This window comes from Moschus berezovskii, chromosome 20, assembly GCF_049115385.1.
Source record: "Moschus berezovskii isolate FMDL1 chromosome 20, NW_MosBer_1.0, whole genome shotgun sequence".
Taxonomy (NCBI): Eukaryota; Metazoa; Chordata; class Mammalia; order Artiodactyla; family Moschidae; genus Moschus; species Moschus berezovskii.
In genome coordinates this window covers 31,922,505-32,044,400 of record NC_142479.1, presented here as the reverse complement: position 1 = coordinate 32,044,400, position 121,896 = coordinate 31,922,505, and the positions used below count along the sequence as shown (strand labels likewise).

At 50.1% G+C, this 121,896-nt stretch overlaps 4 protein-coding genes and 1 long non-coding RNA gene across 11 annotated transcripts; 2 read left to right on the top strand and 3 right to left on the bottom strand.

Annotated features, from left to right (window-relative positions):
* Positions 1-225: 225 nt before the first annotated feature.
* Positions 226-11,971, top strand: PIGS (phosphatidylinositol glycan anchor biosynthesis class S). Its single transcript, XM_055401899.2, has 12 exons — positions 226-313; positions 594-733; positions 816-927; positions 3,340-3,429; positions 3,846-3,937; positions 5,339-5,546; positions 6,077-6,219; positions 7,271-7,385; positions 8,553-8,698; positions 9,567-9,667; positions 10,300-10,510; positions 10,866-11,971. The coding sequence occupies exons 1-12, from the start codon at positions 280-282 to the stop codon at positions 11,139-11,141; spliced, it is 1,668 nt and encodes a 555-aa protein (XP_055257874.2). The 5' UTR covers positions 226-279; the 3' UTR covers positions 11,142-11,971.
* LOC148774671 (uncharacterized) lies at positions 4,987-13,071 on the bottom strand. 2 transcript variants are annotated; one of them, XR_016035471.1, is made up of 3 exons: positions 12,933-13,071; positions 11,993-12,175; positions 4,987-5,123 (listed from the first exon to the last, which is right to left on the bottom strand). It is a non-coding gene; the product is annotated as an uncharacterized LOC148774671 (long non-coding RNA). The 2 variants fall into 2 exon arrangements; XR_016035470.1 differs by lacking the exon at positions 4,987-5,123 and adding an exon at positions 7,565-7,806.
* On the top strand, positions 13,044-18,568 carry UNC119 (unc-119 lipid binding chaperone). Its single transcript, XM_055401911.2, has 5 exons — positions 13,044-13,266; positions 16,661-16,774; positions 17,277-17,379; positions 17,494-17,666; positions 17,914-18,568. The coding sequence occupies exons 1-5, from the start codon at positions 13,044-13,046 to the stop codon at positions 18,024-18,026; spliced, it is 726 nt and encodes a 241-aa protein (XP_055257886.1). The 3' UTR covers positions 18,027-18,568.
* A 4,573-nt stretch (positions 18,569-23,141) lies between these two features.
* Positions 23,142-50,996, bottom strand: FOXN1 (forkhead box N1). 4 transcript variants are annotated; one of them, XM_055395944.2, is made up of 9 exons: positions 50,900-50,996; positions 37,515-37,666; positions 36,647-37,105; positions 34,170-34,283; positions 32,109-32,239; positions 30,686-30,782; positions 27,098-27,305; positions 26,430-26,921; positions 23,142-24,707 (listed from the first exon to the last, which is right to left on the bottom strand). In XM_055395944.2, exons 2-9 carry the CDS (start codon positions 37,635-37,637, stop codon positions 24,394-24,396), a joined length of 1,938 nt encoding a protein of 645 aa, XP_055251919.2. In that variant the 5' UTR covers positions 37,638-37,666; positions 50,900-50,996; the 3' UTR covers positions 23,142-24,393. The 4 variants fall into 4 exon arrangements, with proteins under 4 accessions (XP_055251919.2, XP_055251942.2, XP_055251934.2 ...); XM_055395967.2 differs by having other exon boundaries at positions 34,170-34,280; XM_055395959.2 differs by having other exon boundaries at positions 37,515-37,646.
* Positions 50,997-60,522: 9,526 nt separating this feature from the next.
* On the bottom strand, positions 60,523-86,558 carry SLC13A2 (solute carrier family 13 member 2). Of its 3 annotated transcripts, none has more exons than XM_088828708.1 (13): positions 86,429-86,534; positions 83,542-83,690; positions 70,006-70,134; positions 69,135-69,271; positions 68,818-69,023; positions 67,940-68,120; positions 67,716-67,838; positions 64,777-64,995; positions 64,519-64,607; positions 64,111-64,232; positions 62,483-62,644; positions 61,723-61,860; positions 60,523-61,232 (listed from the first exon to the last, which is right to left on the bottom strand). In XM_088828708.1, exons 2-13 carry the CDS (start codon positions 83,641-83,643, stop codon positions 61,062-61,064), a joined length of 1,779 nt encoding a protein of 592 aa, XP_088684834.1. In that variant the 5' UTR covers positions 83,644-83,690; positions 86,429-86,534; the 3' UTR covers positions 60,523-61,061. The 3 variants fall into 3 exon arrangements, with proteins under 3 accessions (XP_088684834.1, XP_055257840.2, XP_055257831.2); XM_055401865.2 differs by lacking the exon at positions 86,429-86,534 and adding an exon at positions 78,530-78,582 and having other exon boundaries at positions 83,542-83,670; XM_055401856.2 differs by lacking the exon at positions 83,542-83,690 and having other exon boundaries at positions 86,429-86,558.
* Positions 86,559-121,896: the final 35,338 nt, after the last annotated feature.

The window sequence follows — 121,896 nt, the reverse complement described above, 5'->3', positions numbered from 1 at the left end:
CCTACCCCTCGCTGGAGAAGGAAATGGCAACCCACTCCAGTATTCTTGCCTGGAGAATCCTATGACAGAGAAGCCTGGCGGGCTACAGTCCAGGGGGTCGCAAGAGTCGGACACGACTGAACGTCATCACCACCTACCCGTCGCAGGTTTCCGCCCGCGGAGAGCCGCTAGTGATTGGTCGAGACCGCGGCGGTGGGCGCGCCCCCTCCGTGCGGGCTTCCGATTGGGGGAGGCCTGCGCGGCCCCGCCCCTCGGCGGCAGGAGCGATCGGACGCAAGCATGGCGGCCGTCGGGGCCGTGGCTGCGGATCTAGGTTCGGAAGCATTCGGGTCGGGGCTGCGGCTCGCGGAGCGCGAGGGAGGAATGCAGGGGTGGGGACTGTGGTGTGCCAGAGGTCTCGCGGACTGCGGGTCGGGGTTCGTCTCAGACAGGATTCTTTCAGACTCGGGCCCGGGAGCCTAGCCCGGGAATCCCTCGGAAGGCGGGCCGAGAGGCTCTGAGGACAGGTTGCCCGGGCTTCTCCGCCTCGGGGGTGGGGCAGGCACCCGAGCCCACTGCTGGCGCCTCAGTGGATCCCTCCGTGCCCCCCCCAGAGGTGGTCCGAGGCAAGCGCGCCGCCCTCTTCTTCGCCACGGTGGTCGTCGTGCTAGGGTTGCCGCTCTGGTGGAAGACCACGGAGACCTACCGGGCCCCGTTGCCTTACTCCCAGATCAGTGGGCTGAATTCCCTGAAGGTAAGACCTCAGGGGTGGAGGACCAAGGGACAGCCCGGGAAGATGGAGAATGAGCTGATGGCCCTGATGCTTCTTCCCGCAGCTGCGGCTAATGGTGCCGGTCACTGTAGTGTTTACCCAAGAGTCAGTGCCATTGGATGACCAGGAAAAGCTGCCTTTCACCGTTGTGCATGAGAGAGAGATCCCTCTGAAGTGTGAGTTCCTGGGGGATCAGGGCTGCCTTTCTGGTCTGAGCTCAGTCCACAGATAGATTGGTTAGGAGGACCATGTGTGTGTGTCTGACTTTTTGCGACCCTATGGACTGAAGCATCCCGAGCTCCTCTGTCTATGGGATTTCCCAGGCAAGAATACTGGAGTGTGTTGCTATTTCCTCCTCCAGGGGAGCTTCCCGACCCAGGGATTGAACTCGCATCCCTTGCATCTCCTGCATTGGCAGGCGGATTCTTTACCGCTGTGCCACCTGGGAGGCCCAGGAGGAGCATGGGTAAAGGTGGTTAAAAACTTATTTTAAAAGCCCTCTCTAAATGAACACTGTGTTTGCTGAGAAAAAAAAAACAACAACTTTAAATTCAGTATTCACTATTAACATGGCAGTTTTTTTCATAAAACAGTTGTGCTACCTGATCAGCAGCAGGTGATGCTCATTAGGGGACAGAGGAGGATGTGGGGTGTAGTGGAGTGAACACAGGATTTGGAATCAATTTGAACTTGTATACAGGCCTTATTCATTTTAACATTAACACTTTACTGTGAGGCACTTTTCTTGTGTGCTTAGTCACTCAGTTGTGTTCAGACTCTGCCACCCCATGGACTGTAGCCCACTAGGCTCCCCTGTCCATGGGGATTCTCCAGGCAAGAATACTGGAGTGGATTGCCATGCCCTCCTCCAGGGGATCTTCCCAACCAAGAGATCAAACCAAGGCCTCCCACATTGCAGGTGAATTCTATACCATCTGAACCACCAGGGAAACACTTTTCCTAGGTATCAGGAATTTAGAGATGAATAAGAAATTGATAATGGTTTCAAGAAATCCATAGGTAGGAGAGAGAGACAGAGAAAGAAATCAATGTAGAAGTATATAAATATATAAGAAACAGAGATTGTACTTAAGAAAGAGACTATAACTGGGAGGAAAAAAAGGTAGAGAAGGTTTTGAGGGCTGTAATTTTTTTTTTTTAAAAAAGACGGCATTTATTTTTTTTAAACAACCTCCACATTATTTATTATTTTTGGCTGTGCTGGGTCTTCATTGCAGTGCTCAGGCTTCTCATTGAGCTGGTTTCTCTTGTTGCGGAGCACAGGCTCATTAGCTGTGGCACACAGGCACAGTTGTTCAGCGACGTGTGGAATCTTCCTGGACCAGGGATCGAACCTGTGTCCCTTGCTTTGGCAGGTGGACTCTTATCCACTGCACCACTAGGGAAGTCCCGAGGGTTGTAATTTTTAAGACAGGTTTTTAAAGGAAGTGTAGGAATTCAGGTTAAATGAGGAGGTGAGAAAGGGCTAACACTAGTTAGTAATAATGATAACTAATATTAATTATTCATTATATGCCAGAAAGGAGGTGAAACACTTTATTTACATGTGTTGCCTCATTTAATCCTAACATTATGACCTCCATTTTTGTTAAGTTTCTCTTTTTTCTTTTATTATATATCAGCTCTTCCTACCCCATCCCAATATATTTCTTTTCATTGATTTGTTGGAGAAACCAGGTCCTTTGTTAGGACATCTCACATTCTGGATTTGGCAGATTTTTTTCCTCCTGGTTTCATTTAACATATTCCTTTATTATCTTTATTTCCTATAAACCTGTAAACTGACAGTTAGATCTAGTGGTTTGTTTAAAATCAGGTTCAGGTTTTTTTTTAACTAAAAATGCTTTTTTCTTTTGGTTGCACTGTGTGGCATGTAGGATCTTAGTTCCCTGGCCAGGGATCAAACCCAGGCCCCCTGTACTGGGAGTGTGGAATCTCAGCCACTGGACCACCAGGGAAGTCCTGACGTGTCCGTTCTCTATGTCTGAGTCTCTATTCCAGCATCTTCTTTTTATCAAGAATGTGTACTGAGTTTAATTCTTTTGAGGCATATATTGAAATGATCATATGTTTTTCCTCCTTATACCTTTTCATTGTATTGAACATTGTAGTAGATTTCCCCTTGGGGAGGGTACTTCAGGTTGAAGGTACACAGGGAGAGGCAAGAGCTGGGCAGGTAGACGAGGTGGAATGCCATGTATTTATGTCATCCATGGTTTCTCAGGTGGCGCTAGTGGTAAAAAACCTGCCTGCCAATGCAGGAAATGCAGGAGACGTGAGTTTGATCCCTACATCAGGAAGATCCTCTGGAGGAGGGCATGGCAACCCACTCCAGTATTCTTGCCTAGAAAATCCCATGGACAGAGGGGCCTGGTGGGCTACAGTCCATGGGGTCAAAAAGAGTCAGACACAACTGAGCACGCACACACAGTCTGCGTAAATCATTAGAACTGGCTGTAACTTCTTGGTCTTTCTCTGCACATCATCATCTTGCTCTCCAGGATGCTGGACAGTATTAGGGCTGGAAAGGTGGGCTGTTCTCATTATGCCTCTTTCTTTTCTCTCAGATAAACTGAAAATCAAATGCCGTTTCCAGAAGGCCTATCGGAGGGCTTTGGATCATGAGGAGGCGGCCCTGTCACTGGGCAGTATACAAGGTACCAGAAGGGGTGATCATTTTTAACGGGAAGCCATCTTTTTCCTTCTGATCTCTCAGTGTGTAGTTTTCATACTTTGTCTTTTTTTTTTTTTGGCTGCATCATGCAGCTTGTGGCTATCTCACTTCCCCGATCAGGGATTGAACCCGGGCCATGGCAATGGGAAAGCCCAGAATCCTGACCACTAGGCCACCAGGGAATTCCCTCCATCCCTTGTCTTAACTCCAGAACCTCTCTGGGAAAGCTGGGAGTGAGAGACCTTGTGTCTCAACGTGGGCCACTGAGGGCCAAACCTGGCCACCGTGTCAGCTGGATGTGAGTGGGAGGTGGAGTGATGGACTAGGCATCCTGGGGGAGCCAGAGGGAGAGGGAATGGTGTTTTCTGCTCCTGGTAAACCACCTGCTCTCGTCTCCAGAGGCAGAAACCATGTTAGCTGAGCCATCGGAGCAAGCGGAGGGCTCCCTGACAGTGTACGTGATCTCTGAACGCAGCTCGCTTCTCCCTCAGGTAAGGTGAGCAGACAGGCTGCGGCCTGGCTGTCTCCCTACAGCTCATCCTCACCTAAGTCTCCTGGTTGCGGGATTGCCCATTCCTTCCATTTGCTGCAGAAAACTCCACAAGTATTTTTTTGAAAAAGAATGCAAATAAGGATTGTTTTCATGGACTCTGGGTCTTTCTAAATCCAAGGCTTGGAGATGGTTAAAGTTCCAATTTAAAGTGGAAAAAAAAGGTCAGTAGGATTAAAGAAGCTGCTTTGAATGGGCTGTGATGATAATATGAGCCACACATTGATCCTTTCAGCAAAAGGCTCAGTGGGAGCTGTAGCAGGTACATTTTGTTTAATTTACTTATTAAAATATTATTTATTTGACAGTGCCGGGTCTTAGTTGCGGCACATGAGATTTTGGATCTTCGTTGTGGTATATGGGGTCTTTAGTTGTGTGTGGCGTGTGAACTTAGTTGCGGCCTGTGGGATCTAGTTCCCTGACTAGGGATTAAACCCAGGCCTTCTGCATTGGGAGCGTAGAGTCTTAGCCACTGGACCTTCAGGGAAGTCCCTTATTTTTAAATTTATAATGAAATGTTAATCATTACAAAAAGATGAAAGAAAATTTTAATGAACATGCATTTCCCACCCCCAGTTTGCAAACTGCAGTACAACCCTGTGTATCCCCATGGTTATACCCCATTCCCTTTCAGCCCAAGGCGACCATAGTTTGTGTGTATCATTCTCTTACTTTTCTTTCAAGTTTTACCACATGTTATATCTCTGTGTGACTTAGCAGCAGCAGCAGCAGCAGCAGCAGCATATCTCTATAAGCACTATGTTTAATTTTACCTGTTTTTGAACTTTATGTAAATGGCATAATAGAGTGCATGTTCTTCTCCAGTTTTCACTTTGCTTGACCTTTATGTTTGAGTCATTCATGATGTCTAGTTGAATCTAATGCGTTCATTTAAAATTCTGCCTTATGTTTCATTGTATAAACATATCACAGTTTATCCATTCTGCCGCTAACAGGCGTTTGGATTGTCTCCAGTTTTATCCTATTACAAATAATGCTGCCATGAAAGTTCTTGTACTTGCCTCTTTGCCATGTGCTGTCTGCTTATATCAACTTGCCAGTGGTTTGTTTCTTCTTGCTCAGTGTGCCATCTCTTAGTTTCTAGCCCACAAAGATATAGCTGTCAACTGGGAAGGAGAAGAGAACTGAAATGAATGAAAACACTCATATATCCCCATAGCTCAGAAAGGCTGAGATAATTAGTTCACTGTGAATCCAGAGAGAGGTATAGACCTGCTGGTCAGTGGCAAACGACCAGATTCTCAAAGACAGGAGCCAGAGTGCTTCTCTGCTTTCTTTCCTGACCCGTGTGGGCCTCCTGTCCCTTGCTTGCCCCTCATAGGACATGATGAGCTACATTGGGCCCAAGAGGATGGCAGTTGTGCGGGGGATAATGCACCGGGAGGCCTTTAACATCATCAGCCGCCGCGTCATCCAGGTAGCCCAGGCCATGTCTTTGACTGAGGACGTTCTTGCTGCAGCCCTGGCTGACCACCTTCCCGAGGACAAGTGGAGCTCTGATAAGAGGCGGCCTCTCAAGTCCAGCTTGGGTAGGATGACCCAGCTTTTGCCAGGCGAAGGAAGAGGGAAATGAATTAGGCGGAGACACTGGGGTGGGAGGGAAATCTACATGCAGATGCTTCACTCCTTACTTCTCTGATTTCATAGAAGTATTTATTTTTAATTGAAGGATAATTGCTTTACAATATTGTGTTGTTTTCTGCCATACGTCAACATGAATCAGCCATAGGTTTTAGTTTCATTTTTCTTTAAAAAACTTTTCTGTTTATTTGGCTGTGTGAAATCTTAGTTGCAGCATGGGGGATCTAGTTCCCTGACCAAGGATTGAACCTAGGCCCCCTGCATTGGGAGCGCAGAGTCTTAGCCACTGGACCACCAGAGAAGTCTTTCATCTTTTTCTTAAAGTACTCAGTGTTCCTCACCCCAGTTTTATCCTCCCTTTGGTTCCATGATGGTAATCAGGCCCCTTCCAGAGAGAAACAAGTGCAGCTTAGCCAGGGATAGAGGCTTGCCTTTGATCCATAGGAACCCCTGGCTTCCCTGACTCCTGTTTCTACAGGCTATGAAATCACCTTCAGTTTACTCAACCCTGACCCCAAGTCCCATGACGTCTACTGGGACATCGAGGGGGCTGTCCGGCGCTATGTGCAGCCCTTCCTGAGTGCCCTCAGTGCGGCAGGCAACTTCTCTGTGGACTCGCAGGTGAGACTAGGAGCAAGTTGAAGAGCCCTTTTCCTGGGTACACCATCCTTTGCCGTCCTACACCATCCTTTCCTACCATACATATTTAGCCTTTACAAGTGTAGTCTATTCTTCCAACTCTTTGAGCTTGCTGGTTGATTAGGAAATTCCTGTGTATGTGTATGGTTCTGGGGTCTACTTTCCCTCCATGGTGTCCAGCTTGGGGAATTTTGTCAGTGCTTGCTAAAAAACTAATTTCCTTATGGCTCCTTCTGGAACTGTATTCAACAGTTTTATTATCCTAAAAATTTATTTAAAAACACACAGGCTGTTTGGGATTGACGTGTACACACTGCTGTATTTAAAATGGATAACCCAACAGGGACCTACTGTATAGCACACTCCGCTCAGCATTGTGTGGCAGCATAGATGGGAAGGGAGTTTGGGAGAGGATGGATACATGTATATGTATGGCTGAGTCCCTTTGCTGTCCACCTGAAACTATCTCAATATTGTTAATTGACTATGCTTCAATATAAAATAGTTAAAAAAAAACTTCCTGAAATATGTTAACACAGTAACAATAAAGAAAAGATGTGAAGAGTGTAGTTTTCTGAATCACACAGTGTCCTTTTTAGGGAAAATGTGGGAGACATTTTTATCGGGTTGTGGTAGTGGGAGTAATTACTTCTGAATAGCTGACTTGATTTGATCTATGGATGCTGAATTATGCTCTTTTTTGTTTAGGCTTTTGGAGAGCCTGGTAAAAAAATGTGTTCAAAGCATGGATTTAGTGTGTTAACTTTATCCTTAGCTTTGTTATTTTTTTTCCCTAGTCCTGTTTTCTCTCAACCTTGATTTTTTTTAAATTAATTTTGTTTTTAATTGAAGGACAATTGCTTTACAGAATTGTGTTGGTTTCTTCCAGACAGCAACATGAGTCAACCATAGGTATACATAAGCCTTGATTTTTGTCGCTCATATTTTCCCTGCCTAATTGTTATCTTTTTGAGGACATACTGGACTATCAGTCAGCAGACAAAATAACATGTTTTTCCTCTTTGTTCTGCAGATCCTTTACTATGCAGTGTTGGGGGTGAACCCCCGCTTTGACTCAGCTTCCTCTAGCTACTACTTGGCCGCACACAGCCTCCCCCATGTGATCAACCCCGTGGAGTCCCGGCTGGGTGAGCTCCTGAGGCTGGGGGTCTCTCTGCCAGGCCGGGGAAGGACCCGCTAGGCTCTGCCTGGGGTGGGAGGTGGGTTGTATATAGTGATGGCTCCCAGGTTGGGTTGGTCCGAGAGTGTTGAGGAGGTGCTGGGCTTTTAGGCTCCTTTCCCATCATAGTCTACTGACGTCTCCACTTCCACACTGTCATAGCCAAAAGCTCTTATTAAGCATTCCCAGCACTTTTTATAAACACATGGATCATCCCTGCAAACCATCCAGGGGAGATACAGCCACACTTTCTTGTAAGAAAGACAACAGTAGCAGTACATGAAGGTGGAATTTGAGTTGATAGTTTTGCTGATTGAGGAACCTTTAAGCTGGGATTCGAGTTTTTCATTTGGGGGCTGGATCCTGGGAAGAGGAGGTGTGACCGAGAACTGTAATAGAAACAAACCAAGGGGAGTAAATCACTAGTTGTGGAATTTCAGGGTTAGGCCAGAGTGTATCAGGGGCTGTGGGAGGGGCAACATGAGAGGCCTTGGTGAATCCTTCCTCCCTTCCTCCCTCCCTTCAAAGTCTGAGGGACTGCTTAACGGCATGACTGTCTACAGAGAGAGAGAAGATTTCAGGCTAGGCCACTATGAGCGTAGAGGCAAAAGAGTTAAGAGTGCATAGCCATTGTGGAAGCTCAGAGAAGTTTATTATGGATGAATTTTGAGAGAGTGACCAAGTTGAGGCTGGCCTGGCAGGCAGGCGCTAGATCACCATTTTAAGATGTCTGAACTTTAACCATGTAAGAGTGGCTGGCTGGAGAAGGATATGAAGCAGGGACTGACCTGAGGTCAGATTTATCCTTGTGCCTAAGAACGGGTTGTAGTAATATGGGTGCAATATGATAGTGGGCCAGAGAGCTGTCTTAGACAGTCGGTGGTGGCAGGGTGTGGTGTGGGGGTCTGTTGGAGGAGGGGTGATTCGGGGGCAGGAATGCACTTTCAGGGACGTGGCACATGTTGGGAGAATGTTGAGGTTCTTTACCACAGACACCCAGGCCTGGCGGATATCTTAGTGATTATCAGTTGGGGAAACTGAGGTACAGAGTGAGTGCCCAGCGGTCAGCAGCTGACCTGGAACTGAGATCTGGATCCAACCTGCTGTGCTGACTCCCCTTCTCCTTGTGCCCCAGGATCCAGCGCCGCTTCCCTTTACCCCGTGCTCAACTTTCTCCTCTACGTTCCGGAGCTCGCCCATTCCCCCCTGTACATTCAGGACAAGGACGGGGCTCCAGTGGCCACCAACGCCTTCCACAGTCCCCGCTGGGGTGGCATTATGGTAAATGGTCACATCATGCAGAGCCCAAACTTCAGGGACAGACTGATGTTCCCTGAGACTGTTCCTTCTGCTATTCCTCCGTGGTCCGGCCTGAGTGGGTCGGGGAGGTGAGGGCGTTGTGAGCTCATACCCCTCCTCGGCCGGCCCCACTGTTTCTTGTTTCCATCAGTGTTGCTATAATCAGCCCCTTTTGCACTTGGCAGTTTGCACTGACTTAGGACTATTCTATGTGTAACTGAGATCGAGGCCGTATCTGTGGGAGTCTTACAAGATTGGGAACTCTGTCTTCCCTGTGAGATTGGGAGTTTCTCATGGGTAGGAACTCTAAAATAGAATACAAATATTTCATTTTCTTTTTTTTTTATAAATATTTCTTTAATGAGATTTGTGAGGGATGGACAGGGAGGCCTGGCGTGCTGTGATTCATGGGGTCGCAAGGAGTCGGACACAACTGAGCGACTGAACTGAACTGAACTGAACGGAGATACAGGGCTTCCCAGGTGGTGCTAGTGGTAAAGAAGCCGCATGCCAGTGCAGGAGATATAAGAGACATGGGTTTGATCCCTGGGTTGGGAAGATCCTCTGGAGAAGGAAATGGCAACTCACTCCAGTATTCCTGCCTGGAAAATCCCATGGACAGAGGAGCCTGGCTGTAGTCCATAGGGTTGCACAGAGTCGGAAACGACTGATAATAGTGGAGATCATGTATATAAAACTCCTAATAGCAGGTATTCCAGAAACATTTAGTTTGTCATTTTTAAAGAGCACAGAGTATGTCTTACTTTTCTCTCGTGGCCCCCAGAGGGTCTGGGGCAGAGCTGTGCATGGTCCTGGCGTGATGTTGAGGCCACCTTGTTGCCCCCTACAGGTATACAATGTGGACCCGAAAACCTACAATGGCTCGCAGCTGCCGGTGAGAGTCGAGGTGGACATGGTGCGGGTTATGGAGGTGTTCCTGGCTCAGTTGCGGTGAGGTCCTGGGGGATCCGCTTGGGGGCGTGGCTACTGAGTCTGACTGTTGTTTCTTGGGCTGACTGGAGTGAACTCTCACCTGGCAGGGATACCTTGGCTGTGCCTGGAGCCCCAAGGAAACCAAGAAAGGTTCCCAAGAATCCCTTCATCCTTCTCCTAAGAAAGACTAGTTGCTGACAAAGACTGTTTTAGGAAAAATAGCCTTATGAATCCGTGGTGGCTCAGTGGTAAAGAATCTGCCTGCCAATATAGGAGACGAGGGTTCAATCCCTGGATTGGGAAGATCCCCTAGAGGAGGAAATGGCAACCCACTGCAGTATTCTTGCTTGGGAAATCCCATGGACATAGGAGCCTGACGGGCTACAGTCCATGGGGTCACAAAAGAGTCGGACACGACTTAGCAACTAAACTTCAACAACAAGAACAAAAAGTGAGGTCATTGATTAAAGCGGAGTTTGGGGCTCTGAACTGCTTAGGGTTGCCTCTCACCCCCTAAGATCCTGAGGTGCTTTCTACAATCCCTGTGGTTCTGGGTGAGATGGAAAGTCTTGATAGTTACTTTAGGATCTCAACCATCTTCTCCCACCTTGTGGACTCTGCTCCTTTGATCTTCTGTGCTGTTCCTACAGGCTGCTCTTTGGGATTGCTCAGCCCCAGCTGCCTCCAAAATGCCTGTTTTTTGGGCCTAAGAGTGAAGGGATAATGACCTGGGAGTTAGACCGGCTGCTATGGGCCCGGTCTGTGGAGAACCTGGCCACAGCCACCACTACTCTCACCTCCCTGGCCCAGCTTCTGGGCAAGATCAGCAATATTGTCATCAAGGACGATGTGGCATCTGAGGTAAGCAGGCAGGGGATGCATTCTGTGGCTTAGGACTGGAGTGGCCAGCAATGGTCAGGGAGTGGTGAAGGCAGAGAGCCATTTGAGGTTCAGGGAGTGTATGGGCATGCCATCCTCAGTGCCCAGGCTTCCTCTAGAGGGCAGTGCCAGCTCCCCAGGAGGAGTGCAGTGTGGGTATGAAGTGTTAAACGAGCACTAAGAAGATAACCCCTGGCCTTTTTATACTGGCTGCCATATATCCCGTGTGAACTTCAAGCAACCTGTCTGGTAGATAGAAGACACAGTGGGGCCCTCTCCCACCCCTCCCTACCAACTGATGCCTCGGACTTTTTGGTAATGCCCTGCCCCTTCCTAGGTGTACAGGGCTGTAGCTGCAGTCCAGAAGGCGGCGGAGGAGTTGTCCTCTGGGCACCTGGCCTCTGCCTTCGCTGCCAGCCAGGAAGCTGTGACATCCTCGGAGCGTGCCTTTTTTGATCCCTCGCTCCTCCACCTCCTCTACTTCCCTGATGACCAGAAGTTTGCCATCTACATTCCGCTCTTCCTGCCCATGGCTGTGCCTATCCTCTTGTCCCTGTTCAAAATCTTCCTGGAGACTCGCAAGTCCTGGAAAAAGCCTGAGAAGACAGACTGAGCGGGGCGGCATCACAGTAGGAAGCCTTCCTTTCCAGCCAGGAGGTGTTAGATTGAGAGGCACATAACGGGGCCTGCCACAAATGATTTGTCTCCAGCCTGCTCTGTTGCCACTCCAGCAGTCAAAGTATAACACTCCAAGAGGGTTTCCTCTTTCCTGTCCTCCCCGTTCTTGTGACTCAGGTCCCTCCCACTCTTCACCTCCTCCCCCCACTCCAACCCCCAAACCTCAGAAGACCCAATCTAGGTCTCCTTACCTGGCCTGAACTTGAAGGCCCTTTACTGTCTCCCTCTGCAGCAGGGGCAGCTTGTCTTTCTGCCCTGTTCCTCACAGTCCTCTTGCACTGAGGGGGAGCATTAGGGAAAAGCCCTGGGTTGGGTTTTAGGGCCCTTCCCTCCTGCTTCTCTCTGATCCGTCAGAGAGAGCCCTAGCACTGCTCTTCTGGAAGGGGACAGACCCCTGTCATCTCTAGGGCCTTCTCCCTTCCTCCTGGGTGGCTACACTTGGTGGGTGCAGCCTGATGCTGTGTGTGGCCGAGGTTCCCTTCCTTATCCCTTTATAGAGGCAATGTGGTACAGTGGGGAGAGTTCTGGACTTGGGATCCAACATGTCTGAATTCAATCCATGCACTTATTATCCCCTGCACTTATTATCAGGGGAGCTGTGAATAAGCTACTTAATCCTCTCTGAGCCTCAGTTTTTCTTTTGTTAAAATAGCACTAATGACACCTCCCTTACAGGGTGGTTGTGAGGATTAAATGTGATGAGCTTGTGAAAGTGTCTGGCATATTCTAGGCTCTCAATAAACATTGGTTGAATATGAACTGGAATGAATCGAAGTGTGATCATACCTTTCATTCTTCATTCATGTGTAAGTCACGGTTTCCTCCTGTTTGTCTTCCTGGGCTCACTGGTCCATTTTACTTTCACCTGGCCAGGTGCCCTTCCTGCCTTCCTGTGGTGGAGAGCCCTGTGGTGGCTAGACATGGTAGGCTGTTGTCCCTCAGAATTTCATGGGTTATCTAGCAGGGGGTCTAGGAGAGAAGTAGCAGTGTAAGCTCTCAGATACTAACATACATAAATTCTAAAAAAGAATATACAGTTGGCCCTTGAACAACGTAGTGGGTGAGATGCCTACCCTCTGTGCATTCAAAGATCAGACGATAATTTATATTTGGCCCTGTTTTATCAGCAGTTCCATACCCACGTATTCAGCCAACCTCCCATTGTGTAATACTGCAGTATTTTCTATTGAAAAAAAATCCACAGATAGGTGGACCCACTCACTGCCAACCCCTGTTGTTCAAGGGTCAACTGTGTTGAGTGCAGGCTGCAGTGGGCACTGTACTAAGTGCTAGGTATTCTAGAGAACAAAGACGGGATCTCCAGTTTCACTGAACTGGCCTTGTAGGAGGACTGGTCAATGAGCAAATGAAACGAATTTCAGATAATGCATTAGAGAAAATGGGCTGATCAGATAGTGACGGAGTGTCTGAGAGGGCCTCTGAGCAGATGACATTTGAGCTGAGACCGGAAGAACTCGAGGAGGCCATCTGGGGGAAAAGCATCCCAGGCCCTGAGACGGGAACTCACGTGCGGGGCAGAGGGAAGGGCGGAGTGGCTGGAAGCCAGTGAATAAGAAGGAGTAGGTAGCAGGACCCCTGAAAACTCCTACCGGAAAAATGAACACAACGTCCCGGGCGGGCCCCCTCCTTGCCCAGGGTCAGTGGCCCAGGTGGGCGGGCGGTGGGCGGGGCCAGCGCCGGGCCCATCCCGGGGGCGGGGCGGTACCTGGGGCCCCGGTCCGGCCGGGGGCGGGGCTGCGGACGCTCCCCCTTCTATCGGCTCCAGCCGGCGCAGGCAGCCGCGGCGGCAGCAGGCGAGCCGCGGCCGTGCGAGGCCATGAAGGTGAAGAAGGGCGGCGGCGGCGGGGCCGGGACTGGAGCGGAGCACGCTCCAGGGGCCTCGGGCCCGAACGTGGAGCCCAAGCCGGAGCTGCAGGCGGAATCCGAATCCGGGTCCGAGTCGGAGACGGAGGCAGGCCCGGGGCCCAGGCCGGGGCCGCTGCAGAGGAAGCAGCCGATCGGGCCGGAGGACGTGTTGGGGCTGCAGCGGATCACGGGCGGTGAGCACCCGCGAGGCAGCGCCGCCAGCGGGCGGGAGTGAGAGAGCACGAGAGGGGGCCCTCGGGGCGCATGGAGCCCGGGCCCCCGCCCCCTTTCCCGCCCTCCCCCCGCCTCCCCTCCCCCACCCGGGTCCCCCTCGCTTGTGTCCTCTACCTTCTGCCTCCAAGCCTGAGATCTCTCTCCGCTCCCCTCTTATTCCTTTAGAGATTCGTTTCCACCCCTTTCCTTCCTTTTTGAGGAGTCCATCCCCCTTTCCCATGGTGGAGGTGGGGCAGCAGCTGCAACTGTGACCCCCTCCCCACAGAGTCTTCAGAGTCCTTTGAAGATCTTCTCTGCAATAATGAGGAGGGGAGCTGAATGCAGTCAGCCCCTGGCCTCCTTCACCCTAGAGGCTAGGTGTGGTATCAAAACCCTTAGGTCTTCTTCACACTGGACACCCCCAGGAAGTCTGGGGCCATCGCTATCCCCAGGAAAGGACCTGAAGAGGAAGCTTCAGTGGTTTGACTCTGGGCTTCTCAAGGAAGTGGGTTAATACCCCCTTTAGCCTGAACTAGGGCCTGTCCTCTTCTGGGAGGCCAAGCCACCACTGTGGTTGAGTTTCTGAGCTGGATTGCCAAACTGAAGTTCCAACTTTGCCGTCCTGTTGGCTGTGTGACCTTGGGCTAATAGCTTCACCTCTCGGAGCATATTCATCTGTAAAATGGGATTAATGACCCTACCTTTAGAGAGCTGTTGTGAAAATAAATCCTGATTCTGCACTGTGCCTGGCAGGCCGTGCATGCTCTGTAAATAGGGCTCTTTTGTCAATACTGAGGGCCCACAGGCCTGCTCATGGCTGCTGCCTAGAGGCAGACAACTGGGCATTCAGGGCAGGGGAGGGGGTCACTGTAGGCAGGGAACAAGGGAGGGAAGTCTCATGGCAGAGGCCGTGGCTGAGCCTCAAAGAACAGAAGGCGCTTGGAGAGGCAGTGGCCTTCTATCTTGGCCTCATTGGTTAGTAACCCTGCCCTGGCTCCCTCTGTGAGGTCAACTTTTGGAGTCCCCCTTTGGGGGTAGGGAGCAGTTGCTGGACTGGACCTGAGCTCTGGCGCTGCAGGAGCAGACGAGTCCAGGGCTTCCAAACAGCTGTGGAGGGGACTGTGATGGCAGATCTAGACCTGTGCATATAGGTCCCCAGGGGACCAGCATCTCCCTCCTCTCTTAGCCAGGCAGCAGCCATTCTTGGCTGGGCCCCCGGAGCACTGAACTGCCTTACCCAAGCAGGCAGTGGTAGAGGGAGGGCCCCTGGACCAGTCTGATGGTGGTGCCAGTTGGGCTATAATTGGCAACAGCAGCGTTTAGGATTCAGGTTAGCTCTGGGGCAGAACTTCCTTATAGGATGTCTAACTTGTCCCAGTCCTAGGTAAATTTTGAGGTGATTTTGCAGCCAGAGGGGCTTCTAACCCATATACAACTGTGTGTCTGAATTTGGAGGAAATTCATAGCCCTTAGAGATTCAGCATCTGTGGGTGATTAGAGGAAGAGTCTTCACCGGATCCCTCTCCTTTGTGGAAGCTGAAAACAGGGCTCCAGGACTCTCCCCACTGGCACTCCTGCCTGGTCTCCTCTGACCCTAATCGCACAGGTCTGAGTTTGTTCTTCCTGGATTACCCAGCCCTGAATCCAGCTTAGGAAGCTATTTGTGGCTGAGCCTTCAGCCACTCTGCCCCTTTTCGGGCCTGAGTCCCAGGCTTCATCCTTCTCCGGCCGGGGGAGGGAGTGGAGGTGGTGTCCTGAGCCATGGGCATCTTCCATTCCTCACTTCCTCTAAGGACAAAGGGATTGATAGGTTGAGTTTGCAGTAGAAGAGACAGAGGTCACACTGCAAGTTGTTCTCCTATGAGAGGAGAGGCCCCAGAAGTTAGGGGAAGGAGGAGGCCTCTATGGGGAGCTGGGAGCTGGGCGACTAGGATGCTGTTCCGAGTTCTGCTACTTCCTCTCCTCTGCCCTGTACTTTCCTCCTACGTCTTTGGATTAGTGTTTACTTTCTGTGAAAATAAGTTGTGTACAGGGTGAGGCAGGACCTGCCTACTTCCATTCCTCCTCTCCCCACTGTGGGCTGTGATGGTCAGGCCAGGGCTCCAGCCCCACCATAAGCCCTGTGTAGTCCCTGCTGGACCCCAAGTGCCAAGTGGCCACCAGGAGGGCTTCCTGGAGGGGGCTGCCCCAGGCTTGGGAAGAGAGAATGACTTTACATTCACTTCCTCTTCCTGCCCCAGAGGAATCAGTGGTGGCCTAGGGGCCTAGCGGGTGATTTCCGGGCCTCTGCAGGGAGGATGTGATGCTGTGCAGGCACCAGAGCCCCCACTGCACCTCTCTGTTTCTTCCTATTTGCTGCTGGGGCCTCCTCCCTGAGTGCTTGCAGTTGCTGCTGCAAGAGTGGTGAGGGTTGGATCAGGCCCTGCTATTTCTGAGCTTCCTCAAGCAGGGCCCACCAGTTCCTCTTCTGGGCTCAAGGATTCCCCTTACCCCAGGCACAGCCCTGCTACACCTGCCACACCCTCTTACTGGCCTTGCCTCTCTCTCTGGGGGTGGCTCACAGTCAAGGGTGGATGGATGACCTTTAAGGGGGGGGTTCCCTCTGTTAAGACCTCCTCTGCTAAGACCTCCTCTTGTTTGAAGATCAATGGGGGATGAGAGCAAAGGTAGCTCCCTTCCCCTCTCCACACCCCCCTCCCCCCCCACCGAATATTCCAGGCTCTGGGCTTGAGTCAGCAGAGCTTTGACTAAGCTGCTTAAGGGAGCTGGGTTTGTATAAGCCTCTTATGGGGAGAGAAGGGGCCTGGGGGGTGAGGAAGAACAGGGAAGGGGTTGTTTGCCTCAGCACTACCTAGGTCAGATAAAGTCCTTGCTTGACACACTTAGATGTGTTACTGGGGGCGGCTGTGGGGCAGAGTAGGGGCAGGGGTATCCTCTCTGGAAATACAGCTGTGTCACCCCTATTAGAGTGAGGTTCCTAAAAGAAGGGCTCTATCTTCCCTCTCAGGGTGGTGGGGGGCGGGGCTTCCCACCCGATTCTAGACTCATTTGGTTAAAAGTCACCGAGCCACTCCTGACACAGTAGAGGCTGGAAGAAAGGGCCCTCCACTCCTGGGTGGGAGGGCAAGTGTGGGGGAGGTGGCCTTGTCCTCCATCCTGCCCCTCCCTGACCCGGCAGCTACCAGGAGAGAACCATTTGTCCGCCATTAGATCCCAAGAGCAGAGCTGTGTCTCCCCCACACTCTGTGGGGGCTTCCTCAGGTTAGAGGCTCAGTTCTCCCTTTCTGCAAAGCAGTCACCCTAGGGATCAGAGGAAGTGGTAGCTAGTCCAGGGTAGCTAGGTCCCTTCCTCGCTCAGCCGCCTGTTTCCCCTAGACTACCTGTGCTCCCCTGAGGAGAATATCTACAAGATTGACTTCGTCAGGTTCAAGATTCGGGACATGGACTCAGGCACTGTCCTCTTTGAAATCAAGAAACCCCCAGCTTCAGGTGAGTGCATTGGGTACGCCATCATCCACAGAGGAAGTGGGCCGCCCAGGGACTCCGGAGGCCACTGAGGAGTCAGGACAGAGCTGGGATTGGCACCCAGGTCTCCCCAGGAGTCACCAAGCAGCAGGGCCCTCTGCCTGGGGCTGGGCTGCTTCTTTACCTTCCCCTGGGCCCCTGGGGTTGGATGTCTCCAGAGGACAATCCTGCCTCTTCAGTCCCTACCAGCCTGCCCCGTGCAGGCCCCCTTGGGAACTGCAGTCCCAGAGGCCCCAGGTCTTTTTATCTCTTGGGGCTCTGGGACTCTCAGTTGAAACTGGTGACCTGCTGACCAATTTAGAAGCAATTGGAAGCATTTGGCCAATCATCTGAACCCTCAATATGCACCAGGATCTCCTGAGCAGTTTTGAAAGAAATTCAGACAGATGAGGTCCCTGGGGTAAAACTCCGGGTGGGCATGGGCCCCACCTGAAGCCCACTGAGCCCCAGCTGGGGTGCATTACAGAGCGGCTGCCCATCAACCTGCGGGACCTGGACCCTAATGCTGGGCGCTTTGTCCGCTACCAGTTCACGCCTGCCTTCCTCCGCCTGAGGCAGGTGGGAGCCACGTGAGTTGCTGGGCCGGGCTGAGGGGTAGGGGTGGGGGTGGGAAGGAACCCTTCCTGAGTTCTCGCTGAGCCCCTCCTGGGGCCCAGCTCAGCGCCGCCCCCTTCTCTGCGCAGGGTGGAGTTCACAGTGGGAGAGAAGCCTGTCAACAACTTCCGCATGATTGAGAGGCACTACTTCCGCAACCAGCTGCTCAAAAGCTTCGACTTCCACTTTGGCTTCTGCATCCCCAGCAGCAAGAACACCTGCGAGCACATCTACGACTTCCCCGCTCTCTCCGAGGAGCTGAGTGCGTTGGGGGGCGGGGGACTCAGAGGGACCAGGTTGGAGGGAATGTGGGTCTGAGCCCCTCCCTTCCCTTTCCAGCTCTCTTGTGTCTAGCCACCATTCCTGAGCCACCTATAGGGAAACTGAGACCCAAAGAGGCTGGGGGAACTCTTTGTTCAGCTTGTCCCCGTCCCCGAGTCCTGAAGCCCCTGCCGTGACCTGGCTCAGGCTCCTGACCTTTGCCCCAACTGGCTGGGCCTCTCTTGCAGTCAACGAGATGATCCGTCACCCGTATGAGACACAGTCCGACAGCTTCTACTTCGTGGATGACCGGCTGGTGATGCACAACAAAGCCGACTATTCCTACAGCGGGACGCCCTGACTCCCCAAGCCACGCCCACCTTGGGAGGGTCCTGGGCCCACAGCCGTGACCACCCAACACTCGCCTCTCAACCCCGGGTCTTCTGTCCGAGGAGTGTTGCAGAAGCCCTGAGCCCTGAGTCAGTGTTGGGAGGGAGGGTGCATGAGGTCCCCGAGTCCAAGCCTGTGCAGCCCATGGCGCCTGGCACATGGGGTGGGGTGGTAGCGGGGCTGTTCACCTGCACATTCCAGGAAGACCTCCTGTTGGAGGAGTAGCCAGGACTTCTGGACAACCTAGTTGGCCCTAACCTCTTGGGCCCAAGTTGCAGAATAGAGATCCCCTATCCAGGCTTTTCCCCTGCCCACCACCAACAGGCCATTTAGAGTTGTAAATTCACAGATGAAGTTCCATGCAGGGTCTGGGTCCTGACCCCAGCCCCGGTCTCTACCATCCGGGGCTGAGATCTTGCCTGAAGTGTGGGAAGGACCTGCCCAGATCACAGCCTGTGGTAGGGGCTGGACCAACTGTATATAGTTTGCTTAATAAACTCTCCTTTTCTGTTCTCTGGTTGTGGGCCGGCATGTGTGTGTGGTGGTGGCTGGCAGGGGGCAGTAATGTGGTTTCAGGGTATGCATTGCAGCTGGAAAGGGCTTTTCCTTTGATAAGGATGGTGACCTGAGCGCTCAGAGGGGAAACTTTGGCCCAAAGTTGTAGCTAACCTTGAAGAACAGAGGCTAGGATAGGGGCCTGCGACTCGGGTGGGAGGGAAGGTGTTGAGAAGGTGGGCTTGCCCTCTACCCCACCTTCTCTGAACCCGTAGGCTCCTAGGACTGTTAGGTTGTCCTTTTAGCCCTCATCAGAGAGAAGGCTAAGGCCTGACATCCTCTTGCCTTCAGTTGCCTTGAGGAGGACCCCAGGCTTGGCTGCCCTGCATATAACACTGCCCCCAGCCTGACCCCAGACACAGAGGATGTCTTCATTTTCTTAATGAAGGAAATTCAGAAACAGGTAGATGGAGAGTTTATGTCAGGGTTTACAGCCTACTGTTCCAGGCACTAATTTGGATACACTTGGTGCTATTTCTCTCTCTAGCCTGAATAGTTAATCTATAGTTAATCTAAGCCTGCAAGGCCTGGAAGTGCTGGAATTCACCTGGGTTCTGTGGAGCCCTTGTGGGAGGGCCAAGATCTGGGCTGAACTCTGGGATTCTAAAATGAGTGAGACATTGGGATTTCCCTGGTGGTCCAGTGGCTAAAATTCTGCTTCTAATTCAGGGGCCCCAGGTTTGATCCCTGGTCAGGGAAATAGATTCCACATGCCTTAATTAAGACCTGGTGCAGCCAGAGACACAGGGAACAAATACCTGTTCTAGAATAAGATGATCTGGGCACACAGGGGAGCAAGAGTCATCCTGCTTGGAAGGTTCTAGCGAGGATTCGTGGATGAATCCTACCCACCCCAACATTCGGGCCACAAACCAGGAACTCAGTCTCAACTCCTGTCCCTAGCTCCATCCAATCACTGGAGATTTCACTTCTTAAAAGTCTCAACTTCATCTGCTTCCCTGCAGTTCTTTACCTATCACTCGAATGCCTACAATATCCTCCTCAGCACCCCTCTGCCTCTACTGTGGAAGTACTGGGGAGCACCCTGACATGACCGCTTAATAGCTGTGCAATGTTGGCAGGGCAAGTTAACCTCTGCGCCAGCATTTCCTGAAAAATGGGCGTTAATCCTCAGAATTGATTGTGGACAGTCTAACACATGTAAGGCATTCAGGCTTGGGCCTAGCATTCAATATACACTGGCTATTAGCTTCGCTCTTTCCAATCCACCCTTTACTCAGCTGCCAGAAATAATCTGACCAGGTCACTCCTGCTTAATCGATTGCCTCAGTGGCCCACCATCATCTTCAGAAGAATTGCCAACACCTGAACCGCAAGGCTCCACACATCTTTCACACTGTAAATATTCACTTTCCTGAAAGCAACTGGTAAATCGTGCCTCCAAACACTTGCTTTACACCATTCCCTTTGCTTCCGTGCTCTCTCCCCATCTCTTCCTGTCGAAGTCGTTCTGAGTTTTTAAGCTGGCTGGATGATTTATGATGCTGGCTGGATTATGAGGTGGTTACCGGGCTCTACTGGTGTTAAGTGAGCTGGGGGCAGGAAAGCCAAATGGTCTCCAATGAATGGGACACTCAATAAGAACACCCCACCCCTCACAATGGAGGGTCGCCAAGTGAGAGTGCAGGGAGCGTGCTAAATCGAATTGGGTGGATGTTCTGGATTGGTCCTGCTGTACTTACACCTTCAGACAGGTAGGGCGGTCCCTGTTTTGAGGTCCTCATCCCTGGGGCATGTATCAAAGAGACTCTCCTCTGGTGAGGCCGGGCAAAGGCCTGGCTGGGAGAAGCCTTGGACCCCTGCTTCCTTTTAAGTCTTCACGCCTCTGGCAATGGTCCTGCTGCTAATGGTGCACCTCAGTACGTTTGGTTCCTGGCACTTTTCCTGGGAACCAAGAGAATCCCTGGGCTGTAGAAGGAGGAAGAAACAGGGTCGGGCGGGGCTTGTTCTGGCCCTGGTGCTGATGAGCTGTCCTTGAAGGCTGAGCTGAACCTTGCAAGAGCTGTACCTCACATTCTCTTTGAAGTCAGCCAGATATTTTTTGCTTTGACTCCTTAGGGGTGTCATGAGGACTCTACCATTGGGTTGCGCAGGAAAGCCCAGATACTGCAGGGGGACCCACCACTCATGCTGGAACTGGAGCTAGGGGTTCACGTGGGAACTACCAAACCTACTGTAAACTATTGAGATGCTTCCCTTCCAGTCGGTGAATTGCTGTCCCCAGCCCCCAGTGCCTTCCTCCCTAGCCTGGCCCCTCGCCTGGGAGCCACCCTCCACTTTCCCACCACCTGGCAACTAAAGTAAGGGTGCTTTAATTTTCTGGGGGCTGGGGACACACCACACAGCTTGTGGAATCTTAGTTCTAGACCAGGAATTGAATCAGTGCCCCCTGCACTAGAAGTGTGGAGTCCTGACCACTGGACCATCAGGGAAGTCCCAAAGGGTGCTTTACTTTTTTGTGTGTCATGGACCCATTTGTTGTCTCTGCTGAAGCCTGTGGACCATAAGGTTTTTATGTACATAGAGTATATTGTAACCCTATATATTTTACATGTTAAAACTATATATCGATATCTATATATATTCTGTGATGCCTGTATTATATTATGAAAACATCTGTGATTTCTAGTGTGATTTCTCTACCTAATGACAAATTCACAAATTCTGTGAAAAGTTATTGTGATTTGTTGCTGACATTCTTAATCGAGGGAAATGCTAAATTCAAGGTAGAGATGAGTGAAAATGAAAGTGAAATTTATTTATCCAAGTTCATGGACTCATGAATTCTAACGGGTTTGAGAACCCTCAGGTTTACAGCCCCTAAACCTGAGAAGTTAAAAGGGTTGCTGCTGCTGCTGCTGCTAAGGTGCTGCAGTCGTGTCCGACTCTGTGCGACCCCATAGACGGCAGCCCATCCGGCTCCCCTGTCCCTGGGATTCTCCAGGCAAGAATACTGGAGTGGGTTGCCATTTCCTTCTCCAATGCATGAAAGTGAAAAGTCAAAGTGAAGTCACTCAGTCATGTCTGACTCTCAGCGACCCCATGGACTGCAGCCTACCAGACTCCTCCATCCATGGGATTTTCCAGGCAAGAGTACTGGAGAATTTCCCACAAATAGAGAACAGACCCTGGATCCATTCAAACTATTCCTCTCTGAACGGTGGGTGAACACGTGATGAGTGGCCAGCAGGGGGCAGCATAGGAGCAGAAGTGTGGGGCTCAGTTCCAAGAGCCGCTGCCACTCAATTGTTTTTTGTTTTGTTTTTCCGCCCAGTTTTTAGTCCAAGGGCCAGTCTGGTTACAAACAAAGAAACATGAGACCCCAAGGCGTATCTACTTCTCACCTGTCTTACTTGCACAGGGGCACGCTCACTTACGTGTGTGCCGAATGGGCCCATAGGATTGAGCTTGGACTGACGGCCTCCAGCTGCCTGGGCTGTAGGTGTAGAGGAGGTCGTCTGAGCCCCCAAGGTCTGAGGTTCTGAAGCAAGCAAGTAGGTCCCAGTAAAGTTCTCCCATGAAACACTTACCCTGCTCTTGGGGGCTTAGGAATCAAGACACAGGCCTGGGGTTGCCCAGAGCTGGGGGCTTGACAGAGAGCCTTCACCACTTCCTATACCACAGGACTGGGCTGGGTCAGGGTGGAGGGGGGGTTCTTCCTCTTGGGGGCACTGGCTGGCTGTGCCTTCACCCCACCTCACCCCTGCATCCCTCTAGCTCTGGCCCCAGCCTTAGAGCCTCTGGGAGGAAGTGTGCTGATGGAGGGTAGGGTTCTATTATGGGATCCTCTGCAATAATGTCCTCTGGCCAAGGTAGGTAGCATTGGCTGGCCCCCAGGCCCTGGCCCCTGGGAAAACTTTCTAAGCAGAAGGCCCACCCATGGCTGCTCTGAGATCGAGATCCAAGGTCCATGGATAAGCTTTTGGGTCCCACACTTGTCCCATCCCCATTCAGGCCAAATGTGGGGCTGCCTCCCAGGCTGCTGTTTGGTGACAGCATCCTGCCTGGTGGTGGGACTGAGTGGGCCCCTGACTCTCCAGAGACCACCCTCCAGGGCCAGCAAGACACACAGCACCAGGCTATGTTTTGTTCATGTCACCTGTGGAACCCAGAGCCCAGCCAGGGAAAGATGGGGGCAGAAAGGCACTGTCCGGATAGGGAAGTGACCCCTTCTTAGTGTGAGGAGATGGAGGCTGAGAGGAGGAAGGGACAGATCTCAGTAGGTAGGGATGTAGGGGAGGGTACCTACTCCCTCCCTCCCTCTGGACAGGGCAGCCGCTGCCTCCAATCCTTCAGGAAGTTCTCCTGGGAAGAGATGCCCACTCTCCCCACCTCATCCCCTTGCCCTCCCCTTCCTGTTCAGAAGTCCTCTGAGATGCCTCATTCTTCAAATTGAAACTTCCCAGTTCTGGGTGAGGGTTGGGATAAGATTACAGGCCCAGGGAATCTACCATGTGTCCTGACCTTTTTGCCCCAGGGAGGGGAGGTCCAGAAAGGAAGGCTTGATAGCTGAGACCACAAGGCATTTGTTTTATTGTTCCAGGACAGGGAACAGTGGCAGGCCATCAAGGGTTCTGCTTGTGTCTCATCTGAACCTGGGCCCTACCTCAGGGGGAGGGGGTGTTCTTGTCACCCTCAGGCCCTGGGTAGGCTGAAGCTCCCACTTCAGCCTACTAGTTGTGGGTTGGGCTCTCAGGTAGGACACAGTGGGCAAGCAAGTCACACCCCCTTGCTCCAGGGGCATCCTGGACCTGCCAAGCAGTCAAAGAGAGGGGGCATGGGTGCTCCCCCACCAGCCTGAACCAGAGTTCCCTCCCTAACTGCCCAGGCTGTCTGAAACAGAAGTATTCATAAGCTGGGACCTAAACTACGTGAAGTTCTCAGGGGTGACTGTAGTGACATGGAGGGGCCTTTCCTGCACCCAGGGCTGGGACAAAAGGACACGTTCAAGTTTCTGAGGGTAAGGGTTTTTCCAAACACTTTGTGTCGGAATTGGGCTCAGTTTGGTCCTGGGGCGGACTTTGCCCCTCCTGTGTGTCATCTCCCGGGGGAAGCCAGATAGAGCTTAAGTTGAGGAAAGGTTGAGAGCCTGGCAGGGTGGGTGCTGTGAATATCACCACCCTCTTGGGGGCCCACAGACAACTTGGAGAGAGGTTCCATATCTCCTCCTTCTCGATGGGCTGCTGGGATGAAGATGGGAGAATAAATACAGGGGGCTTCTGGGAAAGACCACTCCTGGAGGGGGGCAGGCCTGCAGAGAACGTGGCCATCAGAAGAGGGTTCCAGGACGGTCTTGAACCTGGCTGGAGGCCCTGAACTTTTGATAACCAAAGCCTTCAGCTCTCAGCTGTCCCCCAGTGAAGTCTGTGATATAGTTCTGATTCCTCTGGATATAAGGTATGTGAGCGGGTGTATGTCTGCATAACTGTGTGTGTATGTGTGTGTGTGCGCCTTGCCCATGTGCACGAGAGCCTAAGTGTGGATGAGTGTGAGCCATGGAGAGTGCGTTTTCTTCGTGCCCAGACACTTGCTCTCCGGGGTCCCTGGGCCAGGAGCTGGTGTACCAGGTGGTGGAAATGTGCGAGGGGCAGAATCCTGGGTGGTGACTTCTCCACCCCCAGCCGCCAGCTAACAATCAAGTTGGCTTCGTGACGTAGGGGACAGGGAGTGTGTTTCCTTCCTTAACCTTTAAGGTGAGCCCGACATGGTGGCCGGCTGGGACTTCCAGGCCAAGCAAAGGCTGGAGCTGCTGTGGGGCAAGCTCAGGCTAGGGCCATGGGCTTGGAGCTGGGGCTGAGGTACACAGAGGGGCCAGCAGGGGCCACGGTGGGTGTGGGCTCCAGCTCCATGAAGGCCGAGTAGAGGGTGGTGAGATGCAGGTCTCCCAGTGCCCCGGAACCCCCATTGCCTGGGGGTGCCAAGTCGCCTGTCCCACTGCCGGTCTCGGCCAGACAGGGCCCGGGGGGATAGCAGGGAGGGGGAGCTGGCGGCACTGAAGACGGTGTCGGCGATGAGGTCACCAGTGCCAAGGGGTCAAGGGCCAAGCTGTCATCCTTCAGCTGTTCCCACAGGTTTCCTATTTGGGGGAGAAAACAGGCGTCACTGGGAGGCACCAAGGAGCCCTGTCTGCCTCCCACCCCGCGCTCTCACACTCTAGAGAGCAGGACTGGGGAACACTGATTGGAGAGCAGACCTTTGGCACTAGCTCTGTGACCCCAGAGCTAAGCCTCTCTCCACCCTCCTCCCATCTAGGACAGTTTGAAAGCCATAGCCCAGATGATCTCTGCGGCTCTTTTTTTTGGGGGGGGGGGCAGGGGAGTGGTCAAGGATTTAAGAGCTGCCTGTTGGAAGGGTTGATGCAGATGCTGTACATTCTGGGATTACCCTGTGTAGGGGGCCCTAAGAACTCTTCACCCTGGCTCTTGTTCAGGTTCCCAAGGAAGGTGAATGTGCAGCCCAGACCAAGGATCTTCCAGTAATGCACCGCAGCATCCAGTGAGCTGGTTGGGCTTCTCCATTGCAGGGCCCAAGGAAAAGGAGCAGAGCCCTGTCAGGAAGTGCTCCCCACCAGGAAGCACTGACTCTGGGGTGTAAACTGTGCTGCACCCGATCCTTTTCTGTGTGTTGTGTGACCTGCGTCGCGGCCGGCCAGGGCCTGGGGCTCCTTCCCTGGGGATCAGGGCTGCAGGGTCTGGAGGAAGGGGGCTGAACTAAACCCAAGACTGGCTGCCTGGCTTCCAATCCTAACTCTCTTTTCTAGCTCAGTGACCTTGAATAAGTTACTTAACCATGGTGCACATCTGTGAAATGGGTTGAATAATCCCTCCTACCCTATAGACCCATGTGAGAGAGTGCATGTAAAGTCCCTCACAAGATGCCTGACAGTAGGGCTCAGGTAAATGTTTATGGTAGCCCACATATCTATAGATTCTTCTGAGTCTGTGGAGCCCGGCTCCCCACTTCCGGAGGGGATGCAGCTCTAGTTGCCTTTCTCTAAGAGTAGCTTCCCAAGACCCGGGCTCTCTCCTCATCAGACTGGGAGATCTCTGAGGGTCAGCTGCCCCCACCTGCTTGTGGATGTCCCCTACCCCGGAGGGCACACAGAGGGCCCGAGGCCTGGGTCAGCACCCTCCTTCAAAGCTCCTGTGGCCAGTACCAGGGCCTGGGGGTGCCCTGGAGATTCGATGGGAACGGGTGGGGTTGGCCACAGGCAGAGATGAAGCAGGCGAGATGGGATGGAAGAGACAATCTCTTCCTGGGACCTGCTTCGGCCTCCCCTTCTTCTCGGGGAAGATCTCTCTCCTTCTTCTGCATTAGGTGATGAACTCCAAAAATAGAGTCACTTCTGGAAATGTTCAGAGTCTCAGTTGCTCACAATTAACTATGGAATAGACCATCGGCCCCTTTCCAGCCTGTATCTTCTGAAGCTACTTGGGGGGCATGCACCCTTGGTCTATATCTTCTTCTGAGGCTGTCGAGCCCGGCTCCCCACTTCTGGAGGGGGATATGGCTCAAGTTGCCTGTCTAACAGTAGCTTCCCAAGACCCGGGCCCTCCCGGGCACTCTCAGCCCAGAACTGAGAGTGGTTTGGTGATAGGCCAATTGGAACCCATTCAAGGGGCAAGAATATTCCTCTCTGACCCTTCACCACCACCACCTATTCCCCAGCTCTGGGCTTTCTCTGCTCCAGAACCTGGGCAGTTAGCAGGCTGCAACCTGGAGACTGAGACGAGCCGGGCCACTACCAGCTGCCCCTCTGCAGGCCTGTCCCACCTCCCCCTTCCCGTCCCCAGCTCACCCTGGAAGTCAAAGTCAGTGAGAGAGGGGTTGATGGCATCCAGGTCAGTGCTGAGGTCTCCGTCTGGCAGCAGGGTGTCGTGCATGGTCCTGGCTGGGGAAGGTTCAGCCAGCAGCTTGGCACTGTGGCTAGGTGGGGTGTGGGCAGGCAGAGGCGAGTCCTGGGGGGTGCCTGGCTGGGCCCGCAGCTCTAGATGCCCATCTGGCTGTGGGAACAACGGCTGCGCAGGTCCAGGAGGGGCCAGGCCCGGCGAGAGATGCGAGTATGTCTGCCCATAGCAGGCGGGCACGTGTCCCCCAAGTAGGTCCTGTAGGGGATTCTTGCCAGGAATGGGGCCTGGAGCCGGGTGGATTGAGTGCAGCGGCTGGGAGAGCCCAGCTGGAGGTGCCAGGGGCTGGATGGGACCGGAGCCTGCCAGCCCAGGGGGTGGGCAGCCAAGCAGTGGGGAGCCCAGCTTCTCCCTCTTGTCTCCAATGAGGCTGTCCAGCTCCTCTGAAAAGGCCCAAGAGAGGACACTGTGAGACCTCCTTTCCCCCACAATCGCTCCCAGCCTTGGAAGCACATTCAGGCCCTTTCCTTATTCATCAGCTTTTCTCACCACCCCTACTCTTACTTTAATTTTCTGGCTCTGGACACCCCGGGTCCACCCTGCCGGCCGGCAGCCTCACCTGGCTTGGCCATACTCTTGCGCACAGCAATGGGGTCTTTCCTTTTCCACTTCTGCAGTTCCTCCTGCATCTTGTCGATCTTGGCCGGATTCAGGGCCCACAGGCAGCCCTTGCGAGAGGAACTTCCCGATTTGTTCTCTACCTTCTCGAAGCACTTGTTAAGAGACAGGTTGTGGCGGACAGAATTCTTCCAGCCATCAGGCGCCGTCTGCCGGAGCAGAGCAAGACACGAATTCAGGCCGGGTTCAGAAAGAGCCTTGGCCGTCTGGGCACACAACTGCCACCCACTCTGGGGTTTGTTGAGCTCCTCAGCGACCAGCCCACACTCAGTCCCATCAGTAGTGGGGCAGGGATGGGCAAGAACCTCAGTCACAGTTATTAGTACCTAAAATCTACCTCCATCCTATCCCATGCCCTTCAGAGGACTGTGGAGGTGATTCATACAGGAGGGGCTGGTGGGTGCTAAGGAGGAGGTGCTGCCCCTCCCCAACCTGGGCTTGGACCACTCCCCGATGGGTCTCTGGGCCTGTGCTTGGACCCCTCTGTGGAGAGGGCCTTGCCACCCTGAGCTCCATGAATCCCTCTGAGTGTGAGGACACGTGTGTGTTGCTAAGGATGTGTGTGTGAGAGAAAGTCTCTCTGGTCTTTGTAAGTGTGTGTGTGGGTGTTCACATGCGTGTGCCTGGGGGGCGTGCCCTGGTGGGGAGGCCAGCCCTCAGGCGGGGGATGCTCGTGCCAACAGAATAAACACCCATTAGGAGGCCTGGTCATGCCACCAGTGCAGTAATTGTGCCCAGGGAGGGTTGTAAAAACCATTAGGCTGACTCAGTCGGGTGAGAGGCGGTGGCGGGGGTGCCACTGGGTACTCTCCCCCCGCCCCCCACCGCACCTCCAGAGCTCTGTTCCAGGCTCTATGACAGTCCTGGGCCCAGCAGGGGTGACTGTGGGCAGAGCATCCGCTCTGCCTGGTGAGGTCCTTCTGCGCCCTCACCTCCCAGTCCCTCTCCCTTCCAGCTCACCGTTTCTGCCTAATGAGGGGCTGCCACTCCCTCCTCCCCAGCTCACTTGCCCCAGGGAACAGCCAGGCTGAATCACGTCCAGCAGAACCGGGCCCGATGTCAGCGTTGCTGCAAGTGGTTGGCAGGATCGGCTGAAGCCTTTCCTAGGGACCACTGGCCTGGGTCAGGGGTCTGGTTGAGATGACCCCCAAGGCTCCCAGGGTCATGAGAGAAGACTCTTAAGCCACCAGACCAGCCAGCTAGGGATTCACCTTCAACTCCCTCAGCAGTCCCTACGAGGAGTCAAGACTGTGTGGCCTGGTGGGCAGAGTTAATGGGCACTGGGCCCTTTTACAGCCCCATAAATCTGTGACTTTGGGATGCCAGAGCAGCCCCCACCCCAACCACTTCCTGTTTGGAAGAGGGATGGTCAGCACTAGCAATTATGTCCAGTGGCTGGAACTTGCTCCGTCCCACATCCCTGACTCACAGGGCTTCAGGACGCCCAACTCAGCTGCCTTGGGCATGAGTGTTGCCCACCCTAGGGTCCACTCTGTCCTAGCCCAGAAAAATGATCTTCAACTGGGGAATGAAAGCTAGAGGTGGGGAGAGGATCTTTGAACTCTTCCCTTAGGTGGGTCGGAGGGGATTTGTCAGAGCTGGAAGGAACCTATGTGCCAACTGGTCCAATCTGACCATTTTACAGACTGGGAAACTGAGGTCCAGAGAAGAAAGGGTCCAGGCCGAGATCACATGAGGAGGCAGGGACGGAGCCAGACTCCAGCTCTGTTCCCTAACTCAGGGCCCTGCCCAGGTCACCCCACCGGATTGTCTTTACCACCTGGGGCCCGTCCCATCCTCACAGATGGTTTCTCTCTGAAGTCAAATGTAAACTTGGGAGGGAGGGAGTGATGCAACTGGCTAAGAACAACAACTGGAACCAAAAAAAAAAGCAGTTAGACCTCTTCACTCCTCAGCCCCATAAAACAGGGATTACACGGCTCCCAGGAAAAATAATTAAGCCAGGAAGATGAGATGTAGGGAGGGGCTGGGGGCCAGGCTGGGAGTTGGCAGGGAGGAAAAGCTGAGAGGAATGGGGCAGGGCCCTCCCCCACTTCCCCCTCTCTGGCCTGACTCCTTGAAGCCTTAGGGGACACTCTAAAAGCCTTACAGGTCAATGAGACTTTGGCCCCCTGACATGCCAGGATTTAGAGGGCGAGCCCTGGATGCCGGCTTTGATGCTGCTTGAATCCCAGTGCCAGCTCTCCTACTTGCTACTCTCCCATCCAGATGCTCTGATGGATGACCATGCTTTTTCGTTCTTGGCCAGAACTCTGGCCATCTTGCCCATTCGTCATTTGGTGGCAGCTCAGCAAGTACAAACTTGTTGGAATTCTTGTTTAGTTGCTAAGTTGTGTCCCACTCTTTGCGACCCCAGGACTGAAAGCCTGGTCAGGCTCCTCTGTCCATGGGATTTCTCAGGCAAGAATACTGGAGTGGGTTGCCATACCCTCCTCCAAGGAATCTTCTTGAGCCAGGAATCGAACCTGCGTCTCCTGCACTGGCCAGGTGGATTCTATACCGCTGAACCATCAGGAAAGCCCCTTGTTTGAATATCAACCTCAAATTATCCCCAGACAGCAAAATTGGGAAGATGGTGGGGTCAGAAATCACCCACTGGTAGGTGGAGTTGAGCTCTGGATTACCTGGGTCTCAGCTCCTGCCCTTTGCCCAGGCAGCAGGTGAGACCGTATCTATTAGGTTGCAGGCCTTGGAGAAGGCACTTCTCATACACAAGCTCTGACTTCCCTTGCACCCACTCCAGAAGGAGGGGTTTTTTGTAGGAGGGCCTGGGGAGCCTGCAGACAAGGGAAGTGGGAAGCCAGAAAGCCTGAGCCAGCAGCAAGTGATCCCACCGGCTGTTTGGCCTTGAGCAAATGGAGAGAAGGGTGCTTATCTTGCCTCTAGGGAAAGAGTCTGGTAGAGCCCCAGAAGCCCCTTCTATGATTGAAAGAGACTAGATCCTGTCTGTGGGAAGGTCAGGTGAAACAGTCAGCTCCCTAGGACACTCTAAGACTGTGAAGCCCACACCCCACTTTCTGGCAAAAGTGCAGCTGAGCCTGCCGCCCACGGAGGCAGATCCTAATCTCTCCCAGGAAGGCAATGAGTTCTGCAGCCCCGGCATCCTGGGTCACCTTGGCTGGCTAGCTCCTACCCAAATTCCTCAGTCCCACAGCATCCTGGGGGCAGTGGTGGGAACAGCCTCTCATTTCTTCCCAAGCTCTGTCTCCCCATTTGGGGTAGGTGGATGCTCCTTGAAGCCTATCAGGTTGCCATGTCCACTTTCCACCAGCATGAGGTCTGACTCCAGCCTGCTGTGTGACCTCTGGTGAATAGCTTGAGCTCTCTGTTACCCACAGAGAACTGTCCTTCTGAATGGCAGACAAAGGGAAGCGTGTGGTGGGAGGCACCCTCTCCTGGCTTTCATTCAAACTCATCTCCCACCTCCCAATGGTATCTTCTGGTTCCAGAGAGGTCTGGCTTGCTCCAGGACTTGGGGTTGGTGGGGTGGGGTGGGTTTGGGGCTCACCTTGAAGTAAGGAAAGTGCTCCGTCATAAAATTGTAGATCTCGCTGACAGGAAGGCTCCCAGTTTTACTGTTCTTAAGGGCCATGAAGATGAGGATGCTGAAGGCAGAGAAAGCTCTGAGAGTTGGAACCTCTGATCGGGCCTGGAGTCTTCCCCCACCCTCCTACCCTGGCTGGAACAATCAAGAAAGAAGAGCCTGCTGCAGAATTCACGGGTGCGAGGCGGTTGAGAGGAGAAGGGATAAGAAAGTATCCACTGAAGTTAGGAATTACTGATATTCGAGGGTCTTGTGACATCTGACAGAGCTGGGTTACACTCTTGGCTTTAGTCACTCACTAGCTGTGTGACCTTGGGTGAGTGCCTTAACCTCTCTGAGCCTCAGTTTCTTCAGCTTTGAAGTGAAGAAAGTAATAGCTACCTCAGAGTCGTGAAGATTAAGGATGCTGCCTAGCATATAGAAGGCTCTCATTAAATGGACGCTGTCATTACCAGTCAGCCCTCAGCCAATTGCTTGAATATTGGATAGTAAGGGAGGGAACTACGGTTATTTGAGCCCCTACAATGTGCCAAGCATATTCTCTCACTTAATCCATCCAAATTCCTGAATACTGCAGTTTTTTGTTTGTTTGTTTTTTAAGATGAATAAACACAGGCTTAGAAAGATTAAGTCACTTGCCTGAGGTTTCACAGCTAGTAAATTCAGAGCCTGGACTTGAACCCGGTTCTGCTGGACTCCAAAGATTGCATGTGCTGTTTTCTGTGTACCATTCTGCCTTCCACAAACCCCTTCTCTGTGCTCCTGGATGATGTGTAAGTACCTTTTCCATTTCCTGAGCTCACCCTGGCTGATGACCTGACCCCACGTGAGGCCTGGCACACAGGAGGTCGAGTATCAGTGTCGGTTGGATGAATGAAAGTTCAGATGGAAGGGATCCCAGATGGGCAGGGTGCTGCTGGCCTGGCACCTACAACCCCAGCCCCAGAGCAGCTGCACTAGATCTGGTAGATGCTAAGTAACTGAACCACCTCTGCAGACCTCATCCCTCGCTTACTTCTGGTGGCACTTTGGGGTGAGGCTTCTCTCTGAGTCTACAGAAGGAGGGGAAAGGGAGAAGCGTCCCCCCTAAACTCTCAGTCCCAGGGCCCCAAGAGGCTAGAACCTAGTGGGCTCACCCCAGGGCACCAGCATCTGCTGAGCTGAGCCACAGACATGGTTCCCCAGGGTTGGATGAGAGGGCAGAGGGGAGCTAGTCAAGCCCCCTGCCCCCACGTTGGATTCTTCTCTCTAGCATCCTTTGCAAGTCTACCAGGTATGACTTCCACCCCCCTACCATTACCCTAATACGTCAAGGATTCCATGTCTCAGTTTCCCCAGGGACTTCTCACCCCTTTTCCTTCTAGCCCAGAAGTGCTGAGAGACATACCTGTAGGAGTAAATGGGTTTTGGGAAGAGGGGCTGGTGCCCATCGGTGCTGGCCTGGGGTGCGATCCGCTGGTAGGGATAGTGTGAGGAGCCCAGGTAGGGTACAGGGTAGCTGCTGCCACCTGGTGAGTACTGTAGAGGTCAAAGTGGCAGAGTGGTTGCCATGGTAACCAGTCTTCCCAAGGAAGGGAGCCCCCTCCCCCTACTCATATACATCCAGAGAAGGAACTGAAACTAGATTCTTCTCTCAAGCTTTCTGCCATCCATGGTCATGGGCCCCAAAGGCAGAGCTATCTGAGTCTGGCCAAGGATGTGGCTGTCCTGGGAGGGACTGTGAGGAGATCCACATTCCAGAATTCAGGGTCTCAGAGGGCATCTTCCTCTCAGACCTCTAGGTACCCTGGTTGCCTCGGTGATAGGACAGGAGCTGAACTAGAGGGTGTGAGGGGTAGCTCGTGCCCCTGAGCCCTTTTGGGCAGGTGCTTTGGGCCTCCCCGGCATCTCCTGGAGCGCTTGGGCCGGAAGTGGGGTGTCCGGCCTGGGCGTTTGCTGGGTACTGGGCCCGTTTACGAGTTTCAGTGGCTCTTTGAAAGGGCCGGTCATGGTGGTGGGCAGGTGAGGGTAGGAGGTGGTTTTTACAGCAGAGGGAGTGGCTGCCAGGGATGGCGTTTTATGGGGGTGAGAGGGGGGTAGGAGACTCTGACTCCCCCATCTGCTCCAGGCTGAAGTGCTCTTTCCAGGTCACCCGAGAGACACTTAGTGACTGAGTCACGCTCTCCGCAGACTCCATAAAGCCCTGGGTGCGGCCATCTTGTTCAGGGAGGGGGTGCAAAGAACAGAGGGTGTCAGGACAGAGCTGGACACGGCGAGGCCATCTAGGGTCTGGGAGCCCGTGAGCCCTGCTGTGGCTCAGTCCCTGTTGGGCCAGGCTGCCTCAGGGACACCCTCTCTCCTGGGTCAGACCATGAGCCTCAGGATGGCCCGGCCACTCCAGCCAGGCTCCTCACAGAGTGAGGATGATCCCGAGTTCCCTCTGCTTCCCTCCTTCTCTTTCTTTCTCCCCACAAAGCAAGCAGTCTGACCACCCTCCCGCCCACGTGCCTGCCTCCCTGGCTTAGCCAACATCAGGGCCAATGCCAAAGAGCTGGGAGTAGAACCTGCTCCACAGGCAGGGCCTGTCTCAGTGCCAGGCTGCAGGTGGATGGACCTGGGCGCTGGGCAGCCACTTGCTCTGTCTTGCCCGGTGACTCCTGGGAGCTGCCTGGCTGCTCTGGGGCACTTTTCTTTCTCTTTTTAAAAACCTCCATCCCCTGCCATTGTGGGGCAATTACTTGGCATCCTGTGAATTGGGGAGGAGCTGAGGCTGAGCAGTGGGGTGGGGAGTGGAAAGAGTGTTAGTCTCTCAGTCGTGTCCGACTCTTTGCGACCCCATGGACTGTAGCCCGCTAGGCTTCTCTGTCCATGGGATTCTCCAGGCAAGAATACTGGAGTGGGCTGCCATTCCCTTCTCCAGGGGATCGTGGGGAGGGAGGATAGGGCCAAAGATGATGGGGACTTAGAGCCTCCAACGGGGAAGGTCCCCTAGCCTCACTCCTGGTCTCACCCTGTGTAGGCTCAGGGGAAGTGTGAGGCCAAGGCTACCTAACGAGATAGTGGCTGGCCCAGGCAGGAGCCCGCTGTTTCCTGCGGTGCTCAGCCTGTGTGTCACCCCACTCAAACTCCTTTTCTCTTTGCTCAGTCCTTGTCTTGTTCTCCTCTTTCTCTCCATTTTTGGTTCCATCCAGCCGTGCCCCAATCTCAGCCCCACCCTCTTTGCGGAGACCTCTCAGGCATTGCCTGGGTCTCAGACAAGCCCCACCCACTCCGAGAGAAGGGCAGTTGCTTCCCTTCCTGTGAACCCCTGGTCCCCACCCTGGGTGGCCCAGCCTGAGATTCAGGGCCCCGCTGCCCCTACCTGCCCATCCAGGTGTGCACGTATACACTCACATACACACCCACACATCACACATGAACATAATATCCTGAGACCCTGGGGGAAATTGCCCACCTGCCCCAGACCCACCTGGTGGAAGGGAGGCTGGGAAGGACAGTACATGTGCTGCAAGGGGGGCTGGTAACAGTACATCCCCGGACCACTCTCCAGAGCTGGGGGCTTGACCTTGACTTCTGACCCCTGCTGGAAGGAAAGAAACAGATGACCAGGCTGGACCTTGTCTTTCTTCCTTCCTATCATCCATCTCGAACCTTACACAAAAGCAATTCCACCTTTGCCTCTAGCAAAGCTTATTCCTGGAGAACGAATACAAGAGAAGAGAGTAGGGCGAGGATTTTCCCGAGGGAACTCAGCAGGTTCGTGGTGGAGTTGGAGCTGGAACTGATTGTGCTCCCTAACCGCTCCCCCCTTCCCTGCAAGTGACAGGCTGAGGCTGGGCTGTCCAGGGAAGTGGTGGAGACTTGTCGTCAGTCACACTGAGGCCGCGGAAGGACCCTGGAATGGGTGCACGGCCTGACCCCACTCACCAAGCCTGGCTCGGGACCTGATCCTGGTTCAGAACCACCAGCCCCTCAGAGCAGATCCGCAAAGGACCACTGCTCTGGAATTCCCATTGCAGAGCCAAGGCAAGGGAGCACAGGAAGTGGCCAGACAGGTTGGTCCAGCTGGGGCCCCCAAGGCCCTCCCACTTCCTCTTCTGCAAAGCCCAAGGGAGATCTAGCAGGTTCTCTGGAGGGGGCTAGTGAGTCCCCTCTGCTCTGGGCACCCCCAACTCAGAGCCTCTGCTCTCTGTTCTGAGGCGTCTGTGCTGTGCTGTGCTAAGTTGCTTCAGTCGTGTCTGACTCTTTGCAACCCTGTGGACTGTAGCCCACCAGGCTCCTCTCTCCATGGGATTCTCCAGGCAAGAATACTGGAATGGGTTGCCACGCCCTCCTCCAGGGGATCTTCCCAACCAAGGGATTGAATGGGCACCTCTTATGTGTCCTGCATTGGCCGGCGGGTTCTTTACTGCTTGTTACCTCCTGGAAAGCCCCTGAAGAGTCTACCCAGTTGCTGGTCTGCTGGAGCCCTGTACCCTTTCCCACTCTGGCAAAGGGAGTCTGCAGCTGCTGATGGTGGTGGGGGCCGGATCCTGGCTTCCCACAGGTTGTGAGCCCCACGTGGAGCCCCTAGGGACTCGCCTAGAGCTGGACCCTGAGTAGGCACCCAGACAGCACAGTTAGGGACTGGAAGGTAAACCAGGCCATGGACAGGTGGACCATTCTTCTTGAGGTTACCAGGGGCCTGGGGAGCCAGCATCTGGGCCCAGAGGGTCAAATCAGCTGTGAGCTCTTTCCTGGGTGTGCCCTGGGGTGGCTGATGCAGAGATATCCATAATCGTAGAATCTCAGGCCTAGAAGGGCCATGAATACTGTGTCCAACCCTATCATTTGGCCAATGATGGGGCTGAGCCCATAGAAGGGAAGGGATGTGCCCAAGGTCACTCAGCGAGTCGACCATCCTGCTGTGGGTCTCTGGGCCCAAGTTCTTCTCCTTGGTCTCTATGGGACCTCAGCATCTTCTGCAAAGTGGAGATAGTGGGAACTCTTTGGAGGGTTGTCGTAAGGATTAAACAGGGTACTTGAAAGGAAACATCTGGCACAGTGACCAGAGGCTGGCACTGCGTGGACATTTATGGGGCAGTAACTGATGGGATGGGGCTTCCCAGGTGGCTCAGTGGTAAAGGATCTACCTGAAATGCAGAAGACTTGCAGGAGATGCATGTTTGATCCCTGGGTTGGGAAGATCCCCTGGACCTGGAAATGGCCACCCACTCCAGTATTCTTGTATCTGGAGTAGGCACAGCCCAAACTGGGAGTGGGTTTTCCTCTTCCCAAGGCAATAAGCCTATGGGGTAGGTACTGGTAAGTATACTTTTCTGATGAGGCTCAGAGAGGTTAAGTGACTTGCCCAAGGTCACAGAGTTTATGGGTATGGCTATGAAAGGACATATAGATCTTCTAAGATGCTTTCAAGGTATTTCTATGAATACACCCAGGCCTCATTCTAGGTAAAGAATGGGGCCCGGAAGTGTCCTTTGAGAATACTTAAATCCTCTTCCAACTCTGCATGCTGATGCTAGACTGGAGAACATTGTGCTCTGTGACTCCTCCCTAAGCCCTTTCTCCTGGCCTCTGGAATGTGTTTTTCTTCTCGTATTTACATATGGGTGTGAAGGTCTGGCTGGGGATTCTTGACTTTCAAACAGCTGCACGCAGGAATCCTGACTCAGTAACCTCTGGGGAGCTTCCAGCATCCCGGGGTCTGACCAGACTCCCTGACCCAACTCCTTCGACACCGGGCCAGGTCAGCAACCCCTCCCTCAGCTGACCTGGAGACTCCAAATGAAGCTGAAAGACCCCAACTCTCTGAGCTTGCAAGTGCACACTGGCCCTGAGTAGAAAGGTCTGGAAAGGGGATGGCAGAAAATTTGATCTCAGAAGACTTTCTGGAGTGCCAGGAACTGGCATAGGGTTGATGGGATGTGCGCTGGCACTGGTACTCACCAGGACATGCGGGCTGTGCTCCTGGCTGGGGTAGGGGAGCCCGTTGCACCAGACCTCTGCAGGGAAGCCAGGCAGGAAGGCCTCAGCCTCCCCCACATCCGCAGGGATCTCCTCAAAGGCCTCCAGCGCCCCCGGAGTCTTAAAGGAGTGTCCATCGAGGGCCAGGGCAGTCTGGGCTTCGGGGAAGACATCCTCATGGAAATGTCGCTTGTATGGGTGGAAAGGCACGTGGCTACCCTTGAGGAAGCGCCCGGGACCGCTTGTTGGACCCTCCTCAAAGCCGAACCCGGGGTACTTGTCTGAGGGTGAGAGCCGGAAGGGGCCCGGGCCAGGGCCGGCTGGGCAGTGGACTTGCTCCGGGCCTGGTGACGCGACGCTGGGGCTGTGTGGGGGCAGTGAGGACTCCCGCTCTGGAGGGCCATCAGGCACAAAAGACGAGCAGCTGAAGCCGGCGTGCTTCTGGGGTGGACAGAGGGTAGACAGCCTGTGAGTGGAGGCTGGATGCAGACCCGACTCTGTGCGAGGGTAGAGGGTCTGTGGCTGAGCTCTGGGGAGCCCCCAGTGGAGGAGGGAGACCTCACCCGCCCTTGGAAGCCTCGATCTGATGAGGACGCACCGCTTCGAACCCCGGGTCACCCCTGGTAGGACGGACACATGGCCCTGCCCTGGGAAACTCCTGGACCGAAGGGACAAGCAGAGGCCCAGATCCTAACACTTCGGGATCTGGGAGTCCCTGGGTACTTGTTTGCTGGGAGAAAGGACCAGACAGAAGCAGGGAGGTCCCAGGGGGAAGGGGGTGATGGCCCACCTGCTGTTGCGTGGCCCTCAGGTCTTGGCCTCAGCCCAGGCCTAGGTGCAAGGTACTTACGTTCTGCGGGGCAGGGGAGCCTGGGAGGCCCGGTGCCTGCATGAAGTCCCTTTGGGGCTCGCCCTCCAGCCTGGCGGGGCCTGGCAGCGTGACGTCAGACTGTGGCGGGAGTAGCGACACCATCACCCAGTCCTGGCCTCGAAGAAAGCCGGCTGTGATGAGAGCGAGGACCACGTCCAGGGCTGACCAAGCCCGAGGCCACCCCTCCCACCCGCTCCCTGGGCTGGGACCCTGCCTCCAGCCAGACGTCTGATGAGAGAGAGAAACAGACAGACAGAGACGGACAAACAGACAAGCTGAGAGAAACGTCAGAAACAGAAGGAAGCAGATAACCAGTGTGAGAGACAGGCAGAGAAAGACACACAGGGAGAGGCTGGGGACACGCGGGGACGTGGGTTCTGGTGGCCCCGTGAGCCTGGCATGACGCTGAGGAGTGTGGCCTCTAGGGTTTTCTCCTGTGTCTGCCCCACTCCAAAGGACCCGTGACATTGTGCAGGCCGCTGCCCTTTCTGAGCTTTAGACTTGCCATTCGAAAAACTCGGGGCTTGCACTAGGTAACACGTGAGGGCTCTTTCTGCTCAGACATTCTAGAGTTATAGGAGAACTCTGTGTCCAGCATAGCTGAGTGGTTAACAGGACTCAGCTCAGGGATGTCCCTGGTGGGTCCAGTGGTTAAGAATCCTTCTGCCAATGCAAGGGATGCGGGTTCAATCCCTGGTCCAAGATCCCACATGCCACGGGGCAAGTAAGACCGTGCCACAGCTAGAGAGAAACCTGCGTGCCGTAACAAAAGAGCCCATGTGCTGCAACCAAAAATAAATATTAAATAAGAAAAAAAGACTCAGCTCAAAGCCAGCCTTTTTCTTGCCTTGCTAGCTGTGTCAGCGAAGCTCTGAGCTTCAGCATCAGTCATCTGCAAAAACAGGGAGAGAGAGACGCCCTCATGCAGCTGTGGGGTTAAATGAAATCATGTACATGAAGAATTGAGCACAGTGCCTAGCTATAGCAAGTGCTCGATACATGCCAGCTCTCCTTATTAACAGCACGACTAATATGTCTCTTACTCTTACTAGCCTCAGCTCTCTGCCTTCCTTCTCCACCACCTACAAAGGGCACTTTCTCCTGAATTTATTCCTCTTTGCCCCCTGGTGGCTCAGACGGTAAAGCGTCTGTCTACAATGCGGGAGACCTGGGTTCGAGCCCTGGGTTGGGAAGATCCCCTGGAGAAGGAAATAGCAATCCACTCCAGTACGATTGCCTGGAAAATCCCGTGGACAGAGGAGCCTGGTAGGCTACAGTCCATGGGGTCGCAAAGAGTCGGACCCGACTGAGCGACTTCACCTTCACCTTCACCTTCACCTTGCCCGAGTAAACTCTGAGAAAGTCTACCCTGAGCTGAGGGCCTACTCTGGGCTGGCCGCTACGTAAATGATTAGGAGAACTTTCTCATCGGTTTGTCAGAATAATCCTGTGAGAAAGGTGCATTATTAATCCCACTTTCCAGATGAAGAAACTGAGGGCTCAGAGGGTTTACGTGACTGGTTCAAGTCACCTAGCCAATCCTCAATAGAGTCAAGTTTTGAACCCAGATCTGGCTAACTCTGGAGGCTATGCTCCCCTTAGTCTCTTTGCTTGGTGGGGGTCAGAGTGGGGGTGCCTGAGCTAGGGGGCCAAACAAGAAAAGCCTGAGGTTAACACTTACCCAAGACTCCCCTCTGGTAGAGCAGGACAACTTCATTTCCCCCTCCTTGCTGTCCTGGGAGCTCTGGGAGGGAGGGCTGGCCTCAGAGGCCCCCTGTGTGCCCTGCCTGGGGTTGGTACATCTTTGCTAAATAAGCTTATCGCTTTCATTTGACAAGGGGGTGGTGGCAACCGGGAAGGGAAGGCATTTGCCCTAAGTCCCTCAGAGGCTCAGCGGTGGAGGGGGCTGGGAGCTGGGGTCCAGGTGGGGGGCTGGGGGAGGCTCTCCCGCCCCTTCAAGAGTCCCTGCCGCCCCTTCTGTGTTGCAGTGCCGCTCACTCGGCAAAGCTAAATGTGGCGTGACCGGGGAAGCGCCGAGCTGGCCGTAACTAGATACCGCGGTGGAGCAGGCCCCGGGCCGAGGGGCAGGGCAGCCCATCTCTAGTTCTGCTTGAGCGCCCGGCCTGGCCCCTGCTCCCTGGAAGCCCTGGACAGCTAGGGCCCGCCTGCCCCGCTTGGCCCCGGGCCAGACCTGCTCTCCCAAGGCCTTCTCCATTCCCTCCTGACAGAAGGCGGGGGTCCTTCCTCCCCCAAGTTCTCAGGTTTTGTAACACATGGGGTGGTGGTCGCTCTCCTCTCTGGAGGCAGAATAGCACATGGTGAAGACCAAAGGTTTTGGGAATTCCCTGACGATTCAGTGGTGAGGATTGTGTGCTTTCACTGCTGAGGGTGTGGGTTCAGTCCCTGGTCAGGGAACTAAGATCCTGCAAACGGTGTGGTGTAATACACCAAAAAAAAAAAAAAAGAGCAAAGGCTCTGAATTGGGGATGACCTGAATTTGAGTCCCAGCTGTCACTTTCCTGGTTTGGTGACTTTGAGAAACTGTGTGATTCTCTGTTTCTCCCTTTGCTCCTGTGATCACGGGGTCTGGGGACCCACCTCACAGGGCCGTCATGAAGATTAAGGGACATGATATGTACCAGGTGCCTGGCACGTAGAAAATGCTCAAGGAGGTATCGTGCACATCTGGATTCATTGGCCAGATGTGGCCGTGGCTCCTGACCCCAGACTATTTTCCCTGATGGTCTCACTGCTTCAGGCCTGGGGAGACTGGCTAATGACCCCATTCCCAGATGACAGCTGCCCTTGTAGCCAGGCCCTGTTTGCCTGGCCTTTACTCAGCTTGGCCCCAGGGGATTCAGACCCCGGCTCTGCTCCTCTGAGACATGAACCTGTGGAGGCCTCTCTGAAACTCAGAGTGGGCCACCCCTCCTGCGTAAGTTCTGGCCTTTCCAGAAGGGCCCCTACAGCCTCTGTCTGCCCTTCATCCTGGCAACAGCCCCAATGTCCTGGGGTGTTATCGGTAGCCCAGGCCGAGTTCCCGTAAGTCAGACGCCTTACCTGAAGCCTTCAGTTCCCAGCCATGACTTTCATATCCTGGCTTGGCCAAACCACTACCTCACTTCCTCTAAGCTCCCGGGGACAGAATAAGAACCAGGGAGGTTAGGCAGAGTTCAGAGGCCAGTGTCTTGATTTGCACTGAGGATATAGATGTCCCTGGATGAACCTCAGTGCAGGGTTTCCTCTGGGTAGGTTTTATAAATGATGACTCCAGATTTGATGACAAACCCCGTTGATTGCCTCTGCTGAAGTCCTGTTCTACAAATCGGGAAAGGAGGTCCAGAGAGCTTAGGTGAGTTGCCTAAGGACACACAGCCCCCAGAAAGATGAGATCCTTCACCGACTGCCATTTCTAAGGGTCCTTTTGCCTCAAGGGCTGGGCAGAGGGGCTTTCATTGATGTATATGGGGTGGGGACTTCTGTCCAGCACAATGAACAACTCACTGCAAAGAGGGAGGTGAGGTTGCTTTGGCCTCTGACCCCTTTCTCAAATAGCCACGGGGTCTCCTAAAGTTGGATTAGCTAGTTTGGAAACTCTAGAGTCAGGATTGGGTTGGAATCCCAGTAACAGTGGGACTTTGGTTAGGCAACTTGCTCAACTTCTTTTCTTGGGCTTCAGTTTCCTCATCTATAAAATAGAGCTAATAATACATACCTCTCTGGTGGGTTAGATGAAATATTGCTTGTAAATAGCTTAATGCATAGTATGTACTCAATAAATGATAGCTATTATTAATAATTAACAGTGGGACAGAGTATTTTAAAGCTTGAGCTCTGGGGGCGAGGACCAGGAAAGGAGAAGGAACTGCTCTTTCCTGCCTCTCACCTCATCTCCCTGACCTCATCCTCCTGCACTGGCAGAGGCTGAACTTCCCTCCTCCTGACCCTCTGGCCTCAGAGGTCATTTTAGCCATTCCCCTGAGGGAGAATGGCTGCAGAAACTCCCAGGGATTAGAGTAGGAAAAGACGGGGGGTGACTCTTGCTTTGGATCCCCCAGGAGTCCTCTCTGATGGGCGCTGGCCCCTGCATGCAGGAGGAATCTTCCAGTGAACACTAACCTTTACCCCACCTGCTTTAGTTTCAGAGGGCACAGTGGGATGTATGTGTGCAGATCTCATCTGCAAACTATTGCAGGAGGTCCAGTGAGCTCTCTTCCTCCCTCAGATCCCAGGAGCACCCCTGATGGCACTCAGGACTTGTCACTCAGTGTGGGCTCCTCCACTCACAACCTGCCCCTTTTGGGGCTGGAGCTAGGCCAGGGCTTTCAGCTGGTAGACTGTGCTCTGGGGCCCCTTTGACTATGAGGACTTTCCTGATCACAACTCTGCGTCTATAAAGTGCTCGGCAGTTCACAAAGCACTTTTGTCTCTCCTCTCTCATCTCATTCCCCCTTTGCCTCAGAGAGCAGCAGGCAGCGGTGCCCTGGAGTCAGCTGGTATGGGCTTGTTAGGGCCAGTTATACAGTTCGCTTTTGGTGAAATTGGCCCAAATCCTCAAATTGGCAGCGGTAGGAATATCTATCCAAGGAAATTAGCAAATGTTACAGATCAGCCCCCCCGCCTTTTTTTTTTCTGGAGAACTGGTGGGTGAACATTTATCACATAGGAGAGAAAGGTCATTAATCCCACTTTTCAGGGTAGAAGATTGAGTCTCAGAGAGAATGACATGCCCAGGGCCAAACAGTTAAGACTGAAAATATCTCCTGAGTCTCAGGCCTCAAGAGTCCCAATGACACCCTCAAACATACTTCAAGCATGCAACCTTGGCTAAACATTATCTGAAGACCGGTTTAGCATCCAGGTATTCTGTCTAACCTCTGCTCTCTGAACTTCTCCACCTTCTATGATCTTGCACGAGAGGGAGGGCTGGGGTAGGGATGGAATAAATAGACTTGGTCTTCCCTGGAGTCAGAGGGAAGAAAGAAATGGTCTTCTAACCTGCATAGAAGGCATGATGAGGAAGAAATTTCCCCAGGAAGTATGACCGTGGGATCAACAACCCTCATGGTGGCATCTCTGCTCTGTGTCCTTCTCGCAAACAGCCAGGCCTTTTGCCCCTTGTACCCAGCACCCACCCCTCAGAGACTTTTTTTTAGTACCCCAGGAGCAAAGCAGAGGGAACATTTGTGGGGTAGGGTCAGGGTCAGGTAAAACCCTGTTTGCTGGTTGTGTGACCTTGGACAAGTCACTTCCCCTTTCTGTCCTCAGTTTCCTTATAAGTAAAATGATATGCTGAGACCATTTGCATCTAAAGATGCTGAAGCTGGTCCTATGGATGTGTCTGTGGTCCACAGAGCTGTCATCTCTGGGCCCTCATCTCTGCTCTTCCTTCAGGAGGAAGGAAATCCTCAAGGAGACCAGGAACAGCTGGGTGAGTTATTATACCCCAGAAGGGAGGTGCTGTATTATCACTCCCATTTTATAGATGAGGAAACTGAGGCTCAGAGAGGTTAACCTGACTTGCTCAAGTTCACTCAGCTAGTAAATGATGCTCCCCACGATTCAGACACTGTCTTCAAAGCTAGGGTGCTTAACCACTATGCTCCACAGCCCCACCTCAGGAACACCTCAGCTTCCTTGCTCACACCTGGAAGCAGAGTGGCGGGTGAGGGGCAAGTTTGGCGGTTTCCTTGGGAGGGTCTGTCCCTGTACCCCCGTGGGCAGCTGAGTCACAGAGGACACTCAGGGCCCTCACTGGGCTCTCTCTACACTCCCTCCCACCCGGGCTGCTCCTACCTGCCCTTTATGAGAGAGGTGGAGATGGTGGAGTTCCGCCTTAATGGTTTCTGTTGCTGGCTGCGGCAGCATGTTTTACAAGGGGTGGGGACGGTGCCCAGTGCTGCCTGTGGCCCCACCCGGGGCTCCACCCGCCTGGCTGCTGGGAGGGGTCCCCTGGAGCAGTGCAGTAGTTACCTAGTAGGGGTGGCAGGGAAGGGCCCGGGGGCCACTCCTGAGGCTGGGCACCCTGGGATCCTGGGAGCCTGGGATTTCTAGCTCCGCTGCTCCCATCTAGGTTGGAGGCTCTGAGGTCGAAATCCTGTCCACTCTGGCTCTTGACCCTGGCTTGGTATCACGACGTGGGTCAGCTGTCCCTGCCTTGAGATCTGATTAAAGTGCTCTGAGAAGCAGCTACAGATGGAAGGGGCAGAGGGTGGAGTGGGGGAGAACAAAGGATGAAGAGCTATCACATCTCCCCTGGGGTGCTTTCCTCAAATCTGACCCACTGACACCCTGAGTCATCCCCATCCCCCCAACAAGGACTCTCCTTCAGCCATTTCAGTTACTCCCCTGCCTCTGGAAATAGGCTGGTCCTAGAGTACCACTCGGTATGTCTGTCCTGAAAAAGCACTTGAAACATCTTCCATGCCTGGGGCTGACCTGGAAGTTCTTCCCGGTATCTAACCTTAATCTCTCTTGCTATCTTAGTCCTCCTGACCTCTCCTTCCTGCCATTCACCAAGAGCTAGTAAGAGGCAATGGATTCAGTCCTGCTCCAGGATGGATCCCAGCCTTGCTGTGGGTGTCGAGCTCCAATAGCTTCCTCTTCTATTCTTTACCCAGCACCCCTTCCTTTCTACCATCCCTGAACACCGTGGGCAGCTTCCCATCTCTCCAGTCCGTTCCCAGGCTCTGCCACCCAGCCCCAGCCCCAAAGGAACTGAATCCAAGCACTCACAGTAGGCTCTGGGCCATGGCCACCATCACGGCTTCGGGGAGTCATTCAGCCCAGCAACTCCCTGGGAGCCTCCATCGAGGCATAAATACTCCCACATGCCTGGACCAGCCCCCTGCCTGAGGGCTGGGGCGGGGCTGCCTCCCCAGGCCAGGCAGGCAGGTCACATGCCCCATAAATGCCACAGGACCACAGGCCCTTACCAGCAGCCTTGGGGAGACCTACTGGGGCTTGACTTTTTTTGGATGGATGAATGATGGATGGATAGAGGGAGGGATGGGTGGATGAACGGAAGGACAGATGGATGGATGAAATGGACAGATCAAAGGACGGACAGATTGATGGGTGAACAAATGACTGGATGGGAAGCTGGACAGATGGACAGAGAGATGAATAAGTGGACAGTGGGCTATATTAATGGGTGTCTTTGAACTGTCTATGGATACTCGTTTAATAGATGGGGAAGAAAGAGATGCTGGTTTCAAGGAAATAAAAAATGCTATTCTTCAAAGCTCCCATCCGTCTCTTTCTGAGACATTCCTAACAGACCCCCTTTTCTCCTCTGCTATGGCCACCTAGTCAGAGAGACTGGCTCTACTGGGTTCTCCTTAGGGTCCATAGGTGACTGTTTCTAAAATACTGATACTTCCCACCTAAACACTCCCAGCCCCCAGGAATCTTTTGGTCCTGCTTATCATTCACGGTCTCTTCCTCCCTCCTACCTACTCTGGAGTTCAAGCTCTGAGGCTGTTGCTCCCAGAAGCAAATTCAACTTGCCATCCAAGTTTAGCTGGGGTGGGAGGGGGGAGAGGGTGGTGCACAGTGCAAAATTCTCATTTCCAAGAGCATGAGACCCTTACACAGGCAATTTAGGGAGAAGCTGCGCCCCCATCCCCCACCTTCCCCAGGAATTTTTAAAGGCATGACTGGGTCTGATGGTGAGAACAGGCCTGGCAAGGGACTTGTGTGTGGACCAGGTGACCTAGAACCCCTGGGGGCCTGACGAGGGAGCTGGGCTCCTGGGAGGTGGGGACTGTTTGCTTGCTTTATCCTCCTGGGTCGGGGGGGCAGTGTACAGAGAGCAGGTGTCTGATTTCCAAAGAAAGTTCCTTCCAATCCTCAGTCTACCCAGCTGTTTAAGGGATCCAAGAGTGGATGATGACATGGGGAGCGACAGAAGGAACAGGAGGATTTTTCGCAGATGATAAAATACGGCCTTCATATTACAACGACCTTCTTCCAGCCACACTGGCTAGAGTGGGTGAGGAACGGGCTGGGGGATAGGCTGGAGTTGCTCACCTCTGAGCACCCTTTGGCTCTGTGATCCAGTGTTCCAGAAGTCCTGCCCCCATAATCAAGCCACTCAGGGCTGAGCCTGGTGGTCCCATTTCCTGTGGGTACCTTAGTAACTGGCTCTGCTGGTGATTGGAAGCTGAGGATGTGAGCTGTGAGGCCAACAGGATGACTGGGGCCTCGTTTCACCTCATCCTGTGGCTTGGCGCTTATTATCTCAGTGCCCCTCCTGCCACTAAGCCTCCCCTCTCCCCTCACAGGGGTTCCTTCTGATCAAGGATCCCAGAAACTCCTTTCCCAACTCTGCCATCAGCCTGCGCTAGTCACAGAAATTAACCTCATTTCCTCCTTTCTGAAATGGGATCCTCTTTTTTGCCCTACATACCTTACCCGGCTGTCCTGGGGGCTGAGTGAGGACCAGGATGTCAGAATTCTCCGAGGAAGACAAACCAACACCATGTTATGATACCCCCATCTCTTCCCCTGGGACCCTGGATCCAGATTGGGAAAGAGGTGGAGGCTGAGATCTTTGCCCCTTCCACTATCTGGCCCTCCCTGGGTGCTCTCCATAGCAGTGGTCCAGACCCCTTTGCGCCTGCTCACCTTAGTGTGGGCATGGGATGAGTCAGGAACCTACCATCCCTTGAGCCAGGGGCCTCTCATGCTCTGTACATATCATTATCAGAAGGACTGCTCATTATTGCCGATCTATTATTAGGGATATTAATTCTGTCGCCACTACTAATAATACAGATCTAGTACCAGACAAATACACACTGGTGGTGCCCCCTCCCCCAATGCTGTCCAGAGCACGTGTGCAAAGGATCCTCCTGGCATTGACATCCCAAAGAACTTTCTCTCCAAAACCCTTCCCACCTTGGGCAGGTTGGGCCTGAAAATGAGAAGGCCCAGAGAGGCTGAGCCTCTTCTCCAAAACCACATACTCCTTGGGGTTCAGTGTGGGCTCAGGGAACTCCTCTCAGAGGGAGCTGGGGACCCCTCTGATGGCAAAAACTGCTGCAGTCACTCTGCTTATGCCAAGTGGAGAGTCTGAAAGTTGGGTTTTATGATCACGGGGCCCTGTGTGTGTGTGTGTACATCCTCATGCACACCCTATGGCTTCCAAGACTGATGGACTGGTGTAGCCTGGGACAAGGCTGTGGAATTTACAAGTGTAGGTGGGATCTGCAACTGTCTCTGGGCAATCTGGTTCCAGGGACACGCCCTACTCTGGGAGTGTGTGTGTGTGTGTGTGTGTGTGTGTGTGTGTGTGTGTGTGTCTGTGTGTGTGTGTGTCTGTGTGTGTGTCTGTGTTGGTGCCCAGGTTGGCTGTAGTTTGTCAGAAGCAGTACTTTCAGACTTGGGAAACAGGGACTGAAGTAGACCGATCATATGTATCCTCCCATGAGCATGGGTGGAGGGTTAGGGTCAGATCTCTGGGAAACTCAGTTGCATCCTGGCTAGTCCTGAGGGGTGCCCACCCTCTGGAACTTCCAGAGTAGCCATGGGAGCATGGGTTTCCTTTTCTCTGTGACTCACAGCCAGCTCTAGAGTCAAGTTCCCTGAGAGATCACGATTCAGCTAATTCTCTCCCCAGCCCCATTAATCTGAGCTGACTAAGCAAGAACCACAGGCGGGGTAGAGACCCAGGGATGCTCACGACTGCAGTCAGTCCTAAACAACCCGACAGGCTTTCTTGCTTTAGCTGTCCATCTCCTTGCCTTGGGCCTGGCCATGCCTAATAGGATGGGTTATGTTCCCAGCATCCCCCCACAAATGCTGCCACTGCCTCCCTTGGGGGCCCTCTGAGGGCATTCTTCACCTCCCCATTTCACTGGACACACACCTGCAGTGTCGAGAGACCCATTTGGACATCATACTTGTCTTGTTGTACTTGAACTCATCTTTACTTGTGCTTGGCCAGCATCCAGCCTTCAAGATCCAGATAGGATCAGGAGGCTGAGCGCTTCTCCAGAGATGATCCTATCCAACCCATTTTGTCCTACTGGCTGTGGCTCTGGGCTTTTCCTGAACACCGGGAAAACACAGAGGACATAGCAGGACCTGGCAGGGGCATCAGTGAAGGGCACTGAGTTCCAAAGGGGATCTCTGATGGAGAGACCCATCTAGGGGAGGTGGAAATGGTATGGGATGGAAGATGGGGTTAGGGATGAGGGTGAAGGCAAGGTAAGGAAGAGAGCGAAGAGAGGAATGGGGTGGTGGAGGGGAAGGTGAAATTGGGGTTGGGGATTGGACAGGAGGAGGGCTGGATCAGGGCTGGAGATGAGAATGGGGGTATAGAGTTGGGCTGTGAAAGGAGATGGAGCCGGAGTAGAGGGGTTACAGATGGGGTGGGGTGGAAGTTGGAGATGCAGAGATGGAAGATGGGGCAAAGGATGGGAGGGAATACATTGGAAAGACCAAAATTATTCAGGGACCTTTGATGCTCCTGAGAGACGCACTCTCCCAGAGGTCATCTTGTCATTCCCCTGCTCCTGGGCATGTTGCCAGCCCAACCACACCCATCACAGATCAATGGTTGCCTCTCCACTCAGGAAACCACCTCCTGTGGTCACATGCATGCGTGCTAAGTTGCTTCAGTCGTGTTTGACTCTGTGCGACCCCATGGACTGCAGCCCACCAGGCTCCTCTGTCCATGGGGTTCTCCAGGCAAGAACATTGGAGTGGGGTGCCATTCCTTTCTCCAGGGGATCTTCCCAACCCAGGGATGGGACCTGAGTCTCTGATGTCTACCTGGATTGGCAGGCAGGTTCTTTACAAACACTAGTGTCACACAGTTCAGCTGAACTCAATTTAAAAGGCTGAAGCATCTCTCTAAAGTCTAATGTCCCTCTCTCCTGCTGCAGAAACCAATCTGTTTGCTAAAACCTCCCCACGCCCACCCTGCAGCCTCAGCAGGGTCGGTGGGCTGTGACTGAGAAAGAAAGAGCGGAGGGCATATCTATGGGACCTCTGTCCCTGGCCTGCTTCCGTTACCAGGGAGTAAGGGGAGGCAGGCAGAAGAGCCTCCCAACAGCCTTCTTCTCATTAGAGCATGGAGTCAGAGAGACTAACAGAGGGGCAGTGGGCATAGGGCCTCATTTCTGTCCCTTCCCGTACACCAGCTCTTCAGAGGTTTCTGTGTGACTTAGTCTCTGGATAGGTGCGTAGGCCCTGTGCAGGCAGTGGGGTTTGTGCTAACCCATGAAGACTCAAGCTGGAAGGAAGGAGGTTAGACAAGAGGAAGGACTTCCTGGCAGAGAAGGATGGAGAGCCACGGGAGGTAGTACTTTCTTCGTGGGCAGACAGAACTCTCCACAGGGAAAAAGGAAGGCTTTTCCCGAGACCAAGGTGGGGCCATAAGACAGCTTCCCAGAGGGCAAGTGTTACCAGGAGGCTTTCGCCTTTGTCTCTAGCCGCCCCAAGCCTTCTCCCACCTCACAATGAATGAAGGCACAGCTGTTGGTTGGGGGCCATAAGAGGTCAGTTTGTGGCTGAGACAAAGATAGGGAGCAGGGGGGTGCTCCAACCCCCTAATTTTTCTCTTGCCTTCCCAGGAGCAGAATCGAGAGAGTTCTGGGGCTCCCTGAGCCCCTGGGAAATAGAGTACTCTGAGAACTCCCTGGCATTCCCGGGAGAACAGGTTCCTGGCCTTGGGAGGTGAGTGAGGCGCCGGGCCTAGGGGGGGCAGCGTGCCTCGGCAGGCCCTGGAGCCCGGAGCTGAGCTCGGCAGAGGCAGCAGGGGCGGGCCCGGGCGGGGAGTTGGGAGGACATGCGCCTCTCCCCACGGCACCTTCCCTCCTGGGGACCCGAGCCTCCCCCAGGACCTAGCCCCACTTGGGCCCTGCCTGGCCCACCATGAGATGGGGGAGGGGCCAGGAAGGGAGGCGCTGCCCCCATGGGTTGGAGATGCCTGCCCTCTACTGCCTGCATCCTGGGGTCAGGGAATGCCCACAGTGGTCAAAGGGGCTGAGCTGGGCCCGATAGGGACAGGATGGAGCGCAATGCCAGCCTCCCCATCTCACCCTCTGATCAGCCCAGAGGAACTGGGTTTTATCAGGTGTGAAAAGAGAAGCCTAAGGGGGCAGGCAGAGCTGGGTGCTGCAGCTGCAGAGACTTCAGACTCCAAGAAGGACTTCAGGACTCTGAGGGAATGACCAAGTTTCCTCTCCCTGGATTCAAAGAGCGGGAAGAGGGCAGACCTGCCTGGCATGGGAAATGACCAGCCTAGAGGTTGGGGGGACAGATGAGAAGAGTTCTCAGAGGACATGCCCTCTCCACTCGGTCCTATTCCACTGACCAGCTGTGCCTGGCCACAACACAAACGTGTCTTCCTACGCCTGTTGGTGCAGAGACAAGAGGGAAACACGCCCACTTATTTGAGTCTGTTCTTAATCTAACTTGGACACTGGTGGAGGGCCTAGGGACTCCACGGGGAATGCCAGAACCTTACCTGATCAGATGGGGGTGGGGAAAATCCATGTGAGCCCTAGAGGAGTCTTCCTTCTACTCTGGCCAGTTTCTTAAGGTCCTTTGCTCCCCAGACCCCCAGTTCCAGGCATCAAAGGTCTGAGGGCTACCAGCACATCCCAGGTCCCTCTCACCAGGCCTCTCGGTTTCAGGGTTCTTGAGGGAGAAAGACATCCCTAGGCCTCTGGGGAAGTCTGCCCTGAGCTCAGCATCACGTTCTGGCTGCAGCACCTGTTTGCCACCTGTCTGCTTCTCCACCAGCTGCATCCTCCCTGTGGCCCAGGCCTTCCCGCAGGCCCAGGCATCTAGACCCCAGCTGAGGCTGCTCAGAGATGTCAAGTGATTCCTTGATCAACACACACCCTTAGCACCACCAGGGCGAGGGCGATCCCCTCCCGCAACCGACTCCAGAGCTGGGTTCTCCCCTCTCCACTTGGACAAGCCACTAAATTGGGAATCTGCCTCTGTCCTTCAGCTCTAATTTTCCAGTGTTAGCCCTTCTGAGCCCTTATTTTCTCCCAGCACATGGTGGCCAAGCATACCCTCTCTAACACACGGAGATACGCACACATGCACACACAAAATCCACCGAATGCCGGAATGGAAAACCACATGACAGCAAGAAAGATTGAAGTCAGACAAATCTGGAACAGGAAGAAGAGGGAGGATCAAGGAAAAGGGGGGTCCTCTTTGGCCTCCAGGCACTCACCCCACTTCCTGATTCTCCTGTGAGCAGCAGCGAGAAGGAAGGGAGCACCCAAGTGCTCCCACTCACCCACAGGACCCGTTAAAAAGGCAACCCCCCCTCCTCATTGCCTGACCCAGCCCTGCTGGCCTCCACGGCTGACTTGGGCCGGGTCTCCTCTTACCTGCTCAGTGAAGCAGGTCGGCGTGGGGGCCAGGGTCTGGGGGGCCAGGAGCTCCGTCTGTCTGTCAGTCCGTCAGCTCGGCCGTCCCGGGTCTGTGCTGACATCAGGTGAGGGGAGGTAGCTGCTGGGTGAGCCAATAATTATGATATCAGCTTCCCCTTGCCCTGAGGGGCTGCTGCCAAGACGGGGAGAAGAGCAAGGTGACTAAGAAGCTAGTTTGCTCCTTGGCTCTTGTTTGACAGGTACCGGCTCCTGAGCCCGCCCCAGCCGCACCCTGGCCCCCCCAAACCCCTCCTTCCTCCTGGACCAGCCTGGGCCCCTGTCTCTGCCAGCGGGCACAGCCTGTGGCCTGTGAGGGAGGGGGCTGTCCCGTGGACCCTACCTGCACCCCAGCACGGGGATGTCAGCCCCCATGGGTGGGGCACAGGCCTGTTAGGACACGTACATGTGTGTCAGGAGAGCTGGGCCACCGCGTGTATGTTCATGGAGCCAGCGAGGGGGGTCTGGAGAGCAGTTCTGAGTGGTGGCTTGGGGTTCTCAGGCCTGCCATGGACAGGCTACAGTCATGACCCTCCAAGGGCCAGGCATAAGCATAGGTTTGCCGGGGACTCTCTGTTCATGAGGTCTGGCCCCTCTGCCTGTCTCTACAGTCCCTCTGACACTTTCAGGGTGTCTCCTTCTGTGTCGGGGTGTGAGCACGCGTACATGTATCTCTGACTTCCTCTGTGTGTTTGTGGGCATGTGAGTGTCTCCGTGTGTTTGCACGTTTGTCTCCCTGGTTGGTGTGCGTCTGCATCTACGTCTTTCCCCACATCTGTGTGTGGATCTGTGTCCCTATACCCAAGCCTGTGTCCTCTCGTGTGTCATCTGCGTGATTACACCCTCGTGCCTGTGCACACATCTCTGGTCTGGGTCAGCAATCCTGCCCTATGTATGTATTTGTGTCTGAGCAGGTGGAGATGGGGGTCCCTGTTCTGTGTCATGATCCCACGGCCACTCTTGATGGCCTGGATGATGGAAACAGAGATTTATGTGGTTGTGGCTCTGATTCTGGCCCCTCAGAGTCTACCCTGGAGGTGGACAGGCCTGGGAATTTGTCCCCCAATGCTCCTGCCTGAACTCAGGCCTGGGGCCTCTCCCCGGCTCCCTGCCTAGACCCTGTCCCCACCTCCTACTCACCGTTCCTTTTTCATCTTCTTTGCTCCACCCCTGTCTCCTGTCCCTGGCCATTCTTTCCCACCTTCCCCAACCCCCTTGTTCTGGCCTCTAAGCCCACTTGTATCTCTTCCTAGAACTCTAGGCTCCAGGTATGTAGATGTGGAATGCCCAGCAAAGCCTGGCGTTTGGCTTCTGGCCTGAGAGTGTAGACAGGTCAGCTCTTCCCTCCATACTCTCTCATTCCACAGAAGGAAGTAATTGGGGGGGGGGGTCCCGGTGTTTATGGAGTAGACTAAAACATTTGGAGACTTCTTGGTCTAGGAAGTCTAGACCTAGACAGGGAATGGCAGGGAACATCCATCTCAAAAAGAGGGTGCTGAGGCCAACAATGATGAACTCTTTTGTGAATGAGGTTAGCTGTGTCATCTTCCGTGCTTCCCACTCTGAGCCTCAGTTTCCTTATCTGTTAACAAAGGAATGATATGATTCACCCAAAGAGTGGTTGTGGAATAAAGAGATTATGTTTAAAGTTCCCAACACAATCCCTGGTATATAGCAGATGCTCAATAGACATGTGCCCCCTTCTATTTATCAAGCCCAGGTGCCGGGAGGAGATGAGGATGTGCTGGCTTGCCCACTTGGGTACAGAAATTGTGTTCTGGGGCTAGAACTAGGGCCCTGACTCAATTCACCTTTCTCTGGGACTCCCATTAGCAATAAAAGCTCTGCTCCCTTCTCTGATAACCAGTGAAGTTTCATAGTGAAAGGGCAGCTGTCAGGACCTTCTCATGTGTCTGTTTATTGCTCCTATCTGATGTCTACAGGGCTAATTGTTTTCTAGACTCACAGGTATTTCCTTATGGATATGCTGGGCTCAGAGAGCTCACAGTAAAAGTTGTAAATTGGAGGCTGCTATCATCGCTATCAAATCAACATTATTCTGAAGGCCCTAACCAGTGCAATAAGATAAGAAAAAGAAATAAGGGGGGCCTCCCTAGTGGTTCAGTGGTTAAGCTTCTACACTTCCAGTGCAAGGGTTACAGGTCTGATCTCTGGTTGGGGAACTAGAGTCCCACATGCCATGTGGTGCAGCTGAAAAAAGTGGGGCAGGGGGAGACATAAATATGAGAAGGAAAGAGGCAAAATCTTCAAGAATTACAAATGGTGTGATTGTTTACCTAGGAAAGTCAAGAGAATTACCTAAAAAACTATTAGAACTAGTGAGAGAATTTAGCAAGGCAGCAGAATAAATGTTAAGCGTATATATAGAAAAATTAAAACCATTTCTATACAACTAAAACAACCATACTATCCTTGTAAAGTAGAAGACAAAGGATCCAATTCACAATAGTAACAACATTACCAAATGCCCAGGAATACACTTAATAAAAAAATTTATAAAATCTACATGAATAGACAATAGAACTTTACTGATAGACATAAGCTCTGAATAAATATAAAGCCATATCATGTTCCTGAATTGGAAAGTTCAATATAATATTGTAAAGATGACCATTCTGTTCTAAATAATGTATAAACTAAATGTAATTTAAATAAAAAGTCTAATTCCCCACTCCCTCAACTTGACAAGCTGCTTTTTTGTTCATTTTGTGGCTCTGTGGGATCTTAGGTCCCCAGCCAGGGATGGAACCTGGGTCCTGGAAGTGATAATGCCGAATTCTAACCATTGGAGTGCCAGGGAATTCCCAACAAGTTGATTTAAAAGTTTGGGAAAGAATAAGCACATGGTAATAGCTTAGAAGTTTTTGAAAAAGAAGACTAATAGAGGGAACTTGTCTTACTAGATTTCAAGATGTTCAATAATGCTTCTGCAATTAAAACAGTGTGATCTTGGTACAAATTAACAAATTAATGGAAGATAACAGAGTCCAGAATAAACTTAGGCATTTGTAAGAATTTGGTATATGATAATAAGAGTTTTAAAGCAGTAGTAAAGTATGAAAATCCAATAAGTGAGCTTGGGATACTTGGGAACTTGGGAGTTTTCCATTTGAAAGAAATAGAGTTAAATCTTACTTCATGCTACACATAAAAATATCCAGATGAATTAATGATTGTGCTTAGTTGCTCAGTCATGTCCGACTCTTTGTGGCCCCATTGACTGTAGCCTGCCAGGTTCCTCTGCCCATGGGGATTCTCCCGGCAGGAACACTGGAGTAGGTTGCCATTCTCTTCTCCAGGCATCTTCCCAACCAGGGATCGAACCTGGGTCTCCCACGTTGCAGGCGGATTCTTTACTGTCTGAGCCACAGGGAAGTCCCTGATCAATTAATGATCTTATGTAAAATGAAAAGCATACAGATCAATAGAAAAATCCAGGAAACATTTTTATACTTATGGAACAGAGAATGCATTTTTAAAGCATGACATCAAATCCAGAAAACATAAAGCAACGTGTTAGTTGATTACATAAAAAACTAAATATTTTATTAGAGCAAAATATTCCATAAGCAAAGTTGAAAGACAAAAACCAGCCTAGAAGAAAGTGGTGTGATATATATAACAAATGGTTAATATCTATAATACATAAATAAATAAGAAAGACAGTCTCACAGGAAAGTGGACAAAGGACATGAATAAGCAATTCACAGATAAAATACAAGTGGCTAACAAACACATGAGAAGTTTTCAACATCATTAATAATCAGGGAAAGGCAAGTGAATTTAGGGGCCAAGGGTCCCAGGGCGCCTCTGGTGGGATGGCAGCAGAGACTGGTTTTCACCTTCCCATAGAGAGACTGTGACGGGTGAGATGAACTTCCTCCCTTTCTGAGACAGCATCCACCTGTGCCCCAGGAATGGGCGGGGGCCCTGGCTCCCTCTTTCCTTTGGGAAGCACTACTTCCTCATCCCATGCAATCTGGGAGTTGAACCTGGAGCCTCTGGAATTCCAGAAAACTTGGACTGAAAGGGGATTTGCGAGGTCATTCTCCTCCTTCTCGGCCTCCAGACAGATGCATCCTCTCCTTTTCTCATCACAGGAGCCCCTCAGAGTTCTCCCCTAGACCCAGAATTCTGTCCTGGTGCCTGTCCTCAAATCTAGCTACTGCAGGGTCAGCTCTGCTCCCCTTGGAAGCGGCTTCCATCTGGAGGTTTGGTCCCACACACTCCAACATCCTCATTTCAGGCACTGCAGATATAGCTGAGCTGGGCTCTGGCCTGGATGGGCTGTGGCAGCTGGGTGTTTAAACGGACGGGGCCAGAGGAACTGTGTGTCTCGGGAGACTGGAGGTTAGAACTGGTTCAGTCTACTGCTGAGCTCTGCCCAGGGCTGGGCTGCTCTGAGGTTTACTGTCTCAGGGAGGGAAATCTCTCTGGCCACTGTCTGCCATGTGGCAGTCTGGTGTTGCAGGGGAGAAGGAGGAGCTATATTTCCACTCTTGGGAGTCCCAGTGTGATGGAAGAGGGGTCCCCTCCCTTGCACCCCATCTCGGCACTGCCCATCTTCTGTCTACTTGAGTTTTTAATTTTGAAGAGTGTGAGCTTTTTAAAAAAAATTTTTTTAAAAATTATTCATTTATTTAATTTTGGTCACACCTTGAGGCATGTGGGATCTCAGTTCTCTGACCAGGGATCGAACCCAGGCCCTTGGCAGTGGAAGCACAGAGTCCTAACCCTTGGACTGCCAAGGAATTCCCTGTCTGCTTGCGTTCATGTGAGTTAAACCTGTCTTCCCAAAGTGAGTTCCCAAGACTGAACCTGCCACTTCCCAGGTGTTCCAAGTCTCACTCCACAGGCATAGAAGAACCTGAGAACACTTGCGAGGAACAGGGTCCAAGCCTGGCTGTCGTGAGACCCTGAGGTCCAAGGACTCCGTGTCTAGGAAGGGTTGGAGAGGTCTGGAGTTAGGATGGGCTTCCTGGGAGAGAGCAGGCAGCTCCTTGGCTGTGGAGGATCAGAGGAGCGCTGGCCAGGGCCGTGGAGAGAGTGTGACAGGGCCGCTGGGTTGGGAGGTCTGAGCCGGTTCTGGTTGGCTGACCCTCTGGGAAATCCAGGGAGTTTCCAGGCTGAGAGCTTGGTGGGGGGGACCAGTGGTGAGGGATGTAGAGAGTCCTATTGGGTGGGGAGGGTAGGCTTCTCCTGTCTCACCTTAATCCCTCCTGTTGTAGGAGGCATGGTCAAGGAGGTGGGGAGGGCGATGCTGGTGTATGTGTGCGTGTTCACTGGTGTCTGTGTCTGTGTAAGTACACGTATGCCTGTGTGTGACTGTGAGCGTGCAAGTCTATACGCTTCTGTTTCTGTGCTCACATGTGCCGCCATGGGTATGCATTAAGTCTGGAGCGACAACGTGAGGCTGGGCCTGTCTGTGCCTGAATCTGTGTCTCCGTGTGCGTGAGCACCTCTGCACTTCTGGGAACACTCAGGTCAGACACTGCATTTGGGCATCCGTGTTTCCGTGGGTGTCTGAGTGAGTGCATGTACAAATGTCTGTGGCCGTGTGTGCACATGTGTGTGTGTGTCTGTGAATGACTCTGGGTGTCTGAAGAGCTGTGAGTGCCCGGGAATGTGTGACTATGTACGCAGGTGTCTGCTTGCGCGCGTCTCTTGTGTTGTTCTCTGGTGACCCAGGAATCTGTGGTTCTGTGGGTCTCCCCACTGTGAAGAGCAGCTCTTCTGGGGACTTCCCTGGTCCAGTGGCTAAGACTCCGAGCTCCCAATGCAGGGGGCCTGGGTTTGATCCCTGGTCAGGGAACTAGAACCCACGTGGTGAAACTGAGTTCACATGCTGCAAGTAAGACCTAGAACAGCCAAATAAATCGATAAAGCAATATTTACATAAAAGAGCAGTTCTTTTAAAATAAAGCTTCTATTCATTTTTTAAAATTATATTTATTTAGTTTGATTTTTTGCCATGCTGGGTCTTCGTTGCTGCACAGGCTTTTCTGTCGTTTCAGTGAGTGGAGGCTACTCTCTAGTTGCGGTACGCAGGCTTCTCATTGCGGTGGCTTCTCTTATCGGCAAGCACGGGCTCTAGGGCTTCAGTAGTTGCAGCATGTGGGCTCAGTAGTTGTGGCTCCTGGGCTCTGGAGCACAGGCTCAGTAGTTGTGGTGCTCAGACTTAGTTGCTCTGGGGCATATGGGATCCTCTTGGGATCAGGGATCTTACCTGCGTCTCCTGCGCTGGCAGGTGGATTATTTACCACTGAGCCGCCAAGGAAGCCCAAGAGCAGCTGTCTTGAATCTCTGTCGCAACCCTCCCAATCTGCCCCCAGTTTTGTCCCTCCCTCTCCTTTCCCTGGAGAAGGCAATGGCAAGCCACTCCAGTACTCTTGCCTAGAAAATCCCATGGATGGAGGAGCCTGGTAGGCTGCAGTCCATGGGGTCGCTACGAGTCTGACACGACTGGGTGACTTCACTTTTACTTTTCACTTTCACGCATTGGAGGAAATGGCAACCCACTCCAGTGTTCTTGCCTGGAGAATCCCAGGAACAGGAGAGCCGGGTGGGCTGCTGTCTATGGGGTTGCACAGAGTCGGACATGACTGAAGCGACTCAGCAGCAGCAGCAGCTCCTTCCCCTGAGGCGGAAGCTCACCCTTTTCAGGCCCCTAGTAAAACCTCTTGGTTCTGCTAATCATGACTAATGGGGTCCAAACTGGGTGGAGGCTGTCGGGGGCACCCTCTCCAGGCTGGCGCCCACTAGAACCTCACCCATCCCAGTTCCACCCCACCTCTAAGCCTTCACCCCCGGGTGCACTGTCCACTCTCCTGTGCAGCTCACCCCTCCCATTTCAGGAAGCAGCCTCCCTTCTGAGACTTTGGGGAGATAGGAAAGTCACAGTTTGAGCCCTCAAGGGGCCTAGGTTGGGATTGAGGACTCTAACCCCTAGAACTTCCCTGGCCTAAAGACCAAAGCAAGGTGAAACCAGCGGGGGGATTAATATCCCTTTCTCCCACCTTCTCCAGCCTCCTAACAAGCACCCATTTTCTACCCTGCCAGGTTCTTCCTTAAAACACGTGGCTTGGGACTTCCCTGGTGGTACAGTGTTTAAGAATCTGGCTTCCAACGCAGGGGATGTGAGTTTGATCCCTGGTCAGGGAGCTAAGATCTGACACGCTACGGGGCAACTGAGCCCAGGTGCTGCAGTGAAAGATCCAGCATGCCACAAGGAAGATCCTGCATGCCATAGCTGAGACCCGACATGGCCAAATAAACAAATAAATATTAAAAAAACAAAAAACACACTTGGCTTGGTAGCTCTTCGCTGGGCCTTCTGGCTGCTACAGTTGCCTCTGGGGCTGGGGTTGGCTAGCAAGAAGATGGGAGAGGTTACCAGGGACATTCCCAGGGCCCTAGGGGAGAGGGGCAGGAGAAAACTGGGTCTATCTGATGAGCCTAAAAGGTGACATTGGCTCAGGGTCACACAGCACTCCACACACAGCAGTCTGGAAAGGGAATTTGAGGTCAGACGTCTCTCCAGGAGCAAGAAACCCCCCTATTCTTCTAATTTGTTTATCATTCTTACAACAGTCACCATACTGTTGCTAGGAACTGGGGACACGACCGCATCAGGCAGACTGTCCTCAAGTTGTTTGGGCCTCATTGATCTCCTCTAGAAATGGGGAACTCACTACCACAGACGTTCTTGAGTCCCAGCATTGCACAAGTTCAGCTGGCAGGAGACACCCAAAGATGCTTGCTGCCTTCCTGGAAGCCATGGGGGAGAGGGTGGGGCCTAGGCTGGGAGGGCATAGACCCCTGTCTCTGCAGAGCCCCATCCTCCTGTGGCCCAGAGTGTGTGTGCCCAGGAGGGGATGAGCTGCTACGCCACCTGCTCAAACCCAACCTGGGTTGACAGGCCCTTCTTTCAAAGGCTGGCTCCGTCCCTCTGTGATACTTTATTGCCCAGTTAATGATGGTGATTAGGCCGACAGGTGCCGCCTGCCTCCTGTCTCTGCCCTCCCGCCTGCTGTGGAGGGTGATTTCTAAGCACCTGGGGAAGCCTGCCCTGTGCTCTTCCAGGGCAGCCACCATAGCCACCCCTTCACCCCTCAGGCCACTTTTCATCCACCTCCTTCCCTGAGAAGGCAGACCCAGTCCTCATCTACCCGGGGCTACTGTGTGACCTCAATGCACATCTGTCCCTCTCCGAGCAGCACTGAGGGGGAATCAGACAGGTATGAAGGGGAGCTGAGAACAGTGTCCCCTAGGAAGCATGCCCATCTGTTCCCCAGCCAGGGCTGGACTGTGGGTACCCAACCAGGATCACAAAGAAAGTCCTAGTTTGCAGAGGGTCCTCCCCCTTGGGAACCCACTGCATTATGGGTAAGCCCCCAGAGGAGTCTTACCATTCTGGGGCCAGCCCGCTCCCAGTGGGGGTGGGGGCTGTCGCCTGGGGCCTTGGTGGGGTCCTAGTGTGGGTCTGGGTGGGAGCCATGATTTATGACTGTGCTTCATGAGTGAGGAATGCCAGCCTGGGGGGCTGGGGTGGGGGCAGGGCCCCTCTCCTGACACTCTTCACTCTGCTGGATGTCTGGCATGTCCCATCAGCATCCCCTGTCCCCAGGGGACAGCCGTGTTCCCCCCCACCCCACGCAGCAGCCTCCTCCCATCCGTGCCTCCCCTCAACTCTCAACCCCCCAGCTCCAGCCCAGGGGGAAATCCAGAGTTAAATCCTTTTTGGTTTTCTCTCTTCACAATTCAGCTCCCAATTTTATTGGGCATGAGGAAGAAAAAAAAATCTTTTTTTTTTTTTTACCTCTGGCTGCCCAAGAAGGGAATTGGACAAGACCCTTGGAAACTTCCATCTAGGTGACCTTCCAGCCAGGAAGGGGTGTTGAGCTCCCAGCATGGATGAAGGAGGCAGTAACAACCTTCCCCACCCCCACCCTATCTTACCAGATAAATTAAAACTCTGGAATTCATGAAGGCAGTGAGGCAAAGTTGGGGAAGGGAGGTTGGGAGGCAGAATGATCCAGAGTGTAGTCCGGTCCTGGACTTGGAAGGCCATGGCTGGCTTTGAACCTGTTCCTGTGAGCCTCACGTGTATGCATCCTGCTGCAGGCTGCCATTTTGGGTGAGGGTCTATCTTTCTGGGCCCCTAGCATGGGTCAGCCTGCCTCCCCTGGTCTGGAGGGACTGGTTTTTCCGGCTGGTGGAGGGGTCGGTGAGGAGTTGGCAGGGGCAGAGGGTTTTATGTAAATGCCCAGGGAGTGCTCTGGGAACCGGGAGGCTGGTTTTCTCTAAGACACGCAGGGACTGGCAGCTCCCAATTAGCCAGGCCGGGTGATGTCAGTGCTGCTTTCCTGGGTGGCTGCGCCCACTCCGATTGGCCTTGGCAGAGGTTCCTGGCCATTACCTTCTCCCTTGGGTGGGAAGGGTGCCAAGGGGGCCGCCATCCAGGATAGATGCCAGGTCCCCTCCCAGCGGATTCCCCAACCTGGGACCTGAACCACGTTTGGGGACCCAGCCCTGGAAAGTGCCATGAAAAACCAACCACACACTCTACAGCAAAACTTTAATGGGGCAGATATTTGAACCCTCCCCCCAACCCTGAGAGGCTGGGGAGAACTCAGTATGCTGGGCCAGTCCCAGAGACTGTTGCCATGACAACCACTGGTAGGCTTTGCTGCCCAGGTGGCTCTAACCCTGAGTTTCAATAAATAGAGGACAAAGGGGTCTGGTCGCCCACCAAGCTGGGGAGACAAAGACCTGGAGTGCCAGACAGAGCACGTTGTCATGTCTGTGACCTCACACATGTACACGGTCAAGTGTACACACCTCGGATCCTGTGCACACACACAATCCCCCCTTGCCAAACATCCTCACATGACACACTGTCTTTACACACACACACATGTACATGCACACACCTTCCTCAGACACACAGGACTGAGCTCACGTACCTCTTCCTTGCAGACACACATGAGGTTAGATATACATGTGCCTTTCAAAGTTTGGCTTGGAGCCTGGTGTCCCCTCCCAGCTCACAGGAGCAGGAATGAGGTGGGTCTTTCTGGCTTGGGCCAGATTATCCCTTGGACTAGGGGCTAGATGTTGTGACGTTTGCCTGGCTGACCCCGCAGAGGCCTGTGGTGTTGGACTGGGCCCAAGAGGGGAAGTTGTGCAGGTCGAACATTGGGATGCTCCAGCTGTTGATGGCCAGCGTGATGACCAGAACCCCGATGACGTTGAGCATGAATCCCGCTCGGGCCTGGGGTGAGGAGAGCCAATCTGAATGCATGGGTGCTGAGCTGGCAGCATCTAGCCCTTAGGTATTCACAGGCGCTTGGAGCTCTCTCACTAGCAAAACTCTCCCTGGGAAGTCCTCCTTTGAGTCTAACCTGCAGCACAAGGCGATGTCCCTACCACTGACTTTACTCCCAGTGCTAACAGGGGGAAGGGGAGCTCCCGGGGCCCTGGGTCTTATTCTGTCTGAGTCCATCTCCCAGGTGTGGGTGCCCGGCCTCTCAGTGCCTTTCCCTACGTTCCTCACCCCTCCTCTCCCTCTCAGTGGCCTAGGGCTGGCAGGGCCTGAAGACCCTCAAGTGGGGATCATGGCCTACCCTCCCCCCGTGTCACCCGCCCCAGCGGGGTCCAACGTCAACTCCGAGGATCTCAGAGGCTTTAAGCTACTCTCTGGCCCACCGAGGTGGAAAGACAGAGCGGCGCGTGCCGAGGCATTTGAGATCCCTGCCGCTTACCATGTCTGTCACTCTGAGGCCTCCGAATGAGAAGGCGATGGCGTTGGGCGGGGTGGCCACCGGCAGCATGAAGGCCAGGGAACTGGCCAGGGTGCAGGGGAGCATGACGTAGAGAGGGTGGATGCAGATGGCCTGCGACTGGAGGGGGAGACGGTGCGGCAGAGCTGGTCTCAGCCCCATCCCAGAGGGGAAGGCGTGACCCCCAATTCTCCTTCCCTCTCTGGGGGACAACCCCCAACCCAATACACACTCTGGCCATGAGCCCACCACTTCTGCCAGAGGGCACTTGGTGACCTGGGAAGGGCCCCTTGACCTCTCTGGAGGGGATAAGTGTGCGGCCCTGCCCAGTGGGGCGTGGGAAGGGGAGGGACTCATAAAACAGATCTCAAAGGGGCTCAGGGTGCCGTCATCAAAGGCTGCGGGAATGCGCCTGGGGAAGCAGGGGCTGGGGACGCTCCGGGAAGCAATTTCACGCCGTCACCTCAGGAATGACCAGAACCGGAGCTGGGCCAGGGATGTGGGGTGGGGCCACCAGGGAGCCCCAGCAGGATACTCCAGGGGTGACGTCACCAGGGATGGAGTGAGTCAGGGGCCAGAGGGCCTTGGGGCCCAAGGTTACTGAAGAGCCTGGGGAAGGGTGGAGGCTTGGGGGTCCTTTCTCGGAAGTGAGAGGAGGGAAGGGGCAGACGGTCACTCTGAGCCTGGCAGGGGTGGGCAGCAGGGCTCCCTGGAGAAGGTGCGTCTGCCGGGCCGAGCTCACCATGGAGGCCAGGATGGGCAGGAAGAGGGTGGTGGTGGCCACATTGCTGGCACACTCCGTGAAGATAGCAATCAGCAGGCAGATGATAAAGGCGATGGCAGCAGGCGGCACACTCTCCAGTGGGGTCAGCTTATCCCCCAGCCACTTCGACAGGCCCGATTCCTGCGGGCAGAGGAGGGTGGTGGGTGAGAGGCTGGGCCGCCTGGGGCTCCAGAGTCCCCAGCTGAGGCTCTGGGGAGGGTCCTGCTCTTGCCCGCACCTCTCTAGAGTCTTCAGAGTCAAGGGCAGCTTGGGAGGGAATGAAGAGACCCAGCTGAAACCAAAGTCTCCCTCTCCTGCTTTTTTGCAAAATTAATTCATTAACTTTGGTTGTGCTGGGTCTTTGTTGCTGCACGGACTTTCCTCTAGTTGCGGCAAGGGGTGCTACTCTCTAGCTGTGGTGCGCAGGCTTCTCATTGCTGGTAGCTTCTCTTGTTGTGGAGCACGGGCTCTACGGTGCGTGGGCTTCAGTAGCTGTGACTCCCCGGCTCTAGAGCACAGACTCAGTAGTTGTGGCACATGGGCTTAGTTGCTCCACGGCATGTGGGATATTCCCGGAGAAGGGATCGAACCCATGTCTCCTGCATCGGCAGGTGGATTCTTTACCACTGAGCCACCGGAGAAGCCCCCTTTCTTCCTCTTGAAGGACAGTTGGATGTGAGGAGAAAGAGATGGGTAGCAAAGAGAAGGGGTCAAAGGGCTTTCTTGGGAAACGTGGGGCTTGGTGGGAGAAAAGACCTTTGACCCCACTGACTCCTGTTCTCCTGACCTCTCTTCTGGGGGTCCCTGGCCAACTTTCGCCCTCTCCCTGCCCCCACCAGGCCAGCAGGTTGGGAAAGAAGGGACTTTGCTCCTGGCAAGGAGGGAGAGGGGGAAGGGCCCTGGTGGAAGCTGGGAACAGGCCGGCAGGGGGACAGGGGCAGTCACAGGGTCAGAAGAGCTCCTGTAATGCCAGGGAGCTGGGACTTTATTTTATACACCATCACCCACTTAGCACTCAACACCCATTACAGAGCTTGGCACAGTCAGTGAGTGCTTGATGGTTGAACTAACCAATCCCTGACCCAGAGAAACTCCTGTCTATGCAGTGAATGAGCTTAGACAGAATCCCGAGGCCTAGGGGTGCAGGTTCATGATTCCCCTCTTGGATGGAGGCTATGCAGAATGATGACCCGGGCCCCAGAGCCTGGCTGGGTATGATCATGGCACCCCCTGGTGGCTTCAGCCAATAAACTGCATCAACGCAGTGCCTTCCGTCTACTCCCTGGTGTTAAAGCTGAGGTATTCTCTGTCCGGCAGCGGGTGAGGGAAGGGCCTGGGTGGTCCTGAGTACAGTCCCTGCTCACCAGAAAATCCTGCCTTCTCTTTGGCTTTGAGAACCCCACTGGGGAGAGGTCCCTGTGGCCTGTGTTTTCTCTCCCTCCCTCAGGGCTCTTACCTGTCTCTCCAGCTGCTGCAAAGGCTCTGCCCACCAGGGGGCTCCCAAGTGGGGGGTCAGGGCTGCCCGGTGTGGGAGAGAAGCAGGGCCCCTCTTTCCCTGTCACAGGGTCTCCCACCAACGGGGCTGGGGAAGGGGTGGGGTCTCTCACCTCACTGCCCTTGGCCAGGGCAAAGCCACCACCCAGAAGGATCACGATATTCCAAGGCATTTTCTTTTTTACTATATCCCAGGTGAGGAGGGCAGGAGGGGCCTTCAGCTTCCCTGGGTTTCCTACTCCCCAAGCAGAAGAGGGTGGGTCACCAGGAGCCAACAGGCTTTCCCTCCCCTCCCCTCCCCCTGGGGGCTCTCCAAGTGGTCTTGATCAGAGCTTAATGCATGGGAGAGAGGGACCCTCAGTTCTGCCACATCTTGGCTTTGTCCCTGAGTCCCTGTGCCCTTGGCCAGTCAGCCCAGCTTCTCTGGGCTTTGTCTACTTCTGCCGAGTAGGGAGGGAGGCTGAGTGCCAGAAGGCAGGGTCTGCCCAGAGACCCTTCCCTGCCCCAGGCCAGGTGCTTACCTGGTTTCTGAGTCAGCCCTGGGATCTTGGAGGGCACGATGAACATAATCACAGCGATTAAGATAGCTACTGTCCCATCGGATGTCATGCTGTGGGTGGGGCAGGGAGGGCAGACTTAGAGGCTCAAGGCTACTCAGGGTCACGGGGGGCTGGAGAGGAACCCCTTCCCTGGACGTGCCAACCTCCCTCCTGTTCTGAGTTGGGGGCCCTGCTTCCTTCCCTCCTCCCAAAAGTATTCCTCCTCCCCACAATCCTCACCTCTTCCCATTCTCATTGGAAAAAGCCAGGTTACCCCAGCCCGTGAAAAAGCCTGGCTCCCGAGTGAACCAGAGCACCACCAACAAGACAAACAGGAGGGTGACAGCCTTTTCTGCGAAGCTCATGGGGCCCAGCAGCTTGTGCTCTCTCCGGATGACTTCGAAAGCTGCTTGCTCCTGATTCCGGCTCTGTTCCGCCAAGCCAAAGTTCTTCCGGAAGCTGCAGGTGGGGGTAGGGACAGCTTGTGAGGGCCCCCACACCAGGCAGGGGAGCAAGGGGCTCTGAGCGCCTGAGGTTTTGTTTCTTTTTGATTGTTGTTGTTTTGGCCTCGCCAAGCTGCTTGTGGGATCTTAGTTCCCCGACCAGGGATTGAACATGGGCCACAGCAGTGAAAGCTCAAGTCTCAGCCACTGGACTGCCAGGGAACTCCCAGGAATGCCTGTGTCTTAAAGGTTGAGACATGCAGAGGCCTCCTGAGGGTTACTACACTAAGACTTTGATGCCCCCAACGTTCTGGAAGAAAAGTAGAAGACTCTGGTTTGTAAACTCTATTCATAAAGAAGGCTGAGCACTGAAGTATTGATGCTTTCTAATTGTGGTGTTGAAGACGACTCTTGAGAGTCCCTTGGACTGCAAGATCAAACCAGTCAATCCTAAAAGAAATCAGCCCTAAATATTCATTGTGAGGACTGACGCTGAAGCTGAAGCTCCAATACTTTGGCCACCTGATGCCGAGAGCTGACTCATTGGAAAAGACCCTGGTGCTGGGAAAGACTGAAGGCAGGAGGTGAAGGGGACAACAGAGGATGCGATGGTTGGATGGCATCACCGACTCGATGGACATGAGTGCAAGCTCTGGGAGATGGTGGAGAACAGGGGAGCCTGGCGTGCTGCAGTCCACGGGGTTGCAGAGTTGGATATGACTCAGTGACTGAACAAACAACTGGTTTGTCAGGGCTCTTATTTAGCAGAGGGGCTGGTAGCGGGTGGGGTTTCCCTGTACTTGGCCCTGCTCCATCTGTCTCACTGACCCCTCCATGCTTCTAGGAGTTTTCTTGTGCTGAGCTTTCCCTTGCTCAGATGAGAAGGCCCCAGAAGCCTGGACCCTGTGCTTCCTTCTGGCCCTGACTCATCACTCCTTTCCTCCAATAAGCTTTCAGGAAATCCTCCCCTCCCTCTCCTACCGCTTCTGGGCACCCTCTGCCAGCCTGAGCCCCACCCGCACTGTCCGAAGAAGCACAGGGGTGTGCAGCCTGTTCCATGTGCACTGGTTTAACTTACATTGATGTTTAACTCTTCGCTTGGGCAAATCTCAACTCCCCTGCTGGACTGTGAGTTCCTTGAGGGCAAAAATCACGCTTCACACATCTTTAAACCCTTTATGGTGCTCAGCACTGCGCTGGTCTCTTTGACTAACACTTTGCTTTGTATCAGCCCCAACCTCAACCCAACTTCCCTGCACCTGCCCAAGCAATGTTACAGCAACAATGCTTTAAAACTTTCAGTGATGCCCCCTGCCTGGGTCGGAAGGACAAATAACAACTTGTATCACAGTAACACTCATACCACCACTCCTAGGTTGGACTCATAGCAGACATCAGTAATCAATCCCAGACTCGATTCCTACGGAGCCCCAGCAAGGTCTCACATGATTTTCAACTTGGAGCTCTAGTGACAGAGGCTGGAAGTCAGAATAAAACCTCTTTACTACTCTTGGCCTCAAGAACAAGGTGGCACACAAGATTCCCCCATAGTCTCTCCCTGCCTTCTTCTCCAGATTTGTATCCTGATACTGCTACTGCTGCTACAGCTAAGTCACTTCAGTCGTGTCCGACTCTGTGCGACCCCATCGACGGCAGCCCACCAGGCTCCCCCATCGCTGGGATTCTCCAGGCAAGAATACTGGAGTGGGTTGCCATTTCCTTCTCCAGTGCATGAAAGTGAAAAGTGAAAGTGAAGTCACTCAGTCATGTCCAGATACTCCTTTTTAAAAAATAATTACATTTTTTCTTTTGCAATTAATGTTTTTTCTTTTGTGGTTAAAAAAATATTTTTTGGCTGCATCTGGTCTTAGTTCCAGCGTGTGGGCTTCCCTCTGGTTGTGGTGGGCAGGCTGCCCAGCAGCATGTGGGACCTCAGTTCCCTGACCAGGGACAGAAACTGCATCCCCTACATTGGAAGGCAGGGTCTTAACCACTGGACCACCTGGGAAGCCCCCTGATACTCCTTTTTTGCTCTTTATGTTTCAACCACACAAACTGGAGTTCCCCCAAACCCAGCATGTTCTTTCTTGCCTCTTTGTACAAGCTATTCCTGCTGCTGAATGCCTTTACTTCATCTTCTACCTGGCTGACTTCTAACTCAGCAAGATTCAATTCAGGTGTCATCTCTGCCAGGGGTCTTCTGGAATCTCTACTCTCCTGGGCTGTATTCCCACAGCACCTAGGCTTCTGTCTGTCATGTCACTGCCCCTACCTTGTCATCACCCATTAGATGGTGAGCTCCAAAGACAAGGACTGTGCCTAACGCTTGGAGTGTTTTCAGGACCAGGCACATAGTAGGAGCACAAGCATCAGCACTTTTGTAACTGACCAAGTTCATAGCTTGCACTCTTTCAGCACCTGCGAGAGGACTGTGGATCATTATGGAACGGGACCCGCCTGGGCACCAGGAGATCTGGTTTTCAATCCCAGCACTGACGTTTCTAGCTATGGACCATGCCTTGAACCTCAGTTTGCTTATCTAATAGAGGGGATAATACTTTCTAATCATTCCCTCCAGTGGGGGACCAAGGGCACAGAAGGGCCTTGGGAGGGAGAGGTTTGCTCACTGAGATGGTGATTATGTCCTTTCCCAAAAGGCTACCTGGGTACCCAACTGGGCACTCCCAAAGGGTAAGGGCAGGCACCTGGGCATCTCTTCCCCTTTCTGCCACTTACTCGAATCCTAAGAAGAGGACCTGTAGCCACACCCAGGAAAACAGCAGTAAGATGATCATGGCAGGGAAGGCAAAGCTGAACCAGGAGGCGAAGTTCACCACGTTGCCATTTCGGGGGAAGAGCCTGAAGGGGAACAAGGGCCGCTGTGTGGCATTGCCTGGTGACCAGCCAGCTCCCTTTGTCCCCTAGTCAGAATGCAGACCCTCTCCCCCTCAATCACTCACGAGTTGACCTGGCCTTGCAGCACCAGGTTGGGGGTGGTGCCGGTCAGGGTGGCGATGCCCCCGATGCTGGCCGAGTAGCACACACACAGGCTCAGGCCCTGGCTGAAGCGGAGCTGCTCCCTGTTCCGCTGTGTCTTGGACTCCGAAGGTGTCGGTGGAAAAGGGCAATCCTGCTTGTTGTCTGGGAACAAGGGAGAGCTGGGGTTGGGAGTGGGTGCAGGGCCAGATTCGGGGAGCATGGCAGGGGCTCCATGGCTTCTGGGGCACCTTGCCACTTAGCAGCCTGGACCCGGGCTGGGGGGAGGGCCGAGGCTGCCCCCAGGTCTGGAAGGGCAGGCACTCCCTGGGGTCTCAGGATGGAGCGGCCCTCGGATACCACCTGGCCCAACCCCTCTCGGGAGAGCGAAACTGAGACACTGAGAAGGGAAGAAGATTATCCAAACTGCACAGGAAGAGTGGAGCCCGGACCCCTGATGGAGTGGAGCCCTAACCCAGGCTTCTGCTCTCGGCCTGCCAGGGTCACCTAGCATCTCGGTTTACCCAGGACTGAGGGAGTTCCCAGCCTGTGGGACTTTTCATTTCAAATCCAGGAAAAATCTCAGCCCACCAGGACAAGCTGGTCACTGAATTTCTTGCTTCCCTCTTCTGTCCCAAAAGTTGCCAAGATGCGGATTTCCCTGATGGTCCAGTGGTTAAGATTCTATCCTCCAATGCAGGGGGGCGTGTAGGATCGATCCCCAGTCAGAGAACTAAGGTCCCACATACTGTGGGGGTGTGGCCAACAATTAAAAAATAATCGGTGCTCAGAGGACTCCTCCTATCATGAACATCATCTCAGACCCTCCCCAAGAGGGGTTTGGGGCAGGGCCTGGCCTCACCTTTCTCATCAAGCTTGGTCTCTTCCTTCTGTTCTTGGAGTTCAAAGGCGGGGTTGTTCCTGCCCTCCTCAACATCCCTGTCTGTGGGCACCTTGTGCAGCTGCTCCAGAACGGCGTGGGCGATGGGCACCATCATGGCGGTGGTGGCCGTGTTGCTGATCCACATGGACAAGAAGGCCGTAACCAACATGAAGCCCAGGATCAGCCTAGCGATGGACAGACCCACATACTGGTGTTCCAGCATTCCTGCTGGAATGGACAGGAAGCCCACAACGCCCGCACCCCAGGCCCTCCCATCTTGGTCTGTGGGGACTCACAGGGCGGGCCGCACCCCAATGATGAGGAGCATGCGGAGGGCAATGCGTTTGTGCAGATTCCAGTTCTCCACGGCGAGCGCCACCATCATTCCCCCAATGAATAGGATGCTGGTATCTTTCAGGTACTCAAGGCTGACCTGGCAGGCGGGGACAGGGCTTACAGGGTGCCGACACTGCTATTTCTGCCAACAGAGAGAGGTTGGTTCCCTGGGCTCTTGGACCCAAATGGAAATGGTCTTTGGATCCCCCACTGTTGAATATTAAGCAGTTTCCTCTCTTTCTGATTAACCCATTCTCCCGTCAGCAATGACTGAGAGAGATCGTCTAGCCTGAATCCTTCCATGCTTCAAACCACTGGCTGGGAGAACTTAATGCTGTTTCATAAGCTAAAGTCGTGGTTCTCTGTGGTCCCTGGGTCAGCATCATCACAGGCCTGGAACTTGCTAGAAATGAAATGCTTAGACCCCGCCCCAGAGCTATGAAATCAGAAACTCTGGGGGTGGTGCCCAGCAAAATCTTTGTTTAACTGGCCCTGCAGGTGATTGTGGTACATGCTCAAGTTTCAGAACCACCCAACGAGGAGACAGGCTCTTTGGCTGGCTATCAAGCCCCCTTTCCCTCCCTAGTCTAGGCCTAGCTGCTTCCACTTTGAATTAACTCTTGACACCAACTGTGCCCCTGTCATTTCTAGAATGCCTTCCTCCTGGTCTTCTAGATGCCTCCTCCCTCAGCGCTCCCCGACCTGCCAGGCAGAGGCAGGGACCCGTCTTCCATGTGCTCTGCCTCTGATGAGGTTTCTTCCGTCATCACCATCCTTGGGCAGACCTCTCCATCCTTGGGAGCACGTCCTCCTGTGAATGGGGAGGCTTACCGTGGAAGCAGTCATTATGCCCATCATAGGGAACATGATGACGGGGAGAAAAGCAGTGACGGCCAGCGGTAGCGCCTCGGTGCACCAGAGGAGCGCCATAAGGATGATGGTGTAGGCACAATAGGCTTCCTGCAGGCAGGAGGGGAACAGCAAGCTATTGGAGGGGGCAGGCCTGTATCTCAAAATCACATCACCTCCTGTTCCCAGAGAAAACAGACTGTTTGTAACAGTGCAGGGAGACCCTGTTAAAACTCACAGCCCTTGATTCCCAAACCCAAGGTCTCATTTAAAAACGGAGATGCTGGGAAGGATTGGGGGCGTGAGGAGAAGGGGACGACAGAGAATGAGATGGCTGGATGGCATCACCGACTTGATGGACATGAGTTTGAGTGAACTCCGGGAGTTGGTGATGGACAGGGAGGCCTGGCGTGCTGTGATTCATGGGGTCGCAAAGAGTCGGACACGACTGAGCGACTGAACTGAACTGAACTGAACTGGCAGTCCAGTGGTTAAGAATCTGTGCTTTCACTGCAGGGGGTGCAGATTCAATCCCTGGTTAGGGAACTAAGATCCTTCATTCCAGTGTGGCCAAAAAAAAGTAAAATTGGAAATAGAAAACAAAGCAAAGCACTCACCACCTTGTATTTGGCCTTGGGGAGTCTAGACATTATAAAACAGCTGTTGGATATAATCCTATCCCCTTGGGGATTGCAGGGGGCTTGGATGAGGATTCTTAGATGAGATGGGGGGCTCATCTCAATGAAACCGGAGCCTGGGAATTGTGGAGCACTGCCTGGAGCTCTGACCTTCCCTCCTTTATCCAGAGTCTATAAGAATACATCTATTTGTATGACGCTTAAATAGTAATTGTTCCTTCTGCTAGCAGGACAGTTCCATGAAAACAGAGTCAGTTTTGCAGCATCTGGATCCACGGAGTTTAGGACCCAGGAGGCTTCAGAGCAAATCTTTTCTGAATGATTCACTAATCATTGAAAAGTTTTGGGAATGGCATGAGTCTCCTTCCAAGTGATCCTGGCATGACCACTGCTTTGCACAACTCCAGGAGGTGTCATTAACGTTTCTAGAATATGTGAGTGGCTTCCCTGGTGATCCAGTAGCTAAGACTCCAAGTTCCTAATGCAGGGGGCCCGGGTGCTATCCCTGGTCGAGGAACTAGATGCCACATGCCAGAACCCAGAGTTCACACACCGCACCTGAAAGATCAGGACATGACAATAAGGACCCCGAACACGACAATGAGGTTCCGGTGGGCTGCAATAAAGACCCAGAGCAGCCAAATGAGTAAATAAACATATAAAAAAAAATAGAATGTCTGAAAAGTTCCACCATCCCTGTGTTGTGAGGAGAATTGTGGAGTAAACCCTGAGTCATGGCTTTGTGAGTCTTGGGGTACCAGAGGCTCCCCTTTCCCTCAGGAAGCTCCCAAAGCTAGGAAGGCCTGACCTCAGGCCTGGGAGGGGATCTAGAGCAGGAAGTCAGCCAACCAAAGAGGTCAGGGGCCCACCCACCTTGACCGGGCCTCTCCGCAGGTCAGGGGAGGGAGGACACGCAGGGGAATCATTAGCCAGAAGGAAGCCTCCAGGAGGGGTACTTCGATCCAAGCCTCCTCAGGGGCACCCGCTCACTCTTTGTTTGCCAAAGGAAGGGGCTGTCTGCTCGGACAAAGGGGCTGGGGGGGCCCCTCCTCTCTTAACCTGTCTCAGCTGCCCTGCCCCTCTTGGCTTCTCTACGTGGTATGGGCTGGGCTTCCCCCTTATACCTAAGGCCCTTAGTACCCTGAGCTTGGAAGGAAGGTCTCAGTGAGAGGAAGCTGCTGTTTACTGAGTAACTTTTAGGAGATGGGCGTTTTCAAGTTTGTAGCTAGAGCCACTTTTGAACTGTGGTGGTGGAAAAGACTCTTGAGAGCCCCTTGGACTGCAAGCAGATCAAATCAGTCCATCCTAAAGGAAATCAGTCCTCAATATTCATTGGAGGGACTGATGCTGAGGCTGAAGCTCCAATTCTTTGGCCACCTGATGCGAAGAGTCAACTCATTGGAAAAGACCCTGATACTGGAAAAGATAGAAGGCAGGAGGAGAAGGGGGTGACAGAGGATGAGATGGTTGGATGGCACCACTGACTCAAGGGACATGAGTCTGAGCAAGCTCCAGGAGATAGTGAAGGACAGGGAAGCCTGGTGTGCTGCAGTCCATGGGGTCGCAAGGAATCAGACACGACTGAGCGACTGAACAAGTTATAGCCACCGGTGGGTGTGGTGGTCTCATGTTATAGAGGACCTCCAGGGGGTATGTGGCTTGCTTACGGTCACAGAACCAGGGAGGGGCAGAGCTGGGTGGGAACCTAGCCAAGGTATCCAGGATTGCACAATTCCCAGAGCACTCCCCGTGGAGTGGTATCAGTGGCAGGCTGGGGGGTGGTGCAGCACATAGCCTGCACAGCCAAGTATCTCTGATGCCAGGTTCACTTTCTCTCCATGAAACGTCCACCACCTTTCTCCCCCAGACATGAACTCACTGGCACAGTGGATGGGGATGCCTTGATCCTTGAGCAGAGACTTACACCTCTTCCTCCCCCAGCAGGAGGTAGATTCTGCTGAAATCGCTGTTCCTTCAACCATTTTCTCAGCTACAGTGACGTCATGGCCTGTTACCCGTCCTCCCCTGCAGGCTACGGACAGGCCGGCTCCTCTGGACCCTAGTGTGGCCCCCATCCCCTGGAATTCCCTGGCCAGAGACGAGGAGGGGAGCTGGGGTGGATGATTCCGCTGATTCAAGACAGGTATCGTTGAGGTCTGCTCCATGGACACGGTGCTTCCCACACTTCAGGTGGTTCTTAATCACATTTACTTGCCCTGTGATTTAGAAATGACTATTGTTCTCATTTCACAGATGAAGAAATAAAGGTGCCAATAAATTAAATATTTCAAAGTCACACAAATCAATGAAGAATCCAGACTGTCTGGTTCTTGAGCCCCAGGGTTTTGCCTTCTACCTTGAGCTTGACCCCTTGCAGGTAGGGGGTGTCCTTCAGTCTCAAGCTGGCTGTGGCTAGCAGGGTGAATGGGCGTGAGTTAGAGCTCAGGATCCAAACAGAACCATTTTCGCTGGGGCCTGCCACTTCCCATTGCCTCGCTCTGGGCAAATTCCTTCAATTCCAGGTCCCCATTTGCACTCTCCAAAGGGAGCTGTGAGCACCAGTGTGTCAAATCTATGGCTTCTCTACTCATTTACAACTTTTCTGCATCCCTCTCCGTATCTGTCTGCCTCTGGGTCAAAACCAAAACCAGTTTCAGAGTTCCATTTGGAAGTCTTCCCTGGCCCTGGTGTCTCTAGACCTGTGTTCCCATCCCACCCTCCTGGGCAGTCAGTCCAGCTGTAGCATAACCCACTGACCTGCTCTTCCTGGTTCATGGCGCTCTTAACTTGGGCGTGGAATGCCAAGGATCCGTGAAGCTGGGTGGGAAAACTATTTCATCTTTTAGCTAACATCTAACTAAGGTTATGAACACAGGCAACAAAACTGTATAGCTGGTTTTTTTTTTTGGCCGTACTTGGCCACTTCATGCGAAGAGTTGACTCATTGGAAAAGACCCTGATGCGGGGAGGGATTGGGGGCAGGAGGAGAAGGGGACGACAGAGGATGAGATGTCTGGATGGCATCACCGACTCGATGCACATGAGTTTGGGTGAATTCCAGGAGTTGGTGATGGACAGGGAGGCCTGGATTGCTGTGATTCATGGGGTCGCAAAGAGTCGGACACGACTGAGCGACTGAACTGAACTGAATAGGCTTGAAGGATCTTAGTTCCGCCACCAGGGATTGACCCAGGGCCCATAGTAGTGAAAGCGCACTGAGTCCTAACCATTGGACAGCCAGGGAATTCCCAAAACCAGACAACTGTTGATGGTACTAACGGCGATTTTGTCAAGAATATTTGATTGTGGTTGTCAGTTGTTAGGGACCTGCAGAGATCAGTGGCTGCAATGATCTCAAAATGCATCTCAAAATATTGTTTACATCCATTTCTATCTTGAAATTATGATAGTAATTATATCAACACCAGATCTTATTTAAAGCTTTAATAAGGAAGCACTTATATTTCTGAACTGCAATTAATTTTTTTATACTTTTATAACCGTGTTCCAAAATGGTTGGTTTCCTTCTCCATCCCATGCATTTTATTTTGTGCATTTCAAAGCAATATTCTGAGACGGGCCCAGAGTCTTCACCAGATAGTCAAAGACATTCATGGCTCAGAAATGAGAACAGAACCCAGGGGATCCTTTCTCTTTGGTTCCTCAGTGTGTCTCATTCCAAAGCATTCCCCTGGACTTCCCTGATGGTCCAAATGGTTGAGAATTCATCTCCCAAAGCAGGGGCCGTGGGTTCCATCCCTTGTTGGGGAACTAAGATTGCACGTGCTGTGGGGCAACTAAGCCTATGCTCCGCAACTGCTGAGCCCACGTGCTCTAGAGCCTGTGCTCCAAAGCTAGAGAAAGCCTGCGTGCAGCAACAAAGATCCAGTGCAGTAAGAAGAAAAAAAAAGGTGGGCAATTGGGAATCAGACTTGGCCTCCTAGGCCACTGTATACCCTCTGCCTTGCTGCCATCTCTATACATCCTGGGCTGGCCAAGCTCAGATGGTGGCCTATGGCATGGGACCCAACTGTCTTACTCCTCAACCTGCTGCACTGCTCAACCCCACAGGTTTCAGGTATATATTCCATTGTTTTACACCCTAAGTCCCACTACCTCTTCTGCATAGCACTCATTACATTCTGTACTTGAACATTTGCTTTCACAAATTTCTTATGATGAATATCTGTCTTTGCCATCAGACTGTACTCTCTAGGGAGCAGGGTCTGGATCTGTTTGTGCTCACACCAGCAGGCTGTCTAGCACCTCTATGGAGTTGACACTGGATGAATGAGTGGATGAATATCAGGCACTGGGGCACAGACGTGATTCAGGCCTGGCTCCAGCCCTCAGGGAGTCTGAGTGCCCTACGTGGGCTGGTTCATAGTCATGGCGGATTGCCTGCCTGGCAAAACCAACAGCGAGCAGATGAGATAAATTCTCAGATGGCTTCCAAACCCCAAGGCTGGCAGCTTGCTTCTTTTGCGATAGGAAACAAAAGTCAGAGGTCAGAACACCTGAGTGCCCAGGCCCATCTTTATGGCTGCATGTCCTTGGGCAAGCTATTTAACATCTCTCAGCTTTGGGTTTTTCTTTTTTTTAATAAGAAATATCGAACATTTCCAACTGTATACACATTGCTCTCTTTTATGAAGTGTCCTTATCTACAAATAGGAATAAGAGAAACACCCACTTTGCTGGGTTATTATGAAGATATAGGATTTGACTATGTAGGTTTCAGCTGCAAAGAACTGTGGATGACAGTGAGCAGGCGGCCTGGGTTAAACTTGGCAGAGAAACGTGCTCCTGGGCTTCTGGGGAACCAGGGTGGATGCATGAGGTACAAATAAAGATGGTGGTGCCAGGGAATCTAGGGCAGACTCTGGACCCTGGGTGTGGGCAGGGTGGGGACCTGAGGGCATCATGGCCTTTACCCATTATTGGCACAGAGCAGCCTAGGGCAAAAATGTCTACAATCTCAAAGATGTTACATCTTATTCCTCCTGGTGATGGAAGGTTAACCCAAGGGTAGGCTACTCCCACTGCTCATCTGCCCCTGGCAAGTAGGGATGCTGCGGGCAGGGAGCACTACTGCATCTAGGGAGTGAGGCGAGGTTCTGGGTGGCAGCTAGCACCATTGCAAACGGGAGACCAAAGAGTGGGGTCCCAGAGAAGGGGCCCCTTCTCTGAGCCTCCTTCTGTCTGGGCTGAGGAAGGCTTCCAGAGAGAGCAAACTGAGTGGGTGCTGAGGGATGAATAGGAGTTTGGTGGGTGGGGGAAAGGTGTCAGTACGAGGGAGTAAGCATTCGGGGGCAGAGTGAGGCACAAACGATCAAACACATTCTTGTGGGGGAAGGGACGGAGTGCTCAGGAAGAGTCTCATTTGCCCTGAGAGCAATCTAGGACTTTATCTGGAAGACAAAGGTGAAAAGGGGAGATCCTTGGAGGACTGTAAACAGAGATTGATGTGGTCAGGTTGGTGTGTCTATTAAAAGATTACTTGCAGGCTGCATATGGGACTTTTAAAAATGTAAGTATTTGTATACACATAGGAAAATCTCTGATTCGAGAATTCTTACCCTGTTTTTGTACCAGGATCCCCTTGGCAGCCTGATGAAGCCTGCCAGCTCCTTCTTAGAATAATGTTTTTAAATACATTAAACAAAATGCACAGGATCACAAAGGAAACCACTTCTATTGAAATACAGTTATTAAAATGTGAAAAATGGGCAGGATAGTAACATCATGTGACTCTTAACAAGTAAGTTCTTCACTGGCTAGTGGCTACTGTAATTTCAAAGTCATGATGAACGTAAACAGTATGGCAAGGTCCTGGCAATAGCTCTCATATGATTTGAAAATATCTGTGATTCCTGTGGGTGGTAAAGTCAAAAATATTGTTCCTCCTATGGTGGCTGATTGTCTACATTCATCACAGAAGAAAATGCTTCATTCTTTCGTGCTGTTGGACTTTGTACAACGTGCACGTATCACCTAATTAAATAGATCAATCGCCTCAAGATAAAAATAGGGGGCTTACACCTGCAACAGTGTGGCAGATGGATCGGCAGACATGGAAGCCGGGAGCTGACAGGTGGCCAGGCTGGGCTGTCCAGTGGGGAGATGACAGGGGCTCAGAGAAGGTCATGGCAGTGTAGATGGACAGAGAAGACAGACTCCAGAGATATTAGGAGGTGGCAGGCAGAGGGTCTGGGTGATGGCTGCTGGGTTAGTTGGGAGGAGAAAATTCTAGGTGCCTTTCCTGGGTGTCTAGAGGCACGGTGGCCCTGAGGAGAGGAGCCACGTGGCAGGACTTGGGGAAGGAGGTACAGAATGGTGTTGTGTGTGTTTGTGTGTGTGTGTGTGTGTTATATTCCAGGAATAATTTCAGTTCAGTTCAGTTCAGCCGCTCAGTCGTGTCCGACTCTTTGCGACCCCATGAATCACAGCACACCAGGCCTCCCTGTCCATCACCAACTCCCGGAGTTCACTCAAACTCATGTCCATCGAGTTGGTGATGCCATCCAGTCATCTCATTCTCTGTCGTTCCCATCTCCTCCCACCCCCAATCTCTCCCAGCATCAGACACTTTTCCAGTGAGTCAACTCGTCGCATGAGGTGGCCAAAGTATTGGAGTTTCAGCTTTAGCATCAGTCCTTCCAATGAACACCCAGGGTTGATCTCCTTTAGAATGGACTGGTTGGATCTCCTTGCAGTCAAAGGGACTCTCAAGAGTCTTCTCCAACACCACAGTTCAAAAGCATCAATTCTTCAGCGATCAGCTTTCTTCACAGTCCAACTCTTACATCCATACATGACCACGGGAAAAACCATAGCCTTGACTAGACGGACCTTGGTTGGCAAAGTAATGTCTCTGCCAGGAATAATAGGCCCATCCAAATGCCTAATACTTTTGAGAGACTAAACATAAGAGGCAACAGTGGCCAGTGCTTAGGCAAACATAAGTCCTTCAGTCTCTGCAGCCACAGTCCTGTAGCCAAACCACAATCTCCATAGCAACTGGCCACCACAAGGCAGGATCTGCTCAATGACTTGCCAGTCTCTTTAATTTTGCAGCCTGCCCCCACCCCCGCCACTTGCTACCACCACTTCCAACTCAGGACCAACCAGTGAAAGCCAAACTTGCTCTCCAAACAGAGAGGACGCCCTGCTTCCAGTTAGCCTTCCTGCAATGTTCCCCTAACAGCACCCTCCAGTCAGGGCACACCTGAAGCCTTACCTCTCTCCACTCTAAAGCATCCCTGCCCCTTGCCTTTGAGTCTCTGCCAAGAGCAGGCAATGAAGGCTGACTACCTTCTCTCCTCTGCCTGATCTCATTTGGCTGATCTTTGTTTATTTCCCCGCCTTCATGTGAATGCATTTGTTGCATCATCTTCTGCTTTAAGAGGCCAAAGGGAAGACAATGGGTCTGGGTGTCAGAGACAACAAAAGTGGGGGGAAGAGTCCTGACATCAGAGTTTGGGCCAGGGCCAGATCCGCTTGTGTCCACTCAAGAGCAAACCAGCAGGTAGGTGAAGAGAAGCAAAGCGTTCCCACACTCCTCCGTGCATCTGATCCCCACAACAGCCCTGGGCAGCGCTGTTGGATTCCATTCAGGAAACTTCTGCTAAAGTCTGTCTGGTTTTCCCATGCCTGACCTTCATTTAGCAGGTGCTGGAAGTGTGGACATGATTTGGTAATCTGGGGCAAAGTTCGAATTGGGGAACCTTCTATCTCTTCCCTAGAAATCGCCCTGTCTTTGGAAGCTGGCTCCTACTCTCACGACCTTCAGAGGTCACAAACCTGACTCCACACAGTCCAGTGCTGATCAGGGACCACACTTCACTGCCCTAGGGGACACGCCTTACCTTCCTGTTTCACTGGTGGGAGCACCAAGGTCTTCACGAATAGAAGAAGTCATCTGTGGACATAAGTCAGGTATCCACACAGTGCCTGAAACACTGTGTTGTGTTTCCTTGTTGTTGCTTAGTCACTAAGTTGTGCCCGACTCTTTGTGACACCATGAACTGTAAACTCGCCATGGGACTCTCCAGGAAAGAATACTGGAGTGGGTTGTCATTTCCTTCTCCAGGGGATCTTCCTGACCCAGGGATCAAACCCACATTTCCTGCTTGGCAGGTGGATTCTTTATCTGTGAGCCACCTAGGGAGCCCCATTGTGTTTCCTAGGGGCCTGGAATTCAGACAAGGGGCAAAAGGTACAGGAAATCATTGTTAACCGAGCCCTGGGTACCAGATAGTCTACCCACACAGGTCATCTCATTAAGTTGGGACAGCAGCCTCTTAGAGGTGAGAGGCTTGGAGAGGCTTGATAAAGTCACACGGCTGCTCATGCTACAAGTAGATTTGGACCCACATCTATCTGGCTCCAAAGACCCCTGATTTGTTCCTGGACTCTGCCATCTTAACCAAGATCCAGGAAGTCTCAAAAGATAGAGGCATGCCCCAGAACCGAGGTCCAAATTCCTTGCAGTTTTCAGGCCCACCATACTGGTCCATCTTTAGGGTTCAGGAATAGCTGGCAGTGAGGGTATTTTGGACTTCCCCAGTGGCTCAGTGGTAAAGAATCCACCTTGCAATGCAGGAGCCTCAGGAAATGTGGATCCCCTGGAGGAGGGCATGGTAACCCACTCTGGTATTCTAGCCTGGAGAATCCCACAGACAGAAGAGTCTGGCGGGCATAAGTTCATAGGGTCACAAAGAGTTGGACATGACTGAAGCTACTTAGCACCCGTGCAAGGCTATTTTAGTCACACAGAACTTAAAGTACACATGTTTGCGCATACCTACTACTCTTGCATCCTAAGAGTAAGAAATGCTAAAAACAAAAAAAACCAAAAGGACTTCCCTGGTGGCCCAGGGGTTAAGACTCCATGCTTTCACTGCAGAGGGTGCAGGGTCCATCCCTGGTTCTGGAAGTTCCACATGCTGAGCAGTGTGGCCCAAAACAACAACAACAACAAAAATAAGCAAACAAACAAAACTGCAGAGCAAGAAATCCTGCCCTCTATTCTTACTGTAAATACAGTCTGTATTTCAGCTAAGCTCTGTCCTGGCAAACACGGTACCAAAGGGAGACGGTTTTCACGAGTGGTTCTGTTGGATCCTGGGAGATATTTGCATTGTCAACTCTAACTTGGTTGGATGGCATCATCGACTCAATGGACATGAGTCTGAGCAAACTCCAGGAGATAGTAAAGGACAGGAAAGCCTGGCGTGCTGCAATCCACGGGGTCCCAAAGAGTTGGACATGACTCAGGGACTGAACAACAACCGCTCTAACTTACTGCCTTTTTGACCTCTGAGCAAGTATTTATCCCTCCTGACCCTCAGTATAAAATCCTCATTCCTTCCCTGGACCTTGCAGGACTGACCTTGGCTGACCTTTCCCTACTTCTCTAAGGTCATCTGCTCACTTGGGTCTCCATGCCGTGCTGGCCTTATTTCCTTGCCAAGCTTGCCCCTGGCCTTGGGCCTTTGCACTATGGGCTCTGCCTAGACAGCTCTTGGCCCAGAGCTGGGCTTGGCTAGCTCTTACTCGCCAGTCAGGTCCTAAGGTAAATGTCAGCACCCCAGTAGGCTTTCTCTGATCACCCTGTCTAGAGCAGCTCCTCCCCATGCCACAGTCACAGCCTGCTATATGCTTTTCATTGTGTGGACAGTATGCACTTTTTGTGTGTCTTTCCACCCCACCCCTACCCCCAGGATCACAAGTTCCCTGAATCTTACCTTCTACCCCACTGCACCTAAACAGTAACTGTCACGTGATACTTTTCCTGATGAGTGAATAAATAGAAGTAAGGTTTCTGGCACATCATTCTTAGGTATCTGGTTGCAGGGTTGGGGGAGCACTGAGATCTCAGACCCCACTGTCCCCCAACCACTACGAACCCCGCTGCCAGTGGGTGATGGGAATTTGTAGGATTCTGTTACTAATTCCTCAAACACACTATTTCCAGCTGGCACACCTTTGCTCCTAGCATTCTCGTCACCTGGCCTGCCCTCCACTAATGCTTCTCACTGTTGAAATCTCACTCCGCCTTCAAGGCCCAACTCAGATTCTCCCTTACCTCAGTTGGAAGGATTTTCTCCCTCCTCTGAGCTCCTGCAGGCTTCTGGCTATAGTCTGGGTGGCAGGAACACGTGGTCCTCTAGACTGAAAGCAACTTGAAGACAGAACATCCATATTCCTTTTCAGTAACCCCTAGCACAGAGCAAGAACTCCACAGGCATCCTAGACTGAATGACAGCGGAAAGATTGATTGATGGCTGGATAAACAAGAGGGTAGACAGCTCAAGAGGTGACACAACAGGGGACCACCCTGCACCCCTAGACAGCCTTGGCCAAGGCCAGATTCCAGTCCAGGCTTGGCCTTTTTCTAGCTGGGACTTGTGGAAAATTCCTTTACCACTCGGGATTTATGTGTCAGTAAAATGGAGATGGAAGTAGTAGCCTCCTAGTAACTCAAAGATTATTGTGAGAAATAAGTGGGTTAGTGCTTTGAAGTGCTTGGCATAATGACCAGCACATAAAAAATACTCAAGAAATGTCAACAAGTCTTATATGGACACAGGTGTGAGCTGAGTTTTTCCTGGGCCTCCTCCTACCCATTTCAGGGGCCAGGGGTGTGGAGCTAAGCGTGGAATTCACTGCAGAGAGCAGGGCCTCAGCAGGAATTGAGGACAGGGCCGTCTCTTCCCACATTCACTTGTTCACTCAGTCATTTGACAAGCATTTGTTGAGCATCGACTATGTGCCAGGTACCGGGGATTCTGTACGGAAAAAGGCAAAGCCCCTGTCTTCATGGAGCTTACATTCTAAAGAAGGGGATCAGAGAATAAATGGGAAATAAAGGAACATCATTTCAGAGAGTGAAAGCCCTCTCAATAACAGGTTTTTATAAAAATGAATGATTGGGACTGCTCAGAGAAGTTTTTTCTGGGAAGTTTTTCTGTATGCTGATGGGAGAGATCAGGCAAAGAGGGAAAAGTTGATGATGCAGGAGAGGAGAGGATAATTACAGGAGCAAAGTCCTTGAGAAGGACTGGTAGCCAGGGCCCCAGTGGAGGGGCCGGCCTCACAGTTAGGACATGGGGCAGTTCATCTGAGTCAGAACAGGGGAGGCAAAGTCTGTAGGCAGGAAGCTGGTGGGGTGCAGGTGGTAGGTGGGGTACAGCCCACGGAAGACAGGGCCTCCTGACACATCCCACCCCCACCAGGAAGCCTGGCTTCTTGTACCAACTCAGGCTTTCCTGAGTGATGGTGGGCAGGTTACCAAATCTTTCTGGGCTGTACTTTCCTGGGGAGTAACATGGGAATCACGGTTCCTGTCCGTCCTTCCTTCTGGGGTTAACACACTTGGTTAACTCAGCCTGTTTGGAAGCCAATCTAATGGGTTCTTAGCATAGAGATGCCACCAGCTTTGGCCTGAGATGAGGGTCATCTCAAAGGTCAGTGGGGCCTTGTCATTGACCAGGAGCCATGCCACTACCTCCCTGGTTCCTTATCCTTTTGGAATACCTTGAATAAAAAGCCTGCCTCAGTTTCCCTCTCTGAGCAATTGGCTCAGTGGGCAGCTGGTGGGTGGCGGGGGAGTGGGTGTGGGATGGGGCCAAGTTCAGAGCCAGGATCAGCCTCAGCCTTCCAGAGGCAGACCGCGCAGGCTTTGTAACCAGGCCACACCCCCAGCTCTGCCACTGTCTATGTGACTTGCCAGAGACAGATTTCCTGTGAAGCTTGGACTTCAAGGCCACCTCCTGGACCCTCCCCTCCCCAAAGTCCTGTATTAGTTTTAGATTCATAATTTTGTCTTCTTTTACTTACTAGATGGTCCCCAAAGTGTGTAATATCTGAGCTCCAGATAACAGGATCTGCCCTGGGGTTTTGGGTGACCACTTTCCCCATCTGTAAAGTGGGAGTCAGAACCCGCTTCATAAGACTGGGGAGAGGGTTACTGGATGTGTGGTACAGGGCATGCAGCAGGGGGTTCCAATAAATGAAAGCCCAAGTTATGACTCCTGCTGCTTGTGTGGGGTGGGCAGGAAGTGGTAACATTTCCCTCTCCATTCAAAGTGTGCATCTGTAGCGCCCACTGGCAGGATCGGTGTGTACGATTAATTCCTACCCCTCCTCCGCAGGAGACTTAGCTCTTGGGATCACAGGTGAGAACCTTCCGCTTTCTGTTTGTACTCTTAAAAATGCACAAACTGCCTGAGGCTGGTTTTCTCCTAATCCCCTTCTTTCACTCTCCAGCTGCTGCTGCTGCTGAGTCACTTCAGTCGTGTCCGACTCTGTGTGACCCCTTAGACGGAAGCCCACCAGGCTCCCCCGTCCCTGGGATTCTCCAGGCAAGAACACTGGAGTGGGTTGCCATTTCCTTCTCCAATGTGTGAAAGTGAAAAGTGAAAGTGAAGTCGCTCAGTCATGTCCGACCCTTAGCGACCCCACGAACTGCAGCCTACCAGGCTCCTCCATCCATGGGATTTTCTAGGCAAGAGTACTGGAGTAGCTTGCCATTGCCTTCTCCGCTCCAGCTGCTAGTCTGGCTCATACTCTCCTGATCAACCCCATCTGCTTCCGCCTGCACCTCCATTATGGAGCTGGTTTTCTGCCTCCTAAAGCCGTAGATGTCAAGTGAACCTAAGCAATTCATATTGAGCTCCCACTACTGGATACCCAGCAAAAACCTCTTTTGACCTCTAACCTCTAAGACTCAGGAGGACTAGGAGGTGATAGCCTCACGTCCAGGTTAACAGGGATGAGTGGGCTTTGCTGGTCCTAAAGATGCCCCACCTAGGGGCAGGTGGTCCCTCCCCTGCTCCCTTGGAGCTTCCCTGTGCCCAGAATCCCAAGTCCTTACCTTGGTCGGGACGAGGATGGGCAGAGGCAGCAGGAAAATGGGTAGGAAGAATACGATCAGGTAGAAGCGATAGGCCCACAGGCCCTGCCAGCAGGTGGCCATGGTGTGGGCCCAAGAGGGCTGCCTGGTCACCCTCTGGATCCAGGGAGCTGCAGGACAGACGGTGTAGGAGGTAAGCTGAGCTGGGAGTGTAGCTTATATAAAGCCACTGGAGTGTTAACCATTGACCCACCCTGGCAATCAGAGTGTTTTTGGAGTCCAGGAGGTGAGAGTAAGGAGGAGGGACCTGCAGGAAGTATAAAGATCAGGAAGACTTTGAAAGAAAGGGAGGAGGGCAAGATCAGGGAATAAAAAGGCTTCAGGTTCTTTTGAGAAGTTAAGCCCCGAGTTAACTCTTTCTGTGCATGGAGGCTGTGAAGGGCTGCAGCCAGAGGAGCTGGAGAGGGGAGGGTGTCTGGGAAGCCCCACAGGCGGCATCCACAGGTCAAGACCCAGAGCGCCCTCCCCAGCTCCTCTCTCCACCTACTGCTGCAAAACTGAGTTCTCTGAGCTGTTTATATGGGGCCCGTGGTGGGGCGGCCCTTCCTCCAGAAACACCCTGCCCTCTGGGGGTTTCCAGTATAGGATTGAGGAAGGGCTGGAGTAAGCCTTTCTCCTTCCAGGTATCCAGGAGACTGTCAGAGCCACTGGACTGACCATCTTGTATTCACTGTGTGCTGTCGATGCAATGACTTAATTTTGAAACAGCTGCTGGCTTGTTAATGTATTGCTGTATGGTAGGTATATAGCACAGGTTTCCCAGGGGGTGCAGGCTTCCCAGGCGGTGCTAGTGGTAAAGAAGTCACCTGTCAAGGCAGAAGATGCAAGAGACTCGGTTTGATTCCTGGGTTTGGAAGATCCCCTGGAGGAGGATCCCACTCCAGTATTCTTGCCTGGAGAATCCCATGGACAGAGAGAGGAGCCTGGTGGGCTACAGTCCACAGGGTTGCAAAGAGTCGACACGTCTGAAGTGACTTAGCAGACACTCACGCACGCACAGGTATAAGGCAAAGATTCCCTCTTGTAGGTTCTCCCTGGCCCCATCCCCACCCAAAACTCCCATGGAACAACCTCAAAATTTTTTCATGTTTTGGAGACTCATTTACTCTCTCCATTTATCCATCCATCCACCAAACACATATTTGGCCCTGATTATATCTTCAGCCTTGTACTCAATGTTAAGGATGCAGAGAGATTAAAAGGCTGCAGGTAGGGACCTTCCTGGTGGTCCAGTGGCTAAGACTCTGTGCCCTGTGGGGGCCTCTGGTTCAATCCCTGGTCAGGGAACTAGATCCCACATGCTGCAACTAAGAGTTTGTGTGCCACAAGTAAAGATCCTGCGTGGGGCTTCCCTGGTGGTCCAGTGGTTGAGAATCCGCCTTGCGGTGCAGGGGATCCCTGGTCCAGGAAGATCCTACATGCTTTGGAGCAGCTAAACCTGGGTGCCACAACTACGGAACCAGCATTCTAGAACCTGCAAGCCACAACTACCGAGGCCGCATGCCTAGAGCCCATGCTCTGCAACAAGAGAAGCCACCACAGTGAGAAGCCCGTGCACCTCAGTGAAGACTAACCCCTGCTTGTCACAACTAGAGAAAGCCCCCATGCAGCAATGAAGACCCACCACAGTCAAAATAAATAAATAAATAAATAAAATCTTAAAAAAAAAAACCTTAAAAACAAAACAAAAGATCCCGAGTGCCACAATGAAGACTAAAAATCCCCTGTGCCACAACTAAGATTTCTGGCGCAGCCAAATAAATATTTTTTAAAATGCTGGTAATAGTAATAGTTTACTTTTGTAAATAGTAACATTTCTTCAGCATTTAGTACAAGCCGTTTCCTATTTCATTTCCTCTGTACAACCTCACCATGAGTTCCATTTTACAGGTGGGGCAACTGAGGCCCCAGGATACAGAGCCAGGCAGAATTCAAACATGCTTTAGGAGTGCCCTGGGGAGATCCAAACCAGGAAGGCAGTTCCAGGTAAAAGGAAACAGTAGGAGTATTGAGCCAAGGCTCTGGAGAAGGTGATGCCTCAGTGACAGACTTGAAGGTTGAAGGTGGAGTCTCCGAGATGACAGAGAAATGACCATACTCAGCGTCAAGAGTGAGCCCAGGCCTGGAGAGCAGAGTGTGTGGATACATCTACCCAGAGCCTCCGTCTCTGGCGACCCTCCCACCTCTCCACACCAAACAGCTCAGAGTAGAAGCTCAATCCATATTCCTGCTATTTTGATTATTCCAGTGTGACGATTTGTGTGCCAGGACAAGAAGGCAGGGTGTCTCAGGGAGGTGGTTTCAGGAAGCAAACACAGCCGGGGCAGAGAAGTGAAAGAAAGCAGGTTCTGTCTGCGGGAGAATGGATACATGTGTATGTATGGCTGAGTCCCTTTGTCCCGCACCTGAAACTGTCACAACATTGTTAATCAGGAATACTCCAATACAAAAAAAAAGAAGTAGAAAAAGAAAAGAAGGTTCTGAGTGGTTAGAAGGTGGGTGTGTGGGGGAAGGACTGAGAGCTGGTGACCCTGTTTCCAGGGTGCAGCATGGCCTGGGCAGCAATGCCAATGAGATACTCCCAGAGCCACTGAGGTCCATGTGAGACGCCCCTCCCCCACCCTGCCCCTAGTGCCCTCTGCAAGGTGGGCAGAAAGTTATGCGTAGGTCCGGGTCAAAGGACTCCAGGGGCTAGGCTGGATGGGAAGCTACCGTGCACCAAACAGACTGCCCATCCCCACCCGCCAGCCCCCATTCAGGCTATTTATGGCCTCTCCACTCCCATTTGATTCTTGGGCCTGGAAGATCCCCTAGAGGAAGGCATGGCAAACCACTCCAGTATTCTTACCTGCAGAATCCCATGGACAGAGGAGCCTGGCGGGCTACAGTCCAGTCTCAAAGAGTTGGACACGACTGAAGTGACTTAGCATGCACACGCCACTCCCACTGGCCAACCTTGCCACCTCCTCGGGGCAAGATGAGGAAGAGTCAAGAAGCGTGGGGATAAACAAAGGGTTTCAGAGACTCAGGACAATCCCTGGTTTTGTCTCGCCCTTGGAGAAGGCCTCTTCTCTGCCCTGCGGCTCTGGAGGAGCCACAGGGGGAGCTGGGCAGAGCCTCCACTGTGTGTGTGTAATCTGCGTCCGGATGTGCCCAACTCTCCACACCAAGCCTGTGGGACGGGTTCAGAGCAGTGGAGGCACCTGCCCAGGGTCACACAGCCTGTGTGAGCTGAGAGAGAACCCGATTCAAGATTGCCCATGCTTTCTGCCCACCCTCCAATGGGCCTCTGTGATGGGGCTGGAACAAAAGTCAGTGTTTCCAGGACCTCCCTGGTGGTCCAGATGTTAGGAATCGGATGCCAATGCAAGGGCACATGGGTTCAATCCCTGGTCCAGGAAGATCCCACAAGCTGCGGAGTAGCTAAGCCCATGTGCCGCAACTACTGAAACTGGTGCTCTAGAGCCCACTCTCTGCAACAGGAGAAGCCACCGCAGTAAGAAGCCCACGCACTGCAGCTAGAGAGTAGCTCCCACTTGGCATTACTGGGGAAAGCCCACGTGCAGCAACGAAGACCCGGAACAGCCAAAAATAAATAAATAGTAATAAAAATAAAATTTAAATAAAAGGAATAATTAAAAAATTTCTCCACGTTTCCAAGTTAGGTTGCTGCTGTAGGGGTACAGCTCAATGACAGAGCATTTGACTACAAATTAGATGGCTGCTCTTTCACTGAGGTGCCCTGGCTTTATATGTATCAGTTTAGTTCAGCTCGTTTCAGTTCCTTAGTTGTGTCCGACTCTTTGCAGCCCCATGGACTGCAGCATGCCAGGCTTCCTTGTCCTCCACCAACTCCCAGAGCTTGCTCAAACTCATGTTCATCGAGTTGGTGATGCCATCCAACCATTGCATCCTCTATCATCCCCTTCTCCTCCTGCCTTCAGTCTTTCCCAGCACCAGGGTCTTTTCCAATGAGTCAGCTCTTCACATCAGGTGGCCAAAGTATTGGAGCTTCAGCTTCAGCATCAGTCCTTCCAATGAATATTCAGGACTGATTTCCTTTAGGATAGACTGGTTTGATCTCCTTGAAGTCCAAGGGACTCTCAAGAGTCTTCTCCAACACAACAGTTAAAATGCATCAGTTCTTCAGCACTCAGCTTTCCTTATAGTCCAACTCTCACATCTATACATGACTACTGGAAAAACCATAGCTTTGACTAGATAGACCTTTGTCGGCAAAGTAATGTTTCTGCTTTCTAATGTGCTTTCTAGGTTGGTCATAGTTTTTCTTCCAAGGAGCAAGCGTCTTTTAATTTCCTGGCTGCAGTCACCATCTGCGGTGATTTTGGAGCCCAAGAAAATAAAGTATGTTTAAGCCACAGGCTCTTGGGACCCTCGCTGACTCTCTTTTGAGGATCATTGTAAGGGAGCTATCACATTGCAGCAGCTGGGCCCCACCGGTGACTAATTCATCTCAAAGGTGGGAAGTCTCCAGCCACCACGTGTGTTACGAGAACTTTCCCTTTGCCCGGGAATTACAGGCAGGGCCCTCCTCTATCAGGTTTAATTCAGTTCCCATTTGCTGCGCCTCCTTTTCCTTCCATTAACACTGTAAATAATTATTCTTGCCTTTGTGGCTCTTAATGGACTCTGAACGACTCATGGCAGGTGTTGGGACTATCAGTCCCTGTCACTGTCTGGGTGACAGGTGTTGGCACTATCTCAGAGAGGAATGTCCTGTGACTTTTGACTCTTGTTGAGAAAGTCATCTGAGAACAGCTGAGGAAACCCAAGGGTGACAGGAGATGGTCTCTGGCTCACAGAATCGGTTTATCCTTAGGGGTGGATGGCAGGTAAGCTGGAGATAGACCCAGGACTGAGGCTGCAGCCCAAAGGTAAGTTTTAGGAAGTTCACATCTGGACATGGGGGCCAGACATTCAGTCAGAGGCCCCTGAGGCAACTGGGTTGAGCAGGTTGGGCCTGGGGCCCACAGGGGCACTACCTAAGTGGTCTTGGAAAGACAGGGATGGTTGGACACAGCAGGGAGCCCCAGGAATGATTTGTAAGACGTGAGACTACCCAGCCAGGAGGAGTGAAGACATCACATCCTTGATTGAAGAAGAGGCAGAGCTGTTCTCAAGAACAGAGAGAAGACAGGCAGCAGGGGTAGGGAGCCTCACTGGAATCCCCCTCCCCAAGAGAAAGAACAGAGCTGGGTGGAAGACGATGCATTCCCCAGGACCGGAGGTGCTTCTCCTGGGTGGTTGACTTGTCCTGAGACAGTCAGGTTATATGGGCGGGATCCCACACTATGCAAGGGGCCGAGCGTCTTGTTCACCCAGAATCTGACGCCAGGGGCCCTGATCTACCCTGGTCTTCCACTGCTTCTCAAACTGGGTCCACTCATTTTGTCATGTATGTGTTCCCATCACCCCCCTCGGCACCTCGCCAGGCGCTTAAACAATCCTACAAGATCCAAATCTTTGTTTTCTTCCTTTGCCTCAGCTCTCACCACTCCTGCTTCGACTCAACTGTTTTCAGATCCTCGACTGCATTTTCTAACATCTCCAGAGAGTTGTCCAGAGCTTCTCTCAGGTGTACTCTCTCTGCATCTCTCTCCATACTTTACTAGTTGTGTGCTCATGCTCAGCCGAGCCCGCCAGGCTCCTCTGTCCATGGGATTTTCCAGGCAAGAATATTGGAATGGGTTGCCATTTCCTTCTCCAACTTAACTGGTTAAGTCTAGTTAATCTTTCAAGTCTCAGCCTAAAGTTAAACCACCTTTGTGAACTCTCATCACTGACTGGAACTTCTACTTGCTAGAAGACCCTGTCACAGCACATTATCACACTGCATTTCATTCTCCTGATAACTTGTCTACATCTCCCACCAGAGTAGATTCCATAAAGCAAAGTGTGTATACACACCTCTGCGGTCTCTTGAGCTGATACTCACCATATAACACTATGAAACAATAGACAGGTAGATGGATGGATGGCTAGAATGATGAGTGGATGGGTGGATGGGATGCCCATAAGATAATTTACAAGGCTCATGCCAGAGAGCCAAACCCTCCTTCCAGCATGTTCTGAAGCTGATCCCTTGATTTTTAGGTAGGACTGATAGGGGTCATTGGGCAGGCAACAAGGCAAAGAAGTGAATGGGTTTTCATCATGATCAAGACTGTAAAGACGTCAGGACTTCTCTGGTGGTCCACAGTGGCTAAGACTCCATGCTTCCAGTACAGGGAACTCAAGCTTGATCCCCGGTCGGGGAACTAGATCCCACATGCTGCAATTACAGTTCTGCATACCACAGCTAAAGAACCTGCATGCCACAATGAAGTTCAAAGATCCCGCATTTCACCACAAAGACCTGACACAGCCAAAGAAGGAAATATTAAAAAAAAAACACACAAGATACCACTTCACACCTGTCAGAATGGCTGTCATCAAAAATACACCAAATAACAAGTGTTATTCACAAAGAAGATGCAGGGCACACACACACATATACATACACACACACTGGAATATTACTCAACCATTGAAAAGAATGAAAATTTGCCATCTGTGACAGTGTGAATGGGCCTGAAGGATATTATGCTTAGTGAAATAAGTTACAGAAAGATGGATACTGTATGTTTTCACTTACATGTGAAATCTAAAAAAACATGAAATAGATGAATGAATACAACGAGTGGTTACCAGTGGGGAGAGGGGAGAAGGAAGGGGCAAGATAAGAGAAGAGGATTAAGAAGTAAAAAGCTACTAGGTGTAAAATAAAAAAGATACAAGGAAGTAATGTACAACACAGGGAACATAATAACTTTAATATTTTATAATAACTTTATAATAACATTATTTATAAAAATATAGAGAGTCTCTATGTTGTTAACCTGAATCTAACGTGATATTTTAAGTCAACTATTCTAAAGGAGATCAGTCCTGGGTGTTCATTGGAAGGACTGATGTTAAAGCTGAAACTCCAATACTTTGGCCACCTCATGCGAAGAGTTGACTCACTGGGAAAGAATCTGATGCTGGGAGGGACTAGGGGCGGGAGGAGACGGGGACGACAGAGAATGAGATGGCTGGATGGCATCACCGACTCGTGGACATGAGTTTGAGTGAACTCCGGGAGTTGGTGATGGACAGGGAGGCCTGGAATGCTGCGATTCATGGGGTCGCAAAGAGTCGGACATGACTGAGCGACTGAACTGAACTGACCTCAATTAAAAAAACAAAGAAGAGTATCAAGAGGAGATAAGGAGTCAGCCTTTCAGAACTGGCACTGCCCATGTGTTCTAGCTGCTGGTGGCTTAGCTGGGATCCAGGGAGTGCTCTAATGCTAAAAGGGACCTGAGCACATTTTAGATACAGTTAGCAAGAAGCTCCTCTCTGTGTTACCAACCAACAAGCCTGTCCCTCTTCTTCCAAATCTCTCTGCTCAGCTCTTTTAAAATACTGTGATGAAAAAAACACGTAACTTAAAATGTACCCTCTTAACCATTTTGACTGTTCAGTTCAGTTCAGTCACTCAGTCATGTCTGACTCTGCAACCCCATGGACTGCAGCACACTAGGCTTCCCTGTCCATCACCAACTCCCAGAGCTTGTTCAAACTCATGTCCATCGAGTTGGTGTTGCTGTCCAACCATCGCATCTTCTGTTGTCTCCTTTTCCTCCTGCCTTCAATCTTTTCGAGCATCAGGGTCTTTTTCAGTGAGTCAGTTCTTCACATCAGGGGATCAAAGTATTGGAACTTCAGCTTCAGCATCAGTCCTTCCAATGAATATTCAGGACTGATTTCCTTTAAGATTGACTGGCTTGCTCTCCTTGCAGTCCAAGGGACTCTCAAGAGTCTTCTCCAATGCCACAGTTCAAAAGCATAAATTCTTCGGCCTCAGCTTTCTTTATAGTCCAACTCTCATATCTATACATGACTATTGGAAAAAACATAGCTTTGACTAGATGGACCTTTGTCAGCAAAGTAATGTCTGCTTTTTAATATGCTGTCTAGGTTGGTCACAGCTTTTCTTCCAAGGAGCAAGTGATGGGACCAGAGGCCTTGTTCTTAGTTTTTTGAATGTTGAGTTTTAAGCCAGCTTTTTCACTCTCCTCTTTCACTTTCATCAAGAGGGTCTTTAGTTCTTTGCTTTCTGCCATACGGGTGGTGTCATCTGCATATCTGAGGTTATTGATATTTCTCCCAGCAATCTTGATTCCAGCTTGTGCTCCATCCAGCCTGGCCTTTTGCATGATGTTCTCTGAATATAAGTTATCAGTCCAGTGTCAAGTCTGACTATATTATTTTACAACAAGTCTCTGGAATCCTTGTCATGTTGCAAAGCTGAAACCCTACATCCATTAAGCAATAACTCCCCACTGTCCCTTCCCCAGGCCCTGACAGCCACTGTTCTACTTTCTGTTTCTATGACTGACTCCTCTAGATATCACTTAAAAGGAGAATCACACAGTATTTGTCTTTCTGTGCGAGTCTTATTTCACTTAGCGTAATGTCCTCGAGGCTCATCCATGTTATAGCTTGTGTCAGAATTCTCTTCCTTTCTCATGCTGAGTAACCTTCCTTTTTTATGTATAACATTCCATTTTTTATACATATGGGCTTCTCTGTTGGCTCAGTGGTAAAGAATTCGCCTGCCAGTGCAGGAGATGCGGGTTCAATCCCTGAGTGGGGAAGATCCCCTGGAGAAGGAAACATCAATCCACTTGAGTATTCTTGCCTGGGAAACTACATGGACAGAGGATCCTTGTGGGCTACAGTCCATACGGTTGCAAAGAGTCAGTCATGACTTAGAGACTAAACAGCAACATTCTGTTTTGTGTACATATGCCACATTTAATTTATTCATTCCTCCACAGATGGACACTTGGGTTATTCTACCTTTTGCCTATTGTGAAGAATGCTGCTGTGAACACAGTTGTGCAAATATCTCTCGAGGCCCTGATTTCAATTCTTTTGGATATATATCTGATGGAAGAAATTTCCATTTGTTGAGATATGGAGAAGTCATTCTGGCTTATACATGATTTAACTTAAACTTTATGCCTGTTTTGTAGCCTATTAACCAACCTAGATAGCATATTAAAAAGCAGAAATATTACTTTGCCAACAAAGGTCCGTATGGTCAAGGCTATGGTTTTTCCAGTGGTCATGTATGGATGTGAGAGTTGGACTGTGAAGAAAGCTGATCGCCGAAGAATTGATGCTTTTGAACTGTGGTGTTGGAGAAGACTCTTGAGAGGCCCTTGGACTGCAAGGAGATCCGACCAGTCCATCCTAAAGGAGACCAGTCCTGGGTGTTCATTGGAAGGACTGATGCTGAGGCTGAAACTCCAATACTTTGTCCACCTCATGCGAAGAGTTGACTCATTGGAAAAGACCCTGATGCTGGGAGGGATTGGGGGCAGGAGGAGAAGGGGACGACAGAGGATAAGACGGCTGGATGGCATCACCAACTCGATGCACATGAGTCTGGGTGAACTCTGGGAGTTGGTGATGGACAGGGAGGCCTGGCGTGCTGTGATTCATGGCGTCGCAAAGAGTTGGACACGACTGAGCGACTGAACTGAACTGACTGAAACATACATTGGACATCTCCTTTAACCATTTAAATAAAGATATGTTGTCCAGAAGTAAAGATTCTCCATAATGAGGCCAGCAAGCAAAAAAGGAAGGGCCTTCCTTCCTGGGACACCAATGCTGGTAACTTTTTTGAAGATAAGGCTCCCTTCCCAGGCATCAGGGTCACATTGATGCGCTGTGACATGCTACTTGTCTTTTTTGAAAACTTGAAGGAATGCACCATTGTCATAGTTCTGACAAGGTAGAAAACTGTTATGAAAACCATGCTTCTTTGGAGCAATTCCTCAGAACTGTTTGAGAGTCTGTCTTCTGGGCTGTAGTCTTCAGTTTGGCTTTAATGAAACTCTCTTTTGTTCTTTTATTATCCCTCCCTATTTTAATTTCTTGGTGTCCAGCATCAGGTAGTGCAGCCCGGGAGTCTCAGGATCAAGAAATCAAAGCTGGGAATTCCCTGGTGGTCCAGGATTTAGAACTCCATGCTTCTACTGCAGGGGGCACAAGTTCAATCCCTGGTCAGGGACCTAAGATCCTGCACAATGCAGTTAAAAAAAAAAAAGAAAGAAATCTAAGCAACGCTCAGTCTGATCACACCTCTCCCCACTGTGACAGTGACAAAGTTTCCCTCCTATCGTCTGTCCCAGACCTTGAAGGCCCTTTCTGCCAAGGAAGGAAGGAGGCCCTTATTTGTGGAGAGCGGAGCCCTTTATAAAAGGTCTTTCACTGAGGACAGCAGGATTTAATCAGATTGTCCTGGGTGGAGTAGTGGCGATAAGGCTAATGAACAAGCCACAGAGCGTGTTCGAGTCATGAAACTCTCCCTGGGAGGGCCCTGGAAGGCCTCCCAGAAGAGGAGGGCGTCTCTAGCCTTTTAGGGGGAAACTGGTTGTTCCTCTTCTGCTGAAGGATCGTCCACTCTTCAAAGAGGATGAGGAGAGAAGAGGGACTGAGACATAGCCTCCAGTTGGAGCTCTGGCCTCAGCTGTGTGACTCGTGCTTGGGCTTTCTGTAAAAGTCACGTGAGGAAAACCCACCTGGGAGGTGTGGTGTGAGGTGTCTGTGAGTGGGCATATGGCACGCAGGAGGTCCAGGGGCAGAGGCTGGTTTCTTCCTTTTCCCTTTTCTATTTTAAGCCTCACTCACCTGTCAAATCCTCCTGGCTTGACACCTTCAGGGCACCACATGCCTCCACTCCAACCGACCTCTGGAACGCGCTTCTCACCTTTGCTTCCGCTCCCGGAAAGCTCTCTCCATCTCTCAAGAGCAGACCACACCTGTCACCCTTGCCTGGTGCTGAGGCCCATCTTGACCACACTGTCCCCAGAACCCAAACCAGGGGCTCTGATTTCTCAGCACAAACTGTGCTTTCAGTGGTCACAAGTGTCCCGGCTGTGTCCTCACTAGACCGTGAAAGCAGAGTTGGAATCTGATTCTCACACATTTGGTTGTTAGTTCAATGTGTGGTCACCCAGGATTCTTCCAGGAACAGAGGCCTCAAAGATGGTGATGGTTGGCAGACAGACAATACATGGCTGACCGATGGATCCACTGGATTCCTCTATCAAGTACCCAGAATTATCCCCCTCTTAATGACTTATGGCTTCCTTGATAGCTCAGTTGGTAAAAAATTCACCTGCAATGCAGGAGAACCTGGGACTCTGGTTCAATTCCTGGGTTGGGAAGATCCCATGGAGAAGGGATAGGCTACCCTCTCCAGTATTCTTGGGCTTCCCTTGTGGCTCAGCTGGTAAAGAATCCGCCTGCAATGTGGGAGACCTGGGTTTGATCACTGGGTTGGGAAGATCCCCTGGAGAAGGGAAAGGGTACCCACTCCAATATTCTGGCCTGGAGAATTCCACGGACTGTTCAATCCTTAGGGTTGCAAAGAGTTGGACATGACTGAGAAACTTTTACTTATATTGACTTACACACATACACACATCAACCTCCCTCCCCCCACAAGACAGAGCCCCTTACCATTGAATTTACAAAGCATATAGGTCTCTAGGGTGGAGAGGGTCCTTGCTCTCTCTCTGTCCCCAACCTTGACGCCCTTCACACTGTAGATGTGTGCCATTAAAGGATCAGAGGGAAACACCCTGATGGTTAAAATATTTTTTAGCCATGCCACTTGGTTTGTAGAATCTTAGCTCCCTGACCAGGGGTTGAACCCAGGTCCTGGGCTGTTAAAGCACAGAGTCCTAAACACTGGATCACCAGGGAATTCTCTATCAGTTCAAAGCACCAAGTTCTGGAATCCTAGTGCTGGAAAGGAGGCTGAAGATTATCCAGGTCCATTTTCTCATTTCATGCTGAGGAAACTGAGACCCTGAGAAGGTAAGAGACTTTCTAAAGCTCACACACTTTTGGCACATCCTGGCCAAAACCGCAGTTGTCTTCCTCTAGTAATTTTACTCTAAGAATTCAGGCAACATGAATGAGTCCCTACTGTGGGCCCAGCCCTAACTAGGCATTTTCGCATTCATTCTCTTAATTCTCACCATACCATTTGAGATTGCTCTTACGACCATCATTGAACATCGGGGCAAACTCAGGCCTAAGAAAAGGGAAATGACTGGCCCAAGACCTCGCAGCTAGGAAGTGGCCAAGTCAGGACTTGAACCCAGACCCTTAAATGCCTTCTGGGCACCTTCGCACCAAGCCTGCAGTCCCTCCTTGGCAAGACCGAAAGGCTGATGGGGGAGCTGGCACCGTACCCAGCTGAGAGGAAAGGGTAAGGGTCAAGGCCCATTGGAGATGCTGGGTGGCACTGAGAATGGCAAGAAGCCAGAACTGTGGCCTTCCAGAGAATACAGTCCTGCTTCACGTAACAGCAAACCAGGCCTCACAGTCCGCAGGAATGCCGCAGGTCCACTCCTGCTCTGGAGAGCTGAGTGTGGGCAAAGTCCTACACTCACAGCCCAGGCCTGGCTCACGTATCCTGGTTCACGTAGGAGGCCTCCTACAATGCAGGCGTCATCCACACTCAGCCCTAGGGTGAGTGCTTTCACCTCCTTTGAGCCTCCTGGTCTCAGATGGAAGGGTAATTTTAATTGTCTAGGTGAAGGTTTTTTCCTGAAATACCACTTCGTGGAGGTCAAGGTTCCATGCAAATACCTTTAGTCCCTATATGCACCTTATAATAACAGCAGTTATGACTTGTTATTAAGCACCTACAATATTCTGGAACTTAGTTCTGTCGATACAAAGCCCCATTTTACAAACAGGAAATCTGAAGCACAAAGAAGTCGAGTCAGTTGCTCGATGTCACACAGCTGGTGAATGGCAGAGCTGTGACTTAATCTCAGGATCATCCAATTGCAAAGTTAGGGCTCTTCCCATGATATCACAACATCCTTGTTATTTATTCTGCAAAGTCCTTCCTCCATAACCTGTCTCAACTTCCCTTTCCAATCCCAGGTTCAAACTCACAGGCCCGCTCAGTGGTTCTGTTTTCCCCATCTCTCCACTGGCCTAAATGTGTGTGCTTGTGTTTGGGAGTGTGTGTTAGATTATGGGTCCTTGGGTGCATTTATTTATATGTTATATACATATGTATGCATAGTGAGTATAGTACACATGTGTTTGTAATGTGTGTTCAAGTAAATACATTTATAAATGTTCATGTGTGTGGTAGATCCATACATGTTCATGTTAGAACGTACATTTCGACATGTATGTGTATATTCCATTTATGACAATGGGGAAGATTTGACAAGAACTCCATGAAGAATGTACCATTTAAAAAAAATTTTATTTATTTTGGCTGCATTGCTGTGGCACGTGGGACCTTCACCAAGCCATGCAGGATCTTTCATTATGGGGCAGGCTCAGTAGTTGCAGCACAGGCTCAGCTGCTTCAAGGCGTATGGGATCTTAGTTCCCTGATCAGGGATTGAACTCACATCCTCTCATTGCAAGGCAGGTTCTTAACAACTGGACCACCAGGGAAGTCCCCTCAGCTAGGATTCTTAATTGCAAATATAATATTTTACTTTAGCTAGTTTCAATAGAATTAAACTAAAATTTTAACAGAATTAAATTCAATTAAAGCTTTTGAATCACTATGTTGTACACCTGAAAGTGATGTCATATTGTACATCAACTATACCTCAATAAAAGTTTTTTAAAAAATAGTGCACTATTATATAGTATTCCCATCATACAGATACAATAGATGTAAATAATCTCAAGTACATGGATTATAGTAAAATATTATTCATTAATAAGAAGCAATGAGTTTCAAATATTTGTTACTTTTGTTTTTAGCCATTTCTTATTAGTATTTGTACAATCTCTGTTTCCAAATGGAATATATATACTCATATTTTGGTAATCCCCAGGTGGTCCAGTGGCTAGGATTTAGTGCTTTTACTGCTGTGGGTCCAGTGTCAATCTCTAGTCAGGGAACTAAGATCCAGAAAGCCGCTAGGTACAGCAAAAAATAAAAAATCATACATTCATATTTTGTTCATTAATCTCAGACATTATCAGCTTCCTATTAAAATATGATTTAGTTATAATGTATACAGGGAAATTTTAGGCTTTTCAAATCAAATATGATTATAACCAATATTCAGTGTTTGCATTAGAATGTTTATGCCTATACTTACAGTTGGGAACTGTGGTATATAAAGATTCCGATTACTTTAGTTTCATTTTTAAGTTGGTATCTGTTTTGTTAACTCAGTTTCCTTTGTATACATTACTAACCCTTCTCATCCCATCTAAAGACCTATAGTACAGTTTTCCCAGAGTTTATTTATATCAGGTTCTCTGTCATTTCCACATCGTTTCTTGGAGGCTTTCATTTTCCTCCATCTTGGCGACTGCCCATCTCCTTCAATCTAGGCGAGTTGCTCTCCAGGCGTGCTGCATAGCTGTCATGCTAGAACTTCCCTGGTGTTCCCTTTTCCTTTCTCTGATTTAGGTCTTCTGCATTCCTCCATAATTTCTACCTCTCTTTTGGTGGAGCCTATTTACCAGCAGAAGGTTGGTTATGACAACCTTTAATATGATTGCCTCATGAATCACACTGCTCCAAAGTGAAGCAGTTTTCCTTTATTTTTGAAGCATAATTGGCATCTTGATACCTATTTTCATTGTCATGCTGAAGACTCCCTTCCCTTCTCTTTGAGGCTGGCTCTCCTATTTTTTGCGTCTGCTTCTTTTTTACTTTTTTTTTAGCTGCTGTATGTGAGATCTTCCTTGCGGCTCATGGGCTCTGTGGTTGCAGTACGCAGGCTTAGTTGCCCACGGCGTGTGGGATCTTAGTTCCTTGACCAGGGATTGAACATGCAGTTTCAAGGCAGGGTCCCTGGACTGCAAGGCAGACGCTTAACCACTGGGCCACCAGGGAAATCCTTTTCATGTCCATTTCTTGTCTCTTATTTTGCATCCTAATTTTGGAACATAATTTCTAGTAGCTTGATGTGGAAGGATATATGAAGCAAACTTTTTGAGATCTTGAGTATCTGAAAATACCTGATTCTACCTTTATACTAGAATGACAGTTTCATTGATAATAGAACTAGGTTGGAAATAATTTTCCTTCAGAATTTTGAGGTCATCGCTTCATTGTTTTCTTCCTCCAAGTGAAATCTAAAGTCCTTTTGATTCCTGTTCTTATAAAAACTGTTTTCTTCTGTTTGGAAACTAGTAAGTCATCTCTTTGTCAATAAAACTTTAAAATGTGACAATAATGTACCTTGGAGTGGGCCTGTGTTTTTTTTTTTAACAATTCTGCTAGACATTCAGCAGACTCTGTCAACCTGTAAGCACATATCCTCTAACTCTGAGACGTTTTCTTGATCAATTTCAATGATGTTTTCTTTTCCTCTTTTTTTTTTTTGCCTTTTCTTTTTGGATTACTTGTTTTTTCAGGTCACTGGGCAGTCTCTCTAAATTTACTATCTTTCTTCCAATTTTCTGTTTCTTTTTGTTTAGTATGTTGATTTCCTCAACTTTCTCTTGAGCTTTTTGCTTCTATTATCATGTTTTTTATTTTCTTAATGGTCTTTTCCTGATAGCATCCTGTCCTTGTTTCATGGAAACAATATCTTCCCTTACCTCTTTGATAATATTGATGATATTATAGGGATTTAAACATTTTTATTTATTTATTTATTTTTGGCGGTGCTGGGTCTTCATTGCTGCTCGGGCTTTTCTCTAGTTGTGGCTACCCGGGGCTACTCTCTAGTTGCAAAGCTGGGGATTAACACTGCATTGGCTTCTCTTGTTCCAGAGGATGGGCTCTAGGCACACAGGCACAGTAGTTGTGGCACACGGGCTTAGTCCCTCTGAAGCCTGAGGGATCTTTCTGGACCAGGGATTGAACTTGTTTCTCCTGCATTGGCAGGCAGATTCTTCACCCCTGTGCCACCAGGGAAGCCCAGGGATATATATATATATAATCTTTTTTAAAGTTTTCTTTTTCCTGCCTGACTTCTGTTTCTTCTGAGTTTTGTTTTTCCTGTTTGCTTTTGTCTCTATCATCAGTGCTAGAGGCTTTCTTCAGAAGCCAATAATCCATGCATTTGGTTATGATTACTAGTGGGGAAACAAAAGTAAATTAAATGCTCTGAGCCAACTGTAAGTTTCACCGTGATGACCTGGATTGGTCATTTGTTTGGAAATGTGTCTCTGTCTTTAGGTCTTTCATCGTTAGCTGTTCAGATTACTTGGAAAGGACTCGTCAAGTCTTGCAACTAGAGGGTATAGATTTTACTTTTGGCATTCTGGGAGCCCAGCAGAAGGAAAAGGATGGAGGTCTGAACTTTCAACATGTATAAATAATTAGTACATATACTATATAATTTCACCTTTCAGTGTAGTCCTTGACTGTGCCAGTCCACCTCCCCCATGCAAAGACCTACTATTGTTCCTTGTTTTAAGAATAAACCCCAGGAACTTTCCCTGTGGTCCAGTGGTTAAGACTCTGCCTTCCAATGCAGCAGGTGAGGGTTCAGTCCCTGGTCAGGGAGCTAAGATCTCACATGCCTCTCGGCTAAAAAACCCAAAATGTAACACAGAAACAATACAGTAAAAAATTCAAAAAAGACTTAAAAAGATAAAAGAGGAATAAACCCCACTCACCTGCTGCAGTGGACAAGGGACAGAGATTCCTTAGTGCCGAGTAGCAAAGGAGATTTGGCTTCTAACTACTTCTCAGCTTTCATCCCCATCCTCTTTATTTTAAATTTTACTCCCATCCCATCTCTGATTCCAGATATACATACTTGTAATTTCCAATTACTGAGTATTTTGAGGATTTTCTTGTGAAATTCTGCTGTCTCAGAATTCTGCTTCTCTATTCTGTTAAATCACTTGAGCCATATGATCGACATCTTCCAAAATGCTGCTGCTAACTCTCCCTCTCCAAGTCATCTCCCTTTCTTACTTTTAAAAAGTAAATGTCTTTTGGGACTTCCCTGGTTGTCCAGTGATTAAGGCTCTTAGCTCCAAATGCAGCGGGTGTGGGTTTGATCCCTGGTCAGGGAACTAAGATCCTACATACCACCCAGTGCATGACCACACACACACACAAAAGTAAATGTCTTTTAAAATTTGTTTACTGTTCTTTTAGTGGAGTTTGATGGTGGTGATATTCGTTGCATATGTTAAATCTGCATTTTAACCTGGAAGTAACTCACTTTTCAAATTTAACTCCTCCTCCATACTTTAATTTGGAAGTTATAAAGCCTATTTCTCTTCTTTTTGAATATTAACATATTAGCATGCTTGCTTTGTACAAAATTTAAAATTATTCAGTGTCTCTGTCATTCTCCTTAATACCAAGACCAATCACCCTATCCCACCTTACATATCATTGTGGTCCATGGTTTTATTTCTTTTCTTAGTTTCCGACCAGGGATCAACCTGCGCCACCACCACCCCTTCCCCGCATTTGGAAGTGTGGAGTTAACCATCCAACCGCCTCTGAAGTCACTCATTATTTTATTTCTGTTTATGTTTTACAGCCTCCCTTCCAAATTAAACCTTGTCATTATAATGTTGATTTGAGTAGTTAATGTTTGCTTTGATTTACTCACTTGTCTACCAATTTATTGGCACACAATTTCTTTTTTTCATCCCAAACCTGATTTTTGAGTCACTTATCCTAAATTGGACTTATCGTAAATCTTATCATTTGTGTGTCCTTCTGAATTCTGGATATTCCTCAACTAGCATTTCTTTCAAAAATTGTCTCTTCCCATTCTCTTTAGATTCTACTCCCAGAATCCAAATTAGACCTATGTTAGATTTCACATTTTATTCTTCTGGTTTCTTAACTCGATATTATTTTTCATATTTTATTTGCCTCTGGGCTGAGTTCTGAGTGTTTCTTTGGTTTTGTCTTCAAAAATACTGTCTTCATCTGAATCTAATAAACACAGATATATGCTTAGTCGGTGATCTGGGTTTGGTTTACTTTTATAAAAATATCAAAACAAAATATGTGTATTGCAATACTTAAGAGGATAGAGGTGTTACATGCATGTGTGCCAAGTCGCTTCAGGCACGTCCGACTCTTTGCGATCCTATGGGCTGTAGACCACCAGGCTCCTCCGTCCATGGGATTCTCCAGGCAAGAATACTGGAGTGGGTTGCCATTTTCTTCTCGAGGGTATCTTCCCAAGCCAAGGACTGAACCTGGGTCTCCTGTGTCTCCTGCATTGGCAGTTGGATTCTTTACTGCTGAGCCACTGGGGAAGCCCAGAGGTGGTAGAGACGGTAAAATATATGGCTGAAAGAATTTTTTAAAAGATGGTATCTACTTAGCAAGGTAAGAGGAAGGATCCAGGAGAAAGAGAGAAAAGAGAGAGAGAGAGGGAGGGGGTTGGGACGTTTGTCATTCGTTTGTCATAACTTGTGGAGTATGCATGACGCGTTAGCATCTCCTGGATCATCTCTTATTGATCAAGGTTTTTAATTGCTATCTCCAGCATCCACTCTAGCTGATTTAACTGTGAAAAGTTTATTAATGGATATCAGATGGCCAAAGAATCTCTGGGAGGACCAGAGAACTGAGCATGGAAGTTAAATTATCAGGTCAAGCAGTCAAGAATAACATGAGGAGGAAAAATACCTAATCAGGCCACAGAATTTTCCAGGAAAAACACTGCTAATGCCATAGTTCATTGTCCAGTCCCTATAATGCTGCAGTTTGGACCCTGTAACCTCTTTCTTCTCTAACACCCAGAGGAACGGGACAGCTGTAGTATTGTGTTTAACGATTTTCCAGACTCCCAGCCCGTGGTCTGTAGCTTTCATTGCTCTCCTGTGCGTGCCTGCGCTTGAGGTGGGCTAGGTCGTTGCAGCCACATGGAAGTCTAGAAAACATAGACCCTCCTGGCCTCTAAAAGACAGGAGGGCAAACTCGAAATGGGTTGGAATGGTGCTGAGGGAGCTGGTCTACATCATCTGCCATATACATAGTTTTAGTCCTGGTGATAAAAGAAGCAGAGTATGTTTTCATTTGGGGGTCAAGGTCCAGTGGCCGTACCGCCAGAAGGGTCCATGTCCAACAGTGTTCTGGTCACAGTGGTGACAAACTGTCCCGACAAAACAGTTTCTTGGGCAAGACTTGGCTGTGGTTCCTGATTATTTTCTAAACCTGGTTTTTCGGTCTCCCATTCAATTCAGTGCATTCCTTGATGACCTTTTATTTATTATCTTTTTAGATTTTTTTTCTGGTGGTCCATTTTTAAAGTCTTTATTGAATTTGTTACAATATTTTTTCTGTTTTGGTTTTTTTTAGCCACAAGCCCTATGGGATCTTAGCTCCCCAACCAGGGATCAAACCTGCACCTGCTGTGTTAGAAGGTGAAGTCTTAACCACAGGACTACCAGGGAAGTCCCTTGACGACATTTTAGAGAATTTCTGTTTAGGTTAGCTAACCTCAGTGTCTACTGTTGCCAACAGAACTCTGACTCACACCCACACCTCAATCTTGCTTTTTATTCAATCACTTAATCTAAACTACTGTAAAGTAATAATCTATAAAGATAATAATAATGTGTAATAAAAATATTATGTAATAATCTGTAAAGTAAGATAGAATTCAAAGAGAGACTGGGAGTACTGGGCAATTATATTTTTGCCTGTCAGGCTTCCACTCCTCTCCTTTTGACTTCTTTTGAGGAACCTCTCTTCCCGAAATCAGTCTATGCAGTGGGGGTGGAATAAGCCAATGACACAGCCCTGGCCAATCACAGCATTCACATAACAGCCAGGTGATTTGTTCACAGCCTAGGACTCAGGCCAGGCTAATGAGACTTAATTCTAGTACCATCAATTCTTCTTTTTACAGTCGTAATATTCTGTAAACTTGCCAGGAATGCTGAATTAGCCAATATTGAATATTGTAGGGGAGATAAAAGATTAGATTCCTGTAAGCCTTTGGCCACATTTTCATTAAACAATCAATACATAACCTTGTTTAAATGTATTTCTGTTTACATACCTTATTTTCTATATTAGTGACTCATGGAAATTGAACTCATATCCCTCAGCACTATCACTCATGCCTGAGAAGGCTTATCTAACACACTTGTTTTCTCCTTAAGGCACATCGGCAGCCTGCTTGCAGTTAGGAACATGAGACAGCACTCCAATACTACACTTGGGGACCATTTAAAACAGTGAAGTCAGCAAGAAAAAAGCACAAAAAATGCCCCAAACGTGGCACTAACTAGATTGTAAAAGGGACGCTTGTTTACCGTATGAGATGAAACAAGAAAACAAAGCATCATATTGTTTGACCTCAGCTGGGAACAAACTGGGCAGCTCAAAGTTTACACCACTCCGCATTTGTCCACGAACGACCCTGAAAACATAGTGAAAGTGCCCAGTGTTGATTTTGGGGTTACACATAAATTTTAGCAGCTAGGTGAATTCGAGAGTCTATGATTCACTGTCTTGCCAGTCACACGGCTCACTGGACCCAGGGTAGATAAGACGCGACCAGGAAACCTGGAAGAAGACTCGAGGAGCTGTGAGGACTGCAGACAGAGACGTTTATTTTCTCCAGGCAGCAGCACAGGGAGTCTTTAAAAACTACTGATGTAATAAGACAGACAAAAGTGGCCCATGGCCAAGAGGGCGTGCAGGCCCAGTGCTCACAAGGTCAGCAGTACTGTTGTTTACAGCACATAAGGCATGAGGCCATGAGAGAGTGGGGCAGGAGAGCCCGACTGATGCCATGTTGTCAGTTAATTGCCCCACATTCATCAGTAATGAGGAGTGACTGTACTTCTGTTGGAACCGTAGGAATGAGGAGCTCTATTTCTGCAGAGGGTGGGGCTGGGAGGGCAAGCTCTAAGCTGGGGGCTGCTGCTGCTGCTGCTGCTGCTGCTAAGTCACTTCAGTCGTGTCCGACTCTGTGTGACCCCATAGACGGAAGCCCACCAGGCTCCCCCATCCCTGGGATGCTGCTACTAGGGGTGAAAAGCCTGAATGACGGAGACCAGGACAGAGGCTAGGAGAGCTGAGGTGGCAGATGCTCAGCCCCAAGACATCTGCTGAGCCTCTGGATCAAGTCATGCCTGAAGCAGACTTCCCCTAAATTTTTATGTGCAGCGAGCCAGTAACTTCTCCTTTTGCGTGAAAGAAAATGAAATGAAAGGCACGGGTAGCAAGGTCTTTTTATTTATTTAGATTTTTTTTTCCCCTGGGATAAAATATCCATACAGAAAACTGCATAAATCATAGTGTACAGTTCAGTGAATTTCCATGAAACGAACACGCATGTGTAACCAGAACTCAGATCAACATATGGAGTATTAACTGTTCCCTTGAAGCTCCTCCATCCATCACCCTGCCCAGGGTAACAACTGCCTATTAATGGCAGACTTCAGCAGTATTTCTGGTTTAGTTTCAGACCACTGCAATAAAGCGAATATCTCAATAAATCAATTCACATAAGTTTGTTTGTTTCCCAGTGCATATACAGGTTATATTTACACTATACTGTTAGTCTATTAAATGTGCCACAGCAACGCGTCTTTAACAATGTACATGCCTTAATTAAAAAATACTTTATTGCTAAAAAATGTTAACCATCAGCTGAGCCTTTAGCAAGATGTGGTGGTAACATCAAAGAACACTGAATACAGAGCACCATAATTAATATAATAATAATAAAGTTTGAAACACTGCAAGAACTACCAAAATGAATCACAAAAATATGAAGTGAGCAAATGATGTTGAAAAAATGATGCCAATAGATTTCCTCCGTGCAGGGCTGCCACAGATCTTCAATTTGTAAAAAAACACAATAACTGGAGAAATTCTCACATGTTGAGGTATGGGAAAGTCATCCTGGCTTATACTTGATTTAACTTAAACCTTATGTGAACTAGGATAGCCAATTTTGTGGCCTATTACACATACATTGTATAGTCAGTATTTTATAACAACTATAAATGGAAAAGTACCTTTAAAAATTGTGAATCACTATGTTGTACACCTGAAACTTACATGAGATACATCAACTACACCTCAGTAATAATGATAAAATTCATTGTACACCTGCTTTAATCATTAAAGAAACAGGTCCAGAAGAATGTCACTTTTGAAAATAGAGATAAATGCCTTCCTTTGTGGAAAGCCAATGCTGGTATTGCTTCTTTTCTTTAAAGATATAATTGAATCAATTAATCAATTTTATTTTGGCTGTGTTGGTTTTGTTGCTGTATTGGCTTTTCTTTAGTTGCAGAGAGTGGCGGCTTCTCTCTAGCTGAAGCGCGTGGGGGTATTCTCATTGCGGTGGCTTATCTTGCTGCAGAGCACAGGCTCAGTAGTTGGGGTGCTGGGACTTAGTTGCTCCATGGCATGTGAGATGGTCCTGGACCGGGGATTGAACCTGTGTCTCCTGCATCGGCATTGGAGAAGGAAATGGCAACCCACTCCAGTGTTCTTGCCTGGAGAATCCCAGGGACAGCGGAGCCTGGTGGGCTGCTGTCTATGGGGTCGCACAGAGTCAGACACGACTGAAGCGACTTAGCAGCAGCAGCAGCAGCTCCTGCATTGGCAGGCAGAGTCTTTACCACCGAGGTACCAGGAAGCCCTGGTGTTGCTTTGATGTTGTCTCTCTTCCCAGATACCAAGGTCATACTGACTCACTGTGTACGTGCTAATTTTTTTTTAAACTTGAAGGTATATATCCCTGTCAAGTTTGATGTTCTTTGTTCTGACAAGATTTAAAACTATGTTTACTTCCTTAGAGTAATCTAAGTGACGGTCCCCCAGGTTAAAGTCCTCAGTTTGGTTCAAATAAAACTCTTCTCTATTCCTGCTTTATGCTGTTCATTGATATTTCTGTCGATAACAATAACTGCCTAGAGTCAACTTAGATTTGTTTTGATAGTTCTTCGTAGGTTATGGAAGTGGATTCATGCAGTAGGTTTGTCTCTGATTTCTTTCCCTCAAAGTTATGTTGGTGATATTCATGCATATTGTTACCTGGAGTTGTGGTTCATTCATTCTTGCTGTGTAATATACGCTTCTGTGAATACCCACAATTTCTCTGTTTTGCTCCTGAGGGACATTTGAGTTGTTTTCAGATATTTGGCTGTGTTGTCAAGACTTGATATTTCCTTTTAACTATTCACCATGTAGTAACATTGTATTGTGGCTTCATTTTGCACTTCCTGGTGATAAATAAAGTTGTGCAATTGCTCATATGTTTATCAGTCCATCTGAATATTTTCTTCTGTGGAATGTCTGTACATTTAACGTCTGTACATCTTCTGTGGAATATCTGTACACCATTTTAAAAAATATGGGCTTAGGACTTTCCTGGTGGTTGAGGGTCCACCTGCCAATGCAGGGGACACATGTTTGATCCCTGGTCTGGGAAGATTCCACATACTGGGGAGCAGCTAAGCCCATGCACCCCAACTACTGAAGCCTTCACAGTCTAGAGATCATGCTCTACAACAAGAGAAGTCACCACAGTGAGAAGACCATGCACCACAGTGAAGAGCAGATCCCACTCGCCACAAGTAGAGAAAGCCCGAGCCACGCAATGAAGACCCAGAGCAGCCAAAAATAAATTTAAAAAATTTTAAATGAGCTTCAGTTCAGTTCAGTTGAGTCGCTCAGTCGTGACCGACTCTTTGCGACCCCATGAATCACAGCACGCCAGGCCTCCCTGTCCATCACCAACTCCCGGAGTTCATTCAAACTCATGTCCTCGAGTCGGTGATGCCATCCAGCCATCTCATTCTCTGTCGTCCCCTTTTCCTCCCACCCCCAATCCTTCCCAGCATCAGAGTCTTTTCCAGTGAGTCAACTCTTCACATGAGGTGGCCAAAGTATTGGAGTTTCAGCCAAGTATTGGAGTTTCAGCTTTAGCATCAGTCCTTTCAATGAACACCCAGGACTGATCTCCTTTAGGATGGACTGGTTGGATATCCTTGCAGTCCAGGGGACTCTCAAGAGTCTTCTCCAACACCACAGTTCAAAAGCATCAATTCTTCGGCGATCAGCTTTCTTCACAGTCCAACTCTCACATCCATACATGACCAGGGGAAAAACCATAGCCTTTACTAGACGGACCGTTGTTGGCAAAGTAATGTCTCTGCTTTTTAATATACTATCTAAGTTGGTCATAACTGTCCTTCCAAGAAGTAAGTGTCTTTTAATTTCATGGCTGCAATCAGCATCCGCAGTGATTTTGGAGCCCAAAAAAATAAAGTCTGACACTGTTTCCACTGTTTCCCCATCTATTTCCCATGAAGTGATGGGACCAGATGCCATGATCTTTGCTTTGTAAATGTTGAGCTTCAAGCCAACCTTTTCACTCTCCTCTTTCACTTTCATCAAGAGGCTTTTGAGTTCCTCTTCACTTTCTGCCATAAGGGTGGTGTCATCTGCATATCTGAGGTTATTGATATTTCTCCCGGCAATCTTGATTCCAGCTTGTGCTTCTTTCAGCCCAGCATTCCTCATGATGTACTCTGCATATAAGTTAAATAAGCAGGGTGACAATATACAACGTTGACGTACTCGTTTTCCTATTTGGAACCAGTCTGTTGTTCCATGTCCAGTATTGTTTCTTAGGAGTTCTTTATATATCCTAGATGGAAGTGCTATCTTCTATTCTATGGCTTGCATTTTCACTCTTTTAAGGGTGTCTTTTGATAAACAGACATTTTAATTTTTAATGCAGTTTAATTTCTGTTTTTTTTCCCCATATAGTTCATGCTTTTTGTGTCCCACTGGAAAAAAAATTTCTTTGCCTATTCTGAGACTACTAAGTACTCTCCAATGTTTTTTTCTAAAAATAGGTCATCTAGAATTGATTTCTGTGTAAGGTGTAATGTAGGGGATAATATTTTTTTTCCATGTGGTTTTCCAATTGATCCAGGACCATTTATTAAAAAGAGTATCCTGGGAATGGAAATTTCAAGAGATATTACTGTACTAATAGCTTATGAAGGGGATCTTTGAAAAATGTGAGTAAATGTTCAGTTCAGTTCAGTCGCTCAGTCGTGTCCGACTCTCCGCAACCCCTTGAATCACAGCACGCCAGGCCTCCCTGTCCATCACCAACTCCCGGAGTTCACTCAAACTCACGTCCACAGAGTCGGTGATGCCATCCAGCCATCTCATTCTCTGTCGTCCCCTTCTCCTCCTGCCCCCAACCTTTCCCAGCATCAGAGTCTTTTCCAGTGAGTCAACTCGTCGCATGAGGTGGCCAAAGTATTGGAGTTTCAGCTTTAGCATCAGTCCCTCCAATGAACACCCAGGATTGATCTCCTTTAGAATGGACTGGTTGGATCTCCTTGCAGTATAAGGGACTCTCAAGAGTCTTCTCCAGCACCACAGTTCAAAAGCATCGATTCTTCGGCAATCAGCTTTCTTCACAGTCCAACTCTCACATCCATACATGACCACGGGAAAAACCATTGCCTTGACTAGATGGACCTTTGTTGGCAAAGTAATGTCTCTGCTTTTTAATATACTATCAAGGTTGGTCATAACTTTCCTTCCAAGGAGCAAGCGTCTTTTAATTTCATGGCTGCAATCAGCATCTGCAGTGATTTTGGAGCCCAAAAAAATAAAGTCTGACACTGTTTCCACTGTTTCCCCATCTATTTCCCATGAAGTGATGGGACCAGATGCCATGATCTTTGTTTTCTGAATGTTGAGCTTCAAGCCAACCTTTTCACTCTCCTCTTTCACTTTCATCAAGAGGCTTTTGAGTTCCTCTTCACTTTCTGCCATAAGGGTAGTGTCAACTGCATATCTGAGGTTATTGATATTTCTCCCAGCAATTTTGATTCCAGCTTGTGCTTCTTCCAGCCCAGCGTTCCTCATGATGTTAGAATTACTTTTAACACTTTCTGTTGCTAAACTATTGTTTCTCTGCAACAGAGCCCCAAGGGGAGGTGAGAAGGAGCCAGTGCTGAAGCGGATTTTGTTACATTCTTTATTTCTAGGTGGACTGCTGAACATATATATTTTAAATTTCGACTTATTTTTCACTGATAGAGTTATGGTTAAAATAATTGAGCCTCAGAAATTGAGAATCTATTCAGTGACAATTCCTTGAGTCCCAAGATCTTTTATTGTCTGTCAGCAGACAGACGGATCTAAGGAGCTCAGGGTGGGAGATAGGGAGACATCCGGAAGGAAAGGTCTAAGCTTGGCTAAGGTGAACCTTGGGATTAAAACCATCAGTGTTTTAATTCTTGGGATTAAAACCATCGCTAAGTCATGTCTGATTCTTTTGCAAACCACCAGTCTCCTCTGTCCATGGGATTTTCCAGGCCAGAATATGGGAGTGGGTTGCCATTTCCTTTTCCAGGGGATATTCCCGACCCAGGGATCGAATCTATATCTCCTGTCTTACAGACAGATTCTTTACTGCTGAGCCATGAGGGAAGCCCCTTCACTGCCTTGCCTGGCTCCAATCTCTGATTGGGGAACTAAGATCCCACAAGCCACCTGGCGTGGCCAAAAAAGAAATCCTGATACCCTCTCAATTCTCTTTCTTCTTTGGGATGTGCATTCCTTAATTGTTTGGATAGAAACAGGATTTGGTCAGTTTAACTCTTGATTAAGATCTCTTGAGAGTCCCTTGGACTGCAAGGAGATCCAACCGGTCCATTCTAAAGGAGATCAATCCTGGGTGTTCATTGAAGGGACTGATGCTAAAGCTGAAACTCCAATACTTTGGCCACCTCGTGCGAAGAGTTGACTCACTGGAAAAGACTCTGATGCTGGGAAAGATTGGGGGCAGGAGGAGAAGGGGACGACAGAGAGTGAGATGGCTGGATGGCATCACTCGATGGACACGAGTTTGAGTGAACTCCGGGAGTGGGTGATGGACAGGGAAGCCTGGCGTGCTGTGATTCATGGGGTCATAAAGAGTCGGACACGACTGAGTGACTGAACTGAACTGAACTGAAGATCTTGCTACCCGAATTCACTGCCAGGCACTTGCTGGACAGTTTACTTCATTATTTAAATCCTCTGAATAATCCTGAGAGTTTCGTAATTTTGTCACCATTTTGAGGATAAGGAAGTAGACTCCAAGAGCTTAACTGGCTTGCCCAAAGTAACAAAGCTAGCAGATGTCTTAAAATTATATCATTTTTCCCTCTCCTACCTCTCTCTCTCAGCAATTGGTGTAACAATTAGACAAAAATCAGTAAGTATATATGGAAGAACTAAAAAACACCATAACTAACAGTATCTAACTGACATTTACAGAATACTTTATGCAATAACCAGGTGGCACTGCTGGTAAAGAATCTGCCTGCCAGTGCAGGAGGCAGAGAGGATGATTTGATCCCTGGGTCGTGAAGATCCCTTGGAGGAGGGCATGGCAACCCACTCCAGTACTCTTGCCTGGGAAATCCCATGGACAGAGGAGCCTGGCGGGCTACAGTCCATGGGGTCACAGAGTTGAACAAGACTCTAATGACTTAGCACACATGCATGCATGCAATGTGTATACGTTAATCCCAAATTCCTGATTTATCCCATAAATTTGTTTTCCGTGTCTCTGACTGTATTTCTGTTTTGTAAATATGTTCTTTTGTATCTTTAAAAAAATTCCATATATAAATGATGTCATGTCATGTTTGCCTTTGTCTGGTTTGCTTCACTATGAAGACCTCTAGTGTATCCATTTTGCTGCAAATAGAAAACAGAGAATTTAAAAATAGAGAAGGTCAAATGGGAGGAAGAAAAGCTAGTTCTTTGAAAAGACCAATAAAATTGACAAATCTCTAGCAAAACTGACAAAGAAAAAAGAGAGATCAGCTCTCTGCCTATCCAGAATAAAGCGGGGATAATCACTGCAGGCCCTGCAGACATCAAAAGGATCAGTGAATGTGATCCTCAGTGGTAAAGAATTTGCTTTCTCAGTGGTAAAGAATTTGCCTTCAATGCAGAAGATGCAGGTTCGATCCCTGGGTTGGGAAGATCTCCTGGAAAAATGGCAATATTCTTGCCTGGCAAATTCCATGAACAGAGGAGCCTGGCCAGCTACAAACCATGGAGCTGCAAAGGAGTCGGACATGTCTTCGCGACGAAATGACAATAATGAACAACTCTATACACAGAAATTTGACTAACTTAGATGAGATGAAACAATTTCGCAAAAAGCACTAACTACTATAACTCACCCAGTGTGAAACAGAAAATGTTCATAGTCCCATAACTATTCAGGAAATTGATTTTGTAACTTAAGAATTCCCCCAAGAGGAATCCAGATGGTTTCACTGGGCCAGATATGGGTATACCCTGATTACTGAAAGTTTACTATATACCATTTTCTTTTTAAAAAATACTTATTATTTGGCTGCATGGGGTCTCAGTTGTGTCACGCAGGATCTTTGGTTGCAGTGTGGACTCTAGTGCCGTGTGGGCTCAGTTGCTCTGCGACATGTGGGATCTTAGTTCCCTGACCAGAGGTCGAACCTTTACCCCTGCCTTGGAAGGTAGATTCCTAACCACTGGACCACTAGAGAAGTCCCTAATGTTTTTTTTTTTTTGATGTGGACCTCTTTTAATGTCTTTATTGCATTTGTTACAATATTGTTTCTGTTTTATGTTTTGGTTTCTTGGCCCCGAGGCACATGGGATCTTAACTCCCTGACCAGCTATCAAATTCGTGTCCGCTGCATTGGCAGTTGGATTCTTTTCTGGGGTGGGGGAAGGGGCAGGTGGATTCTTAACCACTGGACCACCAGGGAAGTTCGCCATTTCCTTTTATGAAAGACCTACGTTAATACCTGTTTTCAATAAGCAAAAGAAATCTGAAGAGAATTTTCCCTTTTACAAAAAGATGCTAATAATGAAACTAGTGTCCAGCATTTGTCTTGCAGCAAGGGTTTCACAGGTATCAGACACCCCTGGACAGCAGCAGTAGCACTGGCAAGCTTCTTCCCTGGGAGCCACACTCAGCATCTCAGCATTCGGCCGCTATAGCTTTGACCTGTGCCTGTGAGCATCTGTGCTTTATCTCAGCTTATTTTGTGCCTCTGTTAGCACAGGTGTCCTAAAGAAGCAAGATGTGTGCGACTTTGCCTTACCCTATTTCAGCTTAGGAAAGGTTTCATAGTAACACTCTACTTCCAGATAGCGGGGGAAACCTACATACAAAGAAGCAGTAACACCAGTCCTACAGTCTCTTCCAGAAAATAGAAGAGGAGGGAACACTTCTCAATTCATCTTCTGAAGCTAATATTACTCTCATACCAAAACCACACAAAGACAGGACCAAAAAAGTAAGCTGCAGACCGATAGCCCACATGAATATGAAAAAAGATGCAAATAAAATTCAGCAACATATATAAAGAAAGAATTACACACCATGTTCAAGAGGAGTTTATTTTAGGCACACAAGACTGTTTCAATACTTGAAAACTAAATAATGTAATCCCTGATGCTAAAGCTGAAACTCCAATACTTTGGCCACCTCATGCGAAGAGTTGACTCACTGGAAAAGACTCTGATGCTGGGAAGGATTGGGGGCAGGAGGAGAAGGGGACGACAGAGAATGAGATGGCTGGATGGCATCACCGACTTGATGGACATGAGTCTGAGTGAACTCCGGGAGTTGGTGATGGACAGGGAGGCCTGGAGTGCTGTGATTCATGGGGTCGCAAAGAGTCGGACACAACTGAGTAACTGAACTGATCATACTAACAAGTGAAAGAAGAAAAATCACGTGATTGTATCAATCAATGCAGAAAAAGCATTTGAGAAAATTTAATATTTATTGATGATTAAAAACTCAGAAAAATAGGAATAGATAGGCACTTCTTCGTCTTGATAAAGAACACCTACAAAAACCCTACAGCTAATATACTTGGTGGTGAAAGATTGAATGTTTTCCTCCTAAGTTGGGGAACAAGACAAAGACTGTCTATCTACTCTCACCACTTTTATTCAACAAAGTACTGGAAGTTCTAGTCAGACCAGTAAGACAAGACAAGGAGATTGGAAGGCATGCAGATCAGCAAGGAAGATAAAACCATACCTATTTGCAGATAACATGATAGCCTGTATAGAAAGAAATTCCAAAGAGATTCACAAAAAGAAAGAAAGAAGGAAGGAAAGAAAGAGGAAACCTACAGAACTAGAGAATTTGCATTCATTAATACATCAGTACACTGAAATTTAAAATATAATACTATTTATAAGCAGTCAACGGAGAAGGCAATGGCAAGCCACTCCAGTACTATTGCCTGGAAAATCCCATGGACAGAGGAGCCTGGTAGGCTGCAGTCCGTGGGGTCGCTAAGGGTCGGACAGGACTGAGCGACTTCACTTTCACTTTTCACTTTCACACATTGGAGAAGGAAATGGCAACCCACTCCAGTGTTCTTGCCTGGAGAATCCCAGGGATGGGGGAGCCTGGTGGGCTTTCGTCTATGGGGTCACACAGAGTCGGACACGACTGAAGTGACTTAGCAGCAGCAGCAGTAGCATAAGCAGTCAAATAAAAAAACACTTAAGTATAAACCTAACAAAGTATATACATCACTTGTATGTTGAAAACTAAAAAATGCTGAAGAAAGAAATCAGAGAAGATCTAAATAAATGGAGAGGCACAGGGTGTTTATATATTGGAAGACTCAGCATCGTAAAGATATTGATTCTCCCCAAATTAACATACAGATGTAATACAACCCCTATCAAAATCATAGCAGGAGTTTTTGTAGATATATACAAGGTTATTCTAAGATTTGTGTGTAAAGGCAAAGGAGTTAGAATAGCTAAAAACAATTTTGAAAAGAATACTACAGTGGCAGGTACAAGTCTACCCAATTTCAAGAGTTATCAGTTCAGTTCAGTTGCTCAGTTGTGTCTGACTCTTTGCAAGCTCATGGACTGCAGCACACCAGGATTCTTTGCCCATTACTGACTCCTGGAGCTTGCTCAAACTCTTATCTATTGAATCAATGATGCCATCCAACCATTTCATTCTCCTTCCTTCAATCTTTTGCAGCATCAGGGTCTTTTCCAATGAGTCAGTCCTTTGCATCAGGTGGCCAAAGTGTTGGAGCTTCAGCTTCAACATCAGTCCTTCCAATGAACATCCAGGACTGATTTCCTTTAGGATGGACTGGTTGGATCTCCTTTCAGTCCAAGGAACTCACAAGAGTCTTCTCCAACACCACAGCTCAAAAGCATCAATTCTTCAACACTCAGCTTTCTCTATGGTCCAACTCTCACACCCATACGTAACTACTGGAAAAATCATAGCTTTGACTAGATGGACCTTTGTAGGTAAAATAATATCTCTGTTTTTTAATATGCTGTCTAGGTTGGTCATAGTTTTTCTTCCAAGGAGCAAGCATCTTTTAATTTCATGGCTGCAGTCACCATCTGCAGTGATTTTGGAGCCCAAGAAAATAAAATCTGTCACTGTTTGCATAGATTCCCCATCTATTTGCCATGAAGTGATGGGACTGGATGCCATGATCTTAGCTTTTTGAATATTGAATTTTAAGCCAACTTTTTCACTCTCCTCTTTCACTTTAATCAAGAGGCTCTTTAATTCCTCTTTCCTTTCTGCCATAAGGGTGATGTCATCTGCATATCTGAGGTTATTGATATTTCTCCTGATAATCTTGATTCCAGCTTGTGTTTCATCCAGCCCCGTTTCATTCCAGAAAAACATCTACTTCTGCTTTGTTGAATATGCCAAAGACTTGGACTGTGTGGATCACAACAAACTGTGGAAAATTCTTCAAGAATTTGGAATACCAGACCACCTTACCTGCCTCCTGAGAAATCTGTATGCAGGTCAAGAAGCAACAGTTAGAATTGTACATGGAACAATGGACTGGTTCCAAATTGGGAAAGGAGTATGTCAAGACTGTATATTGTCACCTTGCTTATTTAACTTATATGCAGAGTATGTCATGCGAAATGCCAGGCTGGATGAAGCACAAGCTGGAATCAAGATTGCCAGGAGAAATATCAACAACCTCAAGGGTTACAGTTAGATTAATCAAGACTACAATTGGTGGGGGATTCACTGGCAGTCCATTGGTTCAGATGCTGCGCTTTCACACCTGGCTTCAATCCTTGGTCAGGAAACTAAGGCACCAAAAGCAGCATGATGTGGACAAAACAAAAACTAGTATTGGTGGAGGAATAAACCTGTAGATCAATGGAATAGAATAGAGAATCCAGAAGTGGACCCAGACAAATATGCCCAAATGATCCTTTTTTTTTTGCCTTACCAGACAGCTTGTTGGACATTCATTTCCCAACCAAGGACTGGACCTGGGCCCTCAGTGAAAGCATGGAGTCCTAACCACTCGACTGCCAGGGAATTCCTCCAGCTGATTTTTTTTAAAAGGAGCAAAAGTAATTCAGTGGAGAAGAACAAGTTTTCAGCAAATGATCCTGGAGCAATTGGATATCCAAAAGCAAAACAACAAAAACAAAAAAAGAACCTCAACTTAAACCTCACATCTCACACAAAAATTAACTCAAAATAGATCCTGGACTAAAACAGAAAATGAAAACTGTGCAACTCTTAGGGGCAAAGTGGGACAAAAACTTCAGGAGTTGGCCTAGGCAGAGTTCTTTGATCTGATACCAAAAACACCATCCATGAAAGCAAAAATTGCTAAGTCAGACTTCGTCAAAATGAAAACTTTTGGTCTGAAAGACCCTGTTAAAAGGATGAAGGATAAGCGACAGACTGAGCAAAAAAAATCACTTGCAAACCACCTATCCAGCAAAGGACTAATAACTAGGATATAAAAGAACAGTCAAAACTACATTTAAAACGTCTAATTAGAAAGTTAGCAAAAGATATGAAAAGAAATCTAATTGAAAAGAATACACAGATAGTACATTTCTTACAACTGCATGTGAATCTACAATGATCTTAAATGAAAAGTTTAATTAAAAAATTAAATCCTTATGGGGTGAGAGATGGGCGGGAGGTTCAAGAGGGAGGAGACATATGTACATCTATGGCTGATTTGTGCTGGTGTACGGCGGAAACCAGCACAACTTTGTAAAGCAATTATCCTTCAGTTAAAAATAAATCCATTAAAAAATTAAATCCTTCCTGACAGATTGCAAGTGTTTGCATGAGAAGGAAGTAAAAATCCTTTAAAGACTTTGTTGTTAATGTTCTTCTGCACACACATGCACACACACACGCAGAGGACTCAGTTGATAAAACATTCTGGTCAATGAATCCTTAATTAATGACCATTTGCAGTGAGAATTCTCAGCCCCAAAGCTTTAAAGTTTCAGATGAATGACTCTCTCAGAGAAGGATTTCTGGCCCAAGACCAGTTCAGTGGGTGTAGTCATTTTGTCAAGAGCCTCCCATAGCCCCTAACCCCCACTTGTTAATATTCCCTGATTCTTTTTTTTTTTTAATTTCCCCTGCCTCTTGATGGCTATGAGGCTTCTGAACCTGCTCCATTTGTAAAATGAGACTGCTTAGAGGTCTCAACGAGATAATATTGTTTTTTTGTCTTTAATTGGATTATAATTGCTCTACAATACTGTGTCGGTTTCTGCTGTACAACAAAGTGAACAAACTATATGTATACATATATCCCCTGCCTCTTGAGCCTCCCTTCCACCTAACCCCCCTCCCACCCAGGTCATCACAGAGCCCCCTGTGCTATACAACAGCTCCCCACTAGCTATCTGTTTCACACATGGTAGTATGATAATATTGTTACGTGTTTAATATAGTGACTGATCCCACTGTTGGTTTGCAAACTGGCCCCTGTACATGCAGGGCAAGGAAAGATCAAATAAAGAAGCAGCCACTCCAGATGGGTCGGTGACAGGTTTAAAATCACCGGAACTTACATACTAGGCTTGTTTTGGGTGACTGCAAGAGGAGTAGATCTCCACACCCACCAGCCAGCATCTTTAAAATTTATGTAGAGGCCTTATCTGGGCTCAGTCATATATACTAACCAAATGGTCTCAAAACATCTATCTTAAGGCTGTGTCCGTGGGGTACCTTCTAGAAGGCGGAGAGGGAAGCTTCTAGGAAGGCCAGCTGGACGCATACTCCGGGCACACGGAAGAGTGTGAGGAGCTTCTGATTGTCCTGGTCTAGCTTGAAGGTCAACTGGAGGTACTGCCCTCTCAATAATCCCCTCCTCCTCTCTCACTTCCTTTTCCTCCTCTTTGAGGATAGGAACACTAATTACATGGAGGTTGATGTAAAATAGTAGGTGATGGATTGAAGGCTGATGGGATCTGGAGAAGAAATGTTGGCACTCAAGCCTGGAGGGGATAAGAGGTCTTGTGGTCAAGGAAGCATAGGGAAATGAAGTATGTGTGCTGAGAAGGAAGTTCCTGGTAGAAGGGGATGTGAAGTGTTGACAGGCTAACGTTTCAACACAGTGCACTTTTCTCCTCAGTGGAAAGAACCACAGAACCAAGAGGGCTGGTCTCTGGGAGGTTTGCTGAGGCTGTGGTCTGACACTTACTTGCGAGATTCTTGGAGAGTCCTGGGGTCATGCACTTCTACTCTTTTTGGAGATGACTTAGAACTGACTTGCTAGAGGTAATTGTTCTTGTGCATACCTTTATAAAGTCTGTCATTACATAAATCCACCCACTGAAAAGAACCTTTTCTCTTGACAATTCTTTGTTTGAAAAATACGCTTGGGTTCACTTTCAAGATGTAGGGTGAGGTTTCTATCTGCAGGTTGGGGACTTTGTCAGAGACTGGGGAGTACAGTCATACCAGGGCATGGCCACCAGGAAGCAAGTGAGAGAGCTTGGGACAGGTCTAGAGAGAAAGTTCACTAGGAGCAGGATGCAAGGAGAAAAGGAAGACGCGGGCAGCTAAGGCTCCCAGTGGCCAGGAAGCCAAGGATCTCCCAGGCCACAGAAATTGAAATTAGTCTTGCTGCTGGAGGCTGGTCCCTGGTGTTACCCTCAGGGTGGTGGTCACTGAGCCTGTGCACACTCCTTAAGTCCTAGCCTGTCCCTTGGTGGGGTCTGCTCTGAACAGACTAGAGCCCTAGAGGCTGTCTGCTCTCAGGAACACCCATTCCAGTGCTATGCTGTTCAAAAGAGAGCTTTGGGTAGACGCTGCTGGAACTGGACCGAAGATAACCCTTTGGAAACCACAGTGAATCTTCTCCATCCCGCTTCCTGTATCTCTAGAATCTATCCAGGTTGTAGCTGGATTGAGGTCAATATCTTCTCCCGACTGGCCATCAACTCACCTTCTGGTAAGAGCATATTTCTCTGCATGCCCCACTGCATGCAGCCTTGGGAGAAACAAGATTCCTCTCCCAGATCAAAAGGTGTGCATGTGACCCGCCAGCCCAGCCAGCCTCTCTATTTCCTGGGGACCAGAATCTTGAGAGTGATGGAACAGGGTTACAGCTGCTTTCTCCTGGCAGCAATGTCCAATAAAGTGTTTCTGATGGTTCCTGCTGCCTGGATTCCCAGAATGGCCCCATTTCCTGTCCTAATCGTGACCTGTTGTTCAGCATTGTCTCCTGCGAGTTACCCTTCCAAGATCTTTAAACAAATCCTTAAAAAAAAAATTATTTATTTGGCTGTGTCAGATCTCAGCTGCAGGGTCTTTGTTTCATCATGCAGGACCTTTTGTTGAGCTGCTCAGACTCTCTAGTTGTGGTTCAAGGCTAAGTTGCCCCCGGCACGTGGGATCTTAACTCCCTGACCAGGGATCAAACCCACGTTCCCTGAATTGCAAGGCGGATTCTTAGCCACTGGACCACCAGAGAAATCCTAAACAAATCCTTTATAAAAAGCCAGAATTGGTTTCTTTTCCTTGCAACTAGAGAGTGCTGAGTGACACAAATGGGCTGAATCTGACAAGATGACATCACGTGTAAGAGATACTTATATGGGCCTGACCGTGGGTCACAAACCACCTGCACATGGGCCAGATGGTGGACCCAGGAGCACGGTTTGGGGTGGAAACTTGGGGATTCCCGGAACAATACAGTAGGAGCCAGCAAGGCAATGAGAGTGCCCTTCCCATGTGCGTGTGTATGTGTATGCTAAGCCCCTTCAGTCGTGTCTGACTCTGTGCAACCCAATGGATTGTAGCCTGCTAGGCTCCTCTGTCCATGAGATTCTCCAGGCAAGAATACTGGAGTGGATCGCCATGACCTCCTCCAGGGGATCTTCTCAATCCAGGGATTGAACCCGTGTCTCTTATGTCTCCTGCATTGGCAGGCGGGTTCTTAACCACTCCCACCCCCGCCTGCAATTATGGTTTAATTAAGGGGACAAGGGGGTGCTCCTGCACCATCCTGCAAAGTAATCTGTTCCTGCAAGACAGGTCACTATGGGGAGGAATGTGGAAATGCCCCCAAAAGAGGAATTATTGAAGGAGCAGAGGTGTTCAGCCTGGAGCAAAAAGGCATGCTATCTTAAAACATTAATCAATCATCTGAGCTTTACTCCTGGCATGTCAAACACTGCTAGATAAGGAAAGACACTAGTACTCTGTTGAGGGGAGCACAGCTCTGTAGTCATGCCTGCTCCAGATGGGAAGTGGGCTTCTTGGAGGAGGGAGTATCTAAGGTGACTATAGAAGGATGGGCCAGTTCAGTTCTGTTCAGTCGCTCAGTTGTGTCCGACTCTTTGTGACCCCATGGACTGCAACATGCCAGGCTTGCTGTCCTTCACTATCTCCTGGCGTTTTCTCAAACTCATGTTCATTGAGTCAGTGATGCCATGCAACCATCTCATCCTCTGTCACCCCCTTCGCCTCCTGCCTTCAATCTTGCCTAGCATCAGAGTCTTTTCCAATATGAAGGATGTATAAGAAGTTATTCCAGGAAATAAGCAGGGAGGGAGTGGTGGGCATGGGAGAGAGACTTTCTAGGCGAGGGCAGTAGCAGGTGCCAGGGCACTATGAGAAATGGGCAGAGAGTCTTCTGTGGAGTGGGGGCTGAGTGTGAAGGAGCTGGCACCAGATCAGAAAGAGCCTCTGATGTCAGGCCAAGGGAACTCTTGAAGGTTTTTAAGTAGGGAAGTGACCCAGTAAGATTTTTTTCAAAGGTTGCTGTGGAAAAAGGTTTGGAAGCAGATGAAGACAGAAGAGTATATAAGACAAATTAGGAGTTAGCTGGAAGTGGGCTGGTGGAGTGGCAGTGGGGTCAGGGAAGAAATCGCTGGGGTGGCTCATCGGGGCTACAGAATAAGGGAGAGGAGAGGAAAAGAAGAGGTCCCGGGAGGCCTCGTTCGCCAGGCAAGATGTTTAATGGTGAGGGTGGCAGCCAATCTGAGAGCCATCCAGGCCCAGCAGCAAAATCTTGGGCAGCTAAATGCCACCTTATCAGGATGGCCAGACGGTTATCTGGTTTTCAGAGGCTGACACGCAGTAACCGAGACTATACAGGATGCCTCATGGTTCCAAATAGCTACATGTTAACTCCTCATAGGGAATCAAACTTCAGAAAATCTAAAGAAATCCTCAGAGAGGGATCAGAGTAGGTGTGCCTGTCAACAGACGCTTCCACCCTATTCATCAAGGGCCCTGGAGGTGGAAGGGTTATCAGGGGTCACCAAGGGAGACGGAGACTGAAGGCTTGTGTATTTGTAGACTGTAAGGTTGTTTATGAAGACTCTGAGCAACTTGCTGACAAGGACTATCGTCCAATGAGGTCTCCATGTTGCCTGTGAAGTGAAGGCTTATGTCTACCCAGTTCAATGCCTCTCACCCTAGAGTGGATGGATTACCAGATTTCAGTAAGAACCTACTATATGGCACAGGGAATTGTAGTCAATACTCTGTAATGACCTATATGAGAAAAGAATCTAAAAGAGTAGATTCTTTTTAAGATTTTTTAAGATTGGAACCAATCTTTAAAAAGAGTGGATATATGTTATATATATATATATAATTGATTCAGTTTGCTGTACACCTGAAATTAACCCAACATTGTAAAGCAACTATATTCCAATAGAAACTAATTTTTAAAAAATTTATCAAATTTCATCTTTCCCTTTGATCTCCATTTCCTGGACATCTCCCTTATGCTATCTTGGGCCATTTTTTTTTTAAAGGGAGTGTTGTTTTTTTATTTGTTTGTTTGTTTTTAATCTTTTGGCCACACTGCACAGCACATGGGACCTTAGTTCCCTGACCAGGGATTGAACCCATGGCCCCTGTACTGGCAGTGCAGAGACTTAACCACTGTACCACCAGGCAAGTCCCTGGGCCACTCTTCATATGACACATTTTTCCA

What these genes read in the sequence shown, in the direction of transcription:
- PIGS (XM_055401899.2), top strand. Translation starts at nt 280, where the DNA reads ATGGCGGCCGTCGGGGCCGTGGCTGCGGATCTAG. An exon ending in GTGGGCTGAATTCCCTGAAG is followed by an intron (nt 734 to 815) that starts GTAAGACCTCAG and finishes TTCTTCCCGCAG; the next exon opens with CTGCGGCTAATGGTGCCGGT. An exon ending in ACTTCTCTGTGGACTCGCAG is followed by an intron (nt 6,220 to 7,270) that starts GTGAGACTAGGA and finishes TTTGTTCTGCAG; the next exon opens with ATCCTTTACTATGCAGTGTT.
- UNC119 (XM_055401911.2), top strand. Translation starts at nt 13,044, where the DNA reads ATGAAGGTGAAGAAGGGCGGCGGCGGCGGGGCCGGGACTGGAGCGGAG. An exon ending in CTGAGGCAGGTGGGAGCCAC is followed by an intron (nt 17,380 to 17,493) that starts GTGAGTTGCTGG and finishes TTCTCTGCGCAG; the next exon opens with GGTGGAGTTCACAGTGGGAG. An exon ending in CGCTCTCTCCGAGGAGCTGA is followed by an intron (nt 17,667 to 17,913) that starts GTGCGTTGGGGG and finishes CCTCTCTTGCAG; the next exon opens with TCAACGAGATGATCCGTCAC.
- FOXN1 (XM_055395944.2), bottom strand. Translation starts at nt 37,637, where the DNA reads ATGGTGTCGCTACTCCCGCCACAGTCTGACGTCACGCTGCCAGGCCCC. An exon ending in CCCAGCCTCCCTTCCACCAG is followed by an intron (nt 32,240 to 34,169) that starts GTGGGTCTGGGG and finishes TGACCTCTACAG; the next exon opens with TACTCACCAGGTGGCAGCAG. An exon ending in AGCACTTTCCTTACTTCAAG is followed by an intron (nt 27,306 to 30,685) that starts GTGAGCCCCAAA and finishes CTGCTCCGGCAG; the next exon opens with ACGGCGCCTGATGGCTGGAA.
- SLC13A2 (XM_088828708.1), bottom strand. Translation starts at nt 83,643, where the DNA reads ATGGCCACCTGCTGGCAGGGCCTGTGGGCCTATCGCTTCTACCTGATC. An exon ending in ATTGGGGTGCGGCCCGCCCT is followed by an intron (nt 69,024 to 69,134) that starts GTGAGTCCCCAC and finishes GTCCATCGCTAG; the next exon opens with GCTGATCCTGGGCTTCATGT. An exon ending in CTGCAAGGCCAGGTCAACTC is followed by an intron (nt 67,839 to 67,939) that starts GTGAGTGATTGA and finishes GTTCCCCTTCAG; the next exon opens with GCTCTTCCCCCGAAATGGCA.